General features: G+C 36.9%; 1 protein-coding gene and 1 pseudogene across 8 annotated transcripts; both read left to right on the top strand.

The window, feature by feature from the left end:
* Positions 1-4,317: 4,317 nt before the first annotated feature.
* LOC306669615 (coiled-coil domain-containing protein 43-like) lies at positions 4,318-5,759 on the top strand (annotated as a pseudogene). The gene has a single exon. The product of its transcript is annotated as a coiled-coil domain-containing protein 43-like (transcript).
* Positions 5,760-14,811: 9,052 nt separating this feature from the next.
* On the top strand, positions 14,812-86,281 carry CEP135 (centrosomal protein 135). 7 transcript variants are annotated; one of them, XM_079153744.1, is made up of 27 exons: positions 14,812-15,037; positions 18,239-18,377; positions 18,693-18,850; positions 20,755-20,945; positions 22,052-22,219; positions 23,442-23,583; positions 25,910-25,994; positions 28,684-28,812; positions 30,193-30,408; positions 33,269-33,334; positions 37,026-37,164; positions 38,545-38,768; positions 43,662-43,811; positions 44,758-44,910; positions 49,183-49,260; positions 54,609-54,769; positions 63,517-63,632; positions 63,705-63,859; positions 64,257-64,312; positions 65,069-65,237; positions 66,435-66,545; positions 66,811-66,996; positions 74,155-74,364; positions 75,388-75,590; positions 76,587-76,691; positions 79,505-79,618; positions 84,036-86,281. In XM_079153744.1, exons 3-26 carry the CDS (start codon positions 18,738-18,740, stop codon positions 79,605-79,607), a joined length of 3,429 nt encoding a protein of 1,142 aa, XP_079009870.1. In that variant the 5' UTR covers positions 14,812-15,037; positions 18,239-18,377; positions 18,693-18,737; the 3' UTR covers positions 79,608-79,618; positions 84,036-86,281. The 7 variants fall into 7 exon arrangements, with proteins under 7 accessions (XP_079009870.1, XP_079009872.1, XP_079009873.1 ...); XM_079153746.1 differs by lacking the exon at positions 18,239-18,377 and adding an exon at positions 18,054-18,191; XM_079153745.1 differs by lacking the exon at positions 14,812-15,037 and adding an exon at positions 15,172-15,346.
* Positions 86,282-111,534: the final 25,253 nt, after the last annotated feature.

Genomic DNA, 111,534 nt, shown 5'->3' with positions numbered 1-111,534 from the left:
ATAAAATAGAAGAGGAGGGAACCCTCCCAAACTCATTCTATGAAGCCAATATCACCCTGATACCTAAACCAGACAGAGACACATCGAGGAAAGAAAATTTCAGACCAATATCCTTAATGAACATCGTCGCAAAAATTCTCAACAAAATTTTAGCAAATCGCATACAAAAACATATTAAAAAGATAGTGCACCATGATCAAGTGGGTTTCATCCCAGGGATGCAAGGTTGGTTCAACATCAGGAAATCAATAAATGTAATTCACCATATCAATAGAATTAAAGCCAAGAATCACATGATTATTTCAATCGATGCAGAAAAAGCATTTGATAAAATACAGCATCCCTTCATGCTCAAAACACTAGGAAAAAATAGGGATAGTGGGATCATTCCTTAACATTGTAAAGGCCATCTATGCTAAGCCCATGGCTAATATCATTCTAAATGGTGAAAAACCGAAAGCATTCCCCCTAAAAACTGGAACAAGGCAGGAATGCCCTCTTTCACCACTTCTATTCAGTATCGTCCTTGAAACTCTAGCCAGAGCAATTAGACAGACCAAAGAAATTAAAGGGATACGAATAGGAAAAGAAGAACTCAAACTATCTGTATTTGCTGATGATATGATTATATACTTAGAGGAACCAGGAAATTCCACCAGAAAACTTTAGAACTCATAAGTGAATTCAGTAAAGTAGCGGGATATAAGATCAATGCACATAAATCTAATGCATTTTTATACATAAGTGATGAATCTTTGGAAAGAATAATCAGGAAAACTACCCCATTCACAATAGCCTCGAAAAAAATAAAATACTTGGGAATCAATCTCACAAAAGAGGTGAAAGACCTCTACAATGAGAACTACAGAACACTAAAGAAAGAAATTAAAGAAAACCTTAGAAGATGGAAAGATCTCCCATGTTCTTGGATAGGAAGAATTAATATTGTCAAAATGGCCATACTACCTAAAGTGCTATACAGATTCAATGAAATTCCAATTAAAATCTCAATGATGTACCTTACAGAAATAGAGCAAGCAATTATGAAATTCATCTGGAAGAATAAGAAACCCAGAATAGCTAAAGCAATCCTTAGCAGGAATAGTGAAGCAGGAGGTATCGCAATACCAGATCTTCAGCTCTATTACAAAGCAATAGTAACAAAAACGGCATGGTATTGGTACCAAAATAGAAAGGCAGATCAATGGTACAGAATAGAGGACACGGACACAAACCCAAATAAATACAACTTTCTCATACTAGACAAAGGGGCCAAAAATATGCAATGGAGAAAAGATAGCCTCTTCAACAAATGGTGCTGGGAGAATTGGAAATCCATATGCAGTAGAATGAAACTAAACCCATATCTCTCACCATGTACGAAACTAAACTCAAAATTGATTAAGGACCCTGAATCAGACCAGAGACCCTGCATCTTATAGAAGAAAAAGTAGGTCCAGATCTTCAACATGTCGGCTTAGGACCAGACTTCCTCAACAGGACTCCCATAGCACAAGAAATAAAAGCAAGAATCAATAACTGGGATAGATTCAAACTAAAAAGCTTTGTCTCAGCAAAGGAAACTATCATCAATGAGAAGAAAGAGCCTACAGAGTGGGAGAAAATCTTTGCCAATCATACTTCAGATAGAGCACTAATCTCCAGAATATATAAAGAACTCAAAAAACTCTACACCAAGAATGCAAATAATCCAATCAACAAATGGGCTAAGGAAATGAACAGACATTTCACAGAAGATCTACAAGCAATCAACAAACATATGGAAAAATGTTCAACATCTCTAGTAATAAGAGAAATGCAAATCAAAACCACCCTAAGATTCCATCTCACCCCAATTAGAATGGCGATTATCAAGAATACAAGCAACAACAGGTGTTGGGGAGGATGTGGGGAGAAAGGTACACTCATACATTGCTGGTGGGACTGCAAATTAGTGCAGCCACTCTGGAAAGCAGTGTGGAGATTCCTTAGAAAACTTGGAATGGAACCACCATTTGACCCAGCTATCCCACTCCTCGGCCTATACCCAAAGGACTTAAAATCAGCATACTACAGGGATACAGCCACATCAATGTTCATAGCTGCTCATTTCACAATAGCCAGATTGTGGAACCAACCTAGATGTCCTTTAATTGATGAATGGATAAAGAAACTGTGGTATATATATACAATAGAATATTACTCAGCCATAAAGAATGATAAAATTATGGCATTTGCAGGCAAATGGATGAAATTGGAGAATATCATGCTAAGTGAGATAAGCCAATCTCAAAAAAAAAAAGGTCGAATGATATCGCTAATAAGTGGATGATGACACATAATGGGGGGGAGGGAAGGGTTAGTGTTAGGGTTAGAGTTAGGGTTAGGGAGGGGGGCAAGAATGGAGGAAGGAAGGACTGTATAGAGGGAAAAGAGGGGTGGGAGGGGTGGGGGGAAGGGAAAAAATAACAGAATGAATCAAACAACATTACCCTATGTAAATTTATGATTACACAAATGGTATGCCTTTACACCATGTACAAACAGAGAAAGAACATGTATCCCATTTGTTTACAATAAAAAAAGAAGGTAAAAAAAAGAAAGAAATCATAGAACTCAATAACCCAATCAATAACTTAAAATTAACAGACATATATAGAATCTTCCATCCATCAACAAGCAAATACACTTTCTTCTCAGTAGCACATGGATCCTTCTCTAAAATAGAACATATGTGATGCCACAAAGCAGCCCTTAGGAAATGAAAAAGAAATAGAGATACTGCCTTGTGTTCTATCAGATCATAATGGAATGAAATTAGAAATCAATGAAAAAATTAAAAACAGAAATTACTCCAACACCTGGAGACTAAATAATATGCTATTGAATGAAGCATGCATACAGAAGACATTAGGGACGAGGTAAAAAAAATTCTTAGAGGTAAATGAGAATGATGATACAACATATCAAAACCTCTGGGACACTATGAAAGCAATACTAGGAGGAAAATTCATTGCATGGAGCACATTCAAGAAAAGAATAAAAAAGTCAACAACTAAATGACCTAACATTACATCTCAAATCCATAGAAAAAGAACAGAACAACACCAAAAGTAGTAGAAGATAGAAAATCATTAAAATCAGAGCTGAAATCAATGAAATTGAAACAAAAGAAACAATTCAAAAAAATTGACCAAATGAAAAGTTGGTTCTTTGAAAAAGTAAACAAAATAGACAAACCCTTAGCCACACTAACAAAGAGAAGAAGAGAGAAAACTAAAATTACTAAAATTCATGATGAAAAAGGAAATATCACAACAGACACCAATGAAATACATAACATAATGAGGAACTACTTTGAAAATCTGTAACAAAATAGAAAATATCGAAGACACTGACAAATTTCTAGAGACATATGATCCTCCCAAACTGAACCAGGAGGACATATTCAATTTAAACAAATCAATTTCAAGCAATGAAATAAAAGAAGCCATCAAAAGCCTACCAACCAAGAAAAGCTCACCAACCAAGAAAAACCCAGGACCAGACGGATTCTCAGTCAAGTTCTACAAGACCTTCAAAGAACTCATTCCAATACTTCTCAAAGTATTCCAGGAAATAGAAACGGAGTGAACACTTCCAAACTCATTCTATGAAGCTAGTATCACCCTCAAACCAAACCAGACAAAGACACATCAAGGAAAGAAATTTTAGACTGATATCTCTGATGAATATAGATGCAAAAATCCTTAACAAAATCCTGACAAATTTCATACAAAAACGTATTAAGAAGATAGTTCACCATCATCAAGTGGGGTTCATCCTGGGAATGCAAGGTTGGTTCAACATCCAGAAATCAATAAATGTAATTCATCATGTCAATAGACTTAAGGTTAAGAATCATATGATTGTTTCAATTGACACAGAGAAAGCATTCAACAAAATACAACACCCCTTCATGCTTAAAACACTAGAAAAAATAGGGATAGTAGGAACATACCTGAACATTGTAAAGTCTATTTATGCTAAGCCCATGGCCAACATCATTCTTAGTGGAGAAAAACTGAAAGCATTCCCTTTAAAAACTGGAACAAGACAGGGATGTCCTCTTTCACCACCTCTATTCAACATCATCCTTGAAATACTAGCCAGAGCAATTAGACAGACTAAAGAAATTAAAGGGATACAGATAGGAAAAGAGGAACTCAAGCTGTCACTATTTGCTGATGACATGATTCTATATTTAGAGGATCCAGAAAACTTCTAGACCTCATAAGTGAATTTAGTAGGATATAAAATTGACACGCGGACCCCAAGATGGCGGCGCCCTGCGAAGTGGCCGTGGCTGCCTCCGGCGAAAGTGATGACGGAGGCGGGGGTTTGGATCCTGGCTGGAGGGACAGTTGGAGGCACTGGGAGTGGACCAAACCGTTTACAGTTCCTACATCCTTGGTGTCCTGCAGGAGGAGGAGGAAGAAGAGAAGTTGGACGCTCTGCAGGGTATCCTATCTGCTTTTCTGGAAGAAGATTTCCTTCTTAATATCTACAAGGAGATTGTGGAACGATGGTCTGAAACTCAGAATGTTGTCACCAAAGTGAAAAAAGAAGATGAGGTACAGGCCATTGCCACGCTCATTGAGAAACCGGCACAGATTGTGGTGAAGCCAGGATGGTGTCAGAAGAGGAAAAACAGAGAAAAGCTGCCCTGCTGGCCCAGTATGCTGATGGAACAGATGAAGAGGATGAAGCAGATGAGAAGGATGATTCAGGTGCCACCACGATGAACACTGGTTCTGATAAATCTCTGTTTCAAACACCAATGTAGAAGATGTTCTCAATGCTCGGAAATTGGAGAGAGACTCACTTCGGGATGAGTCCCAAAGGAAGAAGGAACAGGACAAGCTACAGAGGGAGAGAGACAAACTAGCCAAGCAGGAGCGCAAGGAAAAGGAAAAGAAAAGGACACAGAGAGGGGAGTGAAAGCGATAACCCTGGCCTGTTCAATTCTTCCTCTGCTTCCAGAACTTAATGAAAGGGAAAACTGGTTGTGCATATGTGTATTTAAGAGAAACGAAAGAACATTGCATAGTGATTTCCCAAGGCATTTCCCCTTTTGTTTACATGGTAAAAAGGAAAATCACAATCACTTCTAATTACAAAATGTGCCGTGTTTTGGTGATGTGGGTGATCAGATTATTATAGTTGATGTCTGTACCAAAGAGCTGCAATTGGGGCAATCTTTATATTTTAATACTGAAGTCCTGTGCTCCTTTTGGCTCCTGTTTTTATAAAATGTCTTCCCTCACCTTGGATAAATAGCAGGATTCAGAAAGCTGTTAACAGCTTTCATCTGAGAAAAGAAACATGACCATTCTTCTGAGATGAAAAGTGCAAGTACAGATTGCTTCAGAGGCAATATTTACTCCTAAATGTACAGTTTTATGGCTGACATATAAAACTAATAAGGAAGCCAGGTGGGGTGATGCACACCTGTAATCCCAGCTCTTGGGGAGACTGAGGCAGGAAGATCACAAGTTTGAGACCAGCTTGGGCAACTTAGCAAGACCAGTCTCCAAAAAAAAAAAAAAAAAAAAAAAAAAAGTGCCTAGGGACTTACCTCTGTGGTAGAACACACTGGGTTCAATCCCCAGTGCTGCCAAAAAAAAAAAAAAAAAAAAACCAAAAAGCAAAAAACCTAATAAGAAACCCTACCTGGATCCAGATTTTATATTACATGACAGCAAACTAGGAAAGTGGGAAGAAATTATTTGGAATGTGTTAAAGATCTGAGATCTTTTTTAAAGAAAGTTTCAACCAATGGGAGAAAAAAGTATCTTTTAAGTAAAGATAGTTACATATTTTTCCTCATTTAGGCTATGACATGAAGAAGGATGTATCAATATTGACTGCAACAAATCATTGTTAAGCTAGATTCTTTTTTTTTTTTTTTTTTTTTATAATCATGAATTCTCTTGAGTGCCAGTAGAAATTTTAATCCTGATTTTCCCTAAAACCTGAGTATTAAGACCTGGTAATTCCTGATTTAGAGAAAATGGAGGAATTGCCCTTTTAAAGAAAAGAAACACTGGAAATCTTGCTAACACAAAAAATATTTAAGAGTGTACATAGTAAGTGCTTAACAAATTTATTGAATGAGTGAATGAATGGGAAAACTGCCTGGGAGAGTCAGAGGTGAGCAGGAAGTCTCCATTTCTACCTTTTTCACAAGCCACATTCAATTATAAACAAGGCTCTTCTCTACTTGACTTCAGGCAATAGTAGACTGTCCAGAAGGCGAAAGAGAGCATTTTCTCTGATAAGAAAAAGTAGATATTTTATACTATGAGTCAGCAAACTACCAACTGCAGGGCAAATTTGGCTATCTTTTTTTGTATGGTACAAACTAAAAATGGTTTTTACATTTTTGAGAGGTTATAAGATAAAGAACACCTGTTAAAGACCATATTGTGGCCTGTAAAACCTGAAATATTTACTATCTAGCCCTTTGGAGAAAGTTTGCTGACCTTTATTTTGTATCATTAACTATGAGATTAACAGAAACTTTTATCTTTGTGCAGAAGGTTGAAAATAAAAAAGCATGGTTAAAGGAAAGGAAATGTTACCTCTTCACAAAGTCCTATAACCATGGCATTGCAAAAATAACCACATTTTTAAAAAATAAACTTTATTTAAGTCAAAAAAAAATCGACACGCATAAATCTAAAGCATTTTTAAACATAAGCAATGAAACCTCTGAAAGAGAGATGAGGAAAACAACTCCATTCACAATAGCCTCAAAAAAAAAAAAAAAAAAAAAAAAAAAAAAAAAATTGGGAATCAATCTAACCAAAGAGGTGAAAGATGAAGGAACTTTGGATGAGGTAGAGAAAAATGGGGTGGGAGGGGGTGGGGAACTGAAAGATAGTAGAATGAAACAGTATTACCCTATGTGTATGTATAATTACATGAATGGTATGAATCTACATCGTGTACAACCATAGAAATGAAAAGTTGTACCCCATTTGTGTACAATGAATCAAATGCAATCTGTAAAAATTAAAAAAAATTTTAATTAAAAAAAAAAAGGTAGGTCCTTTCCAAGTTTTCTGAGGAATCTCCACACTGCTTTCCAGAGTGGCTGCACCAATTTACAACTCCACCAGCAATGTATGGGTGTGCCTTTTCCCCCACATCCTGCCAGGCAGGGATTTTTTCTGAGAGCTGTTCCATGCTCTCTCCTGGATAACACTGGTTCACTGGCACCCTTTGTCATCCCTCACAGATGGTATTCTCCATGTCCTTATGCTCTCTTGCCTCTGCACAGGTCTCCTTTTCTTTTCTTCACATGGTGTTCTTTTCGTAAGGACACCAGTCAGACTGGTTTATGGGCTCATCTTAAATAATTAAATCTCCAGCAATCCAATTTCTAAATAAGGTCACATTTTTAGACACTGGGAGTTAAAATTTTTAAATATGAATTTTGAGGAGAACACAATAGGTAGAGGTTCAGATCAAAGTACAGAGGAGCGTAAGTCCTTGAGTGAGCAAACTCCTTTAAGACCTTCTGTACGAATGACTTAGAAACACTCTGCAACGCCTCTGTCCTTGAGGCCTAGAGACATTATCTTATTATAAAAAGCATTTGGTACTAGTGGACTCTGAGAAGCAAGCAAGTGATATGATCTGCACATGCACAAAGCTAACTGCACTAATGTAATCTAATGTAACCTGACATAACCCTGGAGTAGATAACAAAACGGAATTGGTTTTTTCAGGGGAGCCACTTCTTGCTGTACACTATCCTGAGTGCTTGCCTCTTTATTTGCTCTCCCCTTAACCTTTATATCTGGACCTTTTAATCTTTACAACAATTCAGTACATAACAATGTACATTGAAGTTCCATAACTCAAGCATTTACTTACCATAAGTTCATCAAAATGGTCTCAGTTAAGAAATCCAGAAATAAAAAGAAAGAAATTTACACAATTTGAATAATTTTGGGCAGTTTTGCCCATGTTTTTAATTTGTATGTCTGTGACATTGAGATGTAAGATGTGATACTGCTGTTTATTCAGTAGGCTACAATTTCCCTATGCCTTTTTGGGAAGTGAGCATCTAGTCACTCAGAATGAGATTCTGGAGTTTAACACATGTACTTGATAATATGTGATGTGTGTCTTACAGGCAGGTTACATGATCTCACTTCTTAGGATGCTATTTCATAGTTAGCTATGCATATTTTCTCCTCAATCATTCTTTTTGTCCTAGTATCTTTTAAAAGTACCTTACAAATCCCTTTACTATCATTTTAAAGGGATAAAAAGGGAGGAAGCAGAAGTTACTAGAAACATTTAACCACCATCTTTAGTTAGAATGATACATACTTTCATTGAAGATTTGTGCCTTGATTCAGTTCTGGAAAATTCTTAGTTGTCATCTCTTACAGCATTACTTCTCTGCTGTACTGATTTTCTGCTGTTATTGTAATGAGTCACTACAAATTTGGTAGATTAAAACAAAACAAATTTATGTAGGTCTGAAGTCTAGGTGACCACTGCTATCTTCATTCCATTTTCAAGCCAGCAATTCAGCTTATTACATCCTTCCCATCAAGTCCTTTTTTTACTTCTCTATGTTTAAGGACTTATGTGAATATATTGAGCCCACCTGCATAATCCAGAAAAATTCCCCTATTTTAAGGCCTTTTTTTTCGGTATTAGAGATGGAACCCAAATGCACTCTACCACAGAGCTAATCCCCCAGCCTTTCTGCTTTTGTTTTGAGACAGTTTTCCCTCAGTTGCCCAGGCTGGTCTGGACCTTGTGATCCTCCTGCCTCAGTTGCTACAGGAGCTATGTTTACAGGTGTGATCCACTGGGCCTGAAGAGTCCTTTACCTCTGCAATGTCCCTCTTACAGAATAATGTAACATATTCACAGGTTCCACAGAGTAGAGTGTGGACATCTTTGGGAGGCCATTCTGTCTACCATACCTGCCACTCCTTCTAGTGCATTCTTGGAACCTCTCAAGTTACTATATTTCTTAATAGTTTTTTCATATAGTTTATTTGCACTGGGATCCAGGTGGATTGTCTAATTCTTTTAACTGTGTCTAATCTACAGTTTTTCCAGATAATGAGTCTTTAAAAATTTGGGTGACTATCTTTTTATATTTTTAAATTTTTAATTATTTTTAAATGATGCATTATTTTTTATTTGTTCTTTTTAATTATATATGACAATAGAATGTATTTTGACATATTACATACACGGAGTACAACTTCCCATTCTTCTGGTTGTATATGATGTGGAGTTACACAGGTCATGTATTCATGTATGAACATAGGAAAGTGATGTCTGATTCATTTACTGTCTTTCCTATTCCCATTCCCTTCCCTTCCCTTCCCTTCCCTTCATTCCCCTTTGTCTAATACAAAGTACTTATATTCTTTCCTACCCCCTCCTCTTTATTGTGAGTTAGCATGTACATATCAGAGAGAACATTTGACCTTTGGTATTTTGGGACTAGCTTATTTCACTGAGCATGATATTCTCCAGTTCCATTCACTTAATGGCAAATGCCACAGTTTCATTCTTCTTTATAGTTGAGTAATATTCTATTGTGTATATATACTGCATTTTATTTATTCATTCATCTGTTGAAGGGCACTGAGGCGGGTTCCATAGTTTAACTATTGTGAATTGAGCAATAAAATATTGTGAATTGAGTAAACATTGATGTGACAGCGGGTGACTATCTTTAAAATCCAGGTTTTTTAAGGCCATCTATGCTAAGTCCATGACTGATATCATTCTAAATGGTGAAAAACTGAAAGCATTCCCCCTAAAAATTGGAACAAGGCAGGGATGCCCTCTTTCACCACTTCTATTCAACATCGTCCTTGAAACTCTAGCCAGAGCAATTAGACAGACCAAGGAAATTAAAGGGATACGAATAGGAAAAGAAGAACTCAAACTATCTCTATTTGCTGATGACATGATTATATATTTAGAAGAACCAGGAAATTCCACCAGAAAACTTTTAGAACTCATAAGTGAATTCAGTAAAGTAGCAGGATTTAAGATCAATGCTCATAAATCCAATGCATTTTTATACATAAGTGATGAATCTTCAGAAAGAGAAGTTAGGAAATCTACCCCATTCACAATAGCTTCGAAAAAAAAATAAAATACTTGGGAATCAATCTCACAAAAGAGGTGAACGACCTCTACAATGAGAACTACAGAACACTAAAGAAAGAAATTAAAGAAAACCTTAGAAGATGGAAAGATCTCCCATGTTCTTGGATAGGCAGAACTAATATTGTCAAAATGGCCATAGTACCAAAAGCGCTATACAGATTCAATGAAATTCCAATTATAATCCCAATGATGTACCTTACAGAAATAGAGCAAGCAATCATGAAATTCATTTGGAAGAATAAGAAACCCAGAATAGCTAAAGCAATCCTTAGCAGGAAGAGTGAAGCAGGGGGTATCGCAATACCAGACCTTCAACTATACTACAAAGCAATAGTAACAAAAACAGCATGGTATTGGCACCAAAATAGACAGGTAGATCAGTGGTACAGAATAGAGGACACGAACACAAACCCAAATAAATACAATTTTCTCATACTAGACAAAGGTGCCAAAAATATGCAATGGAGAAAAGATAGCCTCTTCAACAAATGGTGCTGGGAAAACTGGAAATCCATATGCAACAGAATGAAACTAAACCCCTATCTCTCACCCTGCACAAAAATCAACTCAAAATGAATCAAGGACCTTGGAATCAGACCAGAGACCCTGCATCTTATAGAAGAAAAAGTAGGTCCAAATCTTCAACATGTCGGCTTAGGATCAGACTTCCTTAACAGTACTCCCATAGCACAAGAAATAAAAGCAAGAATCAATAACTGGGATAGATTCAAACTAAAAAGCTTTGTCTCAGCAAAGGAAACTATCAGCAATGCGAAGAGAGAACCTACAGGGTGGGAGAAAATCTTTGCCACTCATACTTCAGGTAGAGCACTAATTTCCAGAATATATAAAGAACTCAAAAAACGCTACACCAAGAATACAAATAACCCAGTCAACAAATGGGCTAAGGAAATGAACAGACACTTCACAGAAGATCTATAAGCAATCAACAGATATATGAAAAAATGTTCAACATCTTTGGTAATAAGAGAAATGCAAATCAAAACTACCCTAAGATTCCATCTCACCCCAATTAGAATGGCAATTATCAAGAATACAAGCAACAGTAGGTGTTGGCGAGGATGTGGGGAGAAAGGTACACTCATACATTGCTGGTAGGGCTGCAAATTAGTGCAGCCACTCTGGAAAGCAGTGTGGAGATTCCTTAGAAAATTTGGTATGGAACCACCATTTGACGCAGCTATCCCACTCCTTGGCCTATACCCAAAGGACTTAAAATCAGCACACTACAGAGATACAGCCACAACAATGTTCATAGCCACTCAATGCACAACAGCCAGATTGTGGAACCAACCTAGATGCCCTTTAATTGATGAATGGATAAAGAAACTATGGTATATATATATACAATGGAATATTACTCAGCCATAAAGAATAATAAAATTATGGCATTTGCAGGCAAATGGATGAAATTGGAGAATATCATGCTAAGTATGATAAGCTAATCTCAAAAAAACAAAGGACAAATGATCTCGCTGATAAGCAGATGATGACACTTAATGGGGGGTGGGAGGGAGACAAGAATGGAGGAAGGAGGGACTCTATAGAAGGATAAGAGGGGTGGGAGGGGTGGGGGGGAAGAAAAAAATAACAATGAATCAAAAACTATTACCCTGGGTAAATGTATGATTACACAAATGGTATGCCTGTACTTCATGTACAAACAGAGAAACAAGATGTATCCCATTTGTTTACAATAAAAATGAATTTTTAAAAAATCCAGGTTTTCTGATTGGTCCCCTTGCTTACACATATGTTCTTGTTTCATCACATAATTTTTATCTTTTTCACGGCAGTTATTGCATTGTTCACCGAGACCAGTGGTTCTCAACCAGGGGTGATTTTTGCCTCTCAAGGGACATTTGTCAATATCTGGAGACATTTTTGTTGTGCTGCTCTCATCCGGTGTGTAGGAACCAGGCATGCCGCTAAACTAATTCTACAACATGCAGGATGGGTGCTCCTCAATAGTTTTCCAACCCAAATGTCAGGAATGCTGAAGTTGAGAAACCTTCATCTAGATCTTTCAAAACATATTCATTTAAATGTTTCATCAGATTCATTTCATCTGGAGAATTAGTGTTTTGATTGTTTATTGTGTTCGTTACCTTTGCTCGCATTAGATTTCTGCATTATTTTGGCATTGTGGTTTGCAAGTCGACAGAAGATAGCAAATATATCTGGCTCTCTCCCCCCGCTAGTATCAGGATTGCCTCCTGTCCCGTGATGATATTAGAGTCCTGCAGAACCCAGGCAGCAGGCTCATTTTCTGTTGTGAGACTATTTTTGTTTCTTCCTGCCTCCTTAGCCATGTTTGCTCCAAGTCCTAGGACTGGGGTGAGGAGCAGATACAAAATTTTGTTTGTTTCTTTCCTTCCCCTGAGGCAGTCAGGGACCACTATGTGGGACAAAATTCGGAGACAATGAAATAAACCCCCGGGTGCAGAAAACTATTATGTTATGCTTTTTAGCATGGTTGCTTCTCTTCCCTTTTCGACCATCTCATCTTGAGATCCTGATAAAAACCACAGAAGCAGAATGTTTGCACAAGATGAAACTGTTACCAGGGAAAAAACTTAAATGAATCCTCTAGCTTCACTTCTTCTTTGTCAAGTTAAAAATTACAAATTTCGGAGGTCATACAATTGGGTAATACATCTTAGTTTCCTGTTAGCTTTGCTGAAGATAACATCTCTGATGTGTGGGTTATGATAACAGTTGCCTTGGTTGCTTTTGAGGCACTTGAGGGGACATTTTTGCAGAAAACACGGACTCTTCACTTGGGCCTGCACAAGTCTGATGGGTGACTGGAATGGCATTTCTGTCTTCATATCATCTCTGTCCATTTATTTATTTATTTATTGTACCAGGGATCGAACTCAGGGGTGCTTAACCACTGAGTCACATTACCAGCCCATTTATTTATTTTTTATTTTGAGACAGGGTTTCGCTAAGTTGCATAGGGCCTCACCAAGTTGCTGAGGCTGGCTTTGAACTTGTGATCCTTCTGCCTCAGCCTCCTGAGTCGCTGTGATTATAGGTATGTACCATCACACCTGGCTTCTCTGTCCTTTTTGCTGCCTTATCTTTTGGGTCAGACTTTACTCAGCTCTGCATGTAGACATGTTTATTGCCTCTTGGAGCTGATACAATTTCTTCTACCACACCTTTGTGCTTTTTCAGCAGCTATAACAACCAAGCACCCAGGGTCCTTCAGTTTTATCACAAGGTCCAGAAGGAACCACAAAGCCAGAATGTCTGCACAGGATGATGGTGCCAGCTGCAACAGTAACTTAGCAGTTACTGGGACAAGTTGACTATTACCACCCCGTGGGCCAAGTCTCATGCAAGAAGAAACATCTTTTGAAACTGTGGCCCTGGCCAATGGAAAATTACCACTTTATCTCTGCCCCCACCCCGCAAAAGCTTGCATCTCCCTTTGTTCAGAGTGTAGTCTGCTTTCCCTCTCCATCACTGCTGTCTTCCTTTAAGTGAAGCCCCAGGTAAAGTCTTGCCTGCATGCATGTTTGCAACCACTTGGTTTAGTTTCTATCATCACTGAGTCAGAAGTTCCCCCTCAGGTACCACCGGACTCTTGTGTGACAGGGTCCTAATCTCAGGCCTTGGAAGTCGGCAGTAAGTCTGACTCTGGTCTTACCTATTGCTGGGAGACTTCTGTTCCAGTCACCTTTTTACATTTCTTTTATACTCTCTAATTAGTATGTGTCTGGAATGGAAAGCAATGATTCATCTTGACTATGCATCCTCAAATGTGTTTAATCATCATACAAATGCAAGATGTACTAAAGTCATCCAAAGGACTCAACTCATCACCTCCTAGAAATTCCATAACGTAGCTCACTGAGGCTGTGAAAAACAGATGAGGCACACAAAATGGAAACATTAAATAAATATATGAATGGGTACACAGTAATGCACCACAAGATAGTGCAGTTACATGATATACTCAAGACAAAGTACATTTTCAGAGTAAAGTCCTATTTGGAAGGGAGAGGAATAAGCAAGAAAGAATGGAGCTCCTGTTTGATCATCTAGAAAGTTTTCAGGTGGGAAATGAACTTCTAGAATGTGCCTGTGTCTTTTCCATCTGTGAGCAGGTTCTCTCTGAGCAGTTTATTTCAATTTAATTTCACTTACAAATGTTTATTGTGGTAGGTGCGAGGGGAAAGTAGCGGAGGATAAAATTACCCTTGGCTCAATGAATTCTTAGTGGGGCAGTAGGAAAGAGACATGAACCATGATGTATGAGATGGCTGAATTTCTTCTAAGGGTCTACACAGCTTTAGGGCGATATGTTTGGGCAATTACTTGTATAGGGTGGTAGTCAAAGTTGGGAAGACGACGTGACATCTGCTGGGGGTTACGTGAGTAGGCAGGGCAAGGCTAATCCGCCACAGGGCCCAGGACCGGGTGCTATTCACCCGGTGAGGAGGTGTCCACACCGCTGACTGGAGAACGTCAAGTCAGGCACAGCGGAAGTTCGAGGTTGGCCGCCAGCGGGCGCCGTCCGCTAGGGGGCGCCGTGGCGCCGCGCCGTCCGCGCCGTTGCGTTTCCGGGCACCGGGTCCAGCGCCGCCATCGACACCGGGCGCGCGCTCCGCGCACGGCTCGCCGCTCCCGTTACCTGGGCAACCGCGGCGCTTCCTCCGTGCGGGCCTCGACAGTCTCTCCGCGCCATTTTCAAACTGCTCTAACGCCGGAGCCGGTGGCCCGAGCGGAAGGAGCCAGCGAGGGAGGCGAGTGCAGAGGGCGATGCGGCCGCAGGCGGAGGATGCGGCGGCCGGAGCTGCGGGTGAGGCGGGCCTCAGAGGCCGAGGGCCGGGCGGGGCGGGCGGCGGCGGCGCCTTCGCTTTCGCCTTCCGGGCGGTCCCCGCGGGCCGGGCTTGAGCGCCGCCGAAGACCGCGCGCCCGGGCGGACGTGGGCCCGGGCCGGGCGGAGGGCCGCGGGGACGTCCCACCAGCCCGCTTGCGTCCGCATCCGACGGCGAAGCTGCAGACCCGAGCTTGGCCCGGAGCGTGACCCAGCCGGCCCGGGCGTCGAGGCGGGCCGTGCCGACAGGCTTGGTAGCTGGGTGGACTTAAAATTAAAAGCCCTTTCCGGGTAAGAAGCAGACGAGCTGTTGGTAGAACCGGTGCCCCAGAGCGCCCTTGCCAGCGCCTTGGAAAACAGTCTCCCCTGGAGTTCAGTAACCGGGGACCCTGAGATGCCTCGGTTCACGGCTTCTGTTGCTGCTTTTCTCGGGCGGGGTCGTTGTTTTTCAAAACACAAGTGTAAAGAGTCCACCCTCCAGAGTTAAATAGATGATGTTCTGGACTGTCTGCGTGTGGGATCCCCAACGCCTGCCTTTTGTGTTTTGCTGGAAACTTTGAGCATAGCCACAGTGTTTGGAGACGGGATCTAGGGGACAACCGCAGCCCAAGGGCCGGGAAAGCCCAATGCCTGGTTTTGCTCTTCTTGGGAGGATGTTAATTTGTCTTGTGGCCTCGGACATGATTTTTTAAAGATATATTTTTATTCTCTGTTCCTCCTTTTCGCCTCCCCAAAGCAGGATGTGAGGAGGAATTATTTCTGAGTATCCAGAACTGGTAGCAAACAAAGGGGAAATGCTTGCGTGGTGGCCGCCTGCTAGTCTGGGTTTCTGAGGTTTATTTCTAATGTCTGCAGGAGTTTCCCTCAAACACCCTCCTTCATCAGTTAAGTCCCTCTTTGTGGTAGGAATCTAGAAGTCCACGGGGAAGCCTCTCAGAGAAGAGGCTAGCAAGCGCCACGAGAGACTTATAGAAAGGAGTAACCAAGGAGAGGAAATAGTTTAGAAGTGATTTTGGAAAGTACAGAAACCAAAGTGTTGCACAGGACTCAGGGGACCTAGCGTCCTGTGACTGCTTACCTACTTTGTAGGCCCATGGTTTGGGAAACAGTTATTCTTGAGCCTTTCTTCATCTTTAAATAAGGATGATAATATTGGTTCTTTATTCCTCAGGATTATTTTGAGGATCAAATTTCACATTATTCACATGCGTCCATATTTTACAAATTGTGAAGTACAACAGAGATGTAAAAGTTTTTGTTTTGAAATGTGAATAGTATGATTACATTTAGTTGGCAAAGTAGAAAAAAAGCCAAGTTTCTGAAAAAGGAACTTTGGATATAACTCCATTTTAGGGCAGATTGGTAAAGAATATATTCATAAATATTTTAGAAGACCAGTATAAAAACATGTACAGAGGTACTTATGTGTGTGTCATTAAGAAGAAATTGAGCAGGGTGTGGTGGCATACACCTGTAATCCCAGCCTGCCTGGAGGCTGAGGCAGGAGGGTCTCAAGTTTAAAGCTACCCACAATGTTGCTTGGGGAGAGGCCCTCAGCAACTTAGCAAAACCCTGTCTCAAGGGCTGAGGATGTGACTCAGTAGTTAAGCACCCCTGGATTCGATCCCTGGTACCAAAAGAAAAGAAAAAAAAAAAAAAAGGAAGGAAAGAAAACAGAAAGAAAGAAAAAATTAAAATTTACATGATGAAGTATACCTAGTCCCCCAACACACACTGAGGATTGAACCCAGGCGCAGTGTAACCAGCCCTTAAATGTACATTTGAAAAGTTTCCATAAATCTATACACCTGAGTGACCACTACTGCAGTCAACAGTATTTTTATCACCTTGGAAAGTTCTTAATCATTCTATTCACCTCCCTGGGCAACTGCTATAATTTCTATCCCCATAGTATAATTTTACCTGTTCTTAGACCTCATGTAAATGGAATCATACTATGTATGTATTTGGCTGCTTCTGTTCAAATATTTTCAAGATTATCCATGTGGTGGATGTGTATCAGTATTCCCTTTTATCCCTGATACAGAAACATTACATTGTATAGTATGGTTTGTTTCTTCAACTGTTGATGAATGTTTAGGATTTTTTTTTGGGGGGGGGGGGAGGTTTGTACCCAGGATTGAACTCAGGGGGCACTTGACCACTGAACCACATCCCCAGATCTATTTTGTGTTTTATTTAGAGACAGGGTCTCACTGGTTGCTTAGCACCTCGCTTTTGCTGAGGCTGGCTTTGAACTCAAGATCCTCCTGACTCAGCCTCCCAAGCCGCTGGGATTACAGCGTGTGCCTTGAGTGTTTAGTTTTTTTCCAGTTTGGGGCTATTATAAATAAAACTGCTATGATGTGTTCATTTTTCAATTTTCTTGTTGTCTTTGTTGATGTTTACTTTTTTTTTTTTAATGTAAATACGTAGGAGAAGAATTAGCCGGTTATAGACTAGAAGTATAACTTTATAAGAAACTGGCAGGCTATTTTCCAAGGTGGTTTTATACTACTATCAGCAACATGTGAGGCTTTCAGTTGCTTCAAATCTTTGGCAACATTAAATATTGTCTGTTCTTTTAATTTTAGCTATTGCTAATATGAGCAAAATTGTACCTCATTGTATTTTTATTTTGTATTTCCCTGATGACTAATGTTGAATGCCTTTTCATATGATATGCCTCTTAAGATGTTCTTTTCAAAGTGCTGGTTAAAGTCTTTAGCACAACGAAATTTTAGTTTTAGCCCAAGTAAATTTTCTTACTGAGTTGTTTATCTTATTGAATTATAAGAGTTTGTTTATTCCATATATGTCTCAGATATTATGAGTATTTTCTGGTGCTCTTTGGTTTGCCTTTTTTCCTTAATGGAGTATTTTGATGAGCAGATGTTTTTAATTTTGATAAATTTTTATTTTGTTTAGTGCTGTTAATAGTTCCTTCTAAAAATTCTTTGCCTATCTCAGGCTCTGAAAAATCTTCTTTTTCTTTTAGGATCTTTATTGTTTTAGTTTTGATATTTAGGTTTATGAAGAGATTCACAGTTTAATGCAGCTACATGGATGGAGATCATGTTGAATTTAAGTCAATCTGAATGTTTCAGAAGACCACCTATCTGAAGAGAAACAAAAAGTAATTGTTTCATATTAAAATTTTTGTTATTGTTGTATTGAACTCAGGGGCACTCTACAACTGAGTTACATCCCGACCCCTTTTTATTTGTGACATGGTCTCCTAAGTTGCTCAGCCTGGCCTTGAATTTGGAATCCTCCTGCCTCGGCCTTCCCAGTCACTGGGATTGAGTCACTGGGATTCCAGGTGGGTGCCACTGTTCCCAGCTTTTTCTTTTCTTTTTCCTTTTCTTCCTGCAGTACTGGGAGTTGAATCCAGGGCCTAGGGCATGCTAGTCAGGCACTCTACCATTAACTACATCTCAGCCCTTTTTATTTTTCAGACAGGGTCTCCCTAAACTATGGAATCTGGCCTGTAATTTTCAATCCTCCTGGCCCAGCCTCCTAAGTATCTAGGGTTACAGGGATGCACTGTCATGCCAGGTTGAATCTTTTCTTCTTATTGTGAAATTAAAATAATAACTGTAATAATATAATGACATTTCATTCTTTTTGTTTTTAGAACTTTAACTTCTAGAAGTGAATAAAACTGGTTTTGGAAGACAAGATGACTACAGCTGCAGAAAGAAAGTATATTAATATTAGAAAAAGATTGGATCAGTTGGGATACCGCCAGACTTTGACAGTGGAATGTTTGCCTTTGGTGGAAAAACTTTTCAGGTAAAGATAAAAACACAGTTCTAAATATATGTGATCCTTAATTTACTCCAAGTTACTTAGGACCCCATCAAGTTGCTGAGGCTGACTTTGAACTTGAGATGTCCTGCCTCAGATTCCCTAGCGGCTGGGATAACAGGTGTGTGCTGTCACGCCTGGCCTACTTATCTAGTTTTTGATTGAATTTCTCTCTTCAGTAAAGACTTTGGAAAGTTCTTAAATCATCTGTTCTTCCTTATGTCCTAATTCATCTGTTCTCAGTCCAGGGCCTCCACATTGCAAAATGTAGGGATCACCACTCACTCTATTACTGTTCAGAGTGTATATTTCCAAGGATTTTCTTTGTGAATAGTTTTTTTTTGTGTGTGTGTGTTTGTTTGTTTGTTTTGCGGTGCTGGGGATTGAACCCAGGGCCTTATGCTTGCAAGGCAAGCACTGTACTGACTGAGCTATCTCCCCAGCCCTGTGAATAGTTTTTGATATAGTTGGGAGATACTTCCCTTTCTTTCCTTTTCTTCTTTTCTCTCTTTTTCTTTTCTAAGTGCTGGGATTGACCCCAGGGCCTCTAAATGTGCTTGGCAAGTGTTCTACTATTGAGCTATATTCTTAGCCTAACTTTCTCTTTCTTAAGTTCTGTGTCTACTTCACTGACCTTTAATAATTATTTCAAGGTTCTCTAATATGTTGTTATTGTGTTCTATAATATGTGGTCATTACTATTACATCTTACCTTAACTGAAAGATTCTTTTTTATTTTATTTTATTTTTTTTCTTTTCTACAAGAGCTATATTAAAATGGTTTAGGACTGGAACAGGGAAGGATTTTATAGTAGGACTACCAGTAATGAAGAAAAGAGTGGATTGAAGATATTTTGTGTTCTTTCATATGACCCCCAAACTTTCATGATCTAATCCCTTCTTTTTCCCACAGCTTCATCTCCCTTGTGATAAATCTTGAAACTCTCCAAACGTGATGTGCGCTCTTACCCTTGGCCTCTCTGTATGCTGTTCCATCTGCCTATGGACATCTTTTCTCCTCTCTGTTCCTTGCCCTTTGCCTGTTTAGCTTCTAAGTTGAAATATCCCATAGGTCTCTTTCGCTTAGGTTACATGTTACCTTATTCCAAATTCATTTTTGCCTTTGTTTAGAATGCCACTTTCATGAGACCAAGACTGACTTTGTCACTCCTGTATCAGTTTGAACATATAGTAGGCACCAAAATATTTGTTGAGTTTGTGACATAGTATTATGTTTTTTGACAGACTCTGTAGACTATAAGTTCTGCAGTGGCGAAGGCTTTCTTTATGTTTCTTCCTCAGTAAATATATTTTGTATGAATTTTCCACTGATCCAAGAGTTCTCAGAAATGAGAGACTGATTTCTTATTTGTTACATCCCTGGTGTTTAACATACAGCAAACAATCAATAAATACTTGCTCAATGAAAACAAATCACAAAGTCAACAGACTTGGAGGATAAGCAATAGGGGAGATTCAAAGATGAATCAATGTGTATTTATTTCATAACTTACAATAATCTTACTTTGAGAAATTTTAAGGACTTATACCTTGAAAAACTACTGGCATTCTTTTTTATTTTTTTAAAATTATTTATTTTTTTGAGATATTGAGGATTGAAACCAGGGCTATATATTTAAACTCTCTACCACTGAAGTACATCCCCAGCCCTTTAAAAAAATTTTTTAAAATTTTAAGACAGGGTCTTGCTGAGTTGTTCCAAAGTATCTAGGATTATAGACATATGCCTCTGTGCTGAGTTTCTTTTTAAAAAATTTGATATCATTTAACATTAAGATATATTTTAGCCTTCTTAGAAATACATTTCAAGTTATTAGAAGACTAATGGAATGTTCTTTGTAATTATGAATTCTGTTCCTTAATTTTAGTGACTTAGTTCACACAACAGAGAGCCTTCGACAATCAAAATTATCTACTGTGAAAGCTGAAAAGGAAAGTGCCAATTTTGATTTTGTTTTGGAACCCTATAAACTTGAAAATGCAAGATTGAGTAGGGAAAATAATGAATTATACCTGGAATTAATGAAACAGAAAGAGTACTCAGACCAACACATTAAAGGTAAGTGAAAATTTGATAATGTTTTAGATATAATAGATTTGCTCTTTTGATTTTATATGTAGAAAAGGCTAAACTCCAATTTTAAAACCATTGGTTAGAAAACATATGGTCTTACTAACAGCTCCTTAAATACAGTAGGGTGTGTTGAGGAGTTCCTAAGAAGGAAAATAACTATGTATTCTGTAGCTGTATTGTATGTGGATTAAAGTTTTAGAATTAAAATGCTAGAACTGAAGACATGTTCTTGAAATAAGTTTTGTTTTTCCCTTGGTGAAGATAAAAGTAGAAACGTAAGGTGAAAACCATGGATTGCTTTGTCTAATAATTTTTGAACTAGGAGGTAGATAGAATAGGATGATTTCAAAGGTACTAGGCAGAATGTAATTGTATGGTTATCTTATTATAAATTCTTACATTTGGTAGAAAGTCCTAATACCTGGCATGAATTTATAATTTCTTGGCTTCATACCCAATTTACTAGATCAAAAACCATTTTATATATTAGGCACCTTCAGTAGTAGAAAAGTATAATTTCTTTTTGTGTTTAGTGAGTTATTTATAGTTTTATTTAATGGTAGAAAGGGTGACAGGTTATAAAGTTCTTACAAGAATTGGGTGGAGTTTTTTCATGGAGTCAAGGCATACCATTTGTGTAATCATAAATTTACATAGGGTAATATTGTTTGATTCTGTTATTTTTTCCCCTTTCCCCCACCCCTCCCACCCCTCTTTTCCCTCTATACAGTCCTTCCTTCCTCCATTCTTACCACCCTCCTTAACCCTAACCCTAAACCTAACCCTAACCCTAATGCTAACCCCTCCCACCCCCCATTATGTGTCCTCATCTGCTTATCAGTGAGATCATTCGTCCTTTAGTTTTTTGAGATTGGCTTATCTCACTTAGCATGATATTCTCCAATTTCATCCATTTGCCTGCAAATGCCATAATTTTATCATTCTTCATGGCGGAGTAATATTCCATTGTATATATATGCCACAGTTGGGTGGAGCTTTTTAAATTGATTTGACTTTTTGTATTTTTTGAAGTGGAAGGACAATGGATTTCTTGATCTTTAAAACAGTCTTTGAATTTTTTTTATTTTAAGAGTTGAAAACGGCTTTAAAAAAGTGTGCACGTGAAACTGCTGATCTGAAATTTCTAAATAATCAATATGTTCATAAACTCAGACTTTTGGAGAAAGAAAGCAAAGCTAAGAATGAAAAAATTCAACAACTCCAAGAAAAGAATTTGCATGCTGTGGTACAAACTCCGGGTAAGCTTATTCCTTCCCTAAACAAAATTTGTTAGAATTCTAATGAAGACAAAATTGTGGCTTATGTTTAATCTTCATGAGAATCAGTTTCTAAAGTACAATTCTAATCTTGGCCAAATGCTTAAAAAGTAAATTAGTCATGTCTTGGTTTTAGACCAAGACAAGATGGATCTATGTGTTAAAAAGATTGCATTTGCTACTTGTAAAGATAATTTTGAAAATATTTTCTACTAATTCAGGTTATAGCATGACTTTATGTTACAGATCATATTCCATCATATTCTAATTTTACTGTTTAAAAATTCTGTTATCTGCTCTTTTGACATTACTTAATCTGTATGTGTATTTTAGTTCTTACTGCCTTAAGCTGCCCTTTGGCAGTTTTCTATTCCTGATGATTTCTTGAGTTCATAAGAGCAAACACTACAAGGCACATGGAGTTTTAATTTTGACAAAAGCTAATCCCCATCTGGCCAAGGAACATATTAAATCTGGATGTATATGCGAAACATGCAGGCATATAAAATTAGTTTTATATCCAAGTCTTGCTAAGGTTTTAAGAATACATAGTTTAAAGATCAGGGTAGGTATTTACATATAAGGGAGAAAACATTTTATCAATATGTAATGTAAGTCTGGCATGGTAGCAAATGCCTGTAATCCTATTGACTTGGGAGACTGAGACAGGATCCCATGTTTGAAGCCAACCACAGTAACTTAGTGAGACCCTGTCTCAAAATTAAAAAATGAAGAATAATAAAAAAGACTGGGGATTTAGTCCAGTGGTAGAGCACTCCTGGGTTCAGTCCTCAGTAACAGCAATAACAACAACAACAATACAAAGGTAATATGAATTAGACACACTTTCTAACAGAGGCTATCCTGGAATATTTAAGTCTTTTGGGGGCGGGGGCGCGAGGGGTAGGGATTACTCAGGATTGACTTCAGGGGTGTGCAACCGTTGAGCCACATTCCCAGCCCTTTTTAGTATTTTATTTAGAAACAGGGTCTATTGAGTTGCTTAGTGCCTTGCTTTTGCTGAGGCTGACTTTGAACTCCAGATCATCCTGCCTCAACCTCCCAAGCTGCTGGGATTACAGGTGTGCACCACAGTGCCCAGCTGGAATATTTAATTCTTAGATGGTGTTTTATTTTGTTTCTCCTTAATTTTTAAGACTCTCATTTGGTTTGGTATTTTTTTTTTTTTTTTTTTTTTTTTTAGGTGGCAAGAAAAGAAGCATTGCTTTCAGGCGCCAGCGTATGCAAATAGACGAACCAGTCCCTCCCTCTGAAGTTAGTTGTTATCCAGTTCCACAGCCAGATGACCCTTACATTGCAGACCTTCTGCAAGTGGCTGATAATAGGTGCATTAAATAATTCTCTGTTGGGGGCTGAGGGTGGGGCTTAGTGAGTGCTAAGTGTGAGTGCTCAGCATGGGCAAGGCCCTGGTTTTACTTTCCAGCGCTCAAAACAATAATAATTCTTTGTTGACTTTATTGATCACTGGGTTAACTATACGTTTCTTGGTAGGTAGACTTTTGTTAACTGTTGTATCCCCTGTAACTTGCACAGAACTTTGCACAAGCACTCAGTGAATACTTCCTGAATGATAATAGAATGTTTTTGCTTGTTTTGGAACTTTGATTTCAAATAGATCATGAATCTGAGGTTTCTGTCCATACATGCTTTGAAATAATTTTGTGCTGACAAGAATCTATCTCAGTAGAGTTGCTTACACATTTAGTTTCATCTCTAAGTAAGTTATCTTTTACAGGAATCTTTATTAAGAGTTATATCAAATGTCAGGTGGACATGAATAGATTTATAACTGGATTTGAAATTCTTTTTTTTTTAAATATTTTTAATTGTAGATGGATGCAATACCTTTATTTTATTTATTTTTATATGGTGCTGAGGATCGAACTCAGTGGCTCACGTGTGCAAGGCAAGTGCACCACTGCTGAGCCCCAGCCTCAGCCGTGGATTTGAAATTCTTATGATTTCTCTGGCTCTTTGTTTATATTCTTTTAAAATGGAATCATAAATTTCTTTTCATTGAAAATGCATTAAAGTGGGCCTGGGGTTGTAGTTCAGTGGTAGAGCACTTAACTAGCATGTGTGAGGTACCGGGTTTGATCCTCAGCACCACATTAAACAAAGGTCTAAAAACAACAGTAACATTTTAAAAAAATGCATTAAGCCTCCTGGGCAAGGCACTGTGTTAAGTGTTTTGAGGGAAAAAAAATGAAGAAAGTGCTGCTACTGCTTTTGGAAAGCTTGACGTCCAGTAGTGGAGACGGGACAAGAGAAGTGCATGAAATGCTATTAAGAAAATTGTAAGGGATTCAAAGGAGCAAGCAAACAGCATTAGTGACACCACACTATTGTGATAATGGGGAATCATTTCAAACCGTGGGATACATTAATGGAAATAGTGCAGATAACTTTTTATTTTGTATTTTATGCAGAGATTTAGGGGGAAGTTTTTTCAGTTTATTAATCAATATAATAATCTTGATAAGAGCATTATTTGAGGTACTGAGTATGATCTCTTCACTTGGTTATTCTCACACAATATTATGTACCCACCCACTGGTATTGGGGATCAAATCCAAGACCTTGCACATGCTAGGCAAGTGCTCTGCCTCTGAGCTAAATCCTCAGTGTTTTTATTTTATTTTGCAATAGGGTCTTGCTCAGTCATCCAAGCTCACCTTGAATTTGCAGTCCTCCTGTCTCAATCTCCTGAGTAGCTGTATTTACAGGCATGGACCATCCTGCCCAACTGAACTTACACAGTTACCTTAACTGAAATACTTTGTGTTTTGTTCTTCTGTTGTAATCTAAGACTTCTCAGACAATGTGTTAGTATTATTTAAATAATTATTTGGATTGCATAGGTGATATGAATTCTGTAATGTTCACTTTAGTTGGCACACACACACATTTTGTTTGTATCCAGTTATTCATTTGTATATATGCACTTGTATACATATTCTTCTGAATTAGATTAGTAGGCAAGTTTGAGTGTAAGGTTGAGCTGTATCCAACCTCACTTAACCTACCTCATAGAAAATTTCTCTTAAAGCAGACCTGATTTCAGGCTTTTTCTTTCCAGTGCAAAAGTAGGTTGTATCATTTTGAGGTAGTGTAAATACATTGGATATTTGTAGAATTCAGGTATATTGGACAAAATCTTGATTCTGTTGGAATTTATAAGTTCCAGAAAGAGTAGATATTTTATTGTAGTCACTTGGAAAATTGTTTTCTCAGTATTTTCCTTCAAGGTTGCAGAGTATTTTATTAGTACACAGGGGCAAAAACACATTTTAGTCCCTTATTTCGGTTAATGATATTGAGACTTTTGAACCAGACCCTCATTTTCCTGAATCTTAAGAATGGATAGTTGTCCTAAGGATCAAAATGCAGTAGTGGATCAAAATGCATTTTATTGCATAATATATCTAGGTTTCCAGTTATTTACTAATTTAAAAAATCTATTCTTACAAAGCCCTCAAAGATGATATTCTGCAATTATATTGAGACTTTGGAACCCTTTGGCATTTCATCCCTCACTAAGAAGCAGGAAGTATAGAACTTTTAAACAAGTCATCTATTTTCATGTCTTCTCATTTTATTTTTTCTTAACAAAATATGTATATATTGACATTAGTTACAAATGTGTTTCAGGATTCAAGAGCTTCAGCAGGAAGTCCACCAGCTACAAGAAAAGTTAGCAGTGATGGAAAGTGGCATAAAAGATTACAGCAAACAGGTAGGATTTTTATTACTTGCATATTTGGGGTTGAAATGAATGTACTATGATCATAACTAGAATTCAGTTATATTTCATTTTACTGACACTGAATTTTTATATAGCCTTTATCTTTTCCATCAGTTTGTTTTAATAGAGTTAATAGCTGAAATGGCTTAGATGACTTTAAAGCACCTGGACCATTTCCTTCCTTATTCTTTGAGGTGAATGATCATCTTTTATTTTGGTTTGTTTCTTTTTTTCTTAGGTGAAACATCTGTCTCCTCAAATAGAATTTTATAAGCACAGTACTGCCTCCATCAGGAGGGATTTTATTGAAGCACACTGTGTTTGATAATTGTATTTTTATTGTCTTTTAATTCTCACAGATATTGTCATTTTGAACATAAATCCCTTTAGAGATAATTTTTCTGTATTCCTATATTTTTGGTGTTTTCTCTATAAGCATTAGTATCTCATAAAGCAGTTTTCTCCAGAAGCAGAGGAATGAATAGTTGCAGAGTTAAATCATAACCATCTCAAGCTTTTGTCACTTTATATTTTTGATCTTTTGGCTAAATTTTACAAGTGTGCTTTCTTAATATGCTTACTGAAGTTTAAATTTGAATAACATGTTTTTCATTTTCTGCAGTGGTTGCAGTTGTGGAGTAAAGTGATTTGCACATACAATTATAGATGTAACATGTTTTGGTATAACTGTTAAGTTTGTACAGTACTTTGAAGATTATTTAATGAAAATGGAGTTAAAGGAAATCATACTAACATTAACCAAAAATTTTTTACTTTATGAAGAGATGTTAAAAATATTAAATCTGCACAAGTTGAATATTGTTGGTATTTTTCAGTTTACAATCACACTTTCATCACATTTTTATCTAAGTACTTTATGAACATAAATTGGGCAGTATATACCATCTCTGTGAGGTGACTGAGATGTTTGAAAAAAATTGCTTGACCATTCCAGTTGAAACCACCATTTATTATAGTTATTGATCTTAGTTGAGCCCACTATGTTTTTAGTTATTACTATTATTTTACTTGAGTGTATTTTGTTTTACTCAGCACACATTTCAGATTTTGTGGGGCTAGAGGTGTAACTAACTCAGTGGAAGAATGCATGCTTAACGTGCCTAAGGCCCTGGGTTCAATCCCCAGCACCCATTTTGCTGTTCTCAAACTCTTTCCCCAATTTATCATGTCTCCCTTCTCTGGCTGTCAGCCTCTCTAACTTCCTATTTTTACCTCTAAAATTAGCAATACTGGAGCTCCAGTGGCACAATCAGGTAGTGCACAGTACTTATATAAAATTAGCAATATTTATATTCAGACTTTCGAAAGATTTAATGGGTACAGCTGGGAGTGGTAGTGCATGCCTGTAACCTCAGTTTCTCAGGAGACTGAGGCAGGAGCGTTGCAAGATCAAGGCCACATAGCAAGACCATGTTTCAAGATTAAAAATAAATTAAAAGGGTTTGGGATGTAGCTCCCTGGGTTCAATCCTCAGTACCAAAAAAAAAAAAAAAAAAGAAAAAAGAAAGAAAAGATAGTGGGTAAGGGACTGTTCTTTCTGTTAAAGTTTAATTCTTTAGACTCATCTCCAGCCACAAGTTCCACTGTTCATTATGATCCAGTCATACTGAGCCATTTCTCCTACCTCAAAAATACATTTGTTTTATGCTTTTGTTTAATTCCCTTAATTACTTTGGTGCCATATACCTGATTCCTCTATTCTTTCATTGCCGTATTATATAGCAATTATTGGTTTACTTGCTGGTTTTCCCTGTAAAGCTGTGTGTTCCTCTGACTTTTAGTCAGAGACAATGTTTCATTCATCTTTGCATGCTTAGTTCTGTGCTCAATAATTGATTATTGAATGTTGAACATTTTGTGTTTTTCTTTAGAAAATCAAACTAAACCTTGGAAGTATGTGGATTTTTCCAAATTTTGGCATGTGAATTAGTGACAATTCATGGTTAATAGTAGTGATCTTTTTATTATGTCTGTTGTTTTCTGAGTAATAAATGAAATTCACCCTTGTTTCTTATCCTTTATAAATACTGAGAATCAGAGCAACTCAGTTTTCTGAGTGTTTTCCATTCATTCCACATTTATTCCATGCACTCATCCTACATTTATTCCACGGGGCACCGAAGTAGTTTGGACTCAGTTCTAACATTTGAACATGAATATATTCTGTTAGCAAGTTTCTTTTTATATGAGCATTGCCTAATTTTAGAGGAGGTGGAAAAATCCAAAAATTAATTAGGAAGAATCTATTCAGTGAAAATAATTATCAAACTTTTGTTGACCTTTTTTTTTTTTTTTTTTTTTTTTCTCCCCAGTACTAGGGATTGAACGCAGAGGTGCTCTACCACTGAGCTACGCTCCCAGCTCTTTCCATTTTTTATGTTGAGACAGGATCTTGCTAAGTTGTTAAGGCTATCCTCAGACTTGTGATTCTCCTACCTCAGCTTCCCAACTCTCTGAAATTATGGGCATGTGTCACTGCACCTGACTATATTGGCATTTTCTACTTATTTTTGCTCTATGTGTGTGCATTTTATGTGTGGATATAAAAAGAATGTTTATCTGATATGTATTGTGAAACATGTCCAAATAAATGTTCAGTGTTAATCATATGGTCTACAACTAGATTTTTTAAATTGATGGTATGACTTTATGTCTTCAGATTGAGCTAAGAGAACGAGAAATAGAAAGACTGTCAGGTGCTTTGGATGGTGGTCGCTCCCCTGATGTCCTGTCTCTGGAGAATAGAAATAAAACCAACGAAAAGCTTATTGCTCATTTAAATATTCAGGTAATGACTCTTATGACTATTTCACTAAGTATATGAAATCCTAAGTGTTTTTAATCGTCTGTGGGTTTGTAAAAGTAACAGGTTTGTTCACTGAGGTACTATTTACAGTGGGAAAATTTTGATAGAACCAAAGTATCTAGAAATACATTAGTTATTGAAAAACTTTATTAAAGAATATTTAATGATTCAGGAATTAAGATATACTATAATGTTAAACATTTTTTTAAAAATGAACTATAGGCACAATGTGATTTTCAATTTACTTTTTAAAAAATGTATGTATTTGGAAAGAGAAAACACTGAAAGAATATATCACAATATACTAAGAAAATTTATCTTTATGTAATGGGTTATTCTAGTGAATGGCTTTTTTATTTTTTAAAAATTTCTCTAATATCATTCCCAATCCACCCCTCCCATTGTGAATTAGCATCTGCACATCAGAGAAAACATTTGGCCTTAGGATTAGAAAAATGAGAAATTACACTCCATTTATGTATGATCTATCAAAATGTATAATGTATTCTACTGTCGTATATATACAACTAATTAGATCAAAAAAATTAAAATTAAAAAATTTCTGACTGGATTTCTTTTATAATGTAAAAAATTATTTTGATATATGTAAATTAAATTTGTACCTTTTATCCACTTAGACTATGCATTTGACTGAAGAGTGGAAGAACAAGAGAATTCTGTGAGGCATGGCACTGAACTTTAGAAGTTTAGATCTGTCAGAGCTGCCGAGACTGTAACCAGAATAGAATAAATAAAAAATCAGTAGCTCTAGAACAGTGCTAACTGCAATATAATAAGAGCCAAATATGCAATTTAAAATTTTCCAGTAGCCAGATTTTAAAATGTAAAAATGAAGTTTTAATTGTATTAATATATTTACCCCAGTATATCCAAAATCTTATGCAGCTTGTAATGTTTTTACATTTTTTTAAAAACTAGGACTTTGAAATCATGTATATTATTTTACATTTATAGTGCATCTCAGTTTGGACTAGCAATACTTCAAGTGCTCAGTAGCCACATGAACATAGATGCTAATGGCCTCTATATTAGATTGTACATTCTAATATTGTGATATTCTTGTCACATTTTTAGAACTCTGTGTTGGAAAAAAATTCACACAAATTTCTTACTTATCCTTCTGTGCTTGAAAATAAAGCCAGTAGGTATATATTTTTCATTAAACTATACATTGTCAGTTTTGCAAATAAAATCAGTATTTAAGTTTACAGATATAAAATAGCTGTGGTTTTAATTTCACTGTCTCTTAAAATGTAACTTTTTGAAATATTATTTTGAAAAGTTCAGTATTCATCATAATTAACCAATTCATATGCCTTATGAATTACAAATTCAATTTAGGTTGACTTTCTTCAGCAAGCTAATAAAGAACTGGAGAAACATATTCAAGAGCTTATGGAAACCAAGGAAACAGTGACAACTGAAGTTGTTAATTTAAGTAACAAAAATGAAAAACTCTGCCAAGAATTAACTGAAATAGACCAGTTAGCACAGCAGTTGGAAAGACATAAAGAAGAAGTACTTGAGACTGCTGATAAAGAACTTGGAGAAGCAAAGGTAATGATGTATCTAGGTTGTGAAGTATTCATGAATTCTCCTAGAACACAGTGATGTCCCTATTTAGGTCATTTATTTTGTTGTTTGTGTTTTTCATTTTTGTTTTGGATTCAAGGTTTTCTGAAGTTTTGTTTACACCTGCTAAATGATTGCATTTGTTCTAGTCAGGTGTTTTTCTGAAGCATATCTAATCTTGGGTTAGCTCTCTAAACTCTGTCCTGTTTTTCTTTAAGATTTCCATTTCTTTCTTTCATCTGCAGTGGGAGAGACCCTCTGAAGTTTGTCTTGTCATATTTTGCTCAAGAACCGTTTAAAGGTGTCTCTTAATATATGACACATTACAAAGTTGATAGCTAACTTTTTTCATTTTTAAATTAAAATAGGTGCAAAGCATAAAATTTCCAATCTGATCTCTTAAAATAAAACTCTCATTATTCTTTTAGATAGAGTCAATGAAATATAAATTACCCTTTCTCCTTGAAATTCTCACAAAATTTTATTTTAACATATTTTATGCTTAAATATCTTTTTATATTCACTCTGTCATAACTGTTTGGAATAAAAAGTATATAAATTAAAACTTTTAAAAATTTTTCTTATAACTGTAAAGTTCAAAGTGTTAACGTTTTCCTCAGAATAATGTTAATAATCAGGGGGTAAAAGTGACCATAGTACCACAAATGTTGATATATTTTTAAAAGATAAAGGTTTATTGGAAATACATGTATTAATGAAATATAATGAGGGAAAATGTGTTTTATTTAAAGCTTTCAGCCAACCCTAAAGTTTCAACATTTCAAATTGTTTTTGGTGGAGGGAGTAATGCTGAATTCAGGGCCTTGCACTTGCTGGGCAAGCACTCTGCCACTGAGTGACCTCATTAAGACCCTCTAATTACTCTCTTTATCTGATATTCCTAAAGTTTTGTTTTGTTTTGTTTTTATATCTTGAAGTAGTATGCCATTGTGTAAGCCTTTTTTTGGAAGAGTGTGAAAGGGAAAGTAGGAATGATACTGACTCACATGATACTGAGTCTGAAAGCAAGTTCTTAGGTACATCATTTTTAAGAAGTACTATATGTGCAAATTAAGTACCCAGTCATTGATCCTTAAAACTATGATATACCAGAGTTTAACATAATACTTGGGAACTCTTTTTGCTAGGAATAACCCAAATTGAAGACCACATTGCTCTATATCACTGAATTAATTTTATATAATGTAACCTCCACTAATTAGTAGACTAGAAAGAAATTACCCCAATGTAATAAAAATCATTTATGAAAAGTTCACAGCAAACATACTCAGTGTTGAAAGACTGAAAACTTTCTTTAAAATAACAAACAAGTCTGAAATATATACTTTCAAAACCCTTCTGTTCAACATAGTACTAAAAGTCCCAGCCAGAGCAATGGGGTAAGCAAAAGAAAGAAAAGGCATGTAAATTGCAAGGAAAGAAAAGAATTACCTCTATTTATAGATAACATGATCTATCTATAGAAAACTCTTTAGATTCCACATATATGAAATAATAAATTCAACATCATTATATGTTACAAAATCAGATATGATTCTATATCTAATAAAAAATCAAAAAGAAAATTAAGGTATGTCACTTACTATAGCATCAAAAAGAATGGAATTTTAGGAATTTAACCAATAAAGTGAAAAACTTAGCACGTGAAAACTACAAAACATTGCTGAAAATTCAAAGAAGATACAAATAAGTGGAAAGACCTTATTCATGGATTGGAAGACTTAATATTCTTAAACTGTCCAAAGTCATCTACAGATTCAGTGCAATTCCTATCAAAAATCCCAATGACATTTTTTTTCAGAAAATGAAAGTTCTAAAATTCATACAGATCTCAAGAGACCCCAGATAGCCAAAGCCATTTTCTTTTCCTTTTTTCACCCCCCTGTGGTTACAAGTGTTGAACCAGGGCCTCACATATGCTACTCAAGCACTATAACCAGTGAGCTACATCCCCAGCCCTTTTAATATTTTGAGACAGGGTCTCTTTAGTTGCTCAGGGCATCCTGAACTTCAGATCCTCCTGTCTTGGCCTCCCAAGCTGCTAGGATTACAGGCATGTGCCACTGCAACCTGCGAAAACCATCTTGAAAAAGAAGGACATGATTAGTACAGTTTTGGTTTTGCTGCTGCGTAGGTTCTGCTTTTATGATTTTAGTTCCATTGCAATACTCTTGTAACTCATCCCTCTCTTTTTCTACCTCCTTTTGCATCTCATGTGCTTCTGCATTCAATATACCGGACATGCTCAGAAATGATAGTTTGGTTCAATAAAAGATTCATATTGGGTCATAATATTTTAATCCTGGCATTCTGTTCTTCAGTTGCAGTGCAGAGGATCCAGGTTGGTAAAAGCAGGTGGGGAGAAACAAACAGAATAGGAAAACTTGAAAATGACAGTACCATAGGATATGTCCTAAACCCAGGGTCTAAGGAAAGTCCTACAAGTGTACAGGAAAAAAGATTTTCAAGTGGTTGTTTTCTTTCAGATGTTATAAATACGTCCTTATAAGCACTTAGGATACCAAAAAATTAAGGAGAATCTTCATCATTGAAAATAAGCTTTAGGGGGCTGGGGAGATAGCTCAGTTGGTAGAGTGCTTGCCTTGTAAGCACAAGGCCCTGAGTTCGATCCCCAGCACCCCCAAAAAAAAAAAAAAAAAAAAAAGAAAAAAGAAAATAAGCTTTAGAGCGAACACTTCAGATCTTACTGGTAAGGGGGAACACTTGGACCACTAGAATAATTACTTGGTCTTATTGCATTATAACTTAGTAATAAGTATTCTTAGACTTTTAAGTGTTTACCTAATAGGCTTTTTATTCCTAGAAAGAGATTAAAAGAAACCTCTCTGAAATGCGTAATCTTGAAGAAACAATGGCAAAACTTCAACTGGTAAGTTAACGTCAAATTGAATTGCCAGCATTTTCAGAAAGCAAATATTATGTTTTATTTTATATACATATTTTTATTGAGATAGTTAAAATATCACAATATTCTTTGTTAAGTATACAATTCAGTGGTTTTAGAATAGTCACAAAGTTGTGCAACCATCACTACTGTATAATCTTAGAACAGTTGTTTTGTTTTGTTTTTTTTTCTTTTACTTTTTTTATAGTTGTATATGGACAGAATGCCTTTATTTTATTTGCTTATTTTTATGTGGTGCTAAGGATCGAACCCAGTGCCTCATGCACATGCTAGGCAAGTGCTCTGCCACTGAGCCTACAGCCCAGCCCTTAGGACAGTGTAATCACTAAAAAGAAATCTTACATCCATTAGCAGTCACTGTTCATTCCCCTCTGCTCATCTCAACCTCTCTCACGTAGTTTCAGTTTGTATAGATTTGTCTATTTTGACTATTCGATATAAATGGAACCTTACAATATGTGGCCTTTTGTGTCTGGCCTCTTTCACTCAGTATAATGTTTTTTTTTGGGGGGGGGGCAGTACTACAGGTTGAACCTAGGTTCATTCCTGAGCCACTTTTTTGTTTTCTTTTTTTTTGGTACTGGGGGTTAAACCCAGGGGTGATTAACCACTAAACGACATCCCCAGCCCTTTTTTGTATTTTATTTAGAGACAGGGTTTCACTGAGTTGCTTACGGCCTCGCTAAGTTGCTGAGGCTGGTTTTGAATTCACAATCCTCCTGCCTCAACCTCCCAAGCTGCTGGGTTTACAGGCATGTGCCACCGTCCCTGGCTTTTTAAAAAAAAATTATATCTCTAGCCCTTTTTATTTTCTTAATTTTGTAACAGGGTCTAAGTTGATGAGGCTGACCTTAAACTTGAAATTTTCCTGAGTTGCTGGGATTACAGGCGTGTGTCACTACACCTGTCAGCATAATGTTTTCAAGGCTTATGCATGTTGTAGCATATGTTAGTACTGAGAATATTCTGCTGCGTGGATATACAATTTTATATTTTAAGAACTCTTTAATCTTTTATATAGTATGTTTATAAGTAAAATTCAAATTTTGAAAACCTGTTAGGAATTTTACATTCTTTTAAACTACTATGTGACCTGTCATTTCACTAACATTAAGATCAGAAGTTGGTAATTACTTGATATATTGACTTTTATTAAAAAGCATTCAAGCATGCATCTATAATCCCAGCTATTTGGGAGGCTGAGGCAGGAGGATATCAAGTTCAAAGCTAGCCTCAGCAATGGCAAGGCACTAAGCAACTTAGTGACACCCTGCCTCTAAATAAAATACAAAATAGGGCTGGGGATGTGGCTCAGTGGTTGAGTGCCCCTGAGTTCAATCCCAAGGACCAAAAAAGAAAAAAAAAAAGCACTCAAAGTTGGTACAACCACTCTGAAAAGCAGTATGGAAATTCCTGAAAAACTTGAAATGGAACCACCATTTCTTCCAGTTATCCCACTCCCTAGCATATACCAAAGGACTTAAAATCAGACCAGTATACTACACTGATGCAGCCATATCAATGTTAATAGCAGTTCAGTTCATGATAGCTAATCTATGGAGCCAATCTGGGTGCCCTTCAACAGACAAATAGATAAAGAAAATGTGGTACATATACACAGTGGAATATTATTCAGCCATAAAGAAGAATGAAATTATGGCATTTGCTGGTAAAATGGATGAAACTGGAAACTATCATGCTAAGTGAAATAAGCCAGTCCTAAAAAACTCAAAGGCTGAATATGCTGTCTGATATACAGATGCTAACTGGGGAGGGGGAAGAATAGAGTTCACTAGATTAGACAAAGGAGAATGAAGGGAAGGGAGAGTGGATGGGAACAGGAAAGACAGTGCAATTAATGGGACATAACTTTCCTATGTCCATATATCAATACATGACCCGTGTAACTCCACATCATGTACAACCACACAAAAATTGGTTATACTCCCATGTATGTATGATATGTCAAAATCCTTGCTACTGTCATGTATAACTAAAAAGAAGAAATAAAAATTTTTTTTAAAGTTTGAAGAAAATAAGAATCAAAACCTTAAAAAGGGAGAAACTGACCCCTCATCCTCAAAAAAATAAAGTAAAAAGCATTCAGTCCTCTTTTAATAGCTTTGGTGTAATGCAAATCATTTTCCTAGTCATACTATTTGTTCTGATTGTCTTCTAATGGGAAAGAATAATCATGATGGCATAAACCTCATATAGCATACAGTCTAGAACCAGCAGAGAATGTCTTACTTGTAGGGTGAAACTGGGTGGTCACCCAAAAGATTGAGGGTTTTTTTTTTTAATAGTCTGTTAAATTGGAAGAATTTCCTCTAAGATTAGAAACAAAGACTGATACTGATACACATGTTTTCTCATTATGTATATGCTATACATTTATACTGCACATAGTAGATACTTAGGTGCTTGATTTTTATATGCAAATTGAATGACATGCATACCATAGTGACTTCCTTTAGTGACTTCCTTTTTCTTTCTTTCTTTTTTCGTGGTGCTGGGGATTGAACTCAGGACCTTGTACTTGCAAGGCAAGCACTCTATCAACTGAGCTATCTGTCCAGCCCGTGACTTCCTTTTTTATTCAATCTTTAATTCAACTTCAAATAATGAATTAACTAAATCTGTTAAATGTTGTCCACTCCTGAGTCTCACAAAATTCTTCCATTGTGTCAATAAATGTAAAATAGGTGTTTCAATGATGTTTTTGTTGCAATATGAACTCCATAAGAGCAAGGAATTTTTGTTGCATGTTCTTTTTTTGTATATTCCCTATAAATATTGCATTTGATTCATAATACTTGTCTCAGAACTGTAACCAAGTTTCAGTAGTGTGGATGAAGTAAAATGTTGCTATAGGTACTTTCTGACCTTTCTTATATTTTCATTAGTGCTATGTTTTATGTATTTTAAGATAATGATGATGATATTAAGAGCTAACATTTATTAAGCATGGTGGACATGCTGGAGACTGCAAAATGCTTCACATCCACAGAGTGATCCTTATTAGTGAATCCTCAGTGTCCTGGTTTTACTATTCCTGTTGTGCAAATGAGACTGAGAGAATAACCAACATTGTTATGAATTTATATCATAGTCTGAGAACACTATGCCTTATACTGCCCTCTTTAAACATAAGTTTAAAAAATTTTATTGCACAAGTACATGATAATATGGGGGAAAAGGACAATATGCTAAACAAATTGGAAGAAAATAAGATCTAAGATTTCTACCGTCCACAAAGGAGCATTATTATAAGAATTAGATTTTATAAGTACCATATTTGTATGGTACTTATAGCTACAGTCAGTAATTCAGTTGAAACTGTATTCAACTAAGTAATAGTATGTGTATGCATATATATGTGAATTACTGTTTTATAAATGTTCTTACAAAAATAACTATTTTTACCTTTATAGACCTGTTATAAATAATATTATATATAAGCACAAGGCCCTGGGTTCGATCCCCAGTACCACCAAAAAATAAATAAATAAATAATATTATATATAAATATATATTTATAGTATTATATATGAGTATGTATAATAGCATTATATATAAGTACAAAATGCTATTGTAAATAGTAACATGTAATACTATTTAAATAGACCTATTAATTATAATATTAAATTTTCAGGAATTAAGTTTATGCCATAAAGAAAAAGAGAGACTGAATGATGAACTCCTTATGAAATCAGACCTAGAAACTGTTGTACATCAGCTTGAACAAGAAAAGCAAAGACTTAGCAAAAAGATGGAAGGTTTTGCAGCTATAGGTAAGATGTAAAATGTTAACTAAAAAAGTGATAGTGGTTTGTTCTTCATATGTTACTTTTCATAGTATATGATAGTTCATTCATTCACTTATGAGTATTTCTTGAGTGATTACTGTGAACCAGAAACTGGAATAGGTGCTATAGATAAAGTAAAAATCTCTCAAGTTCCTTAAGAATTCTTTTATATTTTGACTTGTTGGTGCAGGGAATCTTCTTGAATATTTTGCAGTATTCTTTTTTTTGCAGTATATCTTTCTTTGAGACACAATGATAATAGAATTAAGACAAAAAAAAGACCATTTTGAAAAAGAAAATTATAGAATCTGTTTTTGGAAACACGGTTGTATCAACTCAAAATGCACACTCACTGTTTCTATTTGATCACCTGCTACCCCTTAACTCCTCAGTCTACTCCAGTTGGCCTGTCCCCACCTCACCAACAAAGCTGCTCTTGTTAAAGTCATCATTTTTCTCTGTTATGCTAAATTCAATGAGTGATTTTTATTCATTAGCTTGTTTGACTTCTTAGTATTTAACACAGTTATCCAGTCCTTCCCACTCTCTTACTTTCTTCTTACCTCCTCCTGGTTACTCTTCAGGATGAATTTGCCAGTTCAGCCTTCAGTTTGCATTACACAGATAGCTTTTGTCTTTCTACCATGAGAATAATTATTTGACCATGACTGTGATTTTTATATTTGAGTCCTTAGTGTTGGCATACAGTAAGTGCTCAAAACATATTTGCTGAACGAATTAGAGAAGAGATGGGAATGAATCCAAATATATCTTGAAAATCATTCCATGCCCCAGAGTTATAATGAATATCAATTAAATTGGGTTGAACTATACAAAGTTGTCAGTATTCAGTTACTTATGACTCTTAAAAAGATGATTTCTGTGTTAAAGTTAGTAATTGTGGTTTTCTGAAGGAAAATGTGTTATTGTGATCTCTTTGTATATTTGTGTACTGTATTAAATTCAAGGTTAATATTAAATTGGTACATATAATGATTAATTGTTCACAGATAATATTTTCTTCGAGTACATTTTCAGTTCCCTAGCAGATACCATTTGAAAATTTATTGCTTCATTTTGTAGTACTAAATGGTGTCCATCTTATGATAAGACAAAAGCAGGTGACTTTTAACTTTTTGGACTTTATTTAAACATTTGGTGTTATGCTTTTGTTTTTTTTTGTTTTTTTTTTTCCTCCTTGACTTTCAGTATTTACCCCTGATATATCTGCTACTTGCAGGCAATGCATAAAACAGCTCATGATTTGTAGTAGCTTCCGTACTACAAGCAATTGATATTATATATTTGGCTAATCCACATTTTATATATAACATCATTTTAAGATTTAACCACTTTAATTTGCAGAAAAAGAACTTACTTTGGAAGTTGAAAGGATGAGGCTAGAACATGGAATAAAACGTCGAGACAGGTCACCTTCTCGTTTAGATACATTTCTGAAAGGTATAGAAGAAGAACGAGACTATTATAAGAAAGAACTAGAAAAACTCCAACATATAATACAGCGAAGATCTTGCTCTACAAATTATTGCTCACGTGAAAAAATTTCAATATTTAAAACACTAGAAAAGGTAATATCCTCTTTTAAGAGTAATCAATAAGGCAAGAGAGGAAAGTAGGAAACTTTCCTGTTTTATGATTGTGTTAAATATAACTTTATTCATGGTTGCTTTTAAAAAGTCCTAATTTTGATTTTTGTTTTTGTCTATGACTTGCATTGCAGGAACCCTGCATTAATTAGGGAGACTACCCAACTACAACATGTAGCATTCTGATTTCCTTGAACTTAAGGAAAGGTTGAATAATTGAGTAATGGAGAAGTACAGAGGCTTCTGGGCTTCCAGAAACTGGAACCCAGGGATTCATGCTGCTGGACATTTCCTCTCTTTTTCTAGAATTTACTTTCTATATTAACTGCATTTTCTCTCTGGTAACACAGTGTCTTTGTCCAGATGGCAGGTGACATGACTTCATGTTATTTCCATCCTTGGTTAGACCAGTCAGGAAGATGGGTCACGTTCTGCTCACCAGGCAGCATCTTCCCTACTAACCATATTGTGGGAAATGTGGTATTAATTGGAATCTGAGCAAATGGTTCTGCCCATCCTCTACAACTACATTTGCATATTGATAGACTAAAGATGTTACTTTAAAAGCCAGGTATGATGTTGCATACCTCTAATCCAAGCTACTTGGTAGACAGAAGCAAGAGGTTCAAGGTCATCTGGGCAACATGGCAAGATGCTATCTACAAAAAAATACTTTGTATATATCATTTCTTATTTTTCTTTTGTGGTGCTGGGAATCACATACTAAGCAAACACTGTACCACTGAGCTAAATTCCCAGCCCTGGTTTTGTTTTGTTTTTGTTTTTTCAATATGGAAGATTGTACCTGGACATTCTACTACTAAGCCATATTCCCAGCCCTTTTTGTTTTGGTTTTTGAGATAGTCACTAATTTGCCAAAGCTGTCCTCAAACTTAAAATCCTCTTGCCTGGGCCTCCAGAGTAGCTGGAATTACAGGCGTACGCCACCACATCTGGCCTGTATATATTTTCTAATTACACCTCCCATTGTGTATATTATTTAATGTTGACCATGATTCATGACAGGTTAAAATCATGTCACTATTTTAAGGCTTAGATTATTTTCAGTGTTTCTTGAGTATCATTTGACTTCTTTAGATTTTTCCTTTTTTTTTTTTTTTTTATTTCTTTCTTTTTAGCTTTGGAGTTATATGTGTCCTGAATGCTTATATGATCTTAACATTATCTACATAGTAGATAAAACTAGGGTAATTTGGGGAGAAAGTCATTATAATCAAAATATTTGATTTCAGACTTCGATAAATTTATCAGTTCTGTCATCTTTTCCCTGAAGATCCTGTGTTCATTGTCAGATAGTTTTGTGTTTTCTGATTAAACTTTTTGCTTTTTAACCTCATTTCCTAATGACTAAATTTTGATTAACAGTTGTATAAATAGTTTGATTTTCATAGTGTGAACACTGTGTTATTTATTACCATCAGAATGAATTGGAAGGGAAATACAGTGCAAGTTAATTTTGTCACTGAGTTGTTTTTCATGTTTTATATGTACTAGAATGCAGGGGGGAAAAGTCATTGAGTTGATCATTTTTATTGTGTAGAAGACTCTTGCACAAAATGGTTGATCAGTTTGATCAAGTAACCATTAAATAACATTGAGTAGACACATATCTCAAAACTTTTAACCTAAATATTTGATTTAGTTGCTTGTTATAGATTCACAATCGAAAGACAAGTGATAGATATTGATAAGGTATTGGTATAATTAGGAGATACCTTTTCCTCCATTCAACTTATTATTTTTTTCTTGAAATGTTATATTACCTGACATAGACTAAGAATTCATTTTCTAGAGTTCAGAAAGTCAGGTTGTTCAGAGTGTTTTAGAGTTCCAGTAATAAATTGAGGTCATGTTAGGGAATAGTGGTTAAGTACATGATTGAATGGGTGGGCTATAAGGCATTTGTGAGTCTTAGGAACTGGGGAGTGCATTCCCCACCTGAAATTAGGTTACATTTAGAAATACTTGTATTTCTCTCTCTCTCTCTCTCTCTCTCTCTCTCTTTTTGCTTCCAGGGATTGAACCCAGGGACACTTAACCACTGAACCACATCCCCAACCCTTTTTATATTTTATTTAGAAACAGAGTTATGTAGGGCCTTACTAAGTTGCTGAAACTGACTTTGAACTCACAATCTTCTTACCTCAGCCTCTGGGATTCCAGGGATGTGCAACCGTGCCCAGCTTTTATTTTATATTTCTTTCTAAAGCTGTATTTGCTACTAGCTGTGAATTTTTAGCCCCTGCTTTATGGCAGCCTGTTTTAGTGTAATTTATTGGGATTGTAACAACTCAGAAAACAGATTGACATTTTTAGTGTCATGATCTCCATCAACAAAACCTTGTTAATTCTGTTTTTTTGTGTTGCGAAGATACACCATCCACTGACCATGGTTCCCACTGGCAGTTTTGAGGATAGTTTGGGGAAAGTGCTTTGGAGTTGGAGGCCTAATGCAAGTTCCAACTCCAAAGACTGGCATTTGACTTTGGAGAAGTTACCTAACTTCATGCAACCCTGTTTCCTCGTTTGAAGAATGGGGGAAGTAGCTACAATTTATTATGAAAATTAAATGAGATTACTTGTGTAAGGGTCCAGCATAACACATATTTCCCAATATATGGCTCATTTCTTTAATATTTGCTGGTTTGAAGCAAATCAGGTCTAGGTAGAAAGTTCAGTTCAATTCAGTAGATATATACCAAGTGCCTGCTATGAGAATACAGGGATAAAGAAGACAGTTCCTGTCCTTGGAGCCTTCACATGCATTTGTAGATTGGGAATAACAAAGTGGTAGAGGGGAGTTAATGATTAAACATTAACAGTAATATAATTGTAGATATTTAAACTGGGCACAATGGTGCTCATCTGTAATCCCAGCTACTGAGAAGGCTAAGGCAGGAGGGTTGCAAGTTTGAGGCTAGCCTCAGCAATTTAGCAAGACTTTATCTCAAAACATAAAAAAAAGGACTAAGGGTTTAGTTCATTGGTAAAGTGCTCTGAGTTTACTCCCCAATACCAAAAAATAAATGTCAGTGTAGATATTTATACAAGATATATGTAGAGTTGAGTTTCTGCTGAAGTAAACCAAATAATGTTCAGGGAATTTGTCTTACTAGGTACCATATTGAGCAGCAAACTTGTAGTGAACGAGACCAGATACCTGTTGTGTCCTTCATAGAACTTACATTTTAGTGGGACATACTTTAAAAACAGTCATGTACATGTTTTTTGTTGTTGTTGTTTTGGTTTTTTATTGTTTTTTTGCAGTGCCAAGAATTGAACAAAGGGCCTCATGCTTACTAAGCATGTGCTCTACCACTGAGCAACATCCTCAGCCTCTAAATAACTTTTTAATCTCATTTATAATGAGGATTAATGATGAATGCAGAAAAGATTCAGAACTCTAAAAGTACATAGAAAATCTAAATTAAATTGGAGAATCTGGAAGGATTCCTTGCAGAAAATGACATTTAAGCTGAGACCTAAATGGAAATAGACTGTTAAATCTTTATTCATCGAGCTCTCCTTTTCTAGAATCTGTACAGACCAACTTTTTTTCTGTAAGATTTTTAAATTTAGAGATAGTTAAGTTACAGGTTTTCTTTTCTAGTTTTAAGCCTTGATTAAATCCTGAAATCCTTTTCTGTTTTGTCCTATTAAACATCTTGCCCTTTAAGGTGTCCAGGTAACTGATCTCATCTGTTATACCTTGATTTTGCTTGTTTAGCCAAGAAAATAATTTATTTCCACATGGAAGGTAAGGGATACCCCACAGCTCTCTACCATTTACCTAGACTACACTGGCCTTGTATGTACAGTAGATACTGAATAATATAGGCCAGTACTCTCCATTGTACCAGATCATCAGATTATTCCTACTTGGGGCTTCTACTTTAAAACTTTAACGTTAAAATACTGTAAATTTACCATTTTTATTTTTCACAATAGTAGGGAAGATAGTGAATCTTCTCTTTTTTCTTTCCTCCTTTTTGTGGTGGTGGAATTCAAACCCAGAGCCTCACACATGCTAGGCAAGCACTCTGCCAATGAGGTACATCCCTGCCTAAGTTAGTGGATATTTTGAATTGTACTGGAAAAGTAGGCATAGTCTTATTTTAGAAATGTTGGAAGTAGTTGCTTATTTGGTGAGTATCCTTAATGTACATTGCCTTGTAGAAAATTTATATTTGTCTCATTCCAGAGATAGACCTCAGGAGGTGTGATTAGAACAGTTGGTGTTGATGTGCTTTGGGAAGTTGATCTTAATATTCAGTCATAGAAAACACAGAGGAATACACTAGGCTGTTACAGTTACTTGTACTGGGTGAATAAGCACATATAATAATTATCCCCGATCCCTTCCCTAGAGTGGAAAGAATCCTTCATAACTAGTGGTAAGCCTGGGATAGGTTCCAAAATTTGTAAGTATAGCAAGTTCCTAGATGCTGCTGATGCTTCTGGTCTAAGCTTATATTCTTTTTTTTTTTTTTTTTTTTAATGTAGTGGAGATTGAACCTAGGGGCTTCATATAGGGTTATACTTTTTAAGTACCACTAATATGAACAACTCCTGTAGAATGATTGTCAAAGCATCTGATGGAATCTGATCAAGTAGTATCATTGGCTGCTGTGTCCTTTGCTGGAAACCTGAAAGCCAGGAAATTTGCCTAGTATTACCAGTGCTTTCATCTACTCTCATTATAGATTAAAAAAAAAAAATTGTGTTCCTTAGAACTTGTGTTCTTTTTGTGTCTTAGCATCTTTCAGTCAGTCTCATTGCCATCATCTTTGCCACAACCATGCAGTAATGATAATTATAACAAATAATAACTTCTGTCTTTAAATTACGTTTCAGGGTGATAATTCAGAAATTCATCTGATTACAAGAGAAAGAGATGAACTTCAGCGTATGCTAGAAAGATTTGAAAAATATATGGAAGATATACAATCCAATGTTAAATTATTGACAGCAGAAAGAGATAAACTAAGTGTCTTATATAATAAAGTAAGAAGTTTGCTATAATTTAACCAACAGATTATTTAGAACTAATTAACTTTAATGGAACTAATATGTATCCTTCAGATTTCTATAACATCTGGACTTCATTCATGACTAGATTTATACTTCTGTCATTCGTTCTCAGAGTTTTCCTTCTTTGTATTCATTCTTTGTCTTTTCTAGCCTATTTATGTGTATGGTCAATTAGAGATAGTCTCCTTTTAAAACTGCTTGAAGAAGTCTTAGCCTGACTCTGAACCAAACTTATCCTTGGGATTCATACATGCCCCAGCTTGAATCTCAGGGTTAAACTTGGGTAGCACCACTGTTTGAAATATTGGCTAGTAAGGACTTAACCTCAAGTGAAGAAACTGCTCTCAGGAAGAGAAAATTGTTATAACTTGGCCCCATTACAAGCCTAATTTGTCAGAGGGCAAGGTGAGTCTGAACAAAGCCTGTAGTCTATCATTATAATTTCCCCAATATCTATTTCCTTTGACATCCTGTTGCTACTTGACAGGAAGAGAAGACATTTAAGTTAAAAGGTCCACTTAAAAGAACTATTTTCACTTTTTGAGCTTTTTTGGGATTTAGCAGTGCAAATTGATCTACTTCTTTTCTTTCCTTGCACTTGGCATGGATTTTAGCTTTTTTGGTTTGGTTTAGTTAATTCCTATTTGTCTAATATTAACTAATAGTTAATTCCTAGTTTCCAGTGTTTTGTGGCTTCCACCTCTCAATCTTCATGTTTTTTTAATTATTTACTTATTTGTTTATTTCTTTATTTTGTGTATGTGTTTGGTTTTGGTTTTTGGTTTTTAATTTTAATCCTTTTGCTCTCATTTTGTTGGGATTTGGGAAGATAGTGATAGTAGTTTCTGTTCAGTATTCCTTTTTTTAAAACAGGGAATATATCCCAAGTATTTTTATTTATATCTTTTAATTCTTTAAGGCTCAGGAAGAATTATCTGCACTGAAACAGGAATCCACTCAAAGCACAGTGCCAAATAATCTCCTTAGTCTTATGGAAAAGGAAAAAGAACTTGCATTCTCTGACTTAAGAAGAATTATGGAAGAAAAGGAAGCTTTAAGAGAAAAGTTGAAAGTAAGTAGCAAAATTAATTTTTTTTTTTTTTTTTTCAGTACTGGGGATCGAACCCAGGGCCTCGTGCTTGCAAGGCAAGCACTCTACCGACTGAGCTATCTCCCCAGCCCAATTAAAATTTTTTGAAAGGTAATTTATTAAGAAAGATTTTTATACACATTTTCTATGATGTTACAATTTTGAATGTATAATTAATATAGAGTTGACAAACTACAGTCATGCTGGCCAAATTCAGGTTACCTTGTTTGTGAATGGCCTATAGCTAAAAATGGTTTTTGCATTTTTAAATTGTTGAAAATGCCAAGTGTGTTGGTACGCTCCTGTAATCCCAGCTACTCAAGAGGCTGAGGCAGAAGGATAGAAAGTAGGAGGCCAGACATAGCAATTTTGCTGAGACCCTGTCTAAAAATATTGAAGGCTGGAGATGTAGCTCAGTGGTAGAGTTCCCGTGGTTTAGTCCCCAGTACTGAAAAAATAAAATCAAATCAAAAGAATATTATTGATAAAGTATTACTGGAATTTGTTTACATATTGTCTATAGCTTTTTTTGTGCCATAATGGCAGAGGTTAAAAACTGCAACAGAGGCATTTAGTTATAAAACCTAAAGTATTTGCTATCTGGTTCTTTATTATCTGAAATCAGAAGGAAATTTTTCATATGACGAGGGGCATCCATTTTTTTTTTTTAAATAACAACTTTATGGAGTTTTTTAATATCATACAGTTCAACCATTTAAAATGTACAATTCAGTGGTTTTTATTCATAGACTTGCATACCTGTTACCACAGTAAATTTTAGAAATATATCATCACCACAGTAAGAAACCTTGTACCCATTAACATCACATTCTTTTTTTCCTGAGTTTCCTTAGCCATAGGCAACCACTAATTCACTATCTGTCTCTATGGATTTGCCTACTCTGGATATTCCATATAAATTAAATAATTGAATATGTGAATTTTGAAATATTTATTATTATATGTTTTTTGCAGTGCTAGGGATCAAACCCAGGACCCTTGCACTCCACCACTTTGTTGTTCCGACAGATACCAAAAGGAAAAGTGATGAGCTTGTGCTAAAAGCTGCCATATGGTACAGATAGTACATCCCCAGTCCAAATAAGTGATTTTTTTAGGTCTGACTTCTCCCATGATCATAATATTTTCATCCATGAATGATGCTGTTATAAACATTTGTGTACAATTTCTTGTGTGGAAAAATGTTTTCATTATATGTTTTCATTTATCTTGGATGTGTACCTGGTCATATGGTAACTCTTGGTGATATACTAAGTCTGTCTTTGACCATTGAGGCCATTTTCCAAAGTTGACTATCCCATTTTAGCTTTTTTTGTGTGTGTGTGTGTGTGTGTGTGTGTGTGGTTCTGGGGATCGAACCCAGGGCCTCATGCTTGACAGGCAAGCACTCTGCCAACTGAGCTATCTCCCTAGCCCGACTATCCCATTTTATATCCCACCAAATTCTAATACTTGTTAGTATTTGTCTTTTGTATTATATATTCTTAATGGGTGTAAACTATTCTTAATGGTTTTCATTTGCATTTTCCAAGTGGATAATGATGTTGAGCATCTTTTCATGTGCTTATTTACCATTTTTATCCTTTTTTTTTTTGCTTTATATTATTATTTTTAAGAGTTCTTTATAGATTTTTGATAAGAACTCCAAAAGATTAGTGGATGCAAAACATTCCCCCATTCTCTGGGTCATCCTTTTACTTCCTTAATGTGTCTTTGAAGCACAAAAAATTTTAATTTGGATGAGGTTCAATTTATTCTTTTAGTACTTATGCATTCGGTGTCATATCGAGAGGCAGTATTTTGTATTTCCTATTATCTCCCCAAAACATATTTGTTAATAACCATAAAGCACATAATGCTGCTCTGCACATTGTAAGTACTCGATGTTGTTACTATGGAATCCATAGTTTATTTGTAATTAATAATATGAAATTAATACTTTGAAAATAGCAGCTAAAATCAGGAATAAAGGCAAGCATTTCAAGGGTAGTCTTCATGTCACAAATTTTCAAAGTTTTACTCCAAAAATACAGTTTAAAGATGCTTCTAATTGGGATCTTTTGGAATACTGCCTTCCAGAAATTGTTCTCCTAAAGAAAAAAAAAAAGTGTTAAAATTACCAAATAGAAAACTTCTGTGCAATATGACAGCTTTTAGCACAAGCTACTCACTTATTCTTTTCCATATCTGTTGATACCCAAGGAATTTAAAAATATAATTTAAAAAAATGCAGTCCTGGAAACTGGAAAAAAGCAATATTCAAATTACCAGAATTCTTCTGGGTTGTGGAAACAGTATTTGGTGATTTTACAGATCTTTTACTTGAAAACTGAACTAATCATCTGAATCAGCTTCCTCTGGAATCTTCGTGTTATTCTACTATTCGCTCACTTGTCACATCCAGGCAACTTTACTAAGTAATCCCTGAAATCTCTTATATTTCAATTAATAACCAAGTCCTTTCAGTGCCACCTCTTGAATAATGTTAAATATTTATTAAGCCTTTCCCATGTGGGAGGTTCTGTTACAAGTGCTTTTTATATGAACTATCTCAGTAAATTGTCATAAAGAAGCTTTTTACTGCTTAGAAGAAATTTGGATGGCCAACAAATACATGAAAAAGTGTTCAATATCACTAGCAACTAGAGAAATACAAATTATAACTACACTGAGGGGCTGGGGTTGTAGCTCAGTGGTAGAACACTTGCCTAGCATGTGTGAGGCACTGGGTTCGATTCTCAGCACCACATAAAAATAATTAAATAAGTAAGCAAACAAATAAAATAAAGGTTCATTGATAACTAAATTTTTTAAATTAGATTAAAAAAAAAAACTATACTGAGATTTCATCTCATTCCAATCAGAATGGCAGTTATGAAGAGTACAAGTAACAATAAATGTTGGCAAAAATGTGGGGAAAAGGTCCACTCATACATTGCTGGTGGGACTGCACATAGGTGCAACCACTCTGGAAAGCAGTATGGAGATGCCTCAGAAAACTTGGAATGGAACCACCATTTGACCCAATTATACCACTCCTTGTTATATACCCAAAGGACTTAAAATCAGCCTACTATAGTGACATAGCCACATCAGTGTTTATAGTAGTTCAGTTCACAATAGCCAAGCTATGGAGCCAACCCAGGTGCCCTTTAACAGACAAATGGACAAAAGAAATGTGGTGTGTGTATATATAATGGAATGTTACTCAGTCATAGAGAAGAATTAAATTATGGCATGTGCTAGTAAATGAATGAACTGGAGACTATCATGCTAAGTGAAACAAGCCAATCCCAAAAAGCAAAGGCTGAATGTTCTCTCATGATATGCAGATGCTAACACACAATAAGGAATGGGGAAAGGAAGAACAGAAGTTCACTGGGTTAGACCAAGGAGAATGAGGGGGAGGAAGGAGGGATGGGAATAGGAAAGACAGAACGAACTGGACTTAACTCTCCTATGTTCACATATGAACATACAACCAGTGAAACTCCATATCATGTACAACAAGAAAGGGATCCTAATTAGAGTAAGTTATTCTCCATGTATGTATGATATTTCAGAATGCACTCTACTGTCATGTATATCTAAAAAGAACAAATTAAAAAATAAATTTTAAAAAACTAGTTCTTGTATTTATACTGTTGACCAGCCTATTCTTGAAACTCTGATTTTCTGTCTGGTGTTGTATTCTATTTCCTCTGTCTTTCTGATCTTGTATTTTCTTCTTCATGCCCTATCTTGCTTACATCTCCTCTTATAAGGGTATACTCTTGAGCTTGTTACTTAACCTGCTGGATTTTTCCTTTCATAATTGTGCTAATATAGGTTGACCTGTGTAAGTCTTTCTGAATGAACCCATACCAAGCTTTGTGTTCTGTTACAATCATGTATGCAGGTAGACAATGTTAAAAAATGAGACCTATTGTTCTTTTTCCCTTTCTACACTTTTTATTGGTGTATTATAATTGTACATAATAATGGGATTTATTGTTACATATTCATACATGCACACAATGTAACAATGTAATTTGACCAGTATCACTTCCAGCTAGCATAACTTTCTTTAAAACCCAAAACATGGTTTTTGTAATATCTAGTGATTTTGTTTCTAAAACATTTCTGTTTTATAAAAAGATAGATGTAATAGCATGTAGACTTACATTACTTACTTGGATGATTTTGCTTTATTGTCGAATATAAATGAGCATTTTCTATAAAATTCTCTTTCAGAATGTCCAGGAAATGAGTGTTTTTGGAAAAACAGAATTAGAGAAAACTATTGAACATTTGACTTGTATTAATCGTCAGGTAATTTATCAAACCAAGCAAACTGGGATATATTGTATTATATGAATGACTATGTCAGTTATGGTTTTAATACAATATGCTTTTAAAATTACAAAGTACTATGCTAGTAAAGTTGTGTAGCAGAGAATAGGAATATGTACACTCAAGGTTGGTTACATGGGTTCAAATACTTTTTTGTCTCCTATCACTTATAGGCAAGTTACTTGACCTGTATGTTCCTCATTTTCTTTAAAATATAGGAATAGTGTTAGTACTTCTTAGGGTTTTTGTGAAAATTAAATGTATTAATAATACGCATGAAGAATTTAGAAGAGTACCTGGGCCAGGTGTGGTGGCGCACACCTGCAATCTCAGCAACTCAGTTGGCTGAGACAGGAGGATGGCAACTTCAAGGTCAGCCTCAGCAACTTAACGAGACTGTAAGCAACCCTGTGTCAAATACAAAGGGCTGGGGTTGTTTCAGTGGTTAAGCATCCCATTACCTAAAAAACAAAACAAAACAAAACAAAACACAGTGTAAGCATTCAGTAGCTGCTAGTTACGATTATTGTGGTTTTGTCATATAAGAATAATTACATAATATAGACAGAGTAAGAAGTGAAATTCACCCTTGCTCTTCATTACAGTCATCTCTCAATATCCCCTCATATACCATAATTCAAAGATGCTTAAGTACCCTATATAAAATGGCTTAGTAATTCCATGTAACCTGTACACATCCTCCCTTATACTTTAAATCATCTCTAGATTATTTATAATGCCTAACAATGCAAATGCTACACAAGTAGTTGTTATACTTATATTGCTTAGTGAATAATGAATAGAAAAAAAAAGTCTGCACATATTTGATACAGATCCAACCATAATAGGCCTAACTACATCATATTCAATCTATAGTTGATTGAATCTGTGATTGTGGAACCCATGGATACAGAAGGCCAAATAGAGATAGGATTTTTGACAATTTAGTGTGTTCCCAACAATCTTCTGTTTCGTTTTGGTTAATTTCTATTACTGTTTTCACTGTTTTTATTTATTTGCCTTCTGTCATCTAGATCAGTTGACTTTTCTCTTTATCATGGATTGTATTTTCCTGGTTTGTTTGTTTTTTGCATGCCTGGTAATTTTAGATTGGATGCCAGATGTTATAAATTTTAACCTCTCGGTTGCTAAGTAGTTTTGTAGTATCTATATTCTTGTGGTTTGTTCTAGGATGCAGTTAAATCATATACAAATAGCCTGTTCCTATTCATCCTTCATTGTAAACTTCATTAGGTAGAACCAAAGTAGTACTTAGTCTTGAACTAATTTTTACTACTGAGATAAAACTCTTTTAAATATGTTACTTGTTGCTCTGTGAATTATAAAGTTTTCAAATGATTAATGAGAACAGGAACTATTCCTGCCCTGTATGAGCCTTGAGGATTTTTTTTTTAAAGAAAGAGACTGTTTCTCAAGTATTGTCACTTCTTGATGGTTCTTCCCTAGCCTTGGCTAGTTTTCTGTACTGAGCTCTATTTATCTTAAGACTCAAGAGACACCCTTTACAGATACTTGGAGCTTTCACTCTGTGCAGTTCTTCAGTATCTGTCCTGCAAACTCCAGCTGCCTTGACTTTTAAGTCCTGTCTTTTAGGGGGCTCCACAGGGTTCTACCTGGGTTCTGTTTCCTATGCTATGGCCTGGAAATTCTTCAGGCAACAAGCTAGAGTGATCATAAAACTCATCTTGTTTGCTTCCTGTCTCTTAGGGTTCTCTATCATTGTCTTTTTCCTAGTATCTTGAAAACCATTGTTTTTTATGTTTAGTCCAATTTTTAGTTATTTCAAACAGGAAAGTATATCTGATCCTTATCACTCCAACTTGACCTGAAGCAGGAATTAATGAACTGGAAAATCTGTCTGAAAAAAGTACTGGAAGTCCTTGGAAAGATACTAGGAGATAGAAAATATAAAAGAAATTAAAATTTTAGAGAATAGAGTGAAAAGGTCTGATATGTGTTTAGTCACAATTTGAGGAGAATATAATAGGATATTTGAGAGAAGCAGTATTCAAAGAAACATTTTTAGATATTGTGAAAACACAAAAGTCCTTTGATTCAAAATGCATAATGAATTTCAGAAGAATGAAAGATCCTAAGCACAATAAATTTAAAAAGTGCTTTTTTGGTAGTGATAATAATACACAGTTACTGTAGATAAATTTGCAGGATCCTTATTGAAAACAGTATGCAACCATTTTGAAAGATACTAAAGAAGACAAATAGGTGAACAGATATGTCAGGCTTATTATAAAGGTAACAAGTACGATGATTATAAAAATAATATGTCATTCCAAAATTGATCTGTAGAATTGTAGTTCCAAACTGAAGTCCTAAGAAGGTATATACAAATGTATACCATGTATATATGGTGAAAATCAGCAATATATATTAAAATTTACTTGGAAATAAAGAGCCACGAATCACATAGAAATTTTCAAGAAGGACATGATGCTGGACTTGCACTACCAGATATGAGGACTTTAAAGTCATTGTAATTAAGTTTGAGATTAAATAGAAACTGAGAAAACACCAGTGGAGAGCAAACCTGTAAATATGAGGAAACCTGATACATAAAAGAACTCAGATCATTGAGGAAAGGAATAATTATTGAGTAACTTGATAATTGTTTCTGGAACAGTAGATTCTCATATTAAAAGAAGAAAAAGAAATTGGATTTTACCTCAGATACACCATGCCTAAAAAGTCATCTCAAGACTATTTGAATGTCTAAAACAAACCACATTTTTTAAAGAAACACAAGAGAAAATCTTGACCTTGGGAAAATAATAAGAGCAGTCATTTACATAGCGTGTCAGGCACATTTTTTAATGTGATAAATTTATGTGTATACATACACATAGACACACATATACATATATATGTTTTTTGAGTCTCACAACTATATGAAGTAAATACTAATATTATTTTCATTCACAGATAAGAAAACAGATAAAAGGAAACTTGCCCAAGATCACATAGCTAGCAGGTATCTGGTGCCAGAGTGTGTGCTTTGAAATAAGACATGTTTATTCCTTAAAGGAAAACATAGATAAGTGCATTGACCAAACCACCTTTGCTTATCTTCTAACCAAAATGACAAAGACAAATCACTAATTCAGAAAACAAATTGCTACATTTATCACCTTTGCCAGATCCTTCCCCACCACACACACACAAATTCGAACAGGTAAAGCTGGGGATGTGGCTCAGTGGTAGAGCTCTTGCCCAGCATGTATGAGTCCCTAGTTTCCATCCCAAGTACTGGGAGGGAAATCAAATGTAAATAGACATTTCATGAAGGAAGAAATTACAAATTACTAATAAACATTAAAAGATGCCCTACCTCAATGGTAGGGGAAATACAGAGTAAAACTACAGTAAAATCATCTTATAAATGAGGTCATCAGAAATTAACAAGTTATGACAAGTATTTGCAAGTATATATCATTCCTGAGAGTGCAAACTATTACCTCTTTGTAGACTAATTTGGCATTATCTAACAAAGGCATGTTATATGACCAGTTCCATCTCTAAATGTGTACTCTAGATGGGAGTCAGCAAACTATGACCCTTGGGCCAATTCAATCTGTGTCTGCTTTTGTGCTTCAGTGAAGAAATGGTAACAGACTATAGGACCCACTAAGCCTAAAATATTAATTCTCTGATAGAATAGGAGAAACAATCTAGATGTCGTCAGTTATGTGAAAAATCAATAAATGGTTGTAATTCATTTAGTGGAGTGTTAGAAGCAGAAGGAACAATAGCTACTAATGGTCAATGAGTACAAATTTTACATCTAAACTACAGCATGTACAAAAATTATACCTGTGGGGTACAGTGGTGCATGCCTATAATCCCAGCAGGGGGTTAGGTTAGGCTGGGAGGCTGAGGCAGGAGGATCCAGAGTTCAAAACCAGTCTCAGCAACAGTGAGGCACTAAGCAACTCAGTAAGACCTTGTCTCTAAATAAAATACAAAAAAAGGGCAGAGATTTGGCTCAGAGGTTGAGTTGCCCCTGAGTTCAATCCCTGGTACCCACCCCCCCCCAAAAAAAAAGGTTACACCAAAAAAGCAAATTGCTGGAGCTGGGCCTGGGTTGCACAGTGGTAGAGCGCTTGCCTAGCATGTGTGCAGCACTGGGTTTGATTCTCAGCACTGCACATAATTAAATAAAGGTCCATTGACTACTAAAAATGTATTTAAAATAAAAAGCAAATTGCTGAAGAAAATGTGCAGTATGATTCCACTAATGGGAAGTTGAAAAATATGTAAAACTAAGCAGTATATTTTTTAGGAATTCACACTAATGTAGTACACCAAAGAAAAGCAAGCAATGGGGTGCTGACATGCATTTCTATAGTCCCAGCTACTAGGGAGGCTGAAGCAGGAGGATCCCTAGAGTGCAGGAGTTAAAAATCAGCCTGCGCAATGTAGTGAAACCTCATCTCAAAGCAAAACAAAACAAAAACAAGGAATGAGAAACACAAGATGCAGGATAGTAGTTTCTGTGGTCAGTGGGTGGAAGATGTGACTGGAGACTGCTCACAAATAGTTTCAAAGCTTTAGATAGTATTTTTAAAGCCATGTGGTAGATACACAAATCATCCTCTCCCTCTCTCTCATTTGGACAAGATATGCTTTCCATTTCTGTGAACTTCGTGCTGTTTTAATTACAGTAGCTTTCTGGTTTGTTTTGCTATCTCATAGCTTTCTTTTTCCTAAATGGATTTTTAGAATAACATCTAAGCCACCGTCTTTTTAGAAAGGTTATTAGGATTTTTATTGGAATTTTGTTGGATTTTTGTGTGTGTGTGTGTGTGAAAATTTCAGTATATTTACAGTTTTGTGTTCTCATCCAAAAGCCTGGTATCTGTATATCAGCTAGGTTATATTTTATATCCTTCAAGAAAATTTTTGTTTTCTCACATGAATCTTTCCCATTTTGTGTTTGGATTACAGTGTTTTCTACTCGCTTTTTCCTTAATTAAGCCTTGTTTACTTACTGTTTTTTTAGACAAATTTTTCATTTTGCTAATGGTTTCCCTTTCTGTTTCATTGCTGTTATGGATTTGTTCTTTAGATTTTTTTGGTTTGTATCTTTTCTTTCATTTTGGTGATAGTGCAAAGTAGACATAAATGGGTATGCTGATTCTGACATCTGTAACCTAATAACACATGAATCTATGGTTTTAAAAATATGTAATTTATTCCCTTAGTTTTTTACCGTAAACGTTATTAAGGAGTGCCTATGAAAAATAAAATTGAAACATTAAGATATATGCCTATTTTTTAATTTTAAATTATAGCTTGAAAGTGAAAAATATGAATTACAATCGAAAATGTTACTAATGAAAGAAACAATAGAGTCATTAGAGAACAAATCAAAATTTCAAGCTCAACAAATTAGCCAAATTAGCCATGTGGCTGGTGACTCAGCTCATCAGAAAACAGAGATGAACTCCCTTAGGTAAGTTTATTGGAACTTTTTTTATTTTACTCCTGAGAACATGTTACTGGTTATATGAAGTTTATAACCATGGTATTTCAGATCGTACCTTTGAATAGTAGTTTCAAAAGTTGGCTGCCATGGCCCCATCTCTGCTCTCAGCCAGGGCAATGAATTAAAAAACTAGATGAGGGGCGATGCGGGGTGAAGAAAAGACAGACAGACACACATAGGAAAAGATTGGGGTCAGGTGAGACAGTACTTTTTGATGGAGAAGCAGTGACCCAGAGCTAATCTGAAGAATGCAGGACTGATGGGACATTAAGGTCATCTCATTTTGTTCAGAATTCTATCCCTGGGAGCTGGTGGCTGAGCTCAGGGTCTCAACTGATACAGCTGCATGCCTTTGCACGTAACCACCCTAGCCAGTGTCACAATAGCAACTGTGCCATCTTGACCTCCTCCTTTGCACAGGAAGTTCCCAGTGCAATGCAGCCTTAAGGCAGTTAGACCATGATTCAAATTACCACTCTCCACATCTCCCCCTCTTTTATTTTTTAAATGTAACCAATGTATGTCTACTCTGAAGTGCTGAAACTGAGATTAGATGAGCTTCAAGTTGATTGTCCTTTGTTTTCAATCTGAGTAAGGGGAACCCCTACTGTTATAAGGGGACATGAGCAATGACCGTTCTGACTGCTTCAGGCTGAGAGGAGGCAACGTAGGGCAAGTCCCCCCCCCCCCGGCCCCCCGCCAACCCACCCCAGGAATGTTTTGGTCAGTTGAGGGATTTGTGGCAAAATTCTGGTTTGGAAAAAACAGTTTGTGAAGTCATATAAGTGATGGGTGCTTCTATGAGAAAAACAGGAAGACATGAGTACTGTAATGAAATTAATACAAAATAAATGATTATGATGATGATAATAGAAACTGGCAATTTTTTCTTTTACCAGGAAAAAATTCTTAGCACTTATACAAGTGCTAAGAAATCATCTTCATAGATAAGATTAATGTTCTAAGAAATCCTTATTACTTTAATACATGGAAGTCAGTACATTAATATTTGACCTTAAGAAAAGTCTTGAATAACTAACTGATTTTGCTAATTATAACCAATAAATATAGTCAATTTAGTTATACACAAACTTTTTGAATTTTACCCTTTATAAACCTTCTATAACTTACACAAACCTTCTGCAACTTACACAAACCTTCTCTTACTTACTTAGGCATTCTGCAACTTTTTTACTTTATCACACAAAGACTTTGTTGTTCAGAAACATTTTTTTCTTCTACTTTTTGTTTCCATACCTAGACCCTTCCTATATCTTATCCTTCACGAGCTTTATATCTCTTTCCCATCACAAAATATCTCTTTCCCTCTTTTTAAATTTATATTTTGAAACAATCCACTTATAATAAGATGAAATACTTTTGTTTTTTATGGTACTTTAATTGAAACCTTTTAAACTTTGGTTTGTAAATTACACCTGATAAAAATCTTAGCTCTTAGTAACCTTGTTTTAATGAAGACACAGACACAAAGCAATCTCAAGCTTTTTCCCATTTACCAATTTATAAAAACACATTTAGTGTTTAAATATATTACCTTATAGAATTTAAGAAATCAAGAGTAGTTGATTGTATATTCAACAGTTGATGTTTAGCACCCCTACTTTATAAATTAATCAGATGTCTCCTTTAGCAAACACATTTATGATTAATTCCTAACTAACATTAAATCTAATTTACTCATTTTTTTTTTTTTTCGGTGCTGGGGATTTGAACCCAGGGCCTTGTGCTTGCAGGGCAAACACTCTACCAACTGAGCTATATCCCCAGCCCTACTCATCTCATTTTAACTGCAGAAACCAAGATATCAGACAAAAGTAATTAACGGTATTTAGCAGATCAGAATTTACTTTTGGCTTAGAGTCCTTAAATTCTCAGGAAAGTTTTTTAAGAAAAAGATAAATTGTATAAATAAGATCATTTATCTCCCTGTGCCATAGTGTTAGGGAGGAACTTGTTAAGAAAGCAGGGTGGCAGGTACCAGAGCAAACAAGATAGCCAGCCCCAGCAGCTTGAATTTAAAAGTGACACTTTTTTTTCCTTTGGTCTCACACCAGTTTCTGCAATTTACATTCTAAATGTAAGCCTAAGAGAGAGAGAGAGAGATCTAGCATAAACCAAGAAAGCATAGTCTTAAGCATTGCAACATAGAGATCCCTTTGTTTGGATCCCTGCTCTTCCATGTTGTAGACCCATCTATAAACTTGCTTATCACCTTTCTTTAACTGCTGTGGCCTTAGGAGTATCCCCTCATCTGACCATTGAAAAAGTTCCTGTGTCCAGCCTGTGTTCAAGTGCCAACTGTCACGGCACTAATTTTTGTTCTCAGCCGTGGTCATTAATTTAGGGAAAGACAATGGATAAGTAGGATTAATGGGGGATGAAGAAACGACAAACAGACACACTTAGAAAAAGGTGGGGCCAGTGGGACACTGCTCTCTGATGGAGAAACAGTGACCCAAAGCTAGCTTAGCATGTTTATTATATAGGTTTCATCATCAAGAGGTTAGTCATGGAAAAGTTTTAACAAAGCGGACGATCTAAAGGACGCAGGACTGACAAGACATTAGGGTTATCTTGTTTTGCTTGAAATTCTCTTATCCCTGGGAACTGGTGCTTGAGCTCAAGGTGCCAACTGATAACACAGCCTTTGCACAGTTTCCCCAGGCCTGTAGCACCATAGCAGCTGGGCCATCTTGACCTGCACTTTTACACAGGCAGTTCCTGGTACAAACACAGCCACAGGGAGTCAAAAAGACCAGGATTTAAATCACTGTTCTCTAGAAACTTGATGGAGTTAGGGCTTACCTCTCTGGCTTTAAATTTGCTGAGAAAATCTCGGTAGGTTTTAGGTATCTTTTTTTGGTTTTTGGTTTTGGTGTCAGGAATTGAACCTCTGAGGGCCACTGAACCACATCTACAGCTCTTTTTATTTTTTAATTTGAGATAGAATCTCACTAAGTTGCATATGGCCTCACTAAATTGCTGAGGCTGGCCTGGAATTTAACAATCCTGTCTCAGCCTCCCAAGCTGCTGGGATTAGGGGCATGGGCCACTGCATCCAGGTCAGTATCTTTATTTTTTTTAATGTTCACAGATTATTATGATTGTAAACAAGTTTTTGAATCTGCCTCCTTTTAAAATCCTCCTAGCAGATATGTCAGATATTTTTGTACTACATAGTGTAGGATTGCTGAAAAGCATAGAATTTTTTGCTACCTTTGCCATTTTTCTTATTTTTCTTGCCTCTTTCAGGAAAATAATGTAAAGTCCAAATATTTATCTCCTTTTTTGACCCTTTCTGATTAAAAAGCAGACATTTTTAACAAAGGAGGATTTATGGTGAGTAGCTTGCTTTTGAGAAAGCTAACTCTAGTAGAAATATGGAACATGGATTTGAAGTCTTAGAGACTGATGGCAAACAGTGGACACCAGCGGTCTGGACCAAAACGTGGCCATGAACTTGGAGAACAGAGGCTGTTATCTAGGACACATTTCTTACATAAAACCAAAAGACCTGAATGACTTATATGGGAATGAAAAGGAGATACAGTAATGCAGAATGTATAGCTTAGAATATTGAGTTGTCAGTCAGCAGTGACTCAATTTTTAACACAGAAGGTTCGAGGAAACAAAAAGCAAACAAATTCAGTTTTTTATCTGGGTTTACTGCCGTAAGTAAAAAGATTCTGAAGTTCAGCGAGGCGTTACTCTGAAAAGTCAGAGGAAATCTCTCTATAAACTACATCTGTAATACAGATCAGGAACAGATTTTCAGATGCCAACAAGTCATTACCTCTGTAAAACTAAATCAGTTTTGCAGATGTAAACCAGTAACAACTTGATCAGAAAGGATTGTAGTCATGATTTTAAAAAAGATCGACAAGTTAAAACTGAAAGATTACTGAAAAGTAGATTGTTGGAGAAAATTAGTTGGTAAAATAAAAAACAGATTTAAGAAATTTACCCAGAACTCAGGACAAAAAGAAAGGATTGAGGGGATGGGGAAAAAAAAAAAAATCCAATATACAAAAAACAAGAATAACAGGTGTATATAGTGGAATAAACAGAGCAAAAATGAAATCAAAGGAATAATTAAGAAAAGAAAAACCTGAGACCATAGTTCATAGAGTTTTCTGATATATGAAATAGCTTAGAGAATCAGACCAAGAGCTGGGTTATCTGGTCAGAAAAGGAACACTGTTTGCCACTTAGTTAGAGCATCTGCAGTTTTGCTCTTTTACTGCTTGACTGCTCTCTTTATAAGGTTGACTTTAGATTCTAAGGTAAATACTACTTTTTTCCTTTTTTCCCCTTTTTGCAAGCACTACCTATATTCTGAGAAGGACAGCTGAGTGGCCCAGCTCCTCTTCTGGTTCATTTCTGTATTAAACTCCAAAATACAGATACCGTGTTGTGTTTTTATCTGTTATTAATATACCCTTTTCATTCTTGTATCCAGCTGGCTGGATCTAGCACTTAGTCCATTTTGCTTCTCCTTCTGATTGTAGCTACACCCCTTTTTTCTCACAGAAGGCTTAGGAGGGCAGAGCTTTCAGCGCCCTCTCTTGGATACCCTAGTCTATTATCTCCTTTGGAGTTTTTGTTCTTAGACTATTACCCTTTTTTCTTGGACACAGTCTGTTCCCTCACTTAGGGATAATTCAGTCAGTGTGCTACAGGAGAGAACTGTGAGAATTTTTCTTTCTACCTTATATAATCTGGGTATATCACATTATTTTATGACTTCATTTTGCTTTGGCAGAAAACTATGACATCTTGCCTTTGAGGATAGTGTGACATTTACATTCTCCATATTAGTAAGCATTATTAGAACCATTAAGTTCAAGTTTTTGGTTCCAAATCCAAAGCTGAACTCAGTACAAATCAAAATACCTATGAAAGCAAAGGTTCATTATCTAAACCTTATGCCAATTTTGATATGGTTAATAGAGCAAGAGTGCTCTTGTTGCTCTCCCCCCACCCCAGGCCTTAGTACCAGGTATTGAACTTGATCACTTAGCCCTATTTAGTATTTTATTTAGAGACAGGGTCTTACTTGAGTTTTTTAGCACCTTGCTTTTGCAGAGGCTGGCTTTGAACTCATAATCCTCCTGCCTCAGCCTCCTCAGCTGCTGGGATTACAGGTGTGTGCCACTGCACCCAACTTCTTGCTGCTCTTTTAATCACATATACCTCTCTTTTCCTTGATATGAACACATTTAAGAGTCTGATTCTCAGGTAAATGAGGCCTATGTTCCTTTCCATCCAGCTCATGAGGCTATCTTCTCTTTCCCTTCCTTCATTAGGCATTTTTTTTTTTTTTCACCAAATTTCAGTGTCACCAAACAGGATTTTCTTCATCAGGCACAGTCTCTTAATTGTCCAGATAAAATGTCTTTTGTCTAGCTCTTGGGGTAGCATCCTGCTTTTAGCTGGGCATAGTAGTGAACCCTATACTCCCAGCTACTTAGGAGGCTAAGGCAAAAGGATTGCAAGGATTACCTGGACAACTTAATGAGATTGTGTCTTAAAATGAAAAATAAAAAAGGCTGGGAACATAGTTCAATGGTAGAGTACCCCTGGGTTCAGTCCCCAGTACCACTAAATGAATGAACGAATAATAAGTTTCATTCATTCCCACTTTTCAAAGTTAAACAAATGACTGCTGTCCCCCTCAAATTGCAGCATTTAATGAGATGTAGTATTTTATACCCCAAATCAAAACTTCATGATGCTCTCATAAGGGAACATTTCTGTACTCAGGAAAGATGCCTACTGGATCCTCAGAACATGCTAGCCAAGCTCTAGAGCCAGAGTTAGCAAATTTTCCATAAATAGAAAGTCAATATTCTCAATCAGTTAAGCATTTAAAAAAAAAACACTTGTAGCTCTCAGGTCTTCCAAAAATAAATAGCAGACTATAGTTTGTCAATCCTGCTCAATTATAAATTGTTTCTAACCTTGTTAGACAACTTGAGTTTTCTCAAGTCTTGGTAAATATTCTTGATCCTTACAACTAAATACTGCTGTTTTCAGTTTACCTTAGCTTTTTATCTTTGCATGGCCAAAATCTGTAGGTTGCTAGCCATGATGGTGCATATACATGAGAGGCCGAAGTAAGAGGATCAAAATTCGAGGTCATATTGACAACTTAGCAAGACCCTATCTCAAAATAAAAAGGGCTGAAATTGTAGCTTAGTGGTAGAGTGCTTGCCTACATGTACAATGCCATGGATTCAGTCCCCAGTACTGCAAAAATAAATAACAAGTTGTGTAGTTATTCAGTCAAATAAATGGTATAGCAGATTTCCTGAAAATGGTCCATAAACTCTAATCAGAGATAAGGTTTTGCCAATAGATATCAGTTTTACTAGAATTTGTTTAGATACATTTGGAAAGCCAAATGTAACAGGTCTCCTTTGAAAAGTACTTATTTCCTAAGGGAATTAAAAATCATTTTAGATAAGAAAAAGAAGTCTCATAGATTATCTAGGATGCTAGAAAACTCTTCTGAGCATTCTCAGTGTTTTATTCTACCAAGACAGAAAGAGAAGCATGACCTTTAATGGGATAGCTGAGTTTGTGTAGCTGGAATTGGAAATAACCTAAGGAACTAGGGCCATAAGTTGTATTACCCCCTTGCAGAAGCCTAAAAGAAAAAACAATGTTAATCCCTCTTTCCTCTCTGGTGTACCAAGAGATGATACTTAGTAATAATCTTTCTCATTGAGTGTTGGCCTATAATCAGAGACTTCTGCAAAACAAACACCATTATGAACAAATAATACAGCAGTCACTAAGGTATTCTTCCTTAGATGCTTTCTGCCTCACTTCTTTCATTAAGAAGACATTTATCTTGGTAAAGTTTAGTCAGAAGTTACTTCCAGGATCTGGTTCTCAGTTGTCTCTTTTTCTTTCTACATGAAAATATTAAAAAGCAAAGCTATTTTTAGGACTCTCCCAAGGGCTTCCTCTATATGAATACTAATCAAGATGTTATCTTGATTTCCTTTATCAACTCTACTTTCACCAGCAAATTACCCTGCTTATAAAATTACATGAAAAGAGATTATTACATTTCTGCCTAGAATTTCAGGTGCAGTCACTCACTTGGTATCCTTTATTAAGGATGGGACTCTGGGGGCCATTTCATTTTTGAAAGGACTTTGTATGGCTTCGTTTTTCCATGTAGAGGATGTTGGTCTTCTTTATTCTGCATAGGAAGCCATATGATATAGTAGAAGAACACTGATATCAGGTTAGATTAGCCTAGATTTATATCTTTTATTTGCCTTTACTAGCTTTGTGACCTTGAGCAAGTTATTAGTTGTTTCTGTAAAACTTGGATAGTGTCACTTTCTGTTGTTATATCCCATATAATAAAAAGCTTTGACTTAGAGAAACAGCTTGAATATGTAGCAGTCACCTGTACCTAATTTTATAATGTTATGAAGTCACATTGCTTGAACCTAGTACCTTTCTGACATGGTTTGGTTTGGTTGTGCTGTTCTAAAGAAGTTAGTCCCAGCTCGGAATCCCTATTTTTTTTTTTTTTTTTTTTTTTTTTTTTTTTTTTTTTTGCGGAGGTGCAGGGGTGCAGGTTACCGGGTCTCACTGAGTTGCTCAGCACCTTGCCGTTGCTCAGCACCTTGCCGTTGCTGAGGCTGACTTTGAACTGGCAATCCTCCTATCTCAGCCTCCCAAACTGCTTTGATTACAAGCATGTACCACCTCTCCTGACTCCTCCCTATTTCTTGATCATCATTAACTTGCTAATAGAAAAGTTAGTGTAATTTGTTTTATTTTACAGCATACTTCTCAGTGTTGCCAGTAAAATACTTTATTTCTATAGAAATGTCTCATTTTACAAGTTGTGTACAATCCAAGCCTCCTCCATTGGGCAGTTCTAAGCTAAGGAGCTCTTAGTATCTTCTTCCCTGTTTTATCCTCCAAAGATGCCTATTCCTGACAAACACCCTGAGGTAAAAGACATGACTTTCCAGCCAGGCAGAGTAAGACTCCCAGGCCAGGGCTAAGAGCATTCTGAGACTCACCAAGATGAGAGAGCAAATTTTTGCTGTTGAGTTTCTAGGGATATTATTTCTGAAAAATCATCTTAATGATCAGTAATAGACACCTGAAATTGCCTTTATTGTGAACTGCTTAGCCTGTCAGGCATCCTTTCTTTTGCTCCCTAAAACCAATCTTTAGTCTTAAATCCCTATCGCACTAAAAGAATGCCTGCCTTTCCTGTTTACTATGACCTCCATTGACTAGCCATCCAAAAAGGAGATGCAAAATAACAAGCTTACACTAGTCAAGAAGGTCAGGATTTATGGAGAGTACTCTGAAGTGGTAGGCCGTACTATAAGAACAGCACTTTTTTTTGCCTCCACTATTGGAAATAGATTTTAAGGGAAAGGGTGCTGATAATTAGGAAACTGAGAAGAGCTTTAAAACTACCAAGAGACCTCTAGGAAAGAGTATACAATTAATTTGATTTTTATACTATATTTGGAGAAGAATGGTGGATAGCATGCAATTATATAAGGCCGTTGATTATACTGGAAGAGCTTTAAAATAAATAAAAGAAACTTAAAAATAAGAAAAACTATTTTTAAGACATCTCATTTTTAAAAATTATTCTAAGAGAGGTAAAGAATACCATTTGATTTTGTCCACTGCTTCTTTAGGATAGTAAATGAGCAGCTACAGCGGTCACTTGATGACTATCAGCACCGACTTTCCCTAAAAAGAGGTGAACTTGAATCAGCCCAAGAACAAATTAAAATACTGGAGGAAAAAATAAGTAAGTGATTTAAATTTTGTTTTTACTAATCCTGATTTACTTTGTCTAACAAACATTTCTTTTCATTTGTAGATGAACTAAACCTTAAGATGACTTCACAGGATGAGGAGGCTCATGTAATGAAAAAGACCATTGGTGTTATTGATAAAGAAAAGGACATTCTTCAGGAGACTGTAGATGAGAAGACAGAAAAGATTGCAGACTTGCAAGAAAACCTAGATAATAAAGTACATAAGTATTAAATATTTTCCAACATCTAAATAGGAAGGATTATTTTATTCTGTTTCAGATACAAAGGTCTTATCACCCCAAGACCCAGGGCATTTTATCTCAATAATTTATGTCTTCAAAATGTAATTTTATCTTTTGTTAGAATGTGATTTTATCAGATATTATTAAAGCAAACTTTTTAAAGAGACCATTCAAGTTCTTAGGGTGGGAAGAAACATGCCAATTGTGAAGTATAATTTAGACATGGAAATATGTTTACTTGGAATTTTCCTTTATGCATAATTTATATAATCAAACTGTGTACTTAACTAAATGTGATAAATTGTGTGAATTTAGCTAAGACATTTCTATTTGAATTATTTAAAATATTGTATATTTTTATAATTTCTATAGGAGAAAGCTATTGCTCAGATGAAGATAACTATCTCAGAGTGCGAATTATCCATGAAGTAAGTAATAAATCAGATGGCATCCAGCTTTTTCAGAAATTTTCTGTAGTTTTATCTATTTAGTAGGCATCAGCAATAAGTTTCTTTTTTCAATTTTCCCATTTTTGCCAGTGGCATCATTTTCTCAGTCTCCTGCTTGAGAATATGTTATCCTCTTCAATTATCTCTTCCTCTGTCATCCATATCTAAACATTTGTGTCTTATTAATTATTCTTTAACATTTCCTACTTAACTCTCTATTTTTACTGTAATTACCCTGTTCAGCCTCTACTCATTAAAATTTTGATTACTTTAATATCAATTTTGAATTTCCTCCATCTAAATTTATCTTGAACAGTTAAAAAATTTACATTTTATGTCTGATCTCCCAGAAAGATTTTAAACTGCTTAAAGATAAGTCACTCATTATATTTATTTTACTTGCCTTTACATTTTATATAATAGTGGGAGAGTAAACATTTAATAAATATTTGCCAATTGAATCTCTTATGTTTGGTTCTTAACACCTTGGATAAACATTTTGGTACTGTGTTTATTATTTTTGGAATAATAAATCTGTTTTATGGCTTTATTTGCAGGTAATGATTGGTAGAGATCTAATAAAATACCTGCTTTACTTAATTAATTAGTATCTTAATGCAGCAGTTTTAATTTCCTATATTCTTAGTATATTTAATTCAGACTACAGCAGTTTTCTTTTAAATGAACTGCAGTTTTCTAAAAAGATTCATTATTTCCACATCATTCATTTAACAGCCAGCTAAAGGAAGCATTGACTAATCGGGACCGGGAGATAAACAGCCTCCGGCGCCAGCTTGATGCAGTTCACAAAGAACTTGATGAAGTAGGAAGAGCTAGAGAAATAGCTTTTAAGGAAAACAGAAGATTACAAGATGATTTGAGTACAATGGCAAGAGAAAACCAAGTATGAACACCCAGTGCAAAAACTTTGATGGTTTTAGAGTACCTATTTTTTGTTTGCTAAGTAGTAAAGCAACATAGGTAATTCTTTAAGGAAAATGTCTTCTATCTGGCTATTAAAAAATCTAGTTTACCCTGCCATGATGGCACTTGTTGTAGTCTCAACTAATCAGGAGGCTGAGGCAAGAGAATCACTTAAGCCTAAAAGTTCAACACCAGCCTAAACAATGTAGTGAGACTCTGTTTATTTAATTCTTTTAATTAATTAAAATAATTCATTAGATTAAAAATAAACTAGGAGTATTTTAAACTGTCAAGTGCTGAGAGTTAGCATTTTAAAAAAATTTTTTTTAGTTGTCCATGGACCTTTATTTTATTTATTTATATGTGGTGCTGAGAATTAAACCCAGTGCGTCACACATGCCAGGCAAGCGCTCTACAGCTGAGCACAACTCCAGCCCTCGAGATAGCATTTTTATTATTGCTAGTTTATTAAAGGATTATACAAGATGACTAATGATTTTCTGTTTTAAGTATTTTGTTTTTTAAAAATTACTTTCAGTGTTATTCATAAAGCATATTACTAATACACAAATTTGTGGGTTTTTTTGAAGTTGGACTGTGATATATTTTATTTTTTCTAGATATGCATGATAGTAGAGTGTATTTTGACACATTATACATACATAGAATAAGTATAACTTATTCCAGTTAGGATTCCATTATTGTGGTTATATATTATGTGGAGTTATATTAATCATGTATTCCTATATAAGGATTATGAATTTCTTAAAAAGGTCAAGCTCTAACCATAACTAGCCCTTAGTGTAAAAGTCCAATTACATAGTCAGGAATGTTATGGGATATGCGTGGTAAAATTTGGTGTACGAAGTCAACATCTGGGCTGGGGTTATAGCTCTGTGATAGAGCTCTTGCCTAGCACATGTGAGGCACTGGGTTTGATTCTCAGCACCAAATATAAATAAATTAAATAAAGGTCTATTGACAGCTAAAATAATTAAAAAAAAAAAAAAGTCAGTATCCAAGATCAGCCAGGAAATATATGTGACAATAATAGGAAAAACTTTACTTTTGCCCTATTCTTTCTTATTCCCTCATTCCAAAGGAACTATATGAATATAAATAGAACTTGTTTGGTACCGTGTTCACTTGAGATTTGTCTTCTATTTCTGATTTATAGGCAATCGCATTGGAATTGGAAGCAGCAATACAAGAAAAAGAAGAAATGAAGAGTAGAGTGCATAATTATATAACTGAGGTGTCACGATGTGAGAGCTTAATGGCTGCTAAGGTGAAAAACATTGTTAACGTTGGATTTCACACTGATTTATTAAAATCTTTTTCATGTTTGTCTATTTTGTTCATACTATTATACATTAAACATTTGAGAAGATCTTACCTTTTTATATTTTCCCATAGATTGTAGTATAGTGCATAGATACCTGATGCTTCCAAAATTAGAACAAAATTCCCAATGTGTATATGTGTTTATGACACAGTGTTCCAGTGAGAGACAGTTAACTAATTTAGAAACAATTTAATTATACTTAAAACAGGAACAAGAAAATCAAGATTTGTTAGACAGATTTCAGATGCTTCATAACCGTGCTGAAGACTGGGAAGTCAAAGCCCATCAAGCGGAAGGAGAGAGCAGCTCAGTTCGACTGGAACTTCTCTCAATTGACACAGAAAGAAGACACCTTCGAGAAAGAGTTGAGCTACTAGAAAAAGAAATTCAGGAGGTAATAACATTCACTAGCCTAGTAAAAACATTATTTAGTAAAACAAAACATTCAAAGTGAGATTATATGCATTAATCAGATACAGTGCTAATGTTCGTCATTAATTCATAAAACTTTCTTAAGAACCCCATTACTTTTTTTACTATAGTAAAAGATGGCAGTGTCAAATTTGCCATTTTAACCTCTATTTTTTGGGTACCAGGGATTGAACCCAGGGGCTCTTAACCCCTGAGCCACATCCCCAGCCATTTTTATTTTTTATTTTGAGACAGGGTCTCATTAAGTTGCTTAGGGCCTCACTAAATTGCTGAGGTTGATCTTGAAATTGTGATTCTCCTGCCTCAGCCTCTCAAGTTGCTGGAATTACTGGTGTCCACCACTGCACCCAGCCATTTTAGCTATTTTTAAGTGTATAATTCTATGGCATTAAAGTACATTCATATAATCAGACACCCATCATCATGTCTCCACTTCCCCAGCTGAAACTCTGTACCCATAAAACACTAACCCCCCCATTATTCCCTACCCTCAGACCCTGGCAGCCACCATTCTGCTCTCTGTATGAATTTGACAGCATTCTAGGTACCTGTGTAAGTGTAATAATATGTTTGTCCTTTTGGGACTAGCTTATTACACTTAGCCTTAAGGTTCACTTTATCTCAAGATTCATTATGTTGTAGCATGGTATCAGAATTTTATTCCTTTTTAAGGCTGAACAGTATTTCATTATAAGTATATGTCACAATTTGTTTAGCCATTCATCTTTTGACGGATGTTTGGTTTGTTTCCACTTTTTGGCTATTAAGAATATTGTTGCTATGAGTATGGGTATACAAGTAATCTGTTTAAATTCTTTCTTTTAATTCTTTTGGGTATATACCCCAGAAGTAAAATTGCTGGATCATATGATAATTTTATTTTTACTTTTTAAAATAAAATAAAATTTTATTTTTATTTTTGATAATAATTTTTTTTATTTATAATTTTAATTTTATTTTTAAGGAACAACCCAGGGTTTTCCATAGGTACTAGAGCGTTTTATGTTTCTCCCGGTAGTACTGGGGCTCTAATTTATCCACATTCTCTCCAACGCTTGTTGTTTTCTTTCTTTTTAAAAATTTTTGGATAATAATCATCCTAATGAAAGTGAAGCTGTATTTCACTGTGGTTTTGATTTGCATTTTCTTTTTTTTTTAGTGCTGAGGATTGAACACAGGGTCTCATGCATGCTATACCAGCACTCTACCTTTGATCTATACCCACAGCCCTGTATTGTCTTATTTATTAGTGATGTTGAACATCTTTTCAAGTGCTTATTGACCATTTGTATGTCTTTGGAGAAATGTCTGTTTACATATATGTCCATTCTAAATTAGTTTTTTGTTGTTGACTTATACTAGTCCTTTATATATTCTGAAGAGTAGTACCTTATGAAATATGTAATTTGCAGATATTTTCTCCCATTCCATTGGTTATCTTTTACTTCATTGATAGGTTGGTTTTTTAGTGACATACTTACTTAGGGGATGCAATATGATAATTTGATACATGTATACAGTGTAATGATCAAATCAGGGTAATTAGTATTTCCATTTCTTGAAATACTATCATTTCCATTGGAACCATTTTTTCTTTGATTATTTTAAAATATAAAATAAATTGCTGTAGACAGTAATTACCCCCAATATGTTATAGAATATTGGAACCAATTCCTCCTATCTCCTAGTATTTTTGATACCCATTATCCAACCTCTCATGACCACTATTTGCTGTACTTATGATCAACATTTAAAATTTTCACAAATGAGTGAAAACGTGGTGTTTGTCTTTCTGTGTTTAGCTATTTCATTTAACAGAATGTCCTCCATGTTTCTGCAAATAAAAGGATTTAAGACTTTTTTATGACTGAATACTATTCCACTTTGTGTATGTGTGTGTGTGTGTGTGTGTGTGTGTATACACACACACATACATACACTCACACACACACCACATTGATTTTATCCATTTATCAATGGATACTCTGTTGATTCCAAATCTTTATTATTATGAATAGTGCTATAATAAACATGGGTGTGCAAATGTTTCTTTGATGTAATGATTTAATTTCTTTTGATTTTTTTTTTTCCTAGTAGTGGGATTACTGGATCATATGGTAGTTCTGTTTTCAGTTTTTCGAGAAACCTTCGTTCTATTTCCCATAATGGCTATACTGACTTATATTCCCATCAGCAGTTATGAGTTCCCCTTTCTCTATATCCTCACCACCAGTTTTTTTGTCTCTTTGTTAGCAGTCATTCTAATTGAGTGAGTTGATTTGCATTGTTTTTAATTTGTATTTCTCTATGATTAATAGTGTTGAACTTTTTTTATATACTTATTGACTGAGTGTAAGTTGTCTTGAGGAATATATGTTTAGATCCTTTTATCCATTTTTAACTGTATTATTTGGTTGGATTTTTTAAAAACTATTTTTTAGTTGTAGATGGACACAATACCTATGTTTTGTTTATTTATTTTTATGTGGTGCTGAGGATCAAACCCAGTGCCTCACACATACCAGGCAAGTGCTCTTCCACTGAGCCACAATCCCAGCCGTGTTTTTTTTGTTGTTGTTCTTTTTCAGTTTTGTTTTTTACTGTTGAGTGTTTGAATTCCTCATATATTCTGTATATTACTTGTCACTTGTCAGAAGGATAGTTTGAAAATACTTTCTCCCATTCTTCAGATTTTCTCTTCACTCTGTTGGTCATTTCCTTTGCTCTGCATAAACTTCTTAGTTTGGTATTCTGTTTGTCTAATTTTGCTTTGTTTGCCTGTGTTTTGAGGGTCTAATTATCTAAGAAATCTTTGCCTAAACCAACAACTAAAGTTTTTTTCTGTTTTCTTCTAATAGTTTCATAGTTTCAGATTTTACCTTTAGGTCCTTGATCTCTTGTTGACTTTTTGATGCCCAAAAGATTTTAATTTTGATGAAGTTCAATTTATCTATTTTTCCCCTTTTCATCCTCCCTTTCTCCTTCCCTTCTTTCCTTCCTGATTTATTTATTGGAGTACTAGGGATTAAACCCAGGAGCACTCTACCACAGTTACATCCCTAGGCCTTTATTTATTAAAAAAAGAGACATTCTTGCTAAGACTGAGACTGAACTTGAACTTGTGATCCTCCTGCCTTAGACTCCTCTGTTGCTGGGATTAGGCATGTACCACTGGGCCTGTTTTCCTTTTGTTGCTTATAATTTTGGTATCATGTCCAAGAAATCATTGCTGAATTCCATGTCATAAGTCTTTCCCCTTAATTTTTCTTCTAAGAATGTTAAAGCTTTAGATCTTAAGTTTTGGTCTTTGATCCATTTTGAGTTAATTTTTGTATATGATATATGGTGTGCATCTTCTGCATGTAGATTTAAATAAGCTTTTGTCATAAAGACAGTCTAAGCCAGGTAGGCATGATCACACACACTTGTAATCCCAGCTACTTAGGAAGTTAAGCAGAGGGATTGAATTTGTGGCCAACCTAGGTAACTTGGCAAGATATCATGTTAAAACAAAATTGAAAGGTCTGGGGATGTAGCCCAATGGTAGAGTGCCTGCCTAGCATATCTGAGACCCTGGGTTCAATCCCCAGCAGTGCCCCACCCCAAAAGACAAAAACCTCATAATAAAATTTTGAGTTCATTTAAACTAGAAGAACTCTGAGTTAGATAAATATAGACCAGTTGATGTTTTGTTTTGTTGATATGGTTTTTAAAATTTTCTTACTTCAGGAGAAAGTGTGGCTCTCTATAAAGGATAGAGTTAAAACCTCTAGAAGGCATATTTAGTTCCTAAACCCCAGTCTTTTATTTGGAAATAATGTCTTTGCAGATACAATCAATTTAAAAGGAGGTCATACTAGAATAGAGTAGAAGCTCAAAAAGGACCAATGTCCTTATAAGATAAGGGAGATTTGGACACAGAAGAACACCATGTGAAAATGGAGGCAGAGATTGAAAGGATACATCTCCAAGTTATTACCAAGAATGACCAGTATCCACCAGAACCCAGGAGACTGGCATGGATCATACACTGCTTCAGGATCTCCAGACTGAACCAACTCTGCCACCACCTGAATTTTGGGCTATCAACTTCTAGAATTATGATGGAATAAATTTCTATTGTTAAAAGCCACTCCGTTTGTAGCACTTTGCTGCAGAATTCCTAGGAAACAAATAATAGATTTTGGTGCCAGGAAGTAGGTTGCTGCTATTATACCTAAAAATGTAGAAATAGCTTTGGAATTATGTAATGGGTAGAGACTGAAAAAGTTTTGAGGTACTTAACAGTAAAAACCTAGATTGTCTTGAAGAATATGGACATTAAAGGCAACTGTGGTGAGAGCTTATGTCATTTTAGAATACATGAAGACTCAGACTGAATTAAGGAAGATGTTACTAGACATTGGAAAAGAGATGATTCTTTTTATAAAGTGGAGGGAATATGGAAAACTTATGGTTTACTGGTGGGAAGAAAATCAAACTTAGAAGTAATGAACTTGGACATTTTGCTGAGGAGATTTCTAAGCAAAGTGTGAAAGGGGCTACCTAATTTCTCCTTACTGCTTACAGTAAAATGTGAGAGGAAAGGTAGAAATTGAAGAAAGAACTACTAAGCAAAAAAGGAACCAAAACTTGATGATTTTGAAATAATACTAGCCTGTCCAGGTAAGTATTCTCTGGAGAAAGGATCAAGAGTGTGGCCAAATTCTTGATGGAGAGATTAGGTATGTGACTCATGTGCAATCAGTAATCTCAACAGAAATGCTGCCAGCTTTGACTGAAAGGGTCAGAAATAGAATAAAATGAAGAAAAGCTATTGGACTTATGGGATCTCACTGGTATAAAATGGCTGCAAACGTATGTTCACCTTCAAGAAAAGGGGAGAATCAGCTGGGTGAGGTGGTGCATGCCTGTAATCCCAGCAGCTCAGGAGGCTGAGGAAGGAGGATCACAAGTGCAAAGCCAGCCTCAGCAACTTGGCAAGACCATAAGCAATTTTGCAACATCCTGTCTCTAAATAAAATATAAAAAGGGCTGGGGGGGCTGGAGTTGTAGCTTTTGCTAGAGCACTTGCCTAGCATGTGTGAGGTGCTGGGTTCGAGTCTCAGCACCACATACAAATAAATAATAAATAAAGGTCCATCAACAACTAAAAAATAAAAAGGGCTGGGAATGTGACTTAGTGTTTAAGTGTGCTTGGATTCAATCCCTTGTACCAAAAAAAAAATGAAACAAAAGGGAAAACTGACTCTTAAGAATGGCTGAAAGCCCAGCAGAGTTGCCAAGGGCAGCTCAGAGGCTGGTGCAGCTTCTGCTGCCATCACAGACCTATTGGGCATTGACCAATGGGATGGGGCCACTGCCTCTTTAGTTCTAGAGGGCAGGGCCACCACCCGTAAGGGCCAAGAAGATGGGACCACCCTGGCAGGCCTAGAGAAAAGAACATCAGAGCCACAGATGATTATTCTTGCACATTGAAGTGTTGTGGTTCCAAGCTTTCTTTGGATTAGTAATCCACTTATTCCTTCTATACTTTCTCCCTTTTGGAATGGGACTGCCTGTTCTGAATCTGTGCCACCACTGTAGTTTGGAAACAGATGACTTATTTTCTAGTATTTTAGTTTTGAGATGGAGAGGAATTTTGCCCCAAGTTGGACCATGCTTAGTCTCACTCATAACTGATTCAGATGACGTCTCAATGAGATTCTGAACTTAGATTGATGCTAAAAAGTTGTGATGGAGTGGATGTTTTATACGTGAGAAGGACATGAATTTGGGGGACCAGAGAGGTGGTAGAATTGGGTCTGTCAAAAAGATACAATGAATTCCTAACTCCCAGTACCTTACTTGGAAATACTGTCTTCGATACAGTCAAATTCAGATGAGGTTATGCTGCATTAGGACAGGCTGTAACCTAATGAATGACTACTGTCCTGACAAGAAAAATCGGACACAGATGACACAGGGGAGAACGCTGTATGAAAACAGAGGTAGAGATTTGGAGTGCTGTTTCTACAAGGCAATGTACACCAAGTATTGTCACAACCACCAGAAACTAGGAAAGAGGCATGAACAAATTTTGCTCCAGAGTCTCCAGAAATCAACTCCATTGACACCCAAGATGTGGACTTCTGGCCTCCAGATCTCTGTGGGAATAAATTGGTTTGCAGTGATTTGATAATGGCAGCCCTAGGAAACTAATATACTATCTCTACGAATTCTGTTCTGAAGAGTATGGTAACTAAAGGAATGCTTTTCAACCCCCAAAAGAGTTTCTCAGGAGTTATTTAATTCTTTTGTTCTTTGTCATTGTTTGTATTGGCTTTATGTATTTATATTTGACTTATTTGGGGGAATTTTTATTTACTTAATGTATTAATATTTGAAAATTCAAGTGTTTTCTGTACCTGTTGATATTTATTAAATGTTTATAGCATAATGTTAGATTTTTAATGTTGATTCATTTAAGTCTGTTAAAATCATTTTCCAAATGTGGCATCTTCCCAAAACATAGGAGTAAAGTTTATATCAGTTTGTATTTACCATTTAAATTTTTAATTGTGAGAAATTTAAAATGTGAATTATTCTAGGTAGAATGTTTTATCAGTATTTCAAATTTTGGTCATTATTTCAGTTATTAAAATCTTATAAAATCCTCTATTTAAATCAAAAGGAATTAAAATCATTCTCTTTCTGACGTATTTAAGTTTAAAGTAAACCCTGTTTTTTAAATTTCACATTAATGTTTGGGAAATGACAAGTATATATGTTACTTTTCAATGAAAAGACAATATTATAGCAAAGGGAATTTATAAAGGAAAAATTTAATATAACCTTAAGAATTCCTCACATTCACAATACCCTGACACAATAATTTTCATATTTGTACCTTCCAAATATACATGAGGTACTTAGTTACCATGATTAGTAATTATACTCCATTCCTTTTGTGCACTAAGTAGGCCATCTTTAAATAGCAGACTACGCCTGAGAATGTTTTAAATATGCAAAAATTGGCTGTCATATATTTGTAAAGTGAAGTTGTAGCTGTACAGCGTCAAGGCCTTGAAATTATTGAATTACTTTAATTTTTTTTGCCTATTTTATTTTCTTTCTTCAGCACGTAAATGCCCATCATGCTTATGAATCTCAGATCTCATCAATGGCAAAAGCCATGGCTAGATTAGAAGACGAGCTGAGACGTCAAGAAAATGAGAAAGCAGCAGTGTTAAATGATTTGTCTTCTGTTAGGGAACTTTGCATTAAGCTTGATTCAGGCAAAGATGTTATGACCCAGCAATTGAATTCTAAAAGCCTTGAGTTGGAAAGGGTAAGAACTAAAGAGAAGTTGTGTGGGCACACTGTTTTCTGGAGGCTTACTCTAATTGTTTTACTTTGCCATTCGCTACCCAGTATATTTGTTCCCCTTTATAGCAGTCACTTTTGATGACAGGATGTTGTTTGTTTTGGTTTGGTTTTTGTTTGTTTATTTTTTGGTACTGCAGTTTGAACCCAGGAGTGCTTTGCCACTGAGCTACATCCCAGCCCTTTTTGGTTTTTTTTGTGGGGCTTTTTGTTTTGTCTTTTGAGACAAGGTCTCACTGAGTTTCTTAGGGCCTTGCTGAGGCTGGCCTTGAACTTACGATCCTCCTGTCTCAGCCTCCCGAGTTGCTGGGATTATAGGGGCGAGCCACCATACCCACCTAATGACAGAACATAGACGAAATTGACTCCAGGATTCTTTCCAAGATTTCTTGGGCAAACGTAGTGATCAAATTAGGTGTTCTCTGTTTTGGAATGGATGGGTATTTTGAGATTATGAATTTTCTCACTATAGCTTAGAAGCACATCCCAAACAATCTCTCTTTGTTTAAAGTTAGACTTCAGTGCTAAAACTTCCCATTCCAAACCAAGGTGTTACTTTAAACAGCCTAGGTATGTTTTCAAACATGAGTGTTTTCGATTTTTACTCATCTAATAGTGTGTTTTCAGGTACTAAAAGTGACAATACTGGCTTGACTCTATAGTCAGCAAGTATATTGAATAGACCAGAGGACCTTATGCTGATGGGGTGGCTGCATTTTAGGATTTTACGTTAATGACCCTTTCTTGACAAGGTAGCATGAGTAAAAACTGTTTGAGGGTTGGAGAATATCTTATAGCCAAATAAGTCCTTAGTAAAAGTAGCAAAGATTATTTTAAAATGAGATGTTTTTATAATTAAATGATTTAAAATATTTAACCAATATTCCAAATGAAGCACAGGATGGGTAAATAGTTCTGCAGAGCTATATTGTCAGATAATTTTTCAAAGTCTAAAATTATACTGAATTAATCTTTGTTTTTCCTGTAGGCTGTGGTAGAATTAGAAAATGTAAAGTCAGAATCAGAACTGTTAAAAAAACAACTGTCAAGTGAGAGACACACGATTAAAAACCTTGAATCATTGTTGGCTACAAATAGAGATAAAGAATTTCATACTCATTTAACCTCACACGAGAAGGATACAGAAATTCAGCTACTTAAGGAGAAGTTAACCCTTTCAGAAAGCAAAGTGTAAGTGTCATAAATCAACCTAAGTGAGAAAAGTACTTGTTAAATATAATTGTTTAATTTGGGGGGAGAAGGGAGGGGTGTCAAAGTGTGAATGGTGGTAGAAAAACCAAAATATTTGATGTATCTGTCTCCTGCTTTGGAAATTCAGAAGAATAGCTCAGGCGAGACAGTGTTTGGAAATGTAGGCTTGGGTATCTTCACTGCCAAAGTGGTACCCAGTAGGAGTGAGTGACAAGGGTAAACTTTAGGCAAATGCCCAAATGTGAGTAATGAACAGAGACTCAGTAGAGGAGAGTGTCAGTTTGGGAAAATGGATCTGTATCTCAGCTGTGGATGAGGAAAAGACTTAGAAAAGGCAGGGATTTGACCCTTGTAAGTGCATTGGTTATCATTGGGGAGACTGATGATGACATCATCTTAGAATGGAGAGGTGTGGGCATGTTTGTTGGGAGAGGGGAGAAAACCCAGAGTAGAGTACAAGTGGAAGAATGGGCTTTTAAAAGAAGTTTTAAAATCTTTATGAGGCAAGAAGCATGAAAGAGGGCTGGGGTGTGGCTCAGTGGTAGAGTGCTTATCTAGCACATGTGAGACCCTGGGCTTGATCCTCAGCACCACATAAATAAATAAATAATATAAAAAGGTATTGTGTCCAACGACAACAAAAAAGATATTTGAAAAAAAAAAAAAAACATGAAAGAACAATGAAGATATGTCTTGGGGTTCATGTCGTGTTCAAATTTGTTTCCCCAGCACTACTGCAGTACCTGTCACATACTAGAAGCTGTCAATGATAAGTAAATTAAGTGAATGATAACTTTGTGTTAGAAGTTTTAGAAGTTTAGAGAATTATTATTGAAAAGTCTTGATCTTCTATTTTTCTGTCCTTAAGCACCACCTCCATATGTTTGTTGATTTTAGAAAAATACCTATAGCACTTGACTCTACAAAATGAAACTTTTGTTATTTATTTCTGTGATCTTTAAATTTGTTTTTAAGAACTAGTCAAAGCCGCGAAAATACCATGCTTCGAGCTAAAGTGACACAATTACAAACAGATTATGATACTCTGAAAAGGCAGATTTCAACTGAAAGATATGAACGGTAAGAAAAAAAATTTTAGCACCAGTGTTTATTTTTTTGAGGTTTGTTTTTGTTTTTGTTTTTGTACCAGGAATTGACTCAGGGACTCTCAACCACTGAGCCACATCCCCAGCCCTATTTTGTGTTTTATTTGGAGACAGGGTCTCACTGAGTTGCTTAGGGCCTTGTTAAGTAGCTGAGGCTGGCTTTGAACTTGTGATCCTCCTGCCTCAGCCTCCTGAGCCTCTGGGATTACAGGCATGTGCCACCAATGTTTTTATGTGTTCTCTATTCTGTCCCAAACAGGATTTAATATGGTTTGCAAACAACAAATTTTGTTTTCACATTAATATGTAAACTCCCTTGGTAATTCTTTCTTTCTAAAAGGCAACAAATAATGTGAAAGATAACACCCCTGCAGTAAATAAAATAACAAGTGTTGTATCAGTATTTCCTGAGGCATTCCACAGGGCAAAAGTAGAACATTATTCCAGAGGGTATAGATAGGTAGTCAACATCAATTCCTCCAAGAGCCCCCAAAATATGGCCCAAATTAAAAGCTCCCATTACTAATCATGAATGTGATGACAGTGATCATCAGAAGAGCAGTTTATAAATGTTTGCAGAACCCTACGTGTGTGTCTGTTAATTCTACCAACAGTCTCTTCTGCCTATATTATAGCAAACTTAGGTCACACAGTTGTTAAGTGACGGAGCCAACACTGAAACCCAGGAGAATTGGTCCAATTCTAAAGACCGTGCTCTTAACCTCCACAATTTATATTCCTTACACCTTAGTAATTTTCATACTCCTATTTTGGTTCATTTGCTTTATGTTGAAAAATTCAATCCCCAAATGTTATAAACAGAAATGAGATCTGATTTAAGAATTAAAATCAGTCTTAACTTGTGTGTACTAAAATTTCATGGGGTAGCAGAATAATCTGAGGGAGAAAAATCTAAGAAAGTTCATTTGGGAGAGTAGCAATGAAAAAAGTTTGAGAAACACTGAACTAGGTGGAAATCCTCAATCCTGAAGAACTCAAGGCATAGACTTGAGGTCTTGGCCATAGACTCTGAATTGCCCACAAAGGAAATGGCAGCATAATCATGACACTTGCTCTGGGGGCAGACCCAGAACCAGGGAAGGAAAGTATAACAGAGAAAATGGACTTTGGTTTCTGACGTTTGCGAATTTTGAGAAAGGAAGAAGGAAGAGGGCTAGTTTTATAGGCATTGAGAGATGGAAAGGAAGCGGCAGAGGAGGAAACACCTTGAAAGCTCTTTCCTCTGAGGGGCAAGCATGGTCCTAGGACTTAAGTGAAAAATTAATGAAGTGCAGATAATACACGACTATCCCTTACGCAAAAGTTTAAATGGTTGTTTTTAAATTAATGGGAAGAAGATCACGTTTACACACCTAAAATCAGGAGGTTATTTGCCATGTAAGGGTGATCCAATAGGCTAGCACTGAATATATTTTAGTGTTCCTATCCTTCTATATTCAGTTTGCTGTAAGATTTAAAAGAACCTGCTATTATGAAGTGTGCCCCTTCATGACAGTCTTGATATTGTTTCCATTAAAGGCCAGGCACTATACCATGTGCTAAGAATACCAGTTAAATAGGGAAGACAGATAAATAACTGACTCTCGGGGGCCCATTATAATGAGGGAGACAGACTTGTACATAGACATTTAAAAACATTATGTAGTTGTGGGTGTAGAAGTGAGTATAGGATTTGATTGGCCCACTGGGGAATGAAATCTGCCCTAGCCTAGATGAGTAAACAAGGGTCAATTCTGGGTGTGTTGGGTATGTTAGGTACCTGTGGACTGTCCAGCGGAAACTCGTGTGTGGATCTGAAGCACAGGAGAGAATGTAAACCTAGCTCAGAGAGCACCACCATGTGAAATACAGGCAGAAGAAAAGGAGTCAGTAAAAAACTGAAAAATGGCTGTGTAGGTAGAAGGAAAATCAGGAGATGGTAGTGTCAGGAAAGCCAAGAGTGGTTAACAGCACCAAATCCCCACAGAAGGGTCACGTCAGGTGAGGAACTTGCTTGCTAACATGGAAGTATTTAGTTTTTAAGAACACATTAAACAAGATTTGACTTTTTTTTTAAGTATAAATAAAGAATAAAATTAAAATGATAAGTTCTCCCTTCCACTGTTAGCATTTTTAGTCATGTGTTTATGTATGTGCCTAATGTGTCTGTCTGAATGTGTACTTAGTATTTTTGCTAAATATTTTGGGAGCATTTTATTTCTAAGATATTATTTTAATGATGTCCTGCAGCATGATTATAGGATAATTGCTTTGAACAGTTTCTTGTAATGCATATTATTTTTAATTGAAATATTTTACCTAACACAAAATTCTCTAAAGATAATAGGATTTAAATTTAGTAGAAATACTAAGGCAAGGCATAGTGGTGTAGTCTCACCTATTTTGGAGGCTGAGGTGGAAGGATCATTTGACCAGCCTAGGCATCATACTGTGATCATACTGTGGAACCCTTTCTGGGAGAAAAAAAAAAAAAAAAAAAACAGAAAATATAATATAAATTTAATAGAAATACTAGTTAATTAGGGATAGGGATATAGCACAGTGGTAGAGCACTTGCCTAGCATGTAGATTCAAATATAGATTGCGTGACATCCTGCATTCATTCCCCACTACCATTAAAAAAAAAAAGAAGAAAAGAAAAAAGAAATACTAATTAAATTAATTAAGTAGATAACATTAATTAAAAACACCTCATATTTGCATATGCCACTTTTGAGTTTTCTTAGTGCTTGAATATAATCTATCTCACTTGATCTTTACCCACAGAGAACGAGCAATCCAAGAGATGCGTCGCCTTGGTCTTCCTACGCCACCCCTTAGTTCTACTCTGAAGTCTCCTTTACAGTCTCCTGAACATATAAATGTATAGTTATTAGAAAGGTAGGTTTACAACACCAAGGACAGGCAAAACTAATCTGTGGTTATAAAAATTCAGGTAGTTTTCTTTGTCATGGGAGGGGAAATTGCCTGGAAAGGTGTTCAGGAGAACTTCCTGTAGTAATGGAAATGTTCTGTTTTGGTGGTGGTGGTTCTGTCAATATCTACAATTACACACACTCATTAAACCAAACATTCTTGGCACATGCATTTTATTTTATGTCATGTAGCTCAGTGTAGATTACTTGCCTTGCATGCACGAGGCCCTGGGTTCAATCCCTATCACAACAAAAGAGAGAGAGAGAGACAAAGCAACAAAAATGCCAGATAATGAGTCATCATAGGGAGGTATTTGATAAAGTACAAAGTTCAGGATGCTAATAATAGCTGGGATAGGGATAGGGATATAGCACAGTGGTAGAGCACTTGCCTAGCATGTAGATTCAAGTATGGATTGCCTGACATCCTGGATTCATTTGCCACTACCACAAAAAAAAGAAGAAAAGAAAAGAAAAGAAAAAGACAAAGGATTGCATGTGGCACAGTATATTCAATTTGGCAGGAATGTCAGGTCATGGGGGGATATAGTGAGGGAGGAGGAAAGTTTGGAAAGTAGAATTGGAGTATACAAAGTATCTTGAATGTAAGGACTAGAGATTGTAGACTTTATTCTGTAAATCAGGGGAGCCATTAAAGGTCCTCCTGTCTATAAAATGGGTACAAAAAAGGGGATAAGATGAAAGAATTGTTTTTGATGGGTTAACATCACAACCATGTTTGAGCCATATTGGAAAGAGTAGAAACCAGAGGTAAGAAGATGTATAGGGGTTTGAAAAAGAATAGTATAAGCAGTTCAAAATCAGTATTATAATATTGAAAGCTAGGTCAGAATTTTTTTTAAAGTAAATTTTAACATACTTATTTCAAGATGCCATATCTGTACAGCTCAATGAATTTTCAAACTGAGCCTAACTAACTCAGGTCAACAAACAAAATATTACCTCTTGTAATATTGGTACTGTCTTCTAGTCATTAGCCCTGCTCTGAAAGTAACTGTCTTCACTGTCACATATATTCTTTTTGCCTGTTTTTGGACACTTTATAAATGAAAACTTACATTTCTGGCTTCTTTTCCTAAACAACACATTTGTGAGATTTGTCCATCCAGTTATGTGTACTTGTAGATCATTCAGTGTTGTTGCTGCAGAATGAAATACCCTCGTGTGAACTTGCCACAGTTCATTTATTCATTCTGCTGTCGGTAGACATTTGGTGTAGTTCCCAGTGTGGACTTAGGAAGTACTCTGGGTATACACTTAGGGTAAAATTGCTGGGTCACTGAATGTGCATATGCTCAAGCTTATGGCAAAACTGTTTTCCAGAGTAGTTGTAAAGAGTTAGGATACATTTGACCGATGTTCATAGGGATGTGCTAATTCATTGAAAATGGGAATGAATGAGAAAGGAGCATGAGTCAGATCCAGAGTTTGACAGGTAGTGACTGAACACAGACTCCTTGACAAAAATAGTTGCATCAGTCTTCTTTAAGTCAATGCGTTTCTTTGCCTCTTTTTAATAGAAGTACTATATATATAGAAGATAGTGAACATTTGCTCAAGGACTCAGAATCGTCATTATGAACATTAATTTTATGTGCTGTGCTTTAACATAACATACTGATACCCAGTGTTTGTGGGGCTTAGGTTTAAATAATTCCTGATTGATTGCCTTTATGTTTATTTGGTTAAAACATTTATTTTCCTCTTTCACTCATTCTGAGTTCTGTGTTCTAATGACTTCTAAGTTGCTGTGTTACTTTGAATGTGCTTAGGTGGCAGTTCACCTTCTTATTATAGAGCCTTGTACAGTGTGACAAATGTTTTCTCATACTTGATTGACTGTTTTGATCAGAATTTGGCAACCTAGAGTCTGCAGGTCAAATCCACCCCACTTCCTGATTTTGTAAATTAAACTTTGTTAGTGCATAGCCATGGTTTACAAACTGAGAATGCTTTTGTCCACAGCAGCGTTGAGTAGTTGTGATAGACCCTATGTCCTGCAAATCTAAAATATTTACATCTAGCTCTTTACATCATGTAAGCTCTAGAAATTCACCTATAAGCTGTGAGGACATAATCATGAAAAGGCAAATAATTCCTTGGTTTTATGAAAATTAGACTTGACCTTGAAGACCCCCCTAAAAGGGTTTTGGGAAACCTCAGGGATCCACAGACTTATGCTTCAAGAACCACTGATAGAGAACATAGTGGAATCCTGCAATCCCTCAAGCTGAGATCAATTAGAAAACTTGTTTCTAATGATTATAAAACATAACATGAATTTTGCGATTTTAACTTTTTACGTGTAAAACTCAGTGACGTTAGTTACCTTCACAATGTTGTTTGGACGTCACCACCATTTCTAAAACCTTTCCATTACCTCAAACAAATTCCCATACTCCTTAAGCAATAATTCTTCACTTCTCATCCCCTGGAAACTTCTCTTTTTTTAATATATTTTTTTTTTAGTTATAGATGGGCACAATATATTTATTTATTTATTTGTTTGTTTGTTTGTTTGTTTGTTTATTTATATGTGGTGCTGAGGATCAAACCCAGTGCATCACACATGCTAGGCACAAGGTCCAGCCCCTGGTAACTTCTAACTTACTTTGCTATCTCTATGAATCTTCCTATTGTAAATTTTTATATAACTGAAACAATAGACAATTTCCTTATGTGCCTGGCTTATTCTGCTTAGGATATTTTCAAGGTTCATGCATCTTATAGGATGTACCACATTTTATTTTTACCTTTTCATCAGTTGAGGACGCCTGGGTTGTTTCTACATAATGGCTATTGTAAATAATGCTGCTGTGAACATTGATGTACTAGTATCTGGTTTTGTTCCTTTTCAAGTTTTTTGGCATATACCCAAGGAGAATTTCTGGTTCACACGATAATTCTGTTTAACCTCCTAGGAGCTACCAAACTGTTTCCCACTCACTGCAGTAATTTACGTTCCCAGTATCACTGTTAGAAAGGTTTCCTTTCTCCACAGTCTCATTAACACTTGTTATTTTCTGCTTTTTAAGTTATAACCATCCTATTGAATGTGGAAGAAAACTTTTACAACAGTTAACAAATCCATAATTTTTAATTTGGTTATAATTCACAATTGATTTTCAAAATATCCTAATGAGATTTTTGACTAGTAATTCATTTCTATCTACATTTTCTAAATATTGTCACCAAAACTAATTTTAAAGAATTAAAAAAAAAAGAATTTCCCCCATGTGCACTCAGAATTAAATTGCTCAGCCATGAAATAATTTCTTAGATTAGTGTTTCCATCAGTAGTTAAAATATATATTCTAATTTTCTTACTTTTTTGACTGCTGTATCTGATGCTCAATATTTAAGATAGAAAAACACTAAAACGTTTTTATACTTTCACACACCCTCAGCATAGCACTTTTGACACCACATACTCTGTTGAACACCAACTGGATGGCCTGTCATTTTCTTCTTACTCTTCTACCTGGAAATAGTGTCAGGTCCCACTGGGAAGGGGTTCAGTGCCATAAGGTTGCTTTATCCCACTCCAATGCCATTTGTAAGCCCTAGGTTGTAACCTGTGCTTCTGACCTACCTAGTGTAGGTCCAGTTTCCCACTGCCTTTTTCCCTAAGTTCAGTTAATTTGCTAGAGTGGCTAACAGAGCTCTGGGGACACTCTTTACCCATTACAAAGGATACACATCAACAGGCAGGTGGAAGGGCGAGTTGTCGGGGAAGGGATGTAGAATTTCTGTGATCAACTCCAGGCATCTCTAAGTATTCAGCTTCTGGAAGCTTCCCAACCTAGTCCATTTGAGTTTTTATGGAGGTTTCATTACACAGGTGTGAATGATTGGATCATTCATTATTGGTGATCAACTCCACCGTCAACTCTTTTCCCTTCCCAGATTGTACCTTGGTCTTCCTGGCATTGGCCCTATTCAGAAGCTATTTAGGAGTCCCCCAGCCACAGTCATCTTGTTACTATACAGAGGACACTACTATCACTCTGGAGATTTCAAGGAGCCATCTGCCAAAAAGCAGGGACAGAGACCAAATGTGTTTCTTCTTATATCACACTGTCACACATGCTCACTGAGAAAATGTAAAATTCAGAAAAGTATGAATAAGGAAATCAAAATCACTATTTTAAAGTATAGAATCACACTTTTTAATTTGAAGAAGTAGAACAGTATTTTTTAAATATAAAAAAGGTATATATATAACTGGATTTGGGGCATAAGGTTTTATTTGGAGACTGTAATTTATTTTTAAAATGATTGAATTTCAGTTTTTTTGTGGGTATTGAATAAGCTTGTTTATTATTTTTCTCTTAACCCACCTCCCTTCTTTCTCTTTTCAGAATAATGGTTTTCCATGAGTTTCTTTATGGATATTTAAAAGAACACAAGAGTAATGAAATATTTGAAGTACTTGTTCCTGAAAATCATGAACATTGACACAAATTCTACCTCTGGCAACTTTTATTTAAATCACTGAATATTTATGTAAAAAGTTTGGTTGAAAAGAACTCTGTATATTTTCATATATATGACAGAACAAAATATGTATTAATAGTGCTTAACTGATGTGATATGTATATTTTTATTATTCCTGACTTAAATTACTCCTTAAAATGTATTTGTACTGTGAATTAATATAATGTATTGTTCGCATTATGCTTTAATAATCTGTTTCTTAATGAGCCATGATATGTGTGTATATATTTTACAGTACTTGTTTTTAAAGTGTTTTTAGTTTTCATGCCTGTGTTTATAACCAGTATCTTAATCTACTCACAAAGAATTCTCATTTTGATGCTGTGCTGTCATGCTTTTTCCTTCTGAATGTAAAATTAATTATTCATAGATTTGCTGTCTGTCATCAAGGGGAATGTATTCGAGTCTAGTCTTAATATCAGAGGTCTTGATAAAATAATTACCATGTGTCATTAATTATTGCCAACCAGAAGAACTGTGATGGGAAAGATACATTTGTATATTGTGTATAATATTATATTATTTTGACATGTGGGCTCTTCACATAATATAGATTCTATCAAAATCAAGCTTAAAGCTATATTCAGAATTTTGTAAAACAATAGAGCAGAAATTTGGAACACTTTTTCAGTACATAAAATTCGTTCGTGTATTAGCCTAAAATTTCAGAATATGAAAGTATATAAAAGTAAATACATCAAATATTTTGTTAAATTTCCAACATATGTTCAATGAGATTAATTTTTGGTTCTAATCCTGTATGTTGTAACTTACCAGTCTTCCAGAATAGTATGTAAACACTGACCCTGAGGCATAGAAATTGAAAATAGCTTTTTACATTTCATTTTCAAGGTTGTAATTTTAAGGAATTTAGATGTATGCATATGTTAATAAAAAAACAAATACAAAATAGCATGTCAGATACAAAAATGAATCGTGTTTAAACTGTACACATCTGAAGAAAATCCTGTTCTAGCAAATTTCATTATGGTTGAAAAAGAACTTAAAAACTAACAAAAGGAAAGTGAAAGAGCATTTACTTATGATGTATTTTGTTTCCTTGCTGGTTTAATGAAGTGAAGTTCACATGTGTCCCTGGAGGTGGGCAGTGCTCTTTGTAACCCGTGTGCTGTGTGTGCTCGGGGCGTGACCTTGGCAGTACTTCAGCGTGTGCCTGGTGTGGGGTGGCCTACTTTCACACCATCTCTGTAATTTTATGTATCTTATCTCTGAGTGCATCCATGTATTATAGCAAGAAGGGAAGTGGGACTATTTGCAATGTCATGTGGAAGATCTTTTAATAAATACTTGTAAATAAATGAAAAACATTGTCCCCACCTTTTCCCCCCAAAGCAATAGCAAGACATTAGATATTTCATTTTCAGTGTTTTCTATAATTTTAATTGTATAGCTTGCCATAATTGTTATTTTCATAACCATGATCTTACAATTTATCTTAGAAATTAGTTTTATCTTGAAATACTGATTGTTCTGACATTTTACAGATATTTTAATTTTGCTTTAAATAATTTTAAATTATGGAGCTTGACATAGATTTGCCAATAAACATTCCAATTTATTTTTCTCTTATAAGTATTTGAAATACTTTTATATTAGCAATATTCTTAAATCTAAAATTAAATAAAATTTATTTAAATCAAACTTCATCATATTAGAATATCCCTAAACTAGGTGCCAGGTACCTTTTTTTCCTTTTAACTGACTTTCATTTATTATCCAGTTGGTTCAAAAATAGAAGAAATGAAGTCAAAGTTTCTGTTGATAATCTGTCAACAAAATGCATAAATGTGCACGTATTGTGAGTAGATACATTTTTTCTCACTTGCAAATGTTTTTGTTAAGAACATTAGTTACCATTAGACTATGGTGCCTGCCCTCTACCTTAGAGCAATTCATCAGACATCTTATTTTATACTCCTCCCAATTCTTAGTACCTGATAGTCTGTCTACCATTAATTTTATCATTGGTCTTTTTATGTTAGTATCGTCTTGGACCAATGGTTATTGACTATACCTGTACATTGTAGTTACCTAGAGAATTTTAATGAAAAGTGTCAGAACCCCCACACCAGACCAAATAAATCAGAATCTCTGCAAATGAGTTATGGACTTGCTTTTTTTTTAAAATGTATTAACTCTCTTTAGTTATACAATAACATTAGAATTCATTTTGATATACTTATAAAAGCATGGAATATAATTTGCTTTAATTCAGTCAACTGTACTTCCCTTTTCCCTCCCCTCTTCCCTTTCCCTGTTCCCTTCCCTCTTGTAATCTTTTTGCTATTATAGTTTATTTTTTTTGAGTTGGTGCCTTGTGGATATTCATGAAGGTGAAATTTACTGTGCTGTATTCATATATGTACATAGGAATAGTTAGATCAGATTCTTTCCACTGTTCTTCTCTTATCCTGTTCCTCCTCCCTCCTATTCAATTTCCTTTCTCTACTCCACTGATCTTCTGTTTTGATGGAACCCCCCCCGCCCCCCCCCCCCCACACATGCCCTTCTTTTTCTTCCCCTTATTTTTGACTAGCTTCTACATATCAGAGAAAACATTCCACCTTTGACTTTCTGGTCTGGTTTATTTCATTTAGCTTGATGGTCTCCAGTTTCATCTATTTATTGGCAAATGCCATAATTTCATTCTTTTTATGGCCAAGTAATACTCCGTTGTGTATCTACACCACATTTTCTTAATCCAATCATCTATTGACAGACATCTAGGTTGTTTCATAGCTTGGTTATTGTGAATTGTGCTGCTATAAACACTGATGTGCCTGTATCCTGATTGCATGCTGATTTTAGATCTTTTGCATATATACCAAAGAGTTGGGTAGTTGGGACATATGGTGGTTCCATTCCTCCTTTTTAAAGGAATCTCCATTTTGATTTAGATTCTAAATGTGCAGCCATGGTTAACAATGCTACTTTAAGAAATTGACAAACCAAATTGATTTTGTGACCCACTAGTGAAACTCAACCTATAGTTTTGAAGAACCCTGCTCTGGATCTCATTATTACCTTCAAAGTCTCAGTTTATACCCAGGTGTGGTAGTGTGTGCCCATAGCACCAACTACTTAGGCTGAGGCAGGCAGGTCACTTGAGCCCAAGAATTTGAGGCCAGCCTGGGAAACAGGTAGACCTGATCAAAAACAAAATAACCCTCCATTTCTAGCATCCTACTCACCCCTTTTTCTACATTACTCTGTTATACCTTTCCCAACAATCTGCAATATTACCAGATCTCTGTAAAATTGATTTCCATCATCCTCTCTTTATTTAGCATAGACATCATGGTCCTTGTACATACCCTAAATTTTCTTGTCCCTCTGGAATGAAAACTTGAATCTTGTTTATACCCAAGTCTTCTAACTACTCTGCATCTGTTCCTAAGCAGATGGATGGGACTGGTAAAACAAATGACCACACAACTCTTCACTTGAAGTTCCCGGCTTTAATATCAAAGACTCGGCACTATGTCAATTCTTTTACATTTTTCTGATCAATCCACAATCTATCCCCAGGTATTTCATACGTCTTTATTCAGACCTTTAAATCTCCCTCCTCTCAACTTTTTAATTTTCTTTTTTCTTTAACCTTTCCCTCCCAACATAGAAAACGGAAACTCTCCAAATCCATTAAAATGTATCTGTATCCATATAATTTCCTTTCTTCCTATTGCACTGTGAACTATGTCTATCCTCTGGCTATGTCCATCTATTTGTGACCAGAAAAGAAGTGAAGAAAGTATATTCATATTCAGAACAAGAATCTAGATAATACAAACGAGATACTCGATGCTGGGAAGGAAAGAGAACAAAGGAATATGAGATAAGGTAAAACACTGTCTTGTTGGGAGACTACAGATGACGTTTCAGAAGTCAACAGGAGGCAAAAACACAATATGGGTCCTAACAGTGACCATCACAATGCTAGAACAGTAAACACAGCTTTGTTCCTACAGACACTATTCTGAGCATTTTATACATATTAACAAGAAGCATATGAAGTGTTGTTACCTTTATTCTCCTAATTTTAAAGATAAACACACAGGCAAGAGAAGTTAAATAGCTTGTCCATGGACACAACTAGTAATCAAAGACACCTTAAGACAATTTTAAAGTGATTTAACTTTGAAACCAGCAGAAGAAGAAAATATCTGTACTGGAAAGCAGAAAAATAAAAAATTAAGTAGGTAAATGGAAAATACGAAATGAGGGCCAAAAGAAATCCTTGTATAAAAGGAACTATAAATGGGTAAAACTCCCCAATTGAAAGTCAACTTGGATTTTTTTTTTTTTTAACTTTGACACGTGCTCACACTTTTAAGTTGCTGAGGCCAGCTTTAAATTTGCTATCCTGCCTCAGCCTCCCAGGTTGCTGGAATCACAGGTGTGCACCATCATACTCAGCTCAGATTGGATTTTAAAAAACAACGCTAACTACAAGAGAGAGATACTTGAAATACAAGGCTAAGGAAGTTTGAAAATAAAAGATTCACTAGCAAATAGGGGAACCAAAGAAAAAGCTCAAGTACCAATCTCATTATTCTGACAAGATAGAATTCTAGGGAAAAAAAGGACTAAAAGGTGTTACAGACTGGTAAAAGTAACAATAGAACGAGTTGTCACTATCAGAAGCATATGGCTTTACTTGTATCTATACACAAAAAACTCCACACCAAATAAACTAAACATACACATTTTTTCAAGCATATCTCTAACATCTAATAAATACAGCCAGTTTCATGTGCCTGTAGTCCCAGCTACTCAGGAGGCTCAGGTAGAGGATCACAGGTTCAAGGCCAGCCTGAGCCAACATAGTGAGAGATCCTGTCTCAAAAGAAAAAAAAAAAAAAAAAAAAGAGAGATCATAAGTTTGGGAGTTTGGGAGTTTGGTTCAGTGGTAGAGCCCTTGCCAATCCATGCATGAGACTTGTTCAATCCCTAGCACTCCAAAAAGCAGTGGTAATAGTAAATCATACTATTAGACCACATTAGAACACAAAGGAAATCTCAGATTAAAAAGGATTAAAAATGTAAACTATTTTCTGACCACAGTGTGTAAACTTTTAGAAAGTAAAACTTTGATGTGTTTGGAAACTTCTTTCTTAATGGCTCTTGGGTAAAAATGAAATTCATAAAGGAAATGCAATAATTTAGAATTGTTAATTGAACGATGATGAAAGAACAATCAAAATTGTGAAGCACAGAAATGGCCTAAAGGGAGGAAAACATGACTTAAATTTGTTAACCAAGAAATAAAAACTTAACAAATGAGCAGCATTTAACTCCAAAGGTTAGAAAAGAGCACAGCACCCCCTGCTGCCACTAATACAGAATGGAACCCGCAAAAGACCGAAAAAAAAGAGAGAGGGAACAATTACCATCAACCAAAAGATCAAGATGGGCCCAACTAAGAACTGGCTCTTTAAACAGAGTAATAAGCTTTTTGAAACAAGGGGCATCAAGAAAAAATAAAATTCAAAACAAAAAGAGGAGGAAATAAGTACAAATGCATCAGATACCAAGAATACAAAAATCTGAAGAACGACTACGCTAATACAACAGATGAAATGGATATGTTTTGAGAAAATTTAAAGTGCTGAAATCTGTAACAAGAAATACTATAGAATTCAACTAGAACAATCTATGGTCAAGAAATTGAAAGACAGTGGGTCTAGGATTTGATTTGATTTTACAAGCTACTGAGCTAGCAAATCGATGTTTCATGAATGCTGGCAGAAACCAGGTTACTGCAGGGTTAGATGTAAAGTAATGACTCATAGCACAGCACAGGACACAAGCAGCACTGTTTGCATTGGTGCCTTTGACCGCTACACCCTATGAGGCAATGTAAAGAGGCACAGATAAATGAATGCTCAGTATGCAGAGGTGGCATTCACAGCCAGGAACACTGAGATTAGTGGACCCGCCTCTTTTATAGCAGGCAATAAGTAAGCCTGCTCTTTGCTCTGGTAGACAGCGCCTCAACCCTTGAGGTCGCCCACTGAAAACACAATGCTGAGAAATGACCTGGGCAAACGGTAGCCAAACTAGCATTTTCATCTAAGTATGCCACTCCATTGGTCACCCTGCTTAATCTGGCCAACACAGGCTAGGACCAAAACCTGTTCAACTCATTCACTATTAATTAAAGCTAATTTCAAACAATGACAAAATCCAAACAGCAAGCAACCCAAGCAGCAAGAAGAGGTTAGTTAGCAATGAAAAGGTTAACAGCAACCGAAATCACACCTCCCAGGATCCCAGACACAATCAACTGTCATGGGGAGCAGTGGTGGGTGCTATTTGGACATCCAGGATGTAGTCCAAAGCTAATGTGTTAGACTAGTATGACTCACACAATTCAGGCTGACCTGCTAATCTCTGGTGTCACTGCCAAGGGCGGGGGGGTGATAAATGAGCAAGAAAGCAACGCTCATCCACAATAGACAAGACAGTTGGTGGCTCTCCCACATACAAATGTCTGACACAAAGGGTCATAAAGACCCTCCAGTTTCAGTTGTGTTGTAACTCGATTTGGATCATCATTACATTGCCTAGGTCATCAGATGGGCAGTGCCACTGCATCTTTGCAGCCTTGACAGCCATACATGGCATAACACAAGGCTGCTCGGCAGTCAGGAGAAGCAGATGAATTAGTATCAGATGGAAAAAAGGTGGCGCTGACTGTGTGTTTGTACCTGGGCAAGGTGGAGTCCATGTTTGGGAGCTTGCACTAGTAGCATTAGGTAGAGTGAATGGTTCAGGGGCAGCCATGCCCATGAGTCTGTTTACATAGCACATGGATAGGGATGACAGATAACGGCAGCAGGTCAGATTGCCAGCCGCTGCACTTTCTTGACTCAGGCAAACCATATGACATGTTGCCAAACTGCAGTGTAGGATCTAAGGGACAAAGAGAGTATTCAGTGCTATTGGTTTGGCCCCACTCAAAGAATGCTGATTTGTGGGTTAGCTGATATAAAAGACCAAATAGAATGCCCAAGGGAGGCACATTCTGTCTTCAGTACCAAAAAGTCCAGTAGTGAGCAGCGCTTCCTTTTTGATGGTCTGTCTCCTTGGGTGCAGTATGAATCTGCCCAAACAGGCCAAAGAAACGACATTTGACAAGTAGGCCTCTGACTGACCCTGGGGTCATTGCCACTTCCCCTGGTAAAAGGATAAGAACACCCCGTCAGGGCTCTGCAGCTGTCTCGCCAACCAACAGCATCTCATCTATATCGTGAAAGTTGTAAAAATCAGAATATAGAGGCACGTCAAGTCCTGGTTCACCCCCTGATGACGAATGACAAGGAGTTTGTCCCACTAGCAGATCTCTACTTTTAGCTCTTTCCTGACTGTGATAATCCTCTTTGGCACTTATGAGATGGAGAAAAGACACGCAGAAAGGAGATTTTTGGAGAATTGCCTCCCAACATCTGAAATGTTATTTTCTTTATTGTGGTAAAAGATGCAATTTATGATATTTTTGGTGCACAATTCAGTAGCATTAAGTCCGTTCACAATGTTGTGCAACTATCGCAACTATGCATTTACTGAACTGCACTATTATTTTCAAAGCACTACTGGTTTTGAGTGTCTAATATTTTATTCAGATTCTTTATTGCTGCCCACCTGTGGGTCTAGCCTAGAACTGCCTGCTCTGTGCAAGCAGCATCTATTCCCTGTCAATGTAGTATCCTAGTTTCCTAGACTGAGTTGGGAAATTTCTCTTTTCCCATATTCTGGAATATTTTGCATTCCATGGAAATTGTTAGCTCTTTAAAAGTTTGCTAGAGCTCATTACATTATCTGGCCAGGTGTCTCTCTTAGAGGAAAACATCTGACTACCTTTTGGACTGCTTCCACAAATCGAATTTTCTTTCCCTTCTTAAATTTTCTAATTTTTTTCTCTGAAAATCCTCTATTTTATCTAAATTTTTAAAATCATCCTATACTTTGTTTCTATTTTCTTGTGAAATGTTTACTTTTTATGTCTCCTGACTGATAAGCCAGAGTTTCAAATTTTTTTTCCAAAAGTCAACTTTTATTTTTCACTTTGTCGTTCAAATCTGCCATTTATTTTCTGTCTCATTAACTTCTGCTTTCATTCCTTCCTTATTTCTGCTTTCTTTTTTATTTATTTATTTATATTCTTGATTTATATACTTAGTTTATTTTTGACTTTTCTTGTTTTTTAATTTATGCATTAAAGGCTACAAATTTCACTGAGAATCTCTTGGGCTGGATGCCCCACAGGCTTTTTGCCACCACTTTTGTGTGGGTGTGCATGTAACGATGGGATTGAATCAGGGGCACTCTACCACTGAGCTACATCGCTAGTTCCATTTTTTTTTTTTTTTTTTTTAATTTTGAGGTAGGGTCTCACTAAGTTGCCCATGCTGGCCTTGAACTTGGTACTTCTCCTGCCTCAGCCTCGGAGTCACTGGGATTTCCATCCAGCTGGACCCTATGCTTTCTTTTGCTAGTATTTGCCTAATATATTTTCCATTACTTTATTTTTAGACATAATATATAACTTCGTAATTTTGAAGTAAGTTCAGGGTAGGGTGCTTGCTTAGCATGCACAAGGTCCTGGGTTAGTCCCTGGCACAACAACAATAGCAACAAATAAGATGTGTGAAACAGAAGAGTTTCCTTCATTTTACAGATCTGAAGAAATGTCCTGAGATGTCCCCAGTTAAGTGAATGAGCTATGAGCTATGGACCCATGCGTAGGGACAGAAAGTCAGTACTACAGATAGGAGAAGGAGATGTGTTCTGATTCTCACCCATCCCAGTAGAGCTGATTGTCTTCTGAGCCACTTACATAAGCTCCTCACTCACCTTGGACTCAATATTCACAACAACCCTGGCAGAGTCAGCAAGGAATTATGAGCCTTATGCAGACACATGGAAACTTTCAAAATGGCAATATATGCCAGTTTTCTCATTTCGGAGGTCAAGACTGTCTGGAGTAAACACAGGGTTCTGAAAAAATTGCAAGGTACAGTTAAGATACTTCCCACACAGGATTCCCCTTGTTTCAGCTTTTTCTTTTTTTCTAATTTGTTGATATGACTTTTATTTGTACAATTATTTTTAGTCTCACTCAGTTCTCTAGCCTCATCTCTCAGCCAAAGATTGTACTTCTTTCTGAAGTTCTAAGAAAACTCAAAGTGGATACACAGGAAAGGGATGATCCCAAGACATGGTGTATTATAGACCTGAGAAACTTTGAAGTCCTTGATCTAATTCAGCACTTATTAACTCTGGCACTATGGGTATTTGGGGCATGACAGATGATGCTTGGTTGTGTTCTGAGTATTGCAGTGTTTTGCAGCATCTCTGGCTTCTGCTCACTACGTGCCCAGTAGTAGCCCCATGAATTAGTACAGAGTGGTTCTCATGTATCTGGCAAGACTACAATATATCAAGAAAAATACCCCAGTTACATTGTTCTGCACAGATATGATTTTTTGACTGTTCTGCAAATTTCAAAGACAGTAGACCTACACTTGACTTCTGTGAATTTGAATCTGTATAGAGTGGTTCTCATGTAGTTGGCAAGACTACAAGAACCCAATTACATGTTCTGCACAGATTGGAGTTTTGGCTCCTGGGAACTTCGAGTACTACTAAATCAAATCAAAACGAATTTGCTCAACTCTTTCCAAAACTCTTCATTTTTCTTATTTGGGATAAAGCAGACATAGTTTAGAATATGCAAGCACTGAACAACTGAAAGATATCTATGTTCACAACCTATTTTTATGCTGGCAATTATAGTATTTACTAGAGAAAAAAAAAAAAAAAAAAAAAAAAAAAAAACAGCTGAATAAGGCAAAATGCACTGCATTCTTCCAGGATCAAAGTTGCTCCTCCCAAGTCACGTACCTGCATTAAAGTTATTTGTCTTATTTTTGGCATTGGGAATTTGTCTCAATACCGAGTACACATTTGGGTTACTTTTCATCTTCTCTACCTTTTGTAGCATACAAAAGATTTTTGCTTTGTTTTACATTTTCTATTTAAAAATGACATTAAGTTATTTTTAAGCAGTTTTGCATGTATAGCAACTAAAAGACCACTAGGAAAGATGAAAAATAGTTCCATTGAAATAGTCACAGCAAAATGTATGGAGGAAAGAGTTCCAGTGCTTCTGTTTAATCCTTAAAAGGAAAAGGTAAGTATTTTCCTTGAAACATCAAGTCAAAATTTAATTTCATTATGACGAGGGTGGGACATAACACTCGATGTCAATGTCACTCTTTTCGGATGTACTGCGACTCCGCAATGCCATTTCTAGCCTCGCTATTTCGGGGGCGGGGTGGGGGGGGGATCATCTTTCAACTTGTGCGACTCTCAGTGCCATTCTTACGGTTGGGATTCTGGAAGTCCAAAGTGCCCTGGGAAGCACATCGCTCTTTAGTCTCTGGTTCATGCGAGTATCAGGGGTCGATTTCCGTGGGGTGGTGACTGTCGGTCTTGGTTCTTGACCCAGGCAAGGTGCGCCTCGCTGTGAGCCCACCACAGTAACCTCAGAGGCCACGTGTTCAGCCTCCCTCGGGTCATCCCCTGGAGTAGTGGGCAGGGAGTTATCAGTCCCACGCCCTTTATTGGGGTCGGCTCCAGGTTTCGGGCACCCCCCGGGTGTCATCCGGTGCGCGCCGTTCCAGCGGAGCGGGGCGCTGGGGGTGGAACACGCGCTCCTGGTGCCCGGCGACAGCCCGTGGCGGTCGCGGGGCGCAGCCGGGCGGGGCGGCGGCGCGGGTCCGAGCGCCCGGGGCGCTGGCGGAGCATGTGACCACGCCGCGCGGGGCCGGGCGCGCAGTGCCGCGCGGTGGCGGCGGCGGGGAGAGCAATGGAGGCCGCGGGCGCCTGAGAGGCGGGTGCGCTGCTGGGCTGCTGTTGCGATTGCTGCTGCTGCGGAGGCTCGGAGAGCTGTGCCGCTGCTCCCGCCAGGACCGCGCGTCGCCGGCCCGTCGCTCTGCCAGCCGGGACGCCAGTTGGGGACCGCAGGTGAGCGCCTTCTCGGCCCGCGGCTGGAGCCAGACAATGGGGGCAGCGGGCGGGCTTCTCCCCTCCGCTCGCGCCCTCCGGGCCGGGCCCCCGCGGCGCCCCGGAATTGCCGACCTTGCCCGGGCGGGGGCTCGCGCGTCCGGCCGAGGACCGGGGCGGCGTCCCTGCCTGCGGGGCGCGGACCCTCCCCAAGGAACCTGCGCCCGGTGCGCGCGCCTTTGGATCCCCGCGAGGGAACCTGCCGATGGGCTGCGCCCGGGGAACTTGCCGAGAGCGTGGGACCTCTCATCCTCGCCCCTTCCCGCGCCCCGGCATCCTGTCCCGGGGACCCCGCTGCGGCGCGGGCAGAGCCCGAGCTCGCCGTCCGGGAGCGGGGACGCGGACCCGGCTCAGCCCTCTTCCCCCAGAGCTGCATTGCTTTGTTTAACCTCTACCGAGCCGCTTCGCACAAACTCTTGTGGCCCCAATTCTGATGAGCCACCAGTTCGATGGCTGAGGCGAGACAAAGGTTTCCCCTGTTTACCGAGGGCTGGGGCCGGGGGACCGCACGCTGCCAGGGTGTGAAACGTGTTTGCCTTATCTTCTCCCCGGGCTCGTTGCGACGGTTTTCCTGCTACTGTAACCGTCCTTTCTTGCAGAGCTCTGTAGTGGAGAGATTGGACCTCCGAACCCCAGGAGACGGTGGGTGGGGTATGGCTTTTTCTTCTTCTTCTTCTTCTTGATTATTAGTAAACAGAAGAGCTGTCGTTTAAATTTTTATGGTAGATGTTTGCATTATATTCATTTTTTTGAACTGTGGGTTTCAAGAGAATAATTATATTTAAAGACACATTGATTCAGTGGAGGGGGAGGGGAACCTAGTAACTGTGACCATGTGTTGTGAAATTTTAATATGGTTTTATGAATAATGGCCGGGAAACTGATCTGGGGTAGGTGAGGGAGGGTGTGTGTGTGTGTGTGTGTGTCTGTGTGTGTGTGTGTGTGTATGTATGTGTGTTGGGGGTGGCGGTGGAGGAGAGGGAGTGGTCAGAATACAAAGGATAAGGGAATTTTATTAGGTTATTAGTAAATACTCCTGTGGCAGATTTTCAATTCGTTGTCAGTTAAATCAGTGTTCCCCTGTAAAAATTATCTGTAGTAATGATTGCATTATATATAATATAGCTGACAGTTATTCGGCATTGTTTGTGACTCAAGAATATGAACACAACAATCAATTTTGAGTAATTTTGAAAAAGTCAACAAAGAGAAGACACCTTCACTACTACCTCCTTTATTCTTTGAGAAAAAGAATCCTAGTTCAGTATCTTCAAGAGACAACTGCCTGTAAAAATTTTTTTGAAGGCAATATTTTTTAAAGAAATATTTTGGAAAAATGTGCCTTCTATAGCTTATGGGGTTGCATTATGGATTACTTTAACTCAAAGATGTGCAAGGAAAAAATCAGCTATTAATTTTGTTTCTAGTATTGATTCTTTAAAATGTATTTTATTCAAAAGCTTATGTTGATAGTCACCTCTAATAATTGAGAAACTTTGACTCTCAAGACTTTGCAGCACCTGAAGCATACTGAATTTGGAGTCCTGAAGATAATACTGACTTGAAAGGTTTAGACAATTGGTATGAGAAAAAAAGCTACTGCACTATAATAATGTAAATTGTTGTTATTGCTAAATGAGGAAGCTATATTTTACACTTTTCTTACACAATTTTGGAATAATTAATTGAAATTAATATGAAATTCTTCAGGCAAGGGATGGTCCTGTAGTTCTTTTTTGTAGCTCATATTTCTAGACTGGCACACCATAGGTGTTCAATAAATAGGAAAGAATGAAAGGTGGAACTGGTTTATTTCTTTTAGTATAATGAGCATTTATTGAAGGCCTACTGTGTGCTAGGAACTGTGCAGAGTGCTTCCACTTGTAGTTCATAAAAGCCTGGCAGCCTTGTGTTTTCGATCATGATTGCTGTGTGTTTCTATGAAGAATGGGGAGGTTTTAATGATCCTCTCCCATAACCGAGTAGGACAGTAGGACTTCACTTGTTATGTGTGTTTATATTTTCTCACAATGACCTGTGAGGCAGCAGGACAGATACTATCATTCCCATTTTGTAGGTGAGGAAATCCAGACACAGTGGAATTCAATGACTTGCCAACTCCATGCCACTAAAGCAACAATGCCAGGGACAGAAGCTGGACCTCACACCAGTGCTTTTGCCTCTGAATTGCACCCTTCTCCATGATATGCTGTTCCTCAGAATATCTTATTCCAATTAGACTTCCTGAAAAGGTCTGCCTTTTGCATAACTTTTTTTTTTTTTGATTTAAAAAAATTTTGGTACTGGAGATTAAGCCAGGGAAACTTTACCACTGAACTATATCCCCAGACTTTTTCTTTCTTTTTTTTTTTTTTTTTTGTTGGGGGGCGGTACTGGGGATTGAACTCAGGAGCACTTGACCACTGAGCCACATCCCCAGCCCTATTTTGTATTTTATTTTAGAGACAGGGTCTCACAGAGTTGCTTAGCACCTCCCTATTGCTGAGGCTGGCTTTGAACTCATGATCTTCCTGCCTCAGCCTCCTGAGCTGCTGGAATTATAGGTGTACACCATCGCGGCCGGCCCCTGCCTTTTTCATTTTTTATTTTGAGATAGGGTCTCACCAAGTTGCCCAAACTGGCCTCGAACCTGACATCATCCTGCCTCAGCCTCCTCAGTCACTGGAATTGTAGGGATGTACCTGGTTTTGGATAATTTTCATGTAAGGAAAAGTTTTATTTTACTACCTAGTACTTTCTGAAGTGGGTAAAATGAGCAAATTCTGGAGTTAGGTGGCTGAGTCTGAACCCTGGATTTACTGGTTACTAATGCTTTATCCTCAGCAAGTAATCAAAGCCTCAGTTTCCTCATCTGTAAAGTGGGGGAGGTAACAGTAGTTCCCTTATAGAATTTGTGTGTATAATGTGTGTAGGTCCTTAGTACAATGTCTAGCACAAACTGAGCACTGGCTTTAAATCTGTGTAAGAGATGTGCCTAATAAATAGACACATTTTATGTAAATATATATGTATAAATTTTAAAAAATCACGATAATGCTTAGATTGCCTATGTGCAATGCAGTCTTATATTTTTATTGTATTTTATTTTAAAAATGCTAGTTGAGATTTAAAGTTGGTCAAAGTTCTGTGCTCAGCAGTCTATTATACATGTTATCTAGGGCTGTAGTTCTCACAACAACCCTGTCAGGAAGCCTTGTGTGTCCATTTTTTGCGGGGGTGAGTACTAGAGATTGAACTTAGGGACAACCACTGAGTCACATCTCTAGCCCTTTTTTGTATCTTTGCTTAGCGCCTCCCCGTTACTGAAGCTGACTTTGAACTTGTGATCCTCCCGCCTCAGCCTCCCGAGCCGCTGGGATTACAGGCATGTGCCACTGTACCTGGCTTGTGTGTTCATTTGATAACAGAAACTAAGACTCAAGAAGCTTTTCCTTAACTTTGCCCAAGGTCCTGGAGTTAGTGAGGAATGGAGCAAGCATTCAAACTGAGTTCTGTTGGACCAACCCCAAAACTTCTCTGCCCTCAACCCCCTCATCAGTTCTGATGTCCCCTCATGGAGATCCCTGAAGATACTTCCTTACTTCTTATGTTTAAATATGAATAACAATATTCAATATTTGCCCACTCTGGTCCATCTTTTCTAGTTTCTTTTGAAAGGACTCATTTGAAGTCAGTTTTCAACTTACTGAAGTAAAGAAGCTTACTGAGGGGACTGGTAATTCATTCTGGCTTTAGCTGGTCTTTGATGTAAATATTTTGGTGTAGCTTTTCAGGTTTTCGTGATGGAGCCAATTAATTGGTCATTTTTATGGAGTACTCAAAGGCTTAATATGTCTACAGAAGGGACATGAAATAGCTGTGTAACTATAAAAAGACTTCATTACAAACGAATGTCGGCTGTTGTTAGGCACAAAATGAAGACTTAAGAGCTACAAAGTATGTTTTATAGTATATTGATTGATCTCAGAATCACAAGGCAGTATTTATAAAGTACTTGTAAGAAATCACCACCTATTTATATTCACACATATATATATGTGCGTGTGTGTGTGTATTATATATATATATGTATTTGTATTTCAGTTCTTTATATATGTTTCTTATGTTGGTAGTAGTATTTTAATTTGAATATTTTGGTATTTCTGGGACTTTCCTCCTCTTAGAAATGTTATCAGAATAATTAAAAAATTTTTAAGGAACATGTATTTAGAATGGTACATAGAATATACAGAGATGATCATGGAAAGGCAAATTTCACTGTTTGTTTACACTTAACATCTTACAGATTCAAACTCCTGTAGTTTGCATTATTGCTGTCTACATGTACCTTATAAATAAAGAAGTGTGCCTTATAAATAAGATGATAAGAGGCACTTAAAGCTAAAGAACTTTGCTTCTGCATTATAGCTTTGGATGCTTTTCTGTTTAATGGAACTTTAAAGTTTGTGTTTGTTTTTTGTGGTTTTGAGTATGGAACACAGGGCCTCAGGCATGTTAGGCAAGTGCTCTACCACTGAGCTACACCCCTGGCCCTTTTTATTTTGAGACAGGGTCATCAAGTTGCCCAGGCTGACCTTGAACTTGTAATCCTTCTGCTTCAGCCTCCTGTCTGGTTTTGATCACAGGCAAGAGCCACCGTGCCTAGCTAAACTTCTAGGTATATATTTAAGCAGTTTACTTGTTGAATTAAGGTTAGTCTTTTCAAAGATGATAATATTAAAATCAGAATTAGTATAAATCACAATGATATAGTAGATAAAGAAGCAGTTTCATGATTTATGTGGCAAGTAATTTAATTCAAGCCTCAGTTTCTTTATAAAGCGTAAAACTGAAAATCCATATATTTTTTGTCAATCATCATTTTCTGCTTATCTTAGATATATGTGACTATATAGTTGCATTCATTATTAAATATGAGATTTCATCTTTAGATTGGCTCTCAAAAGTATTTTTGCATCTAATGAAATTACGAACTATTGTAGTAAATTGGTGTTTTATGCTTATTTTATTAACTTATTCCTTTTGTTTAACCCCTGACCCTTAAGGAATTGTTATAATTTTTGTAAAAATGAAACATTCTAGCTGGCCATCCTGGCCCACACCTAATCCCACAGACTCAGAAGGCTGAGGCAGGAGAATTGCGGGTGCAAAGCCAGCCTCAACAATTTAGCAAAGCCCTAAGCAACTTAGTAAGACCCTATCTCAAAATGAAAATAAAAAGGGCTGGGATGTGGTTCAATGGTTGAGTACCACCCCTGGGTTCAATCCCTGGTACCAAAAAAAAAAAAAAAAAAAGAAAGAAAAGAAACAAACAACACACTAACATTCTAGCTTCTGAATAGTCACTGTCACTGTAATTTGTATGTTCAGGTAGGTAAGAAACTTGGTTACCATTATTTGTGCTCCTTTTATTCTTAATGTGAAGATTCTTAGCAGTCAAAGCTAAATCAATGTGGGTATTTATTTTTACTAATGTGTAAGTGAGACAGATACATATGAATATTTTAGGTTTAGATCCAAGATATCCACACATAAGAAAAGTACAAGATTATAAACTCTCAATCCATCAGTTAAAAAAAAAACCCAAAAAACAAAAAAAACCCTTAAGCAACTTTTTTTTTCATACTGGGGTTTGAATCCAGGGATGGTCTACCACTGAGCTATATCCCTAGTCCTTTTTATTTTTCTTTCTGAGATGGGGTCTTGCTAAATTGCTGAGGCTGGACTTGAATTTGTGATCCCCCTGCCTCAGCCTCCTGAGTTGCTGACATTACAGGGATGTGCCACCGAGTGTGGCAAGATGAAGTAATTTTGTGGAAATAATAGAACTGAGTAAAAACCTTAAAGGGATATTTTTATAGCCATATGTTATCAGACATAGTTAAGAAGCCAAGTAGAACACAAGATGTATATAGCTTTTATATTCAATGAAGTCTACATGTGAAAAGGTGATACAATTTAAAATGTCAAAACTGAAAAGCAGCCAGGCGCTGTGGTGCACACCTGTAATCTCAATGACTCGGGCTGCTGACAGGAGGATCATGAGTTCAAAGTCAACCTCAGCAATGGGGAGGTGCTAAGCAACTCAGTGAGGCCCTATCTCTAAATAAAATACAAAATAGGGCTGGGGAGGTGGCTCAGTGGTTGAGTGCCCCTGAGTTCAATCCCTGTTACCAAAAAACAAACAAACAAACAAACAAACTGAAACGTATAAATATTTTTTTAACAAGTCTAAAAGTTTCAGTTCTTCTAGATATTTGTAGGATTTATTAAATGGCATACTTGGGGAGTTAAGAGGGAAATTTCAATAAACTTGTTTCTAAAACTGGTTAAATATTAAGTGTTTGAGGAGAAGACACACACACTGCATCCCTAAGACGCTTTGGGAAATATTTAAGTCAGAAGTCAGCATTTCTCTCACTAGACACAGGTTGTTAAAATAGAATTTAAGAGCAGGTAGTAACTGCTAAGAGAAATGATTCCTAGTTACAAAAAAGGGAAGGACAACTTGCTAAAAAATTATTGGAATGAGGCAGGTAAGAACAACCCCACCAGCAGGCCCAACGGCCTCGTGCTCACCTGAGAGAGGGAGATATGGGGACCGTGCAGGGTGAAACAGGGTTACCTGAAAACTTGGTTATTATTTAAGTAGGATGAGCTGGATTCTTGTATATAGTGGTTACCCCGTGGTTACTTGGGAGAAGTAAAATGGAGAGACGAGAGTCCCAAGATCACTGTTTTTGGAAGAGGAAGCTTCATTACTCCCAACCCCATGGCCAGAGGCTTTTACCAGCTCTAGAGTGGGGGGTCACAGCCAGTATAAGGGAGTCTGGTGCCAGAGCCAGGAGGGCTATTGGGGTACTATTGGTGAGTTCCAAGCTGCCCTAAATCGTTGCATTTAGAATTTCCTTCATATGTTGAAACCTTTTTTTATTATGGATTCTCAACCTTGAAATTTTAAAAATTTTGGCTGGGATGTCGGTCAGTGGCAACGCTCCTGCCCTGCCATGTGCAAAGCCCGGGGTTCAATCCCAAGTTCCAAAATAGAAAAGACAATTTTTTTTTTTTTGGTTAAAATTTTTTTTAAAATTTATTTTTGACTGATATGAAAACATAAAATTGTACTTATTTATGGGGTACTATGTGATGTTTTGAAACATGCATATATTATGTAATGTTCAAATCTGGGTAAATGTCTCTTTCTCCTCTGAGAAGTTCTTAGAACGTTTTGAGTGACTGATTTCCTCTCCCCAACTGCCAGGGTGACAGATGCAGGGGGCTTTATTTACGGTGGGGCTGCCCATACATGGTTGTGATGGGTTAACTCTTTTTGTAGAGTTAATGAGGTCAGGATCCTAGGTTCAGTTCATGGGAAGGCCCCTTCTTTGCTTTGTTCTCTGACCTCATATTGTGCTCTCAACCCAGACCAGCCATCTGGCCAAGGCAGATCATTGATCACAAAGGGACTAATAAGGGAGACTGTGTGGGAGGAGTGGCAGAACTCTCCCCGAGAGGAAGACGAGAGGAAGACGTTGAGTAATTAGAGAGATGATTCCAAATCATATGCAAATTTGTGTTTCACAGCACTATCTTAATCTGTGGAAGATACCACGGCTATCAGATGGTTTTCTCTATCAGATGTTTTTCTTGGTCATTGTCATTGAACTCATTTTAGCAGTTGTCTTGCTTGCTAGGATGTTTTAGGTGTCTCACTCATTCAGCAGTTACACATTGTCCTGAATGTCCTTAACCTCCCTCCAAGGTTTGCAGGACAGCTACTGCAGTAGTAAGAACAGGGTCAACTAAGAGTAGTAGATCAAACCACTTACTGGTTTACAGGTCCAGTTACACTGAATCAAAGAATAAAAGTTAAAAAAAAAAAAAAAAAAAAAAAAGAGAGAGAGAAAATACCATTTTGAATGAGAATGAACAATTTCTAGGGCAAACACTTTACCGTTTTTCTAAGTATACTTTAATCTAAAAATCTGTTGTTTCCTTTATTAAAATAATTTTGAGGGTTGTGAAAAATATCAGAGATTATCTTACCTGTTCTGTCTTATACAATCTCGCTGGTCCCATGTGGCCAGTCCAAATCAAGATTTGCTGTCAACTTAAAATTGTGCCAAATTTCAGACACTCGAGATTAGAAAATGCAGTAAAATATGTTGCTAGTAATTTTTAAATGTTAATTACATATCAAAATAGCAACATTTTGGCTACGATGGATTGAATAAAATATTATTACAATTGATTTTATCTTTTTCTTTGTGTTTTTTAGTCTGTCTACTAGAAAAATTTAAAATTGCATGTATGGCTTACATGTTGGCTCACATTATATTTCTGTGGGGAAGTGCTGATCTAGACCAACCCCTCCTTTAACTGATGAGAAGGGTAAGGTTCAGAGGTAAAGTAACTGAGCTGAGTTTTTCATTGCCTGTAACTCTCCCTGCTAGTAGGAGAGGTGCGCAGAAAAACAGGAACCCCAAGCCACCAGAGGACCATTTAATGCATGGCAGTTGTATGTTGCAAGATCTGTGCCTATTGGGGGTTATGACTTGTTTATGTGTGCACTTGTGTCGATACATTATTCTAGTTGTTCACACATACATGCACAGGCACATGGGGTGGAGGGACTTTATTTTGTTTATGATGTTACTATTTTGACTATTTTACCTTCCTATATAGGTCAGAGGCCTGGCATTTTTATTTAGTTCTGAGAAAAGCATATTAAGATCTTAGACATTAACAGTTGTAACCCTGGGATAAATAGATTCAGTGCTCATTCGAGCATACTTTAATATGTATTTTTCTTACAAAGAGGATTGCAGGTAGCGTGAGTGAACCTTGATGGAGGAAGCAGCAACACTCTGGGTTGAAACCCTTTTGCAAGGTGGGGAGCTGAAATGAAGGTTTTGCCCATGTGCTGAAGAAAGAGCTTATGAGCCAACAGTTCCTATCTCTCAACAGGGATGCCCCTGCTGTTCCCAGGGTGGAAGAAAGAGCCAGGGTTTACTAGTGCAAAGTCATGGCCCCAGACTGTGGTCTTCCTGTCAGTTTTGTTGAAAATAATGGTTCTAATTGGCAAGGATAAGAAGGAGGAAAACCTCGTGACTAAATTTGTTGTGTTATTTTTAGTTTGTTCCCCACCCCAGCCAACACAGGCAGATCAGATGTGACTGTGATGTTTTGTTTACAATATTATTGTCTGGTTTTTTTTTGGGGGGGGGGAGCTCTTGCAGAGTTCTGAGTGACTGTCAATTTGTTGCCAGTGGCCCAGTGACAACTGTTCGTTTACACTTAATGGAAAACAGTTTTTGTCAGAGAACTCTAACAATTCAGTTAATCTCATAATCCAGACCAGCTATTGATGTTCATGAATTCAAGGGGCAGCAGAGGTCCTAAGGAGAGATGTCAGTACTACCAGAATAGAGGTGTATATAAATGATAACGGCTTCTCATTTTTCTATGCAGTTGGTCTGTCACAAACAACCCTGTTTGATCCTAGGGACAGAGAAACAAAACAAGGCAGCAGTTTGAATGGTTACCTTCAGTCATGTAGGGAAAATCAGTAACAGTGTCCTGCGTTAGGAAGTTTAATGAAAACGACCATGGCCAGCCACAGCCCATTCCGCCAGTCATTGTCAACCCATCGGAGCTGATGGGAACAAGCATGTACTGCAGTAGACCATGTGCTGAGCACCAGGACCAGAGCTTGCAAAGAACCGCAGATACTTGAACGGGACAATGGGAGACCTTAGCCCAAAGTATCAGAACTTTTGTTGTAGTTGAGGGGGAAAAATGTAGAATCTTTATGTTGGTATAGGACGAATACATTACGATTTATGGTTCACAATCCATTAGCTCATTCTGCATGTTGTCACATTTAATGGCATAGCCCCTTTCTGCCAATAACAGATTCTCCCCATAGGGTCACTGGGGCAGGGTCTTCAGCAGTGGGAGTTGTGCTGAACATGGAAGGTGGCACATGTCCCTTGTATCCCCTTGTTTCCTGCCTGCTCCAGCTATTTATTCAGGCACCGTGGAGTTGCTGGTGCATATGAAGTAAAGAAGTCACAATCTGGTACAGAAGAAGGACAAGACAGAGCATTAGATGTGCTATGTAGAAGGTCTTAGTGCTGAGAGACCTCGGAAGAAGGGTCTTTCAGGCAGAAAGAGGAAAGAACGGGAGGAAGCTCACGGAGGAAGTGATACGTAAGCTGGCTTTTGAAGGATGAGCAGACATTTAACAGATGGGAAGAGGATGGAGAGGTATTACCAAGAATTAGGAGAGATAATGGAAGCTGAAAACTTCGGGCATGCAGAGAAGTGGCAGGGGACAAGACTAGAAAAGTGGACGGGGAAAACAGAGATTTAAAAAGCTAGAGAGGGCTCCAGTGGGATGTTTATGTTTCCCCAAAATTTAAATATTGGGATCATAATAAGGTGATGGTATTTTGAAGTCGAGCATTTGGAAGGTGAGTACAGGGGTCATGAAGTGAAGCCCTCATACATGAGATTAGCGCCCTTATGAAAGAGACAGCAGAGAGACACCCCTTGCCCCTTCTACTCAGTGGGGCACAGCAAGAAGGCACCACCTGTAAATCAGGAAGCAGGCCCTCACAAGACACAGGCCTACCAGCACCTTGATCTGGCACTTCCCAGCCTCCAAACTGTGACAAGTACATTTCTGTTGTTTATATGCCACTCAGTGTATGGACTTTGGATACAGCAGCCTGAACAGATAAAACAAGAGTTGGCATTTTTAGGAGTGGATAGCTCTCAGGGCAGCGAGTGACATGATCACATCTGCTCTGGAAGGATGGCTAGGAGTTAAGAGACCTAGTTGTAAGGCCCAACTTTGCTTCTGATTAGTCTCGTGACCTTGGATAAGTCACTTTGCTCCCTGGGGCCTCAAATGTCACATGTGGAAGGGAAAAGGGTGCGTAAGAGTTGTCCCTTGTCCAGTAAAAGATGCTTTCTGGAGCACCATTGTGGGGCTGAAGTAGGACCTGACATTCTGTGGGGAGAGACTGTGAACAGTCATAAATTATTTATTTATCATAGAAGTATGTAGCATACTGTCAGGTAGTGACAAATGCCATAAAGAAAGTAAAGCTGGATGTGTGGATTAAAATGTAGCCCTGTTTCCAGATAGAATAGTCCAGAGAGATTTGAATGAGACAGAAGCAGCCGTGGGGATATTTGGCAATTCTTCCTGATCTATAATTATCAATCTAACTAACTAAAAAGCTATGGGAGTTCAATCTCTTCAACACTGATTAAAATCAATTTCCAAATAGATGTTGTTCTTAGTTTCGATTAGTTCCACCAATGTGGTCGTTGCTGGGCAGAGTCTTAGCACTCCATCTTTTAAATAGCTTCACTAAGTGTAGCATCACCTCATTTTAGAAAACAGTGTCATGAGAAAAATGCCACTCATATTGGTAATTTGGACCTCGCCTCTTTCCCCCAGTGCATTATTCATCTAAAAATCATGTGGCTCCTGGAAGGGGAAGTTGCTAACATTTAACCAGCTGGATTGAAGGCCGTTGTTCAATGTATCCGAGAGCGCTTCTAAGTTATTTTAATATAAATTAAAATTAAGTGGGAGCTTTGGGACTGCCCTGTTTTAATTACAATTGGAATGCATCTTAGGAGACCATTCTGCCTGTTATAATCATAACAGTGTCATTATGATTATTTAAAGGAATCATTAATACGCTGAGTCTAGCCTGAGGTCTTACAGTTTGGTTTATAGATGATTCTTCTGGAGTCACATCAAAGGCTTTAGGAGGCAAACATTTGCCTTTGGCCCTCAGCCTTTTTTCTTGGTGATGTGCAAGAGTTGGGCAGTTATCATCAGCAGAAGGATGTGCGTAAAAGTGACTTGTTCTTTGTGTGAGATACTAGGTGGGATGAACTGGATTTACCAACCACTGAGGATCATCCGCGTGGGGTTATCAATCGGTTTCCAGCATGCCGTGTCCACAGTGTGGGGAAGCTGGATAGAGCACTTGTCGAGATAGCCTGGGATGTGATCCCTGCCCTCATGCTGACCCCAAGTCCAGGCCGCGTCATTCTGTCTCCTTGGCTAGTAGTTCACAGCCAGTGAAACTAGCCCAGCATGAATTATTCAGTTCACCTCCTCCTTAAAGTCAGTGGTGAGGGGTTGCTATAGAACTGCATGGCTTACGTGTATGGGACTTGCAAATGTTTCTGTTCTTTCTTCATTTGCTCTTCTCTTGAAGATAGAAATGCCTCCTGGGCCTTTGGTTCAGCTGTTGTTTACACTCCCTGATCTGCATTACCTCATTCTGCCAGTCCCTCTTGTGATGTGATTTATCTTTTTAAAATTAAATTCACATCATAATTTTTCCATGTATATTTCTTTCTTAGAATGTTAGTTATTTCATATGAAACTTAAGAAAGCAAAGAAGGAAACAGGGAAAGAAGAAAGGAAATTCTGTTTGGACACTGGACTAGCAGAGCACGTTAGTATTTGGTTTGCTTATTATATTTGAATTTCTCTTAGTCTTGTTTTTTTTTTTTCCTTCAAGTGTTTAAAAACATTTTTTCATTGTGATAAAGTATGTATACCATAACACCATTTTGACCATTTTAAGTGTATAGTTCATCGGCATTAAGGACATTCAAAAAATTGAGCAGCCATCGCCACCAATCATCTCTAGCACTTTTTCATCATCACAGAATGACACTCTGTACCCTTAAGAAAGTAACTCCCCATTACTCCTATCCCCTGGGAACCTCTATTCTGTTGTCTCTTGCTAGGAACTGGCCTGTAGTAGGGAGCTGGTGTAAGTGGGTTCATACAGCATTTTTCCTTTCATGTATTACTTATTTTCCTTTGCATGTTTCCAAGGTTTATCCAGGTTGTAGCATGTGTCAGGCCTTTATTCCTTTTTATTGATAAATAATTTAGCACTGGACGTTTATAACATGTTTTTGAAAAATCCATTCTTCTGTTGATGGACATTTCCACCTTTGGGCTACTGTAAATAATAGTGCTATGGACACTGGCATCTAAGTGTCTACTCTTTTGGATATACACTTTGGCATGAAATTGCTAGATCATATAGTCATTCTGTTTTTTTTTTTTTTTTTGTTTTGTTTTTTGTTTTTTAATCAGGGGTGTTTTATTACTGAGCTACATCCCCACTCATTTTTATTTTTTATTTTTGAGACAGGGTCTTGATGAGTTGCTGGGACTAGCCTCAATCTTGTAATCCTCCTGCCTCAGCCTCTTGAGTTGCTGGGATTACAGAGTTGTGCCACCATGCCCAGCTGTTTGACTTTTTAAAAAAATATTTTTTAGTTGTTGATGGACCTCTATTTTATTTATTTATTTATATGCAGTTGCTGAGAATCAAACCCAGTGCCCCACACATGCTAGGCAAGTGCTCTACCACTGAGATGCGACTCCAGCCCTTGTGTTTGACTTTTTGACTACCCGCCAAACTAGTTTTCTTAGTGCCTGTACCATTTGCATTCCCACCAGCAATACATGAAGTTTCCAATTTCTCTCCCTCTTCACCAGTACTTGTTATTTTCTATCTTTGGATAATAACCATTCTAATGATGTGTGCTCATTGACCATTTCTCTCTCTCTCTCTTTTTGTTTTCCCCTTGTGCTACTGGGGATCGAACCTGGGGCCTTGCGCACACAAGACAAATGCTTTAACATCAGGCTACGTCCTCAGCCCTTTATATTTTATTATGAGACAGGATCTCACCAAGTTGTCATGTCGGCCTCATGCTTGTGATTTTCCTGCCTCAGTCTCCTGAGTAGCTGGCATTACAGGAATGTGACGATGTTTCCTGGCTCCATTTGTGTCTTTTTTGAAGAAAGGTCTGCTCCAGTCCTTTGCTCATTTTCTTTTCTCTTGTTGTGATACTGAGGATTGACCCAGGGCCTCACACAGGAGGTAAGTACTCTGTCCCCAGCCTTCACTCATTGCAAATTCCAGTTTTGTTGAGTTGTAGGGATTTTGTGTATTCTGGATATCAGTCACTTACCAGATACATGATTTGTAAACAGTTTCTCCCATTCTGTGGGTTGTCTTCGTATTCATGTTTTCTCAACCACCCTGTTAGTGACATGTGAATGTGAAAGGAGATTAACATGAAGAGCCCGCAGCAGACATGAACTTAGCTTTTCCAGGTGATGGTCAGTTGCTGCTGGGTGATGAAGGTTCCCAAAGGCAGACAAGATGAATCAAGTGTCCGAGTCCCAGTCTGGATCCAGGCTCCTGAGAGTTTGCACGTGTTCTCCTGGGAAGCCTGTGGTGCCAGGCCAGGAGTGGCAGGTGGTAGTGCCAGGCTTCCCGTGGTGGCAGCATCTGACTCTGACTGGAGTCGGTGTGGGTCACCTGTGTGTTTCTCCTCTGCCTTGCTTCCCAGCACTTCGTTGACAACCTCCATGTTCTGGTTTTCTTACTTGTCTCTGCTCACTTGTATATTCTGCCCTTTCCGGTCACAATTTCTTCTGTGCTAATTGTACATTTTGCCTGGGGTAGAACTGTGGTGTCCCCCTTAGGAGATGAGAGAAAAGTTACCCAGGTTACGTGTAACCAGCTAGGATTATTACAGATAACGCTGGTTATTTTGGGGAGGGGGACAGGATTATGTTCCTGTCCCATTGATAAAATGTTTTTTGTTATAAACCTGTGGACCATGACTATATCCAAATTTCTCCAGAAATGTGCCTTTTTGACTGGAATTGCCATTGTTTGATCACAACCTGATGCTGTGGTGGTATGCTGATGGTTTTCATTGTCAACACAAAAAAACTGCCTTCAGCACCATACTTAGGACAACCGGAAGAAAACACCATGTACTTGCTGGCTCTCTCAATCTGGCAAAGGCACTTTTGTTGTAATATGTGAAGCTGAAAAAGAAGCACAACACTCACCATATAGATTTTCAGGAACTCTTCTGTCTGAAGTGTTGGAGGAGTGGCGTGAGGTAAATAGCATAAGTTTGCAGTGAGTGAGCCCTTGGCTATAATTGTAGTAAGTTCAAAACAGAACAGAACAAAGTCTTTAGGTGAATGAGGGTCATTAAGAAGCTTAGAAGTAGTGATGCTTCCTGATGCTTCTCTAGAGGACGAAGATGGATGGTGGAAGCTGCTTCTGTAGCTACATCTTTAAATGATGAGAGGGAACGTAGAGGAACCCGTTTTTGTGTGCATGATACCTCCGGGTGTAGGGGGGCTGTAGAATTAGCGTTGACAAGTAGGTCATGTTGGAGCTGGAGCAGAACCGTCCATCACATCCTCGGCACCCCCAGCGTGTGCTGGTGTCATCTCAGCTCTCAAGAGCGGACAGATCCCTTGACCCCAGCGTTGTACAAACAGATTCAGTGCAGGGTGTTCCTTTTGTCTTCGTAGAAGCAAACGAGTAGTTCTTAGATACAGTTGAATCTTCATTTTTAGTTAGAGAAATAATAATATAAATCTGCTTTGCTGGAACAATTTCTGGTTACTGGATTATTAAATTGTATATAAATGTGTGTATGTGTGACTTTTATGTGTGTGTGATGCTGGGGTTCGAACCCAGAACCTTGTGCATGCTTGGCAAGTGCATGACCATTGAGCCACACCTCCAGTCCCTGTATGACTTTATTTTTATGTCATCTTATTTGTTGGTAGTTTCTCAAAAGGTAGTATTTGTGTTTGATTAGTTGGAGAGTCCCAGGACCTTTAAAAAGTCACTAAGTATTTCCTCAGGGTATTTCAATTTTACTGCACCAAATAATATTCTAGTCCTTCCCCTGGCCTCAGGTGAGAGATTTGCAGTATTTTCTGGCCTTCTTCCTTCAATGGCTATGAATGTGCCAGCCTAAGTCCCAGTGATAAGGATAGTTCAAAATAAATTTAATTCCATCCTCTGTCCTTACAATTAGAGAAGCAAAATAAATAAGAATTTTTTAATAGATTGAAGCACTGATTTTAACAGATCTTATTTTGTTCAGTACTGCTACATATTTTCTCACTGTCAAAAGAGGAGAAACGATGTGTTTAGACAACCAGGATTCAGGACTGACCTCTGAACTGGTGGCGCTCGTAACCACACCTCACGCCCTGGACTTCCTGCACCGAGCCCTGCAGCCCTCCGCTGCCCACTCTGACCACCATCTTGCCTTCCAAGCCCACCCTGTACTCAAGGTCAGGGTTCTTTCTTTTTGGTGTCTACTAGAACTTTCCCTTTTTCTACCCCTTTCTGTCTTTCCAGC

The sequence above is a fragment of the Sciurus vulgaris genome, assembly GCF_902686455.1.
Source record: "Sciurus vulgaris genome assembly, chromosome: 9".
In the NCBI taxonomy this organism is placed as follows: Eukaryota; Metazoa; Chordata; class Mammalia; order Rodentia; family Sciuridae; genus Sciurus; species Sciurus vulgaris.
The sequence above is the reverse complement of the archived record's forward strand: the minus strand, read 5'-3'. Positions and strand labels throughout refer to the sequence as shown.

Coding starts and splice junctions, on each gene's coding strand:
- CEP135 (XM_079153747.1), top strand. CDS start 18,738: ATGACTACAGCTGCAGAAAGAAAGTATATTAATATTAGAAAAAGATTG. Junction 75,591..76,586: donor ACCCTTTCAGAAAGCAAAGT/GTAAGTGTCATA, acceptor TTTGTTTTTAAG/AACTAGTCAAAGCCGCGAAA. Junction 76,692..79,504: donor TCAACTGAAAGATATGAACG/GTAAGAAAAAAA, acceptor CTTTACCCACAG/AGAACGAGCAATCCAAGAGA.